Consider the following 144,179-nt stretch of genomic DNA (forward strand, 5'->3'; position numbering starts at 1 on the left):
TGATTAAAGAAGAAAAATAACTGTGTGTTAATAAGTTAATATACATGAGAGTAATAAAATTAACACTGTTTTTGTAAGTTACAATTTATGTTTAGTTTCCAGTCATGCATAGTTACTACACTCCTGGAAATTGAAATAAGAACACCGTGAATTCATTGTCCCAGGAAGGGGAAACTTTATTGACACATTCCTGGGGTCAGATACATCACATGATCACACTGACAGAACCACAGGCACATAGACACAGGCAACAGAGCATGCACAATGTCGGCGCTAGTACAGTGTATATCCACCTTTCGCAACAATGCAGGCTGCTATTCTTCCATGGAGACGATCGTAGAGATGCTGGATGTAGTCCTGTGGAACGGCTTGCCATGCCATTTCCACCTGGCGCCTCAGTTGGACCAGCGTTCGTGCTGGACGTGCAGACCGCGTGAGACGACGCTTCATCCAGTCCCAAACATGCTCAATGGGGGACAGATCCGGAGATCTTGCTGGCCAGGGTAGTTGACTTACACCTTCTAGAGCACGTTGGGTGGCACGGAATACATGCGGACGTGCATTGTCCTGTTGGAACAGCAAGTTCCCTTGCCGGTCTAGGAATGGTAGAACGATGGGTTCGATGACGGTTTGGATGTACCGTGCACTATTCAGTGTCCCCTCGACGATCACCAGTGGTGTACGGCCAGAGTAGGAGATCGCTCCCCACACCATGATGCCAGGTGTTGGCCCTGTGTGCCTCGGTCGTATGCAGTCCTGATTGTGGCGCTCACCTGCACGGCGCCAAACACGCATACGACCATCATTGGCACCAAGGCAGAAGCGACTCTCATCGCTGAAGACGACACGTCTCCATTCGTCCCTCCATTCACGCCTGTCGCGACACCACTGGAGGCGGGCTGCACGATGTTGGGGCGTGAGCGGAAGACGGCCTAACGGTGTGCGGGACCGTAGCCCAGCTTCATGGAGACGGTTGCGAATGGTCCTCGCCGATACCCCAGGAGCAACAGTGTCCCTAATTTGCTGGGAAGTGGCGGTGCGGTCCCCTACGGCACTGCGTAGGATCCTACGGTCTTGGCGTGCATCCGTGCGTCGCTGCGGTCCGGTCCCAGGTCGACGGGCACGTGCACCTTCCGCCGACCACTGGCGACAACATCGATGTACTGTGGAGACCTCACACCCCACGTGTTGAGCAATTCAGCGGTACGTCCACCCGGCCTCCCGCATGCCCACTATACGCCCTTGCTCAAAGTCCGTCAACTGCACATACGGTTGACGTCCACGCTGTCGCGGCATGCTACCAGTGTTAAAGACTGCGATGGAGCTCCGTATGCCACGGCAAACTGGCTGACACTGACGGCGGCGGTGCACAAATGCTGCGCAGCTAGCGCCATTCGACGGCCAACACCGCGGTTCCTGGTGTGTCCGCTGTGCCGTGCGTGTGATCATTGCTTGTACAGCCCTCTCGCAGTGTCCGGAGCAAGTATGGTGGGTCTGACACACCGGTGTCAATGTGTTCTTTTTTCCATTTCCAGGAGTGTATATTTCCAGGTATTACTTTTACATATGAGACATAACTGCCCATTATCATTACAATGTGAGATGAATTAAAGTGTTCTGATTTAAAGTAGGAGAATGACTGTATTCAGTATTAACAGTGGTGCTTGGTACAGTGATCAAACTAAGCTTTTAGACATGTGCTGCTTAACCTCTGAGTTAAACCAGTAGTGTCAATATGAGTTTTCCTCTACTTCTATAGAACAATTAGTTTACAACTGTATGGTACATATACACTGAACAGCCAAAGAAATTGGTAGACTTGATTAATATTGTGTAGAGCCCCCACGAATACGCAGAAGTGCCGCAATACAATGTGGCATGAACTCAACTAATATTTAAAGTAGAAGTAGTGCTGGAGGGAATTGACACCATGAATCATACTACATAAATCCTTAAGAGTACGAAGGGGTGGAGAGCTCTTCTGAACAGTACATTGCAATGCGTTCCAGATATGCTCAATAATGTTCATGTCTGGGGAGTTTTGTGGCCAGCAGAAGTGTTTAAACTCATTAAACTCAGAAGAGTGTTGCTGGAGCCACTCTGTAGCAATTCTGAATGTGTGAGATGCCACATTGTCTTGCTGGAATTGCTGAAGTCCATCAGAATGCACAATGGACATGAACGGATGCAGGTGATCAGACAGGATGCTTCCATACAATACATGTCAGAGTCATATATAAACGTATCAGGGGTCCCACATCACTCCAATAGCACATGCCCCACACCATTAGAGAGTCACCACCAGCTTGAACAGTCCCCTGCCAACATGTAGAGTCCATGGATTCATGAGGTTGTCTCCATACCCATACACGTGTACCTGCTCGATACAATTTGAAACGAGACTTTTCCAACCAAGCAACGTGTTTCCAGCCATCAACAGTCCAATGTCAGTGTTGATGGGAACAGGCTTTGTGTTGTGCAGTCATCAAGGGTACACAAGGGGCCTTCAGCTCTGAAAGCCCATATCAATGATGTTTCATTGAGTGGTTCACATGCTGACACTTGTTGATGGCCCAGCATAGAATTTGCAGAAGGGTAGCACATCTGTCACACTGAACAATTCTTTTCAGTCATTGTTGGTGCCATTCTTGCAGGATCTTTTTCCGGCCATAGCAACATCAGAGATTTGATATTTTACTGGATTCCTGATATTCATGGTACACTCATGAAATGGTCATGCAGAAAAATCCCTACGTGATCACTACCTCAGAGGTGCTATATGCTATCACTCATGCATCGACTGTAACACCATGTTCAGACTCTCTTAAATCTTGCTGAGCTGCCATTGTAGCAGCAGTTGTCAATCTAACAACTGCACCAAGACACTTGTTGTCTTATATAGGCACTGCCAGCCACAACTCTGTATTCTGCCTGTTTATATATCTCTGTATTTGAATATGGCTGCCTATACCAGTTTCTTTAGTGCTTCAGTGTATTTTTTATACATGCAATCTTTAACAAGGAATGGTTTAAGTCCATTCATGATGTTGAAGGGAAGGTGATACCAGGTGCCCCCACTAGTGTAATACTAAAAAAATGCAATGACCTCCATAAGTTGACAAGTGAAGATTTTGCAGTTATCTGGGCAGGGGCTAACGATGTAGCAAAGAATGAAACCAAGTTGGCAACTCGTTCACTACATAAAGCCTTGTCAGCATTACAAAATACAAATACAAAAGTGATTGTAGTTGGCGTACCACATAGACATGACCTGCCTGAATGGTCTTGTGTAAACCAAGAAATTCAATCTGCAAACAGAAAACTAAAAAAAACAGTGGAAGTCTTCCATAACACTTGTTTTATTGATACTCCTAGTAACAAGGAGCTTTATACAGCACATGGACAACACCTTAATGCAACTGGTAAAGAACTAATTGCCACAAGGATTTATGAATCAGTGGAAACAAACAGGAAAGTGTACAAAACAGCAATAGAACTTAAATGGAAGCATACTGAAGTCTCAGATAAAGAATCAGTGAGAATTGTTATTGACACAACTCCAGCACAAATAACAACAGAATCCTTAAAAGTGATCTGTGTTTGTGGGGAGAGGACAATTACTCAAGCAATAAACTTACCCAAGAGGACAGTGCAAATGTTTGAAGAAGCAGCAAATAAGGTGGCAGGAAAGAAGGTACCATATAAGAAGAGAGACCTACTTGCAAAAAGAAGAACAGCAAAACAAGCTCAAGGGATGAGAATACCAACACGTGGAGTATGGCAGTCAACCCGAAAAAAGAAACCACAACCGAGGGACCAGGATTTCTGGTGGGATCAGCAGTGGTTTCACAGACGAAAGCAGTTAACAAAGTGAGTCATCAAGTGGATGAACAGGTATGTGACTATCATAACACACATGATCACAGTGCATCAAGATTAAAGACATTAACGGAACCTACAACTTCAAATATAAAGTCAAATTGCTCTCAGAGGAATACAGACAGAGACAAACTACTTACTTTTCTACAAGTTAACATACGTTGTATTAGAAATAAAATTTTAGAATTAGAACATTTATGTAACACTGAGCATGTAGATGTTATATGTGTATCTGAGCACTGGTTAACACAAGAACAAGTAAATATGTTCATTCCCCAAGGGTATGTTGTGGAAGACATGATATGTAGAAAACAGAGAAAGAATGGTGGGGCGGGAATTTTTGTCAAAGAAGGAATAATGTTTTCCAGAATTGACGTATCTACATACTCCTCAGAACTAGATGGGGAGTTTAGTTGTGTAAAACTAATGAATGAAAATATAGTGGTAGTTAGTCTATATAGGTCGCCAGATGGTGATGTAAATTTGTTTATTGAAAAATGTGAATTAATAATTTAAAAAATATTGAAGAGAAGAGTAAAACAAGAATTGCTATATGTGGTGATTTCAACATAGAAATGGTAAACACACAGAGACCAGTTGCTAGGTCATTTTTGAATATGCTAAGATCATTAGACCTCTATTGTACAAATAATTGTGCCACACGTAAGAATGCCTGTATAGACAATATTATTGTGAATTTCCATAGGGAGGATTTTACAGTTAGACTTGCAGGAAGTGGACTTGCAGATCATGAGCCACTACTCCTTACCCTCTGTAAGAGGCAGCCAGTTAAAACTGAAGAATCTAAAGTAGTAGTGGTACGAAGACAGAAGGAAGAGTACATAAATATGTTTGTTGATAGATTAGGACGTGCAGATTGGGACTTTATACATAATTATCAATCTGGATAAAGGGAAGCTGAAATTAGCTTTGGTAACTTCTTTAAAAAGTACACCAATTTATGGTATTCTTGCTCACCAGTAAAAAAAATTAGATATCCAAATGAAATGAAAAAGAAAAGTCTGAACTGGTTCACACAAGAGCTAGTATAAATTAGAGGAAACTTGCATATGCTGTACCAGATGCGTAAACAAGCCTCTGACCAAGGGGCAGAACAGAGTGTGAACATTCATAGGTCATATCTGAAATGCAAAAAATACTATAAAGCTAAACTACTTCTGGCAAAAAAGCAAGCAGTGGAGAACTATATAGAAAGAGCTCCCAATAAATGCAAGGCAGCCTGGCAAATAATAAAACAAGAGAATACACCGAAATGCAAGGAAACAGCTCTGCTTGATCCTGAAGAATTAAACGAGTACTTTTTAAACTCAGTTAAAGAAATAAGTAACAGTATCAAAGCAACAAATTCATCTGCAATGAACCTTGTTGGAACACCACTGCCTGTTAACCTGGCATTTCAATGGAGGGCTGTCACACCTGCTGATGTTATAAAAGCTGTATCCAAATTTTCAGGTTCTAAAAGTATGGACTGTTATTGGTTATCAAATAACATAATTAAAAAGACAATACACTCAACCGCCAAACCATTAGCTTATATTTTTAATAAATGTGTAGAATTTGGAGTTTTTCCGGATGCACTCAAGGTATCAAAAGTTGTCCCAGTTTTTAAAAAAGGAGACAAACATCTCCCCCAAAGCTACAGACCAGTCTCCATTGTTCCAATATTCTCAAAGGTATTTGAGGTGCTGATACACACACAAATAAGCAACTTCTTTGAAAAACACAATATCCTATGTAACAATCAGTTTGGCTTTCGAAAGGGGAAGAACACAACAGGGGCCATCTTGGAAATCATTGACCAAACCTTAACAGCTTTTGAAAATAATAACATGGTATCACTGGTATTATGTGACCTAAGCAAAGCTTTCAATTGCATTCCTGTTGACATACTACTGGGGAAACTAGAGTTTTATGGGGTGAGAGGGAGCACTTTATCTGTGATAAATTCTTATTTAAGTAACCGAAAACAATTCGTTTCAGTCAGAAATTTAAATTCTTCCATCATGGAAATCAGCACAGGTGTACCACAAGGGTCTATCCTTGCACCCTTCTTCTTCATTGTCGCTATTAATGATTTACCTAAAAATATAGCTCACCCTGTTGTGTGTTATGCTGATGATACAACACTACTTACCACACATCAGAACATTTCAGATCTGAATAACCTAACAATAGAAAGACTAGATAAGGCCCTGGACTGGTTTGCAGCCAATAAGCTCCTATGCAACCCTGACAAAACACAACAACTTTTAATGGGAACATCAAATGAAGTAGGCAATAAGCCAGTAAAACTCTAAGGTATTCACATTGACTCAAAACTATATTGGGAGGAACATGTCAATCGTGTATGTGAAAAAATATCTCGGGTGGCATACCTTCTCTTGAAACTAAGGGAGGTAGTGAGCTTGGAGTACCTCAGGGTGACATACTTTAGGCTATTCCAGTCACATATTTCATATGGTCTTATTATATGGGGGCACTCCCCTCACACCAAAAACGTATTGAAATTACAAAAAAAGGTCATACGTATAATATGTAAAAGAGGTCATAGGGAGCACTGTCGTCCTCTTTTCTCCAGACTCAGAATACTTACAATTATAAATTTATACATCTATGTGTCTGTACTCTATATTAAAAATAATATTTCAGAATTTATTGCCAGAAAGGAAATACACGAACACAACACCAGGGCGAACGGTAATTTAGACATACCGCGCCACAGATTAGCGAGAACAGGAAATTCCCACAAAGTTAACACACTCAAAATGTTCAATAAACTGCCAATTCATGTTCAGTCTATGGATACAAATTCTTTTAAAATTAAGTGCTACAGCTGGCTGTCAGATCATCCATTCTATGACATTAAAGAATTCTTTGAGATGCCAGAGGAGAATATAAGCATTTAAAAGTTGTCTGTAGTTAAACATATTATTTTGTGCTGTGGTTAATCGTGTGTAATTACAAAGTTTATACTATAAACAATAAAATACCTTATTATATTAGATTATAAGATAGCTTGTTGCGTTAGCTTTTAAAAGCTATCCTTTGTAATTTTGTACACTGCCATGCTTCAAATGTATTTATAATGTATTGACAGAAGTTTCTTTTGTTATTCTGTATGTACTAGTACATATTGTATGACGAAGCCAAAATCATTGTAAAATGATCTATGGTGAATAAAATTCTTGAAATTCTTGAAATTCAACACATTGGTTCTTTTTATTAATGTCTGTAGAATAACCCTGTCTTTAGGACCCAGTCCTAATTTGTTAATATATATATTTGACAGTATTGTGGAGAACATTGTCCTGCGGTAAGAAAAAAATGTTCTCCTACTTTAATATACCACCTCTGTGTAATATTGATTGATTGATTTTTATTGCTCAAAAACAAAACATTTACAGGGGTGTAAAGCTTGTATAAGCAACGTCAATAAATGTACAAACAACGTTGACAATAAATACACAAATAATTAATCTATGTTAGAAATTGTGCTCACAGAAATCTTCCATTGTATAAAAACAATTTTGAATTAATAAAGTTCTTACAAATATCTTAAATTTTTTCAGCTCCAGGCTCTTAACAGACTCTGGTAGTTTATTAAATAGCTTTACAGATGTGTGTTTGAAGCTGTTTAGAGTTTTGGTATATGAGCAGTAGTCTTTTCTTACATCATTACAGTGTCGTGTGTTATAACTATGTACATCAGAATTCAGGTCAAAACTAGACAAGTTCTTTTTAATGTACAAGAGACATTGAAATATGTATATACATGGTTAGGTCATAATACTAAGTTTAATAAATAATTCTCTACAGTTAGTTCTAGGTGGTACTTTACATATCAGTCTGACAGCTTTTTTCTGGGCTGTAAATTAGCATTATGAGTAGCAAATTATTTCCCCACAAGATTGTCCCATACGTCAAATGAGAGTGAATATAACTGTAATAGACAGAAAGCAAAATTTTCTCATCTACTGTTGCTTGTAATTTTCTGAGCATAAATATTCCTTTATAAATTTTTGGTGTTCAGTAATTCTCATGTGCCTGCCAGCCTAAATTATTTTGCAAAACAATGCCAAGAAACTTTACAGGAATTGTCTCTAAGGTGATTCTATTGTTATAAGAAATGTTTAATTCCTGTGTTTTATTCATGTTCATAGACAGGCTACTGGCATGGCACCAGTCAGAAAGTATATCTACCTTGAGTGAGGTAGAGTTACCTATGTTATTGTTTGTAGGCACTGTAACACTTAAACTGATATCATCTGCTTACAAGTAAGAGTTTGTAGTATCATCCATTACATTGCTAGGTAGGTCATTCATACATAATGTGAACAAGAGAGAGCCCAAGATTGACCCTTGAGGAACACCATGGTTAATGGGTAAGAAACTAGAATATTGGTTATTGAAGTAAACAGTTTGAGATCTATTAGATAAGTATAACTGAATAATTTTAACAGCAGAGACTGAGAAACCTACAGTTTTTAATTTCAGCAGCAGAGTGTTGTGGGACACACTGTCAAACGTTTTTGATAAATCAAAAAACTTTGTACTTACAATAAATTTTTCTTCTTTTGCTTCAAGACAGTTACATATGTAGCTCATAACAGCATCACATGTTGATAGATTTTTCCTAAACCCAAACTGGCTATTTGAAAGTAATTGATGAGAATCTAGAAAATTGATTATTTGAATACTCATTAGTTTCTCAATGACCTTGGATAAAAGTGGTACAAGAGAAACTGGCCTATAATTGCTAGGCCAATTATTGTCCCCTTTTTTGTGGACTGGGATTACTTTAGCTACTTTTAATTTTTCAGGGAAACAACTTTCATCAAAGCAGTAGTTTATGATGTGACAGAGAACCTCTACTATATTATGACTACTAAGTTTCAATATTTTAGAGCTGATATTGTAAATATCCAGTGAATCACTTTTGCTAAGAGAAAGAATGACACAAATGTGTTCAAAATAAAACACATTTTCCGTAGCATTTTGGTTTTTATAGGCAACATCCAAATAGTAGCTAGGTTCATGTTTACTATCAGGTATCTTAGTAACTACACTATCTACACTGTTTACAAAATAATAATTAAAAATTTCAGCACTAATTTTGGATCTAGATACAAATTCTTTGCTACCCGATGCTAGATTCTCATTAATGATTTTCCATATTTCTTTTGGTTTATTAATAGCTTGTGCAACCAATTTGCAATTATATTCTCATTTAGCTAATACTTACATTGTCTTTGTTGGAGTTTGTATTAACAGTCCACACATTGTTTACATGCAATTAATTAGAACTATAGACACTCAGAACACAGTTTAGTGTCTTTTCTCATTATTGATTTTCTGGAAGGTTTACTTGCACATCAGTCAACTTCCATGTGTTCTATTGCCACCAGTAGGCAAACTGCCCAACACTGTTAAATACAGCATAGCAGCTGTTTTGTAAACTATTTTATAATTTACACCACATGCAAGTGTTTGGTGCAGATTACAGTATTGTGTAATTTTAAAATATACTGTAAACTAATATTTAGGTAGTCCTTCACAGTGTCAGACAGACACAATCCATTCAGTAGTTATAAATCATAGTAATACAATGTTCTTTAGAAAGTAAGATGTGAAAGTTTCTACTAGACACGTATCAGAGTGCTTTATATAAATAAAAAAAACTGATAAAATAGTTACTGATAACTTTGCTCACTCCTGTTCTTGTGATTGGACATATAAATTTGTTACATATCTTTATTCTACAATTAGAGCTAGCCAATGTTAAAACCCTTATCATTGTTTGCAATAACATCACCATTTCTCTGATAATCTTCTTCAAGAGCACAGAAGTCATGGTTTGATGTTAGGTAGTCACACATCTGTTTGGCAACACCTTGCTTTATATCCACATACATCAGCTAATAACTGTCTACACAAAGCTGCTGAAATATTCCAGTCACCTGGTCTATTAGGACATCAATTTTAATGTTGGCCAGATGCATTTTATTTCATATAGTCACATGATTTTTCTATTTCCTCAAAAGTGTTTCCAGTGCTTCCTTGCTAATTTTGTCCAACATGCCTCTTGCTGCCACACCATTGCTCCCATTTAAGAGAAATGGTCTTTACTCTATTAAAGCACAAATACACGGTGTCAGCCCCTCGTATATCTAGTGCTCCCAGCTTCTGCCATGAAGTTTGATTACATCATCTGTATACTGCTTTTTGTAAGTGGCCAGCAGTTACTAATATGTGTCAGTTGGATTCAAATGGTGAACTATTCTCTCATCACAAAATGCTTGTCAACAGATGATACTGAACTGCATAGTACAGACGTATATTCCTTAACAGTAGTACTCTGCAGGGGATGAAATGGTGATTTCTAACCCTATGGAAGACTGTCTACATCAATAAGCAAGTGGTATTGTACAGATTCTTGTGTGACAGTTACACATGTGGACAGTAAATTAATGGTTTTCAGTTTTGATTAGATTTTTTATTTTTTATTTTATTTTATTTACTTTTCATGGAAGTGATAAGATTGTGATGTAATCATAGTTGTCATATCAAGAGTTGACCTAAGTGTGGTTGATGTGGGAGAAAAAAGAATGATTATACTTTAATGACAGTGCTTATTTTCCACAGTGTATATCAACAATGTATACAAATATATGCAGTAAAATAACAATATTTCTTATAAAACTGTTTATTTCTCATAACTCCCATCATTTTTAAAAGTATAAATAGATTAAAAAATTTATAGAGATGTGCAGTCATTGTAGCTCAGGCAGTAAAGTAATTGCAGGGGCTTATACAAAACAAGACACTCACATTACTATCCTATATCCGACTGCCTAAAGAGTGATGACTGTGCATTTTTCTAAGGTTTTTAAGAAATAAAAATACATGCAATACATTGAAAAAATTATTTTATTTTTCCCCCTTTCACATTGCTTATGGGTCAGTTTAAAATAGTTAATTCACTGATCCTGGATTCATTACATCAAAAATGCTCTTACTGTAACTGAAATAGGTTTCCAATACACAGCACATGAGGAAAGCAGAAGTACACATTTAAAACAGGCAGCAGTATGTCTTGATGAAAGGAATAGTATTCCCACCTCTTCCTGTAAGTGAATTTTACAAAAATGAGATTTGTCGAAAACTGTCACAGACATGCTGTTGTGATGGAAATTTAATATCAGCTACATACTTTGCAGTAATTATTGCACCTTTGGTCTGAAAAATAATATCTACAAAATCTTGGTCCATCGCAAGAACCACAAACACCTGGAAAATCACACAGCGTGTTCAACCCATAGATTGTGCATTTCTTCCCAAACTGCCAGCCCCCCACCACAACAGAAACACACAGTTTGACCTCTGTTAGCAGTACAAAAGCATCCAGTTTCACTTAATTTGTTTGGACATTGCTTAGCAACTAAAGACCAGCCACTGAAGGATGCAAGCCTCACATCATATGTCCTGTCTTTGGGGTGAGCTAAACCAATGTCCCCCACATCATGTGTTGAAATGCAAAGCCACATTGATTCACAAGATGAATAAAGAGTATACCTTTAAGTGTGGATTTTGGCTGTTCTTTAAGGGGGCCTTCCATAAGAAGATAGCAGTGAAATGCAGAGGATCAACAACTGTTGCAGAGACTGGATATAAATGTATATAACATACTGCACATACACAGGAGAAGAAATCCTGTACTATATGATTACACTTTTGGTAGACACACAGTCATAAAATACCTATGACTAACTGCCCAGAGTTATCTATAGTGGGATGGCTACATAAAGCACAGGCATATGCTGAAGCATGCTGATTCATTTGGAGGAATCTTAGGACCTTAGGGAAATGTATAACAAGCAGTCAAATGAAAATAACACAGATGGAAAAAGTAAGTAAATTGCTTATTATTTCAAAACTAATCGTGATATCTGTTAATAAATTTATCCCACCATGAGATAAGATAGTCAATGTCTTCATCGAAAAATGTTTGTGGTTGCCTGTGGGACCATGATTGTACCCAGGCATGCACCTCTTTGTCCAAAGCAAATCGACAGTCATGAATGTCTTTCTTCAGGGCTCTAGGAATGTGGAAGCTGCATGGAAAGAGATCAGGACTGTATGAAGAAGCTTGTGCAGCACAGCTGAAACAAATATGCTAGGTCTAGGAATGCCATAATGTCCTTTTTATCTGAATGCAAGGGCCCACGGCTCATTGACTTTCTGGAACATGGTGCCACAATTAACACACCATGATACGTGGATGCTTTGCAAAAATTGAAATGCATCGTCAAGTCCAGATGCCCAGTCATGTTGACAGACAGCATCATTCTGCATCATTCTGTTGCGGGGTAATGCCAGCCCAATGTTTCCAAGGTTGTTTTGAGTTCCCTGCAAAGGTTTACTCGAAAGCCCTTACACATCCTCCATACAGTCTCAATTTTATTGAGATTTATTTTTGGAGCCCTGAAGAAAGACATTTGTAGCTGTCAGTTTGCTTCAGATGAAGAGGTGCATGCCTCAGTACAATCATGGCTCTGTAGGCAACTGCAAACATGATCACATAAAGCCACTGACAGTTTTGTCTTAGAGTGGGATAAATGTAATAACTGTTATGACAATTATTTTGGAAATAATAAACAGTTTACTCAGTTTTTTCCCCATCTCTCTCGTTTTCATTTAACTGCCCCTTATAATTCATGCACGAAAGAAGAAGTAGCTTACAAAATACTTGTTTGACAGATTCCTCAGTATTACTCATCAGTCTGTAACACATGTCAGGTTGGATTAATCTCTCCTGAATAATTTAATGTGTCATTTGTGGATTAATTCCAATTGGAAGCGTACTTTTTATCATTTCAAAATTAATAGTGCTAGTGTAAAAAATCCAGTCTTTCTGCATTGACTTGCTATCTCTCGAACTATTAATGCACAAGGCTGTGGTTTTCAGCTATTTATTCCTTGAATTCATGTTAAGGGGTTGGATTCACTGTGTAAACAGAAATGGCAGTCTTGCACATGCATATTCTGGATTTACTTTGTGGGTGAAGCATTTTATAGGTGTTGAACTGGAAACATAGTTGTTTGGTGTACTGTTACATGTTCTTATACCTCTTTTCAACATGAGGAAAAGAAACAATTCTTTTAAGAAACAACTTTTCCATGGAAATTAGCATACAACTGGATCCGAATCCAGTGCTGATCCTGAAACAGATGTTTCACAGAAACACGGAAAGGACACGCCTACCAGCACTTCAAAGAGGAAACTTGGAAACCATGAGGATTCATTTATTGACAAAGGAGATAATGTAAATAGTTTAGGTTATGCTGTATTATGGTGGTGGGCAAATTAGTATCTTTGAGGACACATCTGCAAGGACTGGACTAGCTAAGAAACTTGTTGTTCAGTGCAAAGTATGCAGGCTCTCTACGTCATTTTTGACCTCTCAAAAGTGCAAGAATGACTTGTTTGAGAACAATGTTAAATTCTTGTAAGGAATGAGGTGCATAGGTAAAGGACTGACTGCAGCTCAAGTATTATGTGGGACAGTGAACTTGTCAAACCCACCAACCAGATCAAGTAAGTACATAGAAGTAATTGGCAAATGTGTCAAATCTGTTGCTGTTGCTTCTATGAAAGCCACTGCTAAAGAAAAAGTAGAATTAAATAACACAACAAACATATCTGTGGCAATTGATGGTGCATGGCAGAAGAGAAGCCACACATCTAAAAATGCATTTGCAGCTGTCAGTAGTGTACACAGGTAAAATTTTATACATCAAAGTGCTAACTAAACACTGTCATCAGTGTAAATCAGTTGACAATGAAACAAGTGAAAGTCATAAAAAAATTGTGCCAAGAATTATGAGAGAACTATTGGGGGTATGGAGGCTGCTGCAGTTGTTTCTGTATTCAGACGGTCACAGCAGGAAAGAGGTGAGTGCTACACTGAGTACTTGGGGGCTGGTGATTTGAAGGCCTTCAAATCAGTCATGGAAAACCAACCTTATGGTGAAAAGCATATTTTGAAGATTGAATGAGTGGACAATGTTCAAAAATGGATGGGAAAACACCTTTGAAAACTGAAGCAAACAAGAGGAAAAGAGATGTTATCAGACGGAAAGACTCTAAATGGTAAAGAGAGACTGACCGACAAAAACATTGATGAGCTCCAGCAATATTATGAAATGGCAATAAGGAACAACACACATCACCTACAAGGAATGAAAAGAGCAGTGTGGGCTACATTCTTCCACAAATCATCCACTGATTATACAGCTATACATGGTCTTTGCCCACCTGGTGCTGATTCATGGTGCAAGTACCGCAAAGCTCAGGCAGTGGGTACAGAGGAACAATTTAGTCACAAAAACTGTATGCCACTGCAGTGATGGAAGTAATTAAGCCAATATATAGAGAGTTAGCTCATCATGATCTTCTTTCCAAATGTCTGCATGGTCGAACGCAAAACCCGAATGAGTCTTTCAATAATGTCATTTGGACCCGCATACCAAAAAATGTCTTTGCAGGCATGAACACATTATGCTTGGGTGTTTTTTTAATGCTGTGACAATGTTGAATGATGGCAATAAGGGAGGAATTGGGGCACTAGAGCAACTTGGTATCACTCCACGAGCCAACACACTGCAAGCCTTCCAGTGAATGGATCAACACAGGATCATGAAAGCACAGCATGCAGCAGAGGAAATCACTAAAGAAGCAAGAGGTAGGAAAAGAAGGAAGCTTTTAGGTTTGCAGGATGATGAAGTACTCAATCCAGATAATGCTGATTATGGGCCTGGCTGTTTCTAGGAGCTAGCATGGCTCCAAATGTGAGTTAATGTCAGATAAAATGTTTAAACTTGATTTCCCAGAAATTACATTTTTAAAAATATTTGACCAATTATCTCAGGAACTATTACAGATATATACATTTTATTTTACACTGTGTTACCTCTTAGTATACTGCACCTGCTGAACCACCAAAACATCTCTACATGTAACGATTTTTACTTAGAGAAGGAACAGGGGACGTTTTTAAAAAAAAAGTTGAATATAATTTTTGAAAAATCATAACTAACTAACTATTTGTCCGTATATTCTGATCTTGATTCAGTAATCAGAAAAGGAGTTAAACTATACTTCCTAAAAATTTCAGATCTCTATCTCTCAAAGGTTCTGAGATAATGGGTCATCAATATGGCAAATTTAACACTGTAGGTATAGGACGTACATACTCCCCTTAATAGAAGATCCAATGAAGACCAGATTGTGCATGAATGTGCAATCGGTGTGATTACTGTGGTAGATGCTACAAGATGATGATGATGATGATGATGATGATGATGCTTGGTTTCTGGGGCACTCAACTACGCAGTTATCAGTGCCCGTACAAATTCCCAACCTTTGCTCAGTCCAATCTCACCACTTGCATGAATGATGATGAAATGATGAGGACAACACAAACACCCAGTCATCTCAAGGCAGGTAAAAATCCCTGACCCTGCCGGGAATCGAACCCGGGACCCCGTGCTCGAGAAGCGAGAATGTGACCATAAGACCACAAGCTGTGGATAGGTGCTACAAGAGGAGTGTTGTGCAACATGGATACATTTTACAGTTGCAAACTCAGGAGAGTTTGTTCCAGAGAGTATGTCCCACATATGTCTTGTAAAATGATCACATCGAGGACTTGGAGCTAACACAGATGTTTACCTACAATCATTCTTGCTAGTGAACAGAGCAGGGACAATGGTTGAATATCGAATGCACCCAGCACTCTTATCATAAGGTATTACACATCTGATTTTTGGTATAGATGATAGAATCATCTCCAAAAGCTGTTGTCTTTCTTCCATGGAATCCCATTTAAGTTCCTACAAAACACATGTAGTCACTTGTTATAATAAACTATAGTGATTATAAATCTCCACTGACTATGGTAGTGTTATTACTTTGGAAATTAAACAAAGAAAAACCTACTGGAGGCCCCGCACTGGTATGGGAGCTACTTTCGATTGAGAATGACTTTTACAAAATATTTATTTAGTTATTTGTCCATATAAATCTCTTTTTCGGTACATATATCATACACAGGATATTTGACAGAAAACCTTTTTATCTATTGGTTTTACAAACATCAAATATACATCATTAAAATTTTTATAACTAATTGGATTTATACAGTTAATAATTACAAATTTTATTAAATACTGTATATTTATAATGCATTTCTACAATTAAAGATAAAAATTACATTTTTTTGCATAAGATACTGTGAGATTGAATAGTAGCAGTTTTTCAGAAGGTAGGCTGTCACAGACATTTTAAAACTCTATAGTTCAGGAAGAGATTTTATGTCTTGGTAATCTGTCGTATAGTTTTGTCCCTGCAACTTTTTGGAGTAATGTGGTGTTACAATGATTAACATGTATGTCACTGCCTGACCTGGTGCTGTAATCATGGACACTTTTGTTTTGAGGAAATGGTTTTCTTTTCTCAGTATACTTTTTTTGACATGAGAAAACCAGTGTTGTTTGGGGATTTATTTATAGCTGTGTTCAAGACTTTGTATGTGTAGAATTTCAGAAAGAGTTTCCAGGGAGAGAGTTAATTCCTGATGTTCTTGAGTAACAGCAAGTCTCTCAAAATCTTCATTGGATTCTTGAGACAATATTTGGAAACAAAACAAAATAGAAATTAATTAATAGGTATCCAATCACAAAGTAAACTTAATAAACTCATTTCCCTTAGCAAAAAATATAAGTACAACCTATCAAAGTCAGCAAGGCCATGTCATTAAGTTTTTAATACACAGTAAGATCAGTAAACCCTTACATCCTAGCCCGGTAAATTCAATGTCGGTTTTTGTTCATAAAGATAACATTGCAGCAGTTAATTCTGTCACTGAAATAAACTTCCAAAAATACTTCTATCACTGAGGTAAAAAAGAAAAACTAACAATTCTATCAATGGTTCTTTGGTGCACCATGAAACTAACACCATCATCTATTGGTTCTTTGGTGTACTATGCTCTGATGATTAAACATCTAAACTTCTAAACCGAACAGACAATTTTATATAAAACCTTAAAATATCTTTTTTCTGTGTTCCAATTTTAATGAAATGAAGCTTATGTGTTGCCACAGGCTCTGCTCAAGGTATCTGTGAAAACCCCAATAAAAATTCATCAAGTAGTTTTAGAGATCAGTGTGCTCAAACTGACACAATGGTTTTAGGCAACACTTTAAATTGAGATATCTTTTCTTCTGTGATCCCCTTTTGATGAAATAAAGCTTACATGTTGCCTCAAATCACGCTCAAGTTACCTGGGAAACCCCATGAAAATTTGTCTAGCAGTTTTGGAAATTAGCGTGTTGAAACAGACAGAAATGGCGGTTTTACAGTTTTATCATTGGTATACATATAGATACCATTCTTCACTCTCATGCAGAAGCCAAAGAAGCCCACCAATTTCATATTTGTAGAAGGAGTTTACAAATATAAAACAATAATGATGGATTAGTTCACTGTTGGATGATTGCCAATTTGTTATGTAGCAATTACAGATAGACAAGCGCTGGAGATGATAACAAACCTCCATTTCAAAATCAGAAAGAAGAAAGTTTCATATACTGTTTATCATGAAGGCTGCAGTTTTAATGGAACATTTGTTAATGGTCTGAATACATGTAAAAACAGTAACAAACAGCAGTACTCTAACTTGATTCTTGTCTGTCTTTGGAACAAAATACATAATTGATTTGCATATCAGAGCTCCAACAGTTTGTTATGTCTACGTACAGGTCATGTAATTCATGTAAATAATGGGCCACTGATCTGTGTACACAGTGATGGCATCCAATAGCAACCCAGATGGGTTCCATAGTGTTTACATTTGGCAAGTTTTGTCACCGAGACACCAATGTGAGTTCACTATAATGCTTCCTAGACCACTATAGCATGGTTCTGGTTCCAAGACATGGACAATTACACTGGTGAAAGATGACATCACCGTCGGGGAAGATAGCAAGCATGAAGGGATGCAGGTAGTTTGCAGCTGTCAGTATGTCTTCAATTACGATCACAGGTCCTATGCAAGTGCAGAAGAATGCCCCCATAGCATAATACTGCTCCACCAGCCTGAATCCATGGCACGCTGCATGTTTTGAGCTGCCCTTCACCCTTATGATGGCATTTGTGGAGATGGCGATTGACCTAGTGCAACAAAAACGTGATTCATTCAAAGAGCCAATACATTTCTGTTGGTGAATGGCAGAATCCTGATGGTCCTGTGCCCTCTGCAATCACAACTGATGATGTTGTTGGGTCAACATGTGAACGCTTAGGGATGGTCTGCTGCAGAGCTCCACAATCAACAATGTATGATGAACGGTGTGCTCCAAAACACTTGTGGGTGCTCCAGAACCGTGTTCTTTCAGCAGAGATGCCACAGATCACCATCTATCCTATTTTACAGAGCAGACAAGCCTCCAAACCGCACATTCTGTGAAGAGCTGTGGACATCCAACCATTTAGCAACTAGTGGTAGTTTCACTGCCCTTCTACCTCTTTCCGTAGATACACGTGAACTTTTGACCAGCTTCACTGTTTTCCATATACTCGTTCACAGGCTCTCCATAATAGTAATCTTCCCTTTGTCAAAGTCGCTTACCTCAATCAATTTCCCCTCTTGCAACCCATATCTTCACTAGGGTGACCCGCCATCTGTGTCTGCTCTGCTTACATACTTTTGTTACCGCATCACATGCCCACAAAGCCACTACGCCGCCTCTAATGTTGTGGTGGGCAGTGGTCATAATGTTTCAGCTTATCAGTGTGCAATCCACAAATGCCCAGAAGATTAACGTTTGATGGAGTGGATGATGCCTTTATTACACATTCAGTCTCATTTGGTACTTAGCTGAGATGGATGGATTAGTGGTATGGGATGTTCATTTCCAAGCCTGTGTGCTGCACTTTGCTTTGTGCAAGCACTGGCTGTTCTTGATTTTTTAATGCTACATTAATTTGGACATCAAACCCATTTACCCTAGTTCAACAACTGCACTTTAATCTTCGAACTGAATTTCAGATTGTGGCACATGGTTTTCCTCATTTAAATTCCATAATGCTAGCACTAATGCAGAAATCAGAGATAGATGCTACTCCTTCTAAGAGTCATTGGATGTCTCCTTTATTATATATAGATTAAAGCAATATCACACTAGGCTAATTTGGGACTACTTTATCATATCAGTTTGTAAAACCATTTTGTTCGTAACAGGATACAACACTGTCAACACTGGGAGTTACATGAAGGGCACGATGAGCATTATTTCTTTCAGACAGCTCTCGCTACAAATTGCAAATATCTACCAAAAGAACAGGGAAGAGTTTTAGGAGGGGTAGGTTGTATCTCTGATCACCAATGGAGCTAGAATTATGGACCTTAAATGAGGAAAGCCATGTGCCATAATCTGAGCTTAGTTCCTAGGGCCAAATACAGTTGTTTAACTAGGGTAAATAGGTTCAATGTCCAAGTTTATCACTGGACATACAACATCAGGGCATTAATACAATTTCTCCTAAATAAGAGGGCCAATATGACAGTGGAAGGAATATTGCGAAGCACTAGAAAGCATTTTAAGGAGATATAAAAATCCTATTACAGCCAAAAAAATCTGTATATTTCTGTGCATGAAAAAACAGGGCATGGCTTGGTATGGCCACGATCGGTCTGCCATCATGGAATGAAAAATTTTAGAATATAGTACAGCCAGTATAAAATTGGTTTCTACACAGGTCTTGCTATGGAAACATATTTTGGGGTGAAGGCATGAATCTAGGAACTGAAGTTCCTATGTGGCAGATGGCTTTCTGCATTTAAGTGATGAAATGTTAATGACACCTAATTTCTGGAAATATCTTGAACAACTCTTGGACAAGTTATAAAATTATATGAGTATGTTTAAGACCGATGACTGCTACCTACATATGGTGGTCAGGCAGTAGCTTCTGGTGGGGAATGCATGCTGGCTCAAAGGCAAGGACTTAACTGTTCCCAACATAATTTGTTATTACAGGCACGGCTGCTGCTGGTGAGGCATGTGAGCAACTGTTGTCTGATGTGGCATCTCCTTCCTAGAGGTGAATCAGCAGCCATCCCAAGAACAATGGACTACAATCTGATAGCAGCACATGTGGTAGTGGCTGTGGACCCTGTGGCTGCTATTGGGAGAGGCATGCACCAACCCACAGTGCCACTATCAAAGTGCCTAGGCAGCTATTATATAATTTTTTTCGGGTCATAAATTATTGTAATTCAACCCACCACACCATTTGTACATCATCCAATTGGCCTATAGAAGTGGGAAAAGTGGGAGGGGGCAGGTTATGAGATGGTGGCCATTTTGAGTCACAAATTATAACAGTAGGATCATAAATTAGACCTGCTGCTACTGGTGGTTTTCAGGCTGATCAGTAGCCTTATAATGCTGAAATGATGAGTCCATCTCATGATAATGGCTACCATACCAAGAAAAGTGGTGAGGGTAAGTCACAACTTTGGCTGATGGTGGTGGAAAAATCTTTTGTGTCATAGAATGAACAACACAATTAAAGAGTCACTTTCTCAAAACCCAGTAATTGTCTCCCATTGCCATGCAGAAGTTTGAAATTTGGCTCAGTGGTGCCCACGCTCTTTCTCTGTAACAGTGCAAAAGCATTGTGCCCTGAGACGTCACCCCTAGACTCAGTGACATTTCAAACAGCAGGCAAATAAAATACCACAGATCAGAAGTTCATGTGGGGTGTTAGATGAGTTAACATCTCACACTCGCCCCGGATTTCACCACAATTCTGCTCAAAACCACTGTGGATGTGTCACATGGTGGGAATGTTGCCACAACCGCTCTTTACTAAGGGGACAATGATGCTCAGTGCTGAAATCACACTGTTTTATCATGGGTGCCAAGGAAAATATTTCAGACATACCACCACTCAGAACTGACACAAAAAGGCCTCAGGGATGGCATAAAGTGCTTCAATCAAACCATCCCTACCCATGGGCCATTCATTCCCACACATTTCACATGAGTTATGGTTGCCTGTCACACAAGTGCCTAGGAATCAGTGAATGGCTCTGTCTGTACAGGGACATTTTTAGAGTGCTCAACAAAGTTGCATAGGTTACACCAAGAGTGTTGCCAAACTGAGGGGTCTTAAATGGACACTCTGACATTTTATTCATACCCCTTTGTGGTCAAGCCACAGAAGGGCATGAAACAGAAGGGTTGTACAAGCGTAAACATCCTCTGGTGCTTTGGACATGTTCAAATTTCATCGAATGGTTTTGAATGGTCCTTAGTGGTTCTACCTTGTACACAAGAGCAAAACTTGCAGTATGTTGCACTCCAAAGAGGAGTGAGCATATTCAGTGGAGCTGCAGGCCCATGATATGATGAATAGAATTGGTGACTTCTGCTGGCAGGTCTGTGTGGTGTCCTTGTCTGGCACAGACCCATCGATGTGATAGGGCTGCAAGACTAAGAATAATTTCATTACAAAAATGTCTAGTTCTTTTAATTTATCTGAGTTCCATCTCCTTTATTTCCAAACTTTCCATGATTTATTCAGGTTCACTTTGCTGTTCATAGTAGTTCACTCACATTCCAATTTTCTTATGCATTATTAAATCTGTCCTCCATTATTTCGATTTTATTTTGTGTTGATAAACTTGTGCTCCCCTAACCAAATGTCCTCTTCTTCCTGCTACCATATTTCACTATTTCCTGATATATCTAATTTCAGCCCATCCATTTCTCTTATTAAATTCCTTAAACTACCTACCCAATTAAGGCATCTAACGTTTCACACTCTGACTTGTAGAATGTCAGATTTGTTTTTTCTAAGGGCATCTCCCAAGCAGTCCCTACAGAGAGAACTGAAGTGGGTATTATTTGCCTTTGGAAAATTTTACCCAAGAGGAAGCCATCATCATTAAATCACACGGTACAGCTGCCAGTCATTGGGAAAAATAATGGATTTAGTTTCTTCTGACTTTCAGTTGCTGAAAAGACTACTGCCTTTTTTTCGACAACCATAACTTATGCTGACCTCTGCAAAGATACACATCTAAAATGGATGCGCCAGTTGTATGTCTACCTGTATTGTAAGCCAACTCAATGCAGCAAGGTCCATGGCTTGTGGAAAGTGGGGGCAGGGGTGTGAAAAAGTATGCCGATCTCTATTATTTACGTAAATAAATTTCTCACATTACAAAACTTTCTGACAAGGAAAGCTATTTATGAACATCGCCTCTAACAATGATTGATTATTTGCGGAGTGCTTGTCTCGTGCCCACCCCATGAACACAAGCAGTTTGAGGTTCAATAACTCATAGAGGTGAGTGCGGCTAATGTGATTGTGGTGCTCATCTGCTTGTTTAATTGTTCTGTTTTAGGTGCATCCAAGGTGCCAGAATGCAAATTGTTAAACAGTTTGGTAGTGACTGCATTCAGGGTAACAGAACTGTCATAAGTTGCAATGTTTGTAACATCTCAATTGTAATTGATGAAAAGAATGATGAAATTGTGATCAGCAGCATGTGGAAAGTGCAAAGCATGAATATGGAACTATAATACAGCAACAGTACCATGAGACAGAAATTTGTTGGTGAGGTATCAGCACCTCAGTTAAAAAAAAAGTTTTTTTTTTAATGGCACAGCAGTGATATATATATATATATATATATATATATATATATATATATGTTATATTCCTCTTTCCAAGCTGAACAACCCCTATATGAAATCGTATATTGATATATTTAATGTATAATGTCTGTTCCCAATGAGAGTACTTTAAGGAAGTTGTAACTTCAGCGCCAATCCAGTGTATTTTATGTTAGATGAAACTAGCAGCAGACAGGAAAGATATGTATAGAATAGAATTAATCTGCCAGGAAGTTTCATGTATAGAATACTTCTGAGGATCACTGAAAGGAGAATGAGTTAAATCTATGCTTTTGGGAACTCATTTTCTTGAGAAAACAGGCAATGCCACCATGATTAGAGTTCTTTAAGAAAGTTATAGCTTCTGCCTTCACATGAAGAAAAGTGTCACAAATCAAGTGACTAGTTGCTAATTATTTGTTAACTCACCTTTTTGAAAAAAAAAAGGAAAAGAAAGAAAGAAAGAAAGAAATATATGGTCAATGCCGCAGTGATGCAAAGTTCGAACAGTGTATGTTGTTTGCTGTGACCTATGGGCTAAGCTATGGTTGAGTACAGCTAGTAGTTGTGGATTAAGCTTCTTACTGTATATATTACATGTATTTTGCAATCTTGAGTCTATGTTCTGTAACTTAAAATGTGTGATTTACATTTTGCATACTGTTCATCTAGTTTATGAGGCATTAAAAAGAGAATACTGAAGTATTTGTATCTTGCATTCTGGGAATGTTGAGAAAAGCTCTTGCCAGAATACAGAAGGTACATATATATTACAGAACATCCTTTGTCACCCTCCCACCATCACAAGATGGATTACATGATGGAAATCGGCACTGTTTAACTGTAATAATTGTCAGACTGAATGCAAATTTTAGACAATTTGCAAGACCATTCTTCAGCTGTAAGAAAGACTAGAGAACTGTCAGATAAACAAGAACAGCAAGATGAACTTGATGTTGTAGATGGACACACTTCTTCCTTACAACAGGCATGAGAAAACTAGAGGAGGACTCTTTTGAGGTAAAAGCACAATGAACCATCTTGATAGATGTGAAAGATGGACTTGAAGGTATTCAGAAAACAAACACGGAGAAGCTTAGCCAAGAACACTGGTGTGAGGGATGTGGCAATGAACAAGAATATTAGGTACCATTTAAAAATAAAATACACACCTCTTGTGTCTGTTGATGTAGAATGTTCCTTTTCTGTTTGCAAATATTTGCTGGATTATCATAGATGTAGTCTCAGTTAAATGTTAGTTTCAGCAGTTTTCTGAATGAGCTAGTGAAGTAGATCAGTCTGAGCAGTTTTGTTTTTCTCTAGATTGAGTGAGTTCTTTTGGATGCTTGTGATTTAATTACTTATATCTGCACTTCACTATAATTTTTTGTGTTTGGGATTGACACTTTTTTCACCAAAAGTGTCACACCTTTGTTTGCACCTAATGTTCTAATGTGTGTGAGTTCTTAAGGGACCACCCGAGGTCATCGGTCCCTAGGCTTGCACACTACTTAAACTAACCTATACTAAGAACAACACACACACCCACACCCAAGGGAGGACTCGAACCTCTGGCGGGAGGAGGTGCGCAGTCAGTGTCATGTGTTTGGACCTCTCCTGTCACATTTTTCATCTTAAAATCCTAAGTCTAATTACTGCATATGCTCCGCATAATGACCAGATGAGCTGTTATTATTCTCAGAATAACCATTATGTATCATAAGCAACCATTAACAAGTGGTTTCTGAGCATGATTTCATGAAGGAAAGATTAGTATTGTTGATTTAGTTTCTGATCATCCAGAACAAGTGTAAAAAGTAATTAATAGTTCCGCATTTCAATTCTACTATAGAAAAAGAAGTAAAAATTGCTCTAAAATCATGTTCTCTTAGATATATTGTGTTATATATGTAGGATCTCTGTGAGAACATTTCATACACCTGCATACAATGCACCCATGCACGCAAAGTCAGTAACATTTTTCTCTTTACTCGTTCACAGTCTCAGCAACATTTCGTTTTTCTTAGGGTGTCTACATCTAGTGTAATAATTGATTTGGGAACAGTGATACTACCTATTTCTTTTTTAATTTTGCCATTCCTGAATAATTTATTGAGAATATAGATGCTGCACTTGAATATAAATTGCAGAGGAAACAAATAATGTTATTTCTTCAAAATTGATATTGTCAAAAATCTGATTTACAATAACAATGAAGGAGGGAAAAATATAGGAATTCAGCAAAATGAGAAAGAGGAAGATGATGATGGTGAACAAAAGCATGAGAAAATCAAATCAACCACTACTGCTACTGATCAAAAGATATAAACATGCTCTGTATATGTCGAAAATGACTATTAAACAAAGCGCAGATCAGTTTGTAGGAGACTGACTTATTCAAGCCTGACATTCTAAATGTTCATTGTTCTTTCCCTTATTTCTATAAGATATCGAGTGAACTGTCATAATCATTAAAATATAAATATTTTGTAGTTTATTTCAGCATTTAATGTGTGTTCTGTGATTTTAACATTCCAAAATGTTTTTTAATATTTTTATCTCAATAAATAGCAGTAACGAGGTGACATTCAACAGTCTTGTGTAGCTTGCAGAATGAAATAGTGGTTTGTATTATATTAGTAAAATAAAGTAATATTCATTTTTATCTGTATGTCACTTTGTCTTCTTAGCAACCTCATGGGTACAGGGTTATTCACATGTACCTCTGGGGTTCTAGAAGACAACTACAAGATATATAGACAAATAAAATATATTGAGGGAGCTCTCCAAGCCTTGATGTGTAATACACACTGTGGCGTAGTTGTAGAGTGCATTACAGGGGGACAGATATGTCAAACATGTAGACAAACTATCTGCTCCATATTGTCATATCAAATTCCAGCAGCCAATGAACCCAATAAACATGTTCTGCTGTTCTTGCACCTTTCCGATTTCATGAGCTGCACACAAATTCTTCTGCCCACATCGACATTAGCAGTGGAACTGTACCATTTCTACCTCACTGATTTATAACCCCCATGTAAACAAACAACACATGCCACTTTCAAGGTAACCCCTCCCTCCAAATCACTTCCCAGGAGCCCACTTGCACTCTTATCCTTATACAAACAAACCACACTCTCGACTGTAGTCCTTCTGTAAGCAAAATGGTCGGTAGATGCTTTTAGCCTTAAGTAAACAAACCATGCACTTGTGAATGTAAATCCAATTTATGACCAGATGCCTAATTTTAATGTTTATAATCTGAAACTAATTGTTATGGGACATCGTAGAACATTCCTGTTTTGGCCCCTATAGTTTCATGAAGTTCTGATAGGTGGTGGCGCTATATGTAGCCTTCAAAACTGCATCTGTAATGGAAGTGAGTTCCAAGCAGACAGCTATCATTGAGTTTCTTTTGCCAGAAAACCAGAGCATTATGGATATTCATAGGTGCTTGCAGAATGTCTACAAGGGCCTGGCAGTGAACAAGAGCATGGCAAGTCATTGGACGAGGAATCTGTCACCATCACAACAAGGTTCCACAAACCCTGTCCAATCTCCTGCGTGCATCTCTGCTGGTAGTGCACACACACTGGTCTACCAGTTACGGTACCCAAAGGTGTGCATCCACTGGCTTCCTCACCATCTAACAGAAGACAATAAAGAGCAACGAAGGACAATGCGTGTGGAATTGCATGTGCGTTACGAGGCTGATCATGACAATTTTTTGTTGAACGTCATCACAGATGGTGAAACGCGAGTTCATCACTTAAAGCCTGAAACAAAACGGCAATCCTTTAAGTGGCAACACACCACAACTCCTCTGAAAAAAAATGTTCAAAGCTGCAGCCTCAGCCAGTAAACTCATGGTGATAGTCTTCTGGGACTCTAAAGAGGTTATTCTGTTTGCTGTTCTCCCTTATGGTACAACGATCACCATAAAAATGTAAATGAACTTCTTTTCCATGCACACCCAAGAACTCCTCACAAAACTTCATTGGACTGTTTTTCCTCCTCCACCCTACAGCCCACCACATCACATGCCTTCCAACTTCCATCTGTCTGGTCCAATGAAGGACGCACTCTGCAGGAAGCAGTGCGTGAATGATGGGGAAGTTATTGATGCAGCAAGACATTGCCTCTCCGTTGACCACTAGAGTGGTACCATGTGGGCATACAGTCCCATCCAGGAAGGTGGCATAAGGCGGTTACAATGAACAGAGATTATGGTGAAAAATAGAGTTTTTTAGTTAAAAAGGTGAAGAGTAATATGATGTATTGGAGTCCTGAATGAAACCAACCTTCCCTAGAAAAAAGTGTTGCTTTACGTATTGAATGCCTCTCGTAATTTCATCAAAAAAGGAATGTTGATCAAAATCATCATTGTAATTATATAGTTCAAATTGTCAAGCACGTTTTAATGTGAATCTTGTAGTGAAATTACTTAGATTACAAAACTGTAATTATATTTTGCTTTCTAACAAAGAAGTAAATACAATTCAGACTGTCAAAAAGTTATGTATGTGACTGTGGCCATGACCTCATGATGCTCTCAGCCTTGACTTAGTTACAGTTCAATATTTGTTAGAGGGAAATAGTTATTACTCAACTGTCCAAGTTATGTCAGTTCTGAAATCAAGCTGCAAGTGAAATATGTGCAAATAAATGTAAATATTGTGAAATTTGACTGTGAGAAAATTATTTACTAAAATGAAAGAATACAAGTTTCCAATAGTCATCCCTATGTTTTCTGTTGCAAATACGAAAGTTTTACTAGCATAGTCGTTGTTATGTCAAGTATTAATACATTTATGAATCATTTCCCGGTCCAAAAAACTTTTTCTTACCACTTGCAACGCTCATTTATATTATTGAGGAGAATGCAATGACATAAACTGAAAAAATAACTAATTTCTGTGTTATATGAGAGCAGGAATGTTTCAGGGTATACAAGTTTATATCATGCTTACAATACTTTCCCCACAGCTGTCACAGGACAAACGAATTGCTGACAGGTACTTGTGAATGTCTATCTGACAGACCCCTGAATTGTGCCTCAAAGTCCCTTCAAGTCTGTTTAACAAAATAAAAGAATATTTTATACACAGTTTTTCTTCTGTTATTTCTTAAAGACTGCTCAAAACAGAGCTCCTTTCTGTTCTTCAGGTATTTACAGTATTTCAGCTCTTATCTTCATATATGCAGTATCTTATGAAGGTGTGACTCAGCAGCTAAGCCAGTAATGATTTTCTAATGTGAAAAATATTGTCACATTGTAATCATACTCAAGTCCACATCCAAAAGCAGCTACATCAATGAAGTGCAATACTTAGCACTGAAAGCATGTTTATTATAGACACCAATTTACAGACAGAATAGAGCTCCATCCAGGACAGTGTGTGCTGCTATTTACACAAACATAAAGTATTCCAGAATATGCAAACATTAGAAACACAAGAAATTTTGAGAACATTCTAGAGATGATAAATAATAAATAACAATTATTTTCTGGTGATGGAATTTGAAATGGCGACCCACAGTACACCAGCCAGTGACATTAACTGTTAGTACATATCGTGTGCAGCACAGCTCATGACAACATTTACCTCCACAGTGGTTCAGGGTCCACATGGAACTCTTAAGTCCCATGACAACAGGCTGGGTAAGTAAGTTCAAAGGACAAAGGAATGCAAGGGCATACCACCCCTAACACTACCATACTGTGTAGAACACCCTAACAATACCATACTGAGTAAAAGACTGTAATGTTAAAAAAAAATCCTTACTACCTCAGGATGGAACACATCCATCCCTTCTTTCAGCAGCTCTGCCATAATTCCATTTCCTCCAAGTATATTTTTGTTCAACATACTGACGGTCTTCTTCAACCCTTCTATGGTTGTTATTATATCGTGATCCTCTTCTCCTTTCACAATTTTGCAATATTATATTTTAATCTTTTTACTAACCCTTTGTTCTCTGAACTATCAAAAACACACAAATTTTCCAATTTTTTATGGACCACAGCACTAAAGAGGAACAAAATAAGTGACCTTTTTTCAGAAGTCTAAATTTATTTTTTCACCATTTTACAAAGACTTTAAAAAACCATCTGGTACTCCAGTAGCTTCCTGACCAACAGTTCTCAGTACAGCACTTCTCCTAAGTAATGAATCGTTTTAGAAAGCACTTTGGTTACAAAGCAGTAGACATTAGGAAGGTAATTACACAGTTACTCAATGGAATTCACCAATAATATTTTTATTTTTATTGCAGCAGAGAAATATTTGACAAAACAAACATGTTGAGTTTGTTCTACATTCAACCTTTCTTTAACTGCATTCCTCACATCTTCCTTGTATGCTGAAAAATTGACAAAATGAACACATTTATTTCCTTACCTCACACATTTGGAGCCAATTTCTTCCTTTTGTAGCAAATGCTGCTTTCTTACAGGACTTACCTTACAGCTCTTTGATTGAGATGTATTGCATTCGTCTGATCCATGAACACAGGAGCAACATGTCCCCTAAATTTAAGAAGTGGAATCTATTCTTGCAGCTCATAGTACAGTTCATTAAGTATTCGCAAAGGATCTTCTTCCCAGGCAATAAGAAGATGTATTTCCTTTGTCATCATTCACACCTCCCATATTACAGTTGTAGTCCTTTACTACAGAAGGGCACCCAATGTTGATTTTGGTGCCATCCTTCTGCTTTCTGGACAAAAAAATTACTTCTCTTCCATGGTAATTGGAAGCCAGATAAGCTATTTAGTTGTCTTTAAACAAAAATCCTCCACTTCTAGAGGATTACGTCCTATAATAAAAGTCACTTCTTCCCATTTCTGAAAAGGTGAGAGGCATGACAGGTAACTTTAATCTCATTATGCCGCAAACCATAGTTTCCTCTACTTTTAACCTTTCACGGAGGGCAACGTAAGTAGAAAAGTTACGAAAGTCCTGTTTTGCCCACAAACCTCTTTGATAAACCTAAAACTACCCTCTTCCTAATGTATAATTTTCAAAATTCCACCTCATTTCTCCCGTGATACGCATCAAAGGCAAGAATGTAGCCTTTCTAGTCTTCAGTACCCCACAGTTTGCACTAATTTATACAGTGTTCACTGTGTTGTGTTTCATTGACTTTCTCAATTCGAAGAAAATCATTGTCTCACCTCCGTTTCCTCCACCTACTGTCAATTTTGGTCTCGGGCACCTTTCTACTTATGCAGGGGTAGTCATGCATGCAGCCATTTATCTTTTGTCTTTCATCTTTCTCTACAATTTCGAGCTTCACTGGTGAACACTCTGTCAAAAAAACCTCTTTCAATAATTGTATGAAAACCCAAAGCTTTATGAAAAATAGTGTCAAAACCTACAGCTGCAGCATCATTAGGTTTTCATCATCCTCTACTTCTGTTACACCATTATGTTCTGCCAAATCTTTGAGATAAGTTGCAACAACTTTGTCACCTGTTAGCATTTTTGACACATTGTAAATAGTACTTCTCTGTGAAACAACATTTACAGAATTGAAAATCATACTAACACTAAAAGGGAGCCCAACCTTTATACAACTTGATCAACAAAGCTAGCAAAATACAATGGGAAACATCAGAGGACACAATAAACTATACTTGTGTAGCAGTAGAAGAAAAATGCATACACAGCCAGACAGTACTCTAAAGTTCCACAGGTTTTTGGTTTATTTCATAAATATAAACTACAGATTTAATATAAGATGTACATGAGAAGAAATTAGGACCTAATCCCCAACATATCTACGCTAGTAAGCACACAAAATAGCCAACAGTTGTACAACAGTAAACAAAACAAATATGGTCACCCAAAGCAAATTTTCAGCTGTCACCAAAGATCATACAAACATAATTTTTGAATAGCAAACGAGTTCGAGAAGGTGGTGAAGTGTTTCCTACTCAACACAAATATGTACTTAAATGTACCATCAGCTCAGGATATGGGAAATTTGTGTGTAACCACAATAAACAAGGATCAAAATAATTGGTACTAAGTGCCAACAGGCAAGAAATTGTTAACAGAATGTCAAAGTATTCTGCCCTCCTGCTAAATATTTTGTCTTTGCTTTCCAGTTCCCAACTAGAATAAAACTGAGTTTCATCTGAGAGCCACTTCTCAAGCTTATTCCTTGCTTCAATGCAATGGTTATAATTCACTGCAGTTACTAAAGAACTGAGTGATACTGTTCCGCTTTTACGTACACAATAACCTTTGTGTTTCCCTTTTGTCTGGTCTTTCTTCCTGTCATTTGTTGAATCAGTTCCTCTTCCTTCAACTGCCATTGCATCTCGACATACAGCAATGAACTAAATATTTCCTTTAAATTTCTTTCTCTCTCAATGGTTGTCTTCAACACTATCATTATCATACCTATTTCCTAATAACAGGCACTATCTCTTCTAAATTATCAAACTGGTTCCTTGTTCATGGTCCGTAATAGAACTTCTATCACTGTGCTTCTGTTTCTCGCTATTTATACCAGATGGTCTGTAGTTGCTCCTCGTGTACCAATTTTTCAATTTTATGGCCCTTTTGGCAAATAACCAGGATGTGGTCTGTACTGCAATCTATTCCAAAACAGACTCTCGCATCTTTCATACAGTTCTGAAATTTGTTGTTAATAAGCATAAGGTCTATTTAATGAACTGCATAACTGTACAGCCAAATTCTCATTCCAAGACGTATCCGTTTGTTTGGAAATATGGTTAACTTGACTCGCAAGCCTAAGAATGGTTGCTGAGACAATAAGTTACAGACCATTTGTACTGTTTTCATCATGCAAAGTGTTTTCCCATTTTGTCTGTTGTAATATCTCATCTTTCTCCAGTTTACCATCAGTCATCAACTACCACAAGACTCTTTTTCAACAAAGATGACATAAAACTTTACCACATTTCCTACAAGTCAGAAGTAATCTGTTCCATTCTCAACAAAGATGACCTGCATAATGTGGAGCCATTTGCATAGCAGAGACAAGTGTGCTATCCTCTTTGTATCTTAAATTCTGTCAGAAGCTATGCTACACACTTATTCTATAAAAAGTCTATTCTAAATTCTTGTTAGTATGTTCAGTCACTTTACACGACAACTGAGGTGTCTATTGTTCTTTCTCCTAACAAGTTTACACTCTGTGAAGATAAAATCTACAGGATACCTGTGCTACTGGCACTACTGTCAGAGGCAACATTCATTCCAGTTCCTGTCTTCACAAAATTCACCCATTCCAAGATCAAAATTGATGTTTCCTTGCCTTCTCATTATGATCTTTCCATCCATGACATGTACACTACTACAAGAGCTTTAAATTTATGTATGTTATCACCAATGCTAAGAGAGTAAAACTCATTCTGAGGCAGCCACAAAACCTGCACACGAACACAAACACATAGATACACGTAAAAAATTAGGACATTTCCTTAACTTCAGAGGAGCGAAATTGAGAACGACATCCATAGTTCAAAATGTTAGTCCTTTTCAAGTTACGTGTACACATGTTGAATAAAAATATGTCTACAGTATCACTCCATATGTTTTGATTTTTATCCTGTCAAAGAGTCATCACCGAATTACGACTGAAATTACTTATTATTCTAAAACCTAGATCTGTACAGTGTACTGGTCCCTACAATTAGGTGCCATGCACACATAGGTAACTTGCATGCTGAAACCACCACTACTATGTGCATGTATGTATCACAATATCTGCTAAGTGATTACGACAGTCAACAGTCAAGTGAGGTTTGTCAGAAACCACGCTTATGGCCAATTCATATTATGCTTGAAGTTCATGTGCACATTTAAGGCCAAAGGCTGACACATCACTTAAATGCAAAGACATACACATTCCTGTGCATACCAGGCAGAAGTGAACTTTACTGGAGGACAACACCATCCCTATAGAAGTGTTCCTATTTTCTAAGTACTTTTAGGAACTACTATGACCACCATTGACATACGAACAACAGCTAACTGATTAGTCACTCCATTTTAATTTGAAATTTACTGGCAGATTCCAAAACTTCTACATTTCACATCACAGTTTACTGCCATAACACCAATGTGGTCACAGTATTGTTACCAATACAATACCATAATCCACCTTCAATCGGGCCAAACATCTGTTTATGTGTCTGAAAAGTGTTGTTTGTCTGTAGAATGTCCTTTTACATGTAAGAAGTGCACTCACACACCCGCACACGCACGAATGCACACATACGTGCCCCCCCCCCCCCAAACACACACACACACACACACACACACACACACACACACACACACACACACACACACACAGCACCTGTATGACTATTGTGCCAGCTGACTACACTGTGCCAGGACTGAGCTGCAGTAGTGGCACAATACAGCCATACAGGTGCATCCGTTCAGTGAGAGGGCAGTGGTGGGGGGGGGGGGGGGGATAATGGGGATGGGGATCTCAGACAGATGTGCACTCCATAACTCAAAAAAAGATATAATTTAAAGCTATCAAAGTTCTTGGTCTTGTATATGTGCCTTAAGATGAATGAATGCCTCTACTATTTGGTGATTTGTTACTCTTACTCCATAAATTATTTATATGACTGATTATTTTCAGGCAGCCAAAGGATTAAAATCCTTGTCTTGTACATTCGGCCAGCATCCCAAATCATCTGTATGTTATATTCTGCTTTGAATTCCTCCATTATTTCTTGATACTCCTTTCAGGGTATAGCAATTTTTATAAATTGATAGTTGTAAAAGAATTCAAGACAGCAAAATTGAGACTAATGAAAAAATATAGCATGAGTAAAGAATAACACGAGGAAGGGGGCAGTGACAGAACTGCAAATTATGTACAATCTGAAAACACAGTAGAATGAATAGAAAAATTTTATTTCCAAATTTCCTCTCTTCTTCAACAGTTATTCTACACATACACTCGATCTACCAGAGTTTTCAAAACACCAAGGTGATAAAATCACACTCATTCTCAAAAAGACAAACATAGGATGTATTGCACTACTTCAAAACAACACATGAACAAAATCAACAAAAGTATAAAACCAAAAAGTAATGAAGTTTTCATTACATATTAAATCAGAAAATTAACAATGCAAAGAATTTATCACACTTTTTAAAAAAATGACAAAATGCAGAAAAGCCAAAAATTGGCAATATTAACAAATGAAAATAATTCTCTGAAAATTCCTCCATGATGTTAAAATTGATGAGCCCATGATTTACATTTAAAACAACCACAAAACACAAACCAGTATCAGTAATTTCTATGGCCAAATGGAATTGGTAACCAGGTGCAAACATTTTCAGTTACATTGTTAAACTAATTTCACAACCATAATATAAATGACAATTGTTACTAGTTTGGTCTGAATGAAATTGTCACTTATTGCTTGTCATGTTTCTTGAATTCCGCATAATCAATATAACCATCCCCATTCGTGTCAGCTTCTGCTAATACAGGATCCACAATGCTTGCTAGTTCTTCATCAGTCTGCACTGCGCCTCCTGGATGGTCTCCAGATTCTGGAACAGTGGAGAGAGAAAAGCAAATGAAGCAAAACATCATGCACAGATACTCTTGCAGGAAAAAATACAAATCATCTTATTACTTTCACTATTTCCTTAGTCAGCATTTTCATGTATAAATGTCATGAAGAATTGCTCAGTCACAGCTGCTCACAGTATGTCACCAGCAGATTGTACCAGCATTACTTTTAATAGCTCTTACTTATCCCATATAATTAATACCACAGAGAACACAGATTGTGACTCATTTCACATGATATCATCACAAACAATAGGAAGTAGTTTGTTTTATTCGAGACTGACGTGTAGTAGTAGCCAATGTTTGTAGTCAAATATTTTGTTTCCAGTAGCCCCGTTTGTGGCACTAGGCTGAAACCTGTAACTCAAGTGACAATATAAATTTTAGAAAAGTAAATTTTATGGCTGCGGTTTAACACCTGGCATACGTTTGACCACTTCGCCAAACTGCTACAGGGAGAGTTACAACTCAATCTTGACCAAGTACAGCAAAATATGTACAATTTTGTGGTTAATGTGAGTAGGACATAACAATCAGCCAATTTGAAAACATACTTCAGTCCCTTCCGGACAAACGAAAGAGCAATTCTTATATTACCTCAAAACTTCAGAATTTCTGCCATGATAAATTTCTGTTATGATAAAGGGGGTAGACCATTTATCATAATTACTGTCTTCCAATCAGAGTAGAAAATAATGGACTAAGGGAATGTGTGTTGAACGAAGACATGTTACAGGCATTTCATAGATCTTGGTGATCAAAAAGGAAGTACTGCATTGACAGACAGAGTGATCCACAAACTGCAATTTATTATGCTAGCCATTAATTGCAAATGTATAGCAATATCTACACTGAAGAATGGAAGACATGCCACCATGAACACCTTGACCAAATGATACCTATCTGATACTCCAGCATTTCCATATCTGTGGGATAATAATATGGGGCTTGTTTCTAGTACAGAAGGAAAGTCATTCCTACAGACAAAGAATTGTGGGAGTACATGATTGTTACTGGGTGTGTCTAACGTTACTGGAACTTTCGAGATGGTGATCACAATGCTGTGTGCCCAGATGATGTGTACATGCTCCGTATTACTATTTTTCGAACTTCGAGAACAATCAAACCGTTGACACGAGATGCATGGGTACATCATACCGACAGCTCACACAAGACATTTGGGTGTAGTACAATGACTGCCGAATGAGTGGTGGCAAGATGTACTCAGGACAACAGCATAGCAAGAAGATTAGGCACAGGTCCTTCCAGAATAGCATACCAACAAAAGATTGTAGGATTGTTTGACAGGCTCTGAGAAATATATGGGTGACAATAGCTGAAATATGGCCACAATTTACAGACAGAGTATCACTGCAAACCATCAGGAACCAATTACTGGCAGATGAGTTGAGATCTCGAGTTGCCCACTTGTTGTTTACTGCTGACACCAAAGCACAGACAACAGATGATAATTAATTGAAACCCTCAGCTGCCGACAGGTGTTGTTGATATACCTCAATGGAGACAGCTGAAAATGTGTGCCCTGACTAGGACTCAAACCCGGGATCTCCTGTCTCACGGGAAGCGTGCAAGGGATAAGTCCCTGCAGTCGCGCTGTTCATCTGTGTCCTCAGTGGCTCAGATGTATAGAGCGTCTGTCATGTAAGCAGGAGATCCCGGGTTCAAGTCCTGGTCAGGGCACACATTTTCAGCTGTCCCCATCAAGGTATATCAACAACACATGTTGGCAGCTGAGGGTTTCAGTTAATTATCATTTATTCTAGAGAATCTGTATGGTCATCAATGGTATCTGTTCTTTCGAGAACAGTTACTATCTTCATACATACACACAACAGAGACTTGTGTAGTGTAGAGTCAGCGTCCACTGTGACACTTAGTGGCATTCTGTGGTGGTCAACAATGAGTGTCACTTGTTCGTGGTCATATCAATGCTAACATGTCTGTACAAGACCAAGCGAAAGGTCATAGGAAGCACTGTGGATTTGCTGAGACGATGCATGCTATGTTTTATTTTTAGAAGTATGAAGTTTTATCTGAGCCTTACATTCTTGTTGGTGACAGTCTTATCTCTTATGTGCACGCATTGACTCCACAGTACTGTGTAGAGCAGTTTTAATTCTGACTCACTTCAAAGAATGTTATCACCTGAAAAAAAAAAAAAGTACCGCCTCTGATGCATGCTCTAAAGATCGTAGAATACTGAAAGAGGTCATAGGAAATATTACAGTGCTCCATGGAAAAATGGACTGTTCTGTATAGTTAGCAGAAGCCTTTGGCAACATTGACTTGATAAACTGCTGCCACGCAACAGATTTAAGTGTTCATTTGAGGGACAATACCTTGCTTAGAGCCCAGATCGTTAATCTTATAGCTACAGAAGTAGCTCTACAGTGTTCACTACCTACACATGTTATCGATCCACAGGCATCTGACTACACATTTTCAGAGAGTACCTGCAATTTTCTAACACAATCGGAACTTACTACACATACCTGCTAACAGCAGGTGCTTTTGTAGTTCTCAGTAATTACTTCTTCAGGCACAATATGTATCTCTAGGTAGAAGTTCTTTGTTTTTGGAAATTTCTTGTGGCTGTCCCCACATGTGGAGTACTTTATTATACATTAAAGTCAGTGTCCCTTACCCAGCACTCTGTGGGTGAGGCCTGACAGTTCACAAAATGTCAGAACCCATGCAACACTGGTGTCAGTGTCAGCGAGGATGGTGGGCACGTCTCCAGCCAAACGAAGTGCTGCCCTGATGTCAGCATCTAAGAAACATGTTGCCAAACTATACTGAACTGAAACTCCACAGAGTGGTGGATCCTCCTGCCAAAATAGGAAACTGTGTTAAAGGCTACATTCTATGCGCAGTCTGGTGACCGGCACTTCCATCAGTGAGTCTGGCATGAAGTCCGCCAAGTTCATGTGCTCAATTTGAGTGACTGCAGTTTGTTTTCTGCCACCTCCAATCATTTGGTTTCCCACTGACACACAACTTGTCTGTTAGACATCAAGACTGTGCCATGCTAGGGAACGGCACAATGATGTACAACACCATACTGACATGCTTCTTTGGCTAGTTTGTCATTTCCTTTTATCTCTATACATCCAAGTACCCAGCACAAAATCACCTCCTTGCCACAGTTTTGGTGCTGCTGTCAGGAGTAATGGGTGAGCTGAATGAACTGGTTTACCAGATACATTTGGCTGACTGCTTGTAGTGCATTTAGCAAGCCAGAACAGATGAGAAACCTAGTACTGTGATGCCTATGAATCCACTCGAGGCATCATAATGACACATAACTCTGCATCAAAATTTGTAAATTGTTCCCCGAGGTGCATTTTGAAAACACTATCATGGAAAACAGCTGAACAATCAAGGGCATGCTCTTGCTGGGATCTATCCATATAAACACCAATAAAAGTGTGGTATGCACTTAAAAGGTGAGAAAACAAGAGTTGTAAAACATAATCTGGAGTACAAGTTTACATGTGCTGAGTCAAATTTAAAATCATTTTAGGCCTCTGATGATGCCAAGGCGGCAATTTGTTCCATCCCTGCCTCTGCATTCAGAGATGTTACATGTTCAGAGCCTTGAGACAGTTAGTAGCATGTATCTCGAATGACTTTGTCGCATGGGGCCAATTCCTGAACAGCCGCTCAAAGTTGAGGTAAATCACCACACTAAATACCAATGACTGAGGCTGATATTTTCAGGGCTTATCGAGCCAGGAGGAGGTGGAGCTGAATCTTCAGTGGTGGTTCATCCAGCCTCTGTACACAGACCAAACTGGCCAGGTCCAAAAGGCTCCAGTTAATATCCAAATGCCCTCATGGTAGCCATCATCTAAGATCTTGAGGTAGGAAATATAGGCTGATCCATAAACCATGCTGCCATAATCCAACTGTCATCTGAAAAATGCCCTACAGAACTGCAAGAGACAGAACATGTCAGCTCCCTACACCTTTCCGCTGAGGCATTTCAAAATATTCAATGCTTTGAAGCCCTCTGTTCATAGGTCTTTCAAGTGTGGGAGTCAGCTTAATTTCAAGTCAAATAGTAGGCCCAAAATGTAAAATATTGTCCTCCACTGTGAACTATGGCTGGTTACAACTTTGACAAGCATGGTTAAAATTGACATACATAGTTGTCTCTAGTAAGAACCTAAAACCAGTTTTATTGGTCCAAGCTTCCAACCTCCTGACAGTCAGCTGTAATTACTCATTTCATTTGAAGATCAGAGGAAGAGCAGAAGATTGTAAAGTCATTCACAAACGAAGAGTGATTAACAGTGCTCCTGACTGTGGAGGACACACCATTGATAGCGATTGCAAACAGGGTGACACTGCCTTTGGGCACCCCGTTCTGATGAACACAGTACTCAGGTAATGCATCACCAATGTGGTAATGAAAGCACCAGTCCTTGAGGAAGGATTGGACAAGAAGTAGTAGATGTCCACGTAGGCCCCACTCATGAAATTGCAAATTATGTTGTTCCTCCAAGTGGTATCTTACACTATTCAAAGGTAAAAAAAATGCATAAAGCGAATGGTTCTGGCATAAGAAGGAATCCTGTACCACTGTCTCCAGTAGATTTATGTTCTCAAGGACCTGAAACCACACTGGAAGCAGCACAGGTGACCTCTGGAGTCGAGGAACCACATGAGGCAGCACTGACCATGTGCTCTGGAGTCTTATTAATAGAACTGGTAAACGCTACACTCCAGTAACTATCAGGGTTGGTACAATCCTTGCCTGGTTTCCATAACGGAATTAACATAGCCTCCTTCCAAGTCGTGGAGTACTGCCCATCAAACCAGATCTCACTGAAATAAGATAGGAGCTAGCCTTCGGCTCCAGGACACGGATGACAGAGCAGGGCACAATTAAAGACTATAGACTACCTCATTACAAAAGGTGAATAGCCTCCTCATCTCCACAGTCCCACGGAACACCTGAAATGCAACACTTTGTTTGCAAGATGCACGTGTTTAGCTTACACCTGAGCCATGTCTTTAGGTGTGTCCACCAAGTGGAAAAACTAATGGAACTCACAAATTCCTTCCAGGAGTCCCTCTTCCATTCTTTTATCACTCAGCTCGCTTATGCTCTCACAGACCTAAAAGCACAAGGTTTTCTGTAGTTGGATGGTGTTTGAATTTTCACACAGCTACGCGCATAGCTCTGGCTGCTGAGCGACATCTGTCATTTCAACAAGAGATAGGCAGTCATCTGAGGATTTTAGATGGCCGATAGACTGGAGAATGGAATCTGTGGCAGCCTGTTGGATCACACATGTGATATGGTCCACAACTCCTGGACACAATCCTGTTGTTCACAGATGACCTGCTGACCATATCACAACCAATTTATCTTTTGAACCATATTATCTTTGTGGTCTCCTGTTGACCACTGTCTGAGTCAGCAGAGTAATCCACACCAGGAATTGGCACTTGGAATGCAAACCTGTGCCCACTTTCCACTGAACTGAGTCTGCTACAGCTGGGAAGCAAGTACAAAGGTCAATAGCTGATGATGACCCTATAGCTGTATGAAAGTGTGTCATCTGACCAGAGTTCAAAAGGCAGATATTCTCTGAATGGATGAGGTGCTCGATAATTTGACCTCTTCAAGAAGTGATAGCCAAGCCTTAAAGCACATTGTGTCCACTGAGGTCACCCACCAGCAGGAATGGGTAGGGAAGTGCCCAGAAGGGATCTGTCAGTGCATCTTCACCCACTGGATCATGAGGAGGAAGATATAAAGAAAATATTGTGATCTTAACTGGAGTGAGAACTTCCACTGCAGCTGTTTCACACTTTTAAGAACCTCCAATGCCTTGTGAACATAGACAGGGGATACCTACTCAAAGGTTCCCTCTGCTCTCTTGATTACAGTGAAAGTATTATGGCAGATAGTGCGCTGTTACTGTAATTCTAAGACAACTTCTGCAGCAGACTGACCAATTGAGCTCCCTTTGTTGGGTGGGTGTAGGTACTACCTGACAGGACACTTGTCCCATCAGGAGTAGATGTGAATTGAAGTCACTCTCCAAGCTTCTAGGGAAATGAAAGTGGACCCAGAAAGAGCCTCTCATGTCTGAGCGAGCCTTACACAACTGGGGGGTTGCAGGTGCTCCAGAGGTTGCTCACTGAGAAACACACATTCTGCTGGCACACCTAACAATGGTGCTTGAAGTATACCTACAGTTTATGGCAGCACTGGACATACACAACTATCACTAGTGGAGCCCACTGGGAAAAAACACAGCCCTCCCTTTCCTACGTTGTGGGACACTCTTCGTCAGGCCCCTCTGCTGAGGCCTGTCTGGCTTGGGTTCCCTGCCAGTAACTATGCTACTGCCAGTATTGCCCTCAGAATCATTGAGGCACACAACCTACTCCACTCCCCCCTCCCCCTCACCCCACTGCCCCAGCACTAAAGGTGCCTATGAAAAGATGGTGTCCCCAAGAGCACAGACAAGAAGTTGAGTGAAAAACAAAATATGGAAATGTAAGGACCTCTTTTGTGGTAGAGATGGCAGCACAACTGCTTAGTTCACGGAGTGTGAAACATATTAACAATTAGTTCCATTGAGTGCTTCACACAGTATAATAATTTGGTAAAGTACCAATGTAAAAGCCAAGACAACAGCAGTAGCAACATCAGTACAAGTTAAGATTTAAAATTTCCTTTGTTGTGCCTGTACAAATTTCCTAGTGTCACCCAATACAAAAGAACATAGGATGTATGTCCAGAAAGTAATTTCTGTTTGCATTTCTTTCCGCAGCAGTGCTATAATCCCAGTTCGGTGCATGTGCAGTAGTCACTTCGAGTCAAGATGAAGAAAGATGACACCATTTTAAGTTCTGAGTGTGTTTTTTAAGCTGTATGTGCTTGTTTATAATGGTTCAGTTGTTGCAAATCGTGCAGCTTGTGAGATTACATCTAATTCATTTTCTGAATGTGAAGAACAATAAATTAGTCAATCTTTGTCAACAGATTCTCATGATTTATACATAAAATGCAATGAGAAATTCAGTGGTGAGGATATGGATCTGACAGTTCAATGAAGGATGTAACCAAGAGTGTGATGATGAATGATGTGGGCACCCATGTTTGTGACGAAGAATTGGTTCGTGGAGTTTAAGAACACAAGGAAAACTGTAAGTTTACAGAATCTGATTTTCCTCAGAACTTTCCACAAATTTCAAAAATCACTCCTTCACAAAATTGTTTTTGAAAAACTGAATTTTTCAAAATTGCATGCTCACTGGGCGCCAAAAACTCTCCAGAGCAACTTAAGGACATAGTGTCTGAGCAGGATTCTTGACTTTCACATGTTATAAAAAAAGCAAGATAGTGACTGAGGACGAGACTGGTGTCATTTATGAAACCCCTCACATGAAACGACAATCAGTCGAATGGAGGCACACTGCATCACCAGTAAAGACTAAAGCCAAGCAAATCTTGACACCTCGAAAAGTCATTTGGATAGTCTTTTGGGATAGACACAGTATTCTACCAGGGCATTTTTTCTGGTGAAACAATCATAGCATATGTTTACTGTGAGATGCTTCTGAAACTGTGTCCCACACTACAGAATACGTGCTACAGAAAGCTCACAAACAATGTTGTTTTGATTTATGACAAAATCCTACCTCAACAGCAAACGAGACATGAAAACTCTTACACGACTTTGGTTGGAACCAGTCTGACCAACCTCCATGCAGCCCTAACCTTGTAACTAATGACTTCAATCCCTTTTTGCCCCTGAAAGTGTTCGTTGATGGTCAGTAATTCACCAACGATGATAACCTCAAAGAACATGTCACTGGATGGTTGATAACACAGGTAATTATGTTTATGAGTAAAGCATACAAGAACTTGTGCCTACGAAATGGTGAAAGAGATGTAGAACGATTGTTTCAGATTTGTATTTTTTTTCAGTTTATAGTTTTTCTGTATCTGTATTCATTTTGTTTTTGTTACCAAACTGAACTCACTTTCTGGATTCACTTCACTTCATATTACCAGGGCTTCTGTAAAACCTGTGCACAACACTTGTCATTAGACACACGCAAGAAAAGAGAACAAACATTACGAGGGACATTTGAAAAGTCCATGCAAAAATAAAAACTACTTACGTGTTTGGGGTAAGCCTTTTTTATTTTTTCGACATAATATCCTTCTAGACTTACACACTTCATCTAATGCTGTTCTAATTTGTTGATCCCTTCTGAATAATAGGAATTGTCCAAGTCTGCAAATAGCTATTAGTTGCTGCAATCACCTCCTCGTTTGAATAAAATCTTTGTTCCGTCAGCCATTTCTTCAAATTGGGGAACAAATAGTAGTCTGAGGGAGCCAAGTCTGGAGAATAGGAGGGATGTGAAATGAGATGGAATCCTATTTCCATTAATTTTGCGACCACAACTGCTGAGGTGTGTGCTGGTGCATTGTCGTGATGGAAAAGGACTTTTTGTGGTCAAATTGCCGGCATTTTTCTTGCAGCTCGGTTTTCAAACGGTCCAATAACCATGAATAATATGCACCTGTAATAGTTTTACCCATTTCCAGATACTCGATGAGGATTATTCTTTGCGAATCCCAAAAGACAGTCGCCATAATGGTTCAAATGGCTCTGAGCACTATGGGACTTAACTGCTGTGGTCATCATTCCCCTAGAACTTAGAACTATTTAATCCTAACTAACCTAAGGACATCACACACATCCATACCCGAGGCAGGATTCGAACCTGCGACCGCAGCGGTCGCGCAGTTCCAGACTGTAATGCCTAGAACCGCTCGGCCACCCCGGCCGGCCACAGTCACCATAATATTTCTGGCCGTAGGAGTGGTATTCGCCTTTTTTGGTGCAGATTCTCCCTTGGTAACCCATTGTTAAGATTGTTGTTTGGTCTCAGGAGTATAGTAATATCCATGTTTCATCCACAGTTATGAAACGACACTTAAAGTCCTGTGGATTCTTCCTGAACAGCTGCAAACCATCCTTGCAACGCTTCACACGATTCCGTTATTGGTCAAGTGTGAGCAATCGTGAGATGCCCACAGCACTAGCAATCACACGTACCTTAACTTCTCTGTCATCCATCACCATATCATGGATTTTATCAATGATTTCTGGAGTCGTAACCTCCACAGGGTGCCCAGAAAGTTCAGCATCACTTGTGCCCATATGGCCACTCCAAAAATTTTGAAACCACTTATAAACTGTTCTAATCGAAGGTGCAGAGTCACCGTAATGTTCATCAAGCTTCTCTTTAGTCTCCTGAGGTGTTTTGCCTTCCATAAAGAAATGTTTAATCACCACACGAAATTCTTTTTTGTCCATTTTTTGACAGTCACTCAACTTCCTTGAGTCACAACACGAATCCCACACACAAAGAAATAGACCAATATGGCTTAAACTTGGTGTGCATTTGTTCCAAAGATGCTACCAACTAAACATGACCTCTATACATGTCGGTGGTGCCATCTCTCGGACTTCGCACGGACTTTTCAAACACCCCTCATATTATATGAATGCGTGGTGTTTGTTTCTTCAAAAGAGCAGACACCATGCAGATCCCGCAGCTTTTAAACACTACATGTAAACAGAAGTGAGATCACTGCTTTCAGCTGCAACGGGACATAACCATAATCATTGGCGACGAGTGAAAATGTGTACCAGACTGCAATTCAAAGCCAGGATCTCCTGCTAACTAGGCAGGTGAGGCAACCACTGCGCCATCCGGAACGCAGTGTATCGCAACTGCACAGACTATCTCGGTACGCCTCACGGCCAATCCACACATTTTTGCTTAATGTCCCGTTGCAGCTGAAAGCAATGATCCCCCTTTTGTTTATGTAAAAATTATTTAGATTGCAACACATATTGGTGGCTCTTCTGAACCTGTAAGTGAAAATGAATTAATACCCCATTGCACAACATTATTTAGGGCGCTATCATATGTGTTGCAATAGGCACTATCAGAAGATTAGCTTATATATACTGTCAGCATTACAGGAAAATGGTACTGCATTTGCATGTATCACTGGGTATGTTAAGCACATGTGCCATGACTTTATCACTCTCATTGCTCATTTGTTCACAAATGGAAGGTACAATGAAGGATTATTTTTTCCACAAACAGTTTATGTTCATGTAGATCTTTCACGTTGCTGGCAGAGCTGTATGGAAAATCTTGATTACAGCGTTGAGGCGTATGAGCAATATATAATTTTTTTCTTTGTTCATTTTGTGCAGAATAAAACCATTTTATGACTATAAATACTTTAATTGTCCCATTATGGTCAAGTCCAATTTACAGTTTCACAAGCACATTCAGCAGCTTTCAAATTCATGTGAAGATAATAAACAATTGGGAATACACCATTCTTCTTTGTTGCTGTGAAAAGCATTTTTAGTTAGATCATTATGTATGGAACATTTTCACTGTATTGACAATAGTATGTCAACAGTTGTTACAAATTATAATTTTAAGAATGGAAGATAAATAATAGACATTCCCCCCCCCCCCCCCCCCCCTCTCTCTCTCTCTCTCTCTCTCTCTCTCTCTCTCTCTCTCTCTCTCTCTCTCTCTCTCTCTCTCTCTCACACACACACACACACACACACACACACACACACACACAGATTTTTATATATATATATATATATATATATATATATATATATATATAACTTCAAATAATGGCTTGTAAAGACACTGTATATACATTAGATCACTATGAATAGTAAAATTAATATGATGAACAAAAATGCAACACCGCTCACCATTAAACTGAGGCACAACTCACTGCTACAAATTAAACTGCACCACACCTTTAAAAAGATTCATTCCAATACATAAGCTCATAAACATAGCAAATAACAGAAACACACTACCATATGCCTGGATTTTCAAACACTGTAAGCATACAAAAGCAGTTGCATGCAGTGCAAGATGCAGCAGATAACATACTATTAATGTAAAGGATGCCTGATGCTTTGCGTACTCCAGGCACACAACATGTTTCTTTAGAACATTCAAAGTGTATTAAATATTTGTTCTGTTTGGGTATCTTGGTAGGTCTCACGATTGGTTACTAGGACTACTCTAGCTCCAAATATTCTTATAATACCACTTAAAAACTGGTATATACCTCAGTTTACAAATGAACCTGCTTTTAATTGTGCTTTGCAGTTTTGAAGAGCACACTGTACGGTATGCTTAAAAAGACCTGCAGACACTACACTACACATAATGAAATTATTTGACACAGGAAAAGTGAAAGTGAGAAATCTAATCTAGCACTGATAAACAAGCATTTTATTCTCACTTAAATAATGTATGCTGTGCACCATCATATACCGACTTCAAATTCTCTAAGGCAATACAGGGATAGCTTCTTTTCTTTCTTTCACATTTTTGGTCATCTGTATATCTTTCAATAGCTTGTAACACTATTTACTCCTACAAAGTAGTCAAAAATAATAACTTTAACTAGATCCTTCTCTTCTTTCAAAAAATTATGACATTAATTACACACACCTCACATAATAACTGTACTTAAAGTTTTGTAGTGTGCAAATGTACAAAATATTACCTTTACTCTTTCACATCTGAGTACTTATGTTTTGCCCACAGCCCATGTGTAGTGAAATAATACAAACAGTTCTAAGAATGGAAACAAAAATCTTAACATTTATTACATTTGTGACAAATTGAGAAACTTTTAAAAGTAATAGCAATAATGTGAATTACTTTGTAGTGTTGCTCAAAACAAATTTGAAATGGAGACAGTCACCCCATACAGTATTGTGCTAGGACCAACTGAAAGAGCGAGAATTAAATGGAATTCTGTATGTAGAATGAAACTTAACTGTTCCATTTATTATTAATAAATTACATTCCAGAGAATGTAATCTAAAAAAGTGCAAATTGAGTATGTGTATCTACAATGCAAGAAGATCTCACCACACAATGTATTTGGAATAGGTTTATAATCATACCAGATGTGGACAATTCTGTGAACTGTGTATATAAATTTAGATATCAAAGAAAATTTTATATCAAAGTAGGACAACAAAGCAGCAATTTTTTTCTCATAAAGGAATAAAATTATAAATTAGTGAAATAAAAATGGACTTATTTGCTGTATTTCAGGTAACTGTCATTAACATCTATAGTATAAATGCTATCACTGGGCATGAGATTTCTGAACAATCCACAAAAATGACATTACCATAGACATTATTAATCTTTCACTTTCACTTTCATGAATGCTTGTATATCACGTACACACATCAAAAATGTTTTTCATCACCTCGGTTCCAGGAGTTTTAGAACCTGTACAGAAAATTGGAATAGAGATCAACATAAACGTCATTTCCGCTCTTTTCATTGCTCATGAAAACCACACATTGCATGTTGTACCACCATACAGCGAGACCTTCAGAGATGGTGGTCCAGATTGCTGTACACACCAGTACCTCTAATACCCAGTAGAACGTCCTCTTGCATTGATGCATGCCTGTATTTGTCGTGGCATATCCATTGTCCATAAACAGTCCTTTTCATCTATCCCAGGCATATTCAATACGGTTCATGTCTGGAGAACATGCTGGCCACTCTAGTCAAGCGATGTCATTATCCTGAAGGAAGTCATTCACAAGATGTGCACGAGGGGGGCGCGAATTGTCATCCATGAAGATGAATGCCTCACCATCACCAATATGCTGCCGATATGGTTGCACTAACGGTCGGAGGATGGCATTCACGTATCGTGATGCATTACGGTGCCTTCCACGATCACCAGCGGCGTACGTTGGCCCCACATAATGCCACCCCAAAACAGCAGGGAACCTCCACCTTGCTGCACTCGATGGACAGTGTCTCTAAGGCATTCAGCCTGACCGGGTTGCCTTCAAACACATTTCCGACGATTGTATGGTTGAAGGCATATGCGACACACATCGATGAAGAGAATGTGATGCCAATCCTGAGTGCTCCATTCGGCATGTTATTGGGCCCACCCTTACCACGGTGCATTGTGTCATGGTTGCAAAGATGGATCTCGCCATGGACATCGGGAGTGAAGTTGCACATCATGCAGCCTATTGCACACAGTTTGGGTTGTAACATGAAGTCCTGTGGTTGCACAAAAAGCATTATTCAACATGGTGGCTTTACTGTCAGGGTTCCTCCAAGCCATAATCTGCAGGTAGTGGTCATCCGCTGCAGTAGTAACCCTTGGGCGGCCTCTATCTCCTCCATGTCCAAACAAAATAGCTTTGGTTCACTCAGAGATGCACTTCCCTCGTTGAGAGTCCTTCCTGGCACAAGTAACAATGCGGACATGATTGAACTGCGGTATTGACTGTCTATGCATCGTTGTAATAGGCACTGCTGATGCATGGTTGTTTACATCTTTGGGCGAGTTTAGTGAAATTTCTGAACAGTCAAAGGGACTGTGTCTGTAATACAATATCCACAGTGAACATCTATCTTCAGGAGTTCTGGGAATGGGATGATGCAAAACTATTTTTGATGTGTGTATTATTGCAAACACACACTGGCCTCTAGGGAGAAACTACCAGTCAGGTTCCTGTGTTGCTTTAAGCTAGTTTATAAAAACAGTATGCACAGTGAAAAATCTATGGTTTTCGTAGAGTGAGACTACAGTGACTATGGAATTAGATAATCTTATAAAAGTAGCACACTAATGACATTAAATTCCACTAATGCAGTTTACAACTTTGGTGCGAGAGGGCAGAGTTTATTCTAGAAACTGCCTATAAACAAATTTAAGGTACAGTACCCCACAACAGCAATATAATTCGCATGTAATAATAACTGTTCCAGAGGTGGAACAGGAAGCTCATTCAAATATTGGAGTGACTGAATCAAAGTCTATATGTATCAAAGCAGATTAATTAAGAAATATGTGCGTAAATAGTTCTTTCAACCTTCATAAAACAAAATTAAAATCTTATATTTTTGCCAACAGTATATCACAATATATAACAATCAAACCAGTATCTGGTAACATGAAGTAACAAATGAAAGCAAGTAAAATACAAAAACAATTACTTACACAATTCATACTAATAATGTGAGGGGAAAAGAATCAGAAACAGTTCTTACAACCACTACCTGTGACCTAATGACGACCAGTTCCTGATGCGGACTTCTGCTGTGCCTGCACAAACTCTGGGTAGTCAATGAATCCATCATTGTTTAGGTCATCCATGCCGAGAATAGGATCTATGAGGTTGACAAGTTCTTCATCCTTGAACAGCTTCTCACCGGGATGGGGCGCAGAAGGGTTGTTGGGATCTCGGTGTCCTTGTTCTACATTAATCACAACGACATTTCATAACACAAAAGCATAAGCAACAAATGACATGCACTTCAGTCACACGTGATAAGTTTTGTTTAAACAAACAGTGCAAACACTATCTATATATGAAAGCAACTGAAAATTTCCACAGAACACACTGCCAAACAAAGGCAATCTCTCTCCACAGAGTTACAATTACATGAAATATGATTCAGTACACTGCGCTGTTAAGCAAATGGTTTTGTAAAGGTTGGCAGATAAGCTTTCCTCATCGAGTAGCTGCTTTTTTGCAACTCTGAAGTTTTATAATATAAAATGCAGTCAACTCACACCCCTCAGTACTAATATTTCTTTTTAAACACCAGACTAATTTTATAGTAATTGATGATGAGATTGACTAATTGAATATGAATTACTGTTCTATCATATAACTTTTATCAAAAGGAAAATACAACTGAGAAAGCTATAAAATAACGAGGAGACAAAACAGGTGGCCAGAACTTGCTTTCACTGGACGAAATTTCAAATACTGTCCAGAGACCCCTCATTGTGACAAAAGTGGGTTTCCTCCATTCTGTGGTCCCAGTGCACTGCTTCTCCTTGCCAGCCTTCCCTAACCAACCCCTCTTTCCTCCCTGAGGCATGGACAGAGAAGTTTCAAAAACCAGAAATAGTATTTTCTACTGTAAAGTGTTTCTATTGGAAGTATCTGAAATTTCATCTCCTCAAAGTCAGTACTGGCTCACCATTCTGTCTCCTTGTAATTTAATAGTGCTTTGTGATTTACACTTTCTCACTGTCAACTTGCATAGAAACATACTAAGTTACTTGTTCAGTGTAAAAGGACCACTCAAACCTCTCAAGAATAATTTTTGAAGAGTTGGAATTTTTCAGTTTCTTATCATCAGGTAACAATCAACAGGAAAGCATTACTAATAAACTGAATATCAAAAAGCATCTGACATTCCAAAACAACAGAAACAACAACAACAACAACAACAACAACAAATACAACAACAAACAACAACATCCAAAAATGTGCACTTACATTAATGGCACCATCTGCCTACAAAGAGAAAGCTGAGAGCAGATGAAAGACATTTTAAAAGAAACAGTCCTGCTGTTGAAGTAATGACAAGCATTACCATATCAGAGCTCACCTGCCTGTAGTCAGCAACGCAATTCCACTTGGGCCATCTGAGCATGCCAGACACTATGCTGCAAACTAGCACTAACTGTCCCCTTTCATTCCAAATTTCACAGGGGCTGTCTTAAATCTGCACAAGATACTACAACAAGACTGACTTTTACCATAGTCCGAAGGTTTATGATCAAAAAGTTTTACTTTGGTGAAGTACAGCACTAAACATTCATGACACATCACACTCAATTCACTGAAACTCTCACCCTAAGTTAAAAGATTTCAACATACTGTGATACTACTTCTGACAAAAAACATGCAGTCTCTTAAAAGAGGACGCATTAAGTACATCATTATCAGCCACATCCCCTAGCAAAACAGTAACAGTGCACAATAAGAACTACAGAAGATTAGAGTGTATGGAAGTGACAATTTTCCACCAACATTATTTTTTTTTAAGGCAATGTATTTTTTAAAAAAGCCTTTACTGATTCAGTAAGCAAACTTGTGACTGAAGTGTGTCTGGCAAACTGTTAACATTTGTTTTCATCTTCACGATTTAAACAGCTTTTCTTGTATTAATAAGGTAAGTGACTACATAACTGGTCTAATCGGGTAAGTGACTACATAATTGATCAGAGGTCTCTTTTCATTATGAACTGCATTTACGGGAAGCATATATGAAAAGAAATAATCTTTCTTTATACAATATTCAATAAATGTGAAAATGATGAAGGGGATCATTTTTACAAGGCAATCGAGAAAGGTGAAAGTGAAAATTTAAGAGGAGTTAGTGGAACAAGCTGATAACTTCAGGTACTTAGAATCCATAACAACCAGTAACACAACATGTAATCGAGAAATACACACAAGAATAACTATTGGAAACGTAATGTTATGGCACAGAGGGGAACATTTTCTATGGTCAATAAAATGAACAAATACAAAATATTAGCGAGATGTCTGCATGGAGTGTTGGTTGCCCAGAATGGCAGTATGGTGCCAAAACACGAACACTGCAATAGAGGAAGGTGAAATGGTTAGAAGTTTTTGAAATATATATTTGGAGAATAACGGAAGGTGTGAAATGGACAGATTATATTAGGAATTAGGAAATGTTCGAAAGGGAAATGCGAAAAGACAAATATTCGAAACAATAAAGAGGACGGAGAAAATTGGCTAGGACAGGGGGGCAACATCTAGATAAATGCATTGTACACAGCAGCAAAAAGGGCGACAGAAAACCGGAAGGAATGGAGGTTGTTTAACTTGCTGTGATGGACTTTTCTTAAGGCCAAAACAAACATACATCAACAAACTTGGGGAAAAATTTCAGATTAGAAGTGAGTTCAAGGCTAAATTCCTCTCATTATTTGGTTATAATTTTTAAACTGATGTAAATGTTTAAACCAATATTAGCACAGGTATAAAAAAGATGAATGAATAAAAAGTAGTAAAATAGTAAAAAATGAACCTATGTAAATGTGATTTCAAAACTATTCAGTGCCGAGAGGGTTTCTTATTTCTACATTAAAAATTAGGTTCTCTGTGGTTTCACATAGTACTGAAATAAGTTCTATGGAAAATCCAGAAAATTGTCTATAATGGATTGTGACTATAATGGTGAAAGTAATGTGTGTATGGGTTTATCATAACTGAAATGATTTAATGATTTCTCTATCTCTTGATTTCTTGATGCCAGTGTGTATGTGGTGGAGATATACATATATTAGTTGGGGGAGGGCAGGGGGGGAGTGGGAGGATGGGGGGGAGCTACTGATACAGTACACATGGCTAGTAACAATTTTGAGATCGTCAGATAGTTAGTTTATAACTATGAATTTACAAAGAACAGTACTGTGGCAACAAATAAATCCTTGTCAACCAGCCCTTGAGTAACTGTGCATCTGTACATATTCATAAGTTGCCTTGTAATTAGGTTCACTCTTTGTATAACGCTGACACTTAACACCATTGAAAATTACACATGGGTGAAAGACACCTTAATGAAGACAACTGCTCACTATATTTATATTCTTTGTATTCCATTCGGGATTTTCCAGCATAGTATTAACTAACTAATGTCATAACACATTTGCTTTCCATAAATAATCTTCATTATTTGGATGTAGTTTAAAGAACATAAATATACGGAGATTGTTCTTCATACTGTACAATGAATGACCTATGAGGACTGCGACAACTGTGGACAACAACTATGCCTGCCACTTTGACGCAGCTACCTAGCAGTGACATACTTTTACACCACAAACAGCCTACTGCAAAGCTGGGGGTCCTGGCATGATCTGGCTATGTCATTAAATGTCTTTTAGACTAGCCAATCAGACTATAACAAGTATAATACAAAGATATAACTTCGAAGATGCCCAATAATAAATAACAATATACCTATCCTGGAATATCACGTAATCAAGAACAGAGGAAACAAAAACCAAAATATTTATTATAATCTTATTCACCGAGTCAAACTGTGCGACTGTAATAAATGTGTACCATGAGAAATAAATTGCCAATGCTCGCTACATTACAGTTGGTAGCTTTATAAAATAATGACAGCTAACGTTTCATTACTTCACGATACAAAAAAAAGCATTTTAACGCTATGCCATCCAGCAACAACACAGTGGTGCCGTCCACAAAATAGTGGTCAATGGCCAGCAACACCATGGTGGTGTCGTGTGCATAGTATCACTCAGTGGCCACCAACACCACAGTGGTGTCGTGAGCATAGTCTCACACAGTGGCAGGCGATAGTACTTTAGTATCTTTTGCATTCTGTTGGCGTTTTGTTTAGGTAACAATAACTTACACACATCAACAAGTTTCTCATTTTTATAAGTACTTGTGCCCTTTCATCATGGCAGGTTAAAGAGACGATAAGATTATTTATGATGGACGCACAGATGTCTTGTCTGATATTCCGGACAACTTGGTCGACTGGGAAGAAGACATTGGATATCAAAAAATGAAAGTGAAGCAGAATCATTGGAAGATAGTGGAATATGTCCAAGAAGAATTCGGCGACGTCTACGGTTGGCAACTGATTTGGATGAGTCAGACGAGGAAGACAGTGCACAATGGTCAGACTTCGATTTACCGAGGACCAGTAATAAATTTGGAAGATCTCCGGGTCCAATCATATTTCCCAAAGATACACAGAGTGTCAAGGATATTGTAGACTTATATACTGGAACAATCTATTTGAATATATTAGCAATGAAACCAACAAGTACTACAGTCAAAATTGCAACAGAAGGAAACTGGATACATAAAATGCCCAATCTGTCAACTTTACAGGACCCAAACATAGAAAATTGTTTTGGCTTGCTATCCTTATGGGAATCGTAAAAAAAGCAAGGCTCGATGAATATTTGTCAATGAATCTGTTGATAGATACACCGATATTTCACAAAACGATGTCCCGCAACTGATTCAGACAAATATCATCATTTTTACATTTTTCCGACAACAACAATAAACTGGATAATGCCAAGCAGCTTTTCAAAGTGTAATTTGTAATTGATTATTTTTCCAAAAAGTTTATAGAAACATTTAATCCAAGTCAAAACATCTCAACTGATGAAGGAATGATACCGTGGCATGGACTGTTAAATTTTAAAGTTCACAATCCGTCAAAAATTACAAAATATGGCATACTCATTCAGATGCTGTGCGATTTGGGTATGGGATAGATTTCCTCATTGAAGATACATTCTGGTGCTGGACAGCCTTTAGCAAAAATGGAAATTGGCATCACCTCTTCATGGATAATTATTATAACAGTGTATAACTTGCAGAGAAGTTACTTGAAATGAAAATTTGAGTTCATGGAACAATACGGCAAAATAGAGGAATTCCGGAAAAATTAAAGTGCACAAAAGTCAATGTGTTTGAAGCTTGTCATCAACGGAAATGTGAAGTACTTGCACAGGTATGGGGAGCTTAGAAAACTAAAATGACAAAAATGATCTCTACAATACATAATGCCACTTTGACTGACACCCAAAGAAAATGTACAACACCAATTACACAATTAAAAAACCTGAAAGTGTATTAGGCTACAACAAATACATGAAAGGAGTGGATCAGGTAGACCAACATTTGAGTTATTATCCTATATACAGAAAAACAATAAAATGGTCAAAAAAGGTTTGCATGTACCTCTTTAATTGCGCATACATACATATCAATATTTCAATACAGAAAACAAGAGTCTCCGATTTCATGATTTTTTATTGAAAGGGTCTGGTTTGTGGATAGAAGACAATGTACCTGCTTCTCAGCAAAACTTGGAGGTTGCCTCTACATCACATACGTGTCATGATCCGGTTGACAGAATTTCCTGTCACATAAAGCAACACCAACTAATACTTATTTCCAAAACGAATAAACAAAAACGAAGAAACTGCCATGTATGTTCCAAAAACAAAAAAAGAAAAACAACAAACTTAATGTGTAAGTCTTGTGGAGTTGCGTTACATCTTGGAGACTGTTTTGCTGCATATCATATGAAAGAGAAAAACTAAGTACCAAAGACAATGCAAATAAACAAATACATGAAACACACAAATTTTTTATTTATTTACGCATGTGTATCTTCAAAATTTCATGAAAGTAGGGGAACAGGGTTGAGAACTAACGATGTGATTAGTAAAACAAAACAATTTATAATCTCCTGATAATGTCAAGAATGGCCAGCACCAAGCCAAGTAATCTGAATTAGTGCTGCCAGTGCCAAGCGAATAAATGTGTACAAGACATGCGGATGGCAAAGTGTTGAGTATTTGTCTTTATGCATGTAGTTCAAGCGACAGCCTATATTTTCCCTTAATTTCAGAAACATTTAGATGTTTACTTTTAATCTATCCATAAATATCAAAATCATAATGGAATTCAGAAAAACTATTTGAAAGAAGTGCCTGCTCTCAGTTTTCAAGCAATAAAATACGATATGCTACACATACACATCCAGTGAAAAAATTGGACACAAGAACACTTGCAGGCAACACACTAAATGTAAACATGGCACAAATCTTTTACATTGTACAACATTTACATATAAAAATAAATAATATCTCGCCTAGCACTTAGCTTTGCACGGCGGTCAGGATAGCTTACTAACTTAAGTAGGCCGAGTCCAGCGGGACTAGTGGTTGGGCAATCCCACAGTAGAAAGCCCCAGTCACACAGCTTACTTTTCCTGTGTCTGTGGAGAGAGTGAGCTGTGTTAAAGCGGTAAGCACTGAGTCAATAGTGTATATCTCTTCAGTGCTTTTGAGTTGGTGTGTGTAAAACATAGTAGACAAAAAATTAGTCACCTCCCTGGAGACACAATGCTAATACCATATAATAATGCCTGTGGCCTAAAGAATGGCCTCAATTTCGTAAGGAACAGAACCTACAAATAGAGTCTACAGGTATCTTCTGGTATGTCATATTCAGCTGAAACCACTCTGAGGATTACATCCCACAGAGCTACCAGATTATGGGGATCTTGTCTGTTATGTTTCAACTGCAGTTACAAATTGTTACTGGCACATTCTACGGAATTAACGTCTGGCGATTTGGCAGGCCAGTTGAAGTACAATAGTGTGCCCAAGTGTTCGTCAGGCCAGGAACGTGTGCATGTGGGGCCTGTGAATGTGGCTGATGTCTTCTTGGAAGACAAGAGTGTCTACAACATATTCATTTTTAAGATGTACAGGAAAAAGTGACACTTGGTCACCAAAATGTTGAAATAAACATCCTACTTGATTTTCATAGTAATCTGAATGAATACATCCAAGATACAATATGCAGAACATCCCGAATGACACAGAACCACCCCAGACTGATGTACACCCTCTACACTGTGCAGGTTAAATACCTCACTGGGTCATCTGTGCACTCGATGCCTTTCGAAAAGGTCCAAAATCACTACTCAGTGGAACATACTGCACACTTCCAGTCACCTACTGTCCAGTTTCTATGTTTCTTGGGCCAATGAAAGATATCCGGCTTGATGTACTACTGTGACCAATGATGTTTTGCAAGGTGCCAAAATTGCATGCGGTTCCCTTTGTAATTTTCACTCAAACTGGTCAAGATGGACCTGCATTCACCAACACCAGCAATTTGTTGGATTTGAAACTGTCACTGACAAAGTGTGATACTCATCTCCACTCCCTGTTGGTTGTTATATTTTCACAACCACTGTTCTTATGCCACTTTACATGGCTGCGAATGGCACACCACTCTATGTAGACATGTTAGAGAGTCCAGGTTGACACACCAACAAGGACAATTTCATTCATGGTGTAGTTATGGGTAGTCCAAACACGATTGCTCTTTTCTACCATTCTGTCATGTCTCCAAGTCAATTCATCATACTTTGCTGATTCTGTACAACTAACTGGCACGTACACACCACTTCACTGTCATGACTGACTTCAGCAATGGAGGGTCACGTGAACACCTAGTGCCAATCCTACAACACTCCAATGCACCCTGTCAGCTCGTTTATGGAGGTGACTAATATTTTGTCTGATGAGCTCATTTTACCAGTCATTCCACTTAAAAACGTGCTAGTGTACATAATAGCAGGAAGTTCAGTTCATAACTGATAACCGAAAACAAGTTAGAAACATCATTTTCAGAAATATGAACTTCTGATAATTGTTGCACTATACCTATGACTCCTGATGAGGCCGAGAGATGCTTCTCAACGTTGAAGAAGATGAACATTTTAAGAAGTAAGTAATTGACAGTGGCTTGAATATCTTAACAGTGCTTTCCATACAAAAGGAATGCAAATCTTATTTCAATGAAATGGTTACTGACTAGTTTTCTTCAAGGGCTACAGGAGAATGGAGTTTGTGTACAATAATTGCATAAAGGTATATTCCTCTGTCAGGTGAAAATGGCATGGATATTATTTTAGCTTAATTTATTTTACTTGTGATTATATTTTCTAGAAAAATTGTGTGTGTTTCATATGGATGCCATTTTCATATTTAGGTATTTTTAAATTTCGATGTAAACCCACAGCTGTAGTAGTCACAAGCCACCACTGTGTCACTGTATTTTCAGCTTAGCTCTGAGATAGAGCTGTAATAAAAATTTTAATGTAACTCTTTTTTGCTCCTACCATGTGTATGGGAAGAATCATTTATATCATCCACACTGTACATTTCAGCATTACTATTTCATCAAAATTTTATACACGGATCGGCTGCTTGTAAATTCATATACACCATATCTTCCTTGTCTCGTCACAATTCTCACAATCTGATAACGATTCATATTCCTCTTACACATGATATTTCTCAATGAAAAACAAAAATATTAAATGATGTGGTGTTTCCACTCCTACATATTGTTTCAACCAGATGGAAGGCAGGGTGCAAGTTAGTTTTCATCTCTTTGCCCATAAGAAGAAACTCAGTAACGTTGTTCTGAACAGAAATTAACAAACTTTCAAATTCAGACAGAAACAAAATTATCTAAGAACTGTGAGTATATAAACTGTCTTCAAAGAAGAAGAAGAAGAAGAAGAAGAAGGAACTACAATACTTTAAAATATCATTGTACCAGAAATGAGATATCTGTGATGTGAATGAAGAAAGAGGAAAAGAAAGAATTATTTGTTCGGTTTTCATTAAAGATGCTTGGGTTTGCTAACACAGAGTAGGTAACAATGTACCTACTTTCTTCCCTAAAGTAATGCACTATTTGTTTCATTTTTGAGCATAGCAGCTAATCAGCTATTTTAAGTCTAATTGGAGTACACATAAATCCTTTTCCCTCCTCTTTTCAACACATCCTATTTTCCTCAATCCCCTTCACCTGTCTGCCACATAAATGAAAGATCATTTATCATAAACTAATCTTTACTATTTCAGCACCTTTTGGAAAAGCTGTCATTGGTGCCACACCTGTGCGTCAAGCCGTTATGAAGCACTGCTAACATTAAGTATATCACAATACTGAAACAGATGTATAAAGCATACAGCAGTCATGTGAATGAATTAGCTGTCTGCTAAGTGTAAGCCATGATTTAATCTCTAACCTAACCAAAATATATCTGCTTTACTTGTAACACTCAATGGGCCTTTTATTATAAAATCTTATGTCTAACATAACAGTACTGATAATCTGATACTACTCTTAGGTTCCACTTGAACCTACAACTTGAAACCAGAATTTTCTTTTAATTCGCTCCACACCCCATAACCTCTGATTATCTGCAAAGATAAAGGACAAAGAAGAAGAAATAAGTTCCTAGGGCTGCATTTACCTTTCATTTCTGTCTTTCAAACATAAAGAGCTGGCCATGTTAATTGTTTTATGGTAAATACTGAATGTAAGAAACGAGTTTCATGTCTATTCCCACTTGTACCTTCTTACAACAGCTCATACATTCTTAACGGTGTCTGAAGTGCAAAGATTCCTCGCACCTTGAACCTCTGTGAGCAAACAAACTAGACAAATGTTTTTCATGGCCTTTTACCCCGCATTCCACCAGTTTATAAGGTGCAGCAATCTTACTGAGCACTGAAGAAAATGAAAGAAGGAATGTCGTTCCTCATACTTTTTTCCTTTAAAAAAGAATGAAGGTAATGTATGTTTCAGCTTACCATCAACTTTCTCACTATTTTGATGCTAACGGACAAATATATCATATAAATGTGCATCCCATACAACTAGTTAAAGGCTTTACAAATTTTATATTCTTCAATAAATCAATGATGAACATAAAATTTATTTCAATGTGGAGCATGAAACTGCTTTCAATGATTGTTACTTGCACATGACTGCCTCAAATATACGGAAAAAGAGTGTCCCAAATGATTGGAAAGCATCTCGTGCTATTCCTGTTTTCAAGAAGAGTTGCAGGACAGATGCATAGGTTACAGGCCTCAAACATTAATATTTCCTAACTTCTAGAAATCTGTTGCACCATTTCTGCATTTAGCCAAGTAAAGCAAGCAAGAGCTTATGAAATGTAAATAAGTACGCTACTGAAATTAAAGTAGCCTTTAGCATACCTCAAATAATATGAAAGTTCAATTTTATTATTGATGTACATAAAAATATAGTACATGAGATTGGTAGCTTTCTGAGTTTTTTGTGACATACAAAACAACATGCAGATAATGGTTTCTCGTTAAACGGCAATGTAACAATTTGTGCACACCAATAAGCGTGTCACTGCAATATAAGGCGAAGACATAAAAGACTGACTGCAGTAAGCAGTACGACAAGTTACAAAAATGAAACCTTGGACAAGCACACATGAAACTTCACTTCACAATGACGACAGCAGAAACACAAATAATGTAAATATTGACACATTCACTGCAGAATGACCTCAAAATTATTTATATACATCTGTGGGAATATGTCAGTTATGAACAAATGATATATGAATAATAATATCAGGTACGAAGAAGTCAGTACAACATCTCACACAATAAGTTATGACAGTAACAAGCATCTACAATAATTTTTCAGTCGGTAGATAATTAGTCTCCATAAAACAAAATAGTATGACTCACTACCATCGTAACTTGAAGGTATACTATTTCCCTGGACATCTGAGTGTTCTGAAAATATCACACACCAGTTTAACAAAGGTGGGTACAAACAAAGTGTTTTACTGCTGTGGAGAGAAAAATGGTGGGGGGGGGGGGGTTAGTGCTGTATTAGAATAACTGATTAGCACAGTTATTTTGGTGATGCAAAAGAAAAGCACAAAACATAAGTAGTTCACAAGAAGCTTCTCACTCACCTGGCCACAGCTAGCATATGCTGTTTCCTTCTCTTACATTTTTTCATACTGTTACACACTTTTAAGGCTTTAGGAGAATAGATAGAATAGTTTTTGAATGACAGCACTATTCAAAATATTACCAAAAGTGTGAAATACTAGAAGCACAAAGGCACAACTCACTTGCATTAACAGTCCACAACGCAAGTGTGATAAATAATTTATGCATAAGAAAGTATTATTTGAGAAGGAATGGCAGAATAACAGTATTATGGCAAATAAACAAATTGATATTGATTTCTTACAAAAGGTGTGCAATATAATACAAAAATTGTCCTTCCTGTTAGAGGTATTTCCTAGCTGTTAACACCTGATGATATGCGTTTCAGGAACTATCTAAATCAGCTACTTATTTTCCAAATCAGCCTAGTACTGACATCAGAAGTTTAAAGCTGTAAAGAAAAATACAAACTGCACAAGTCTTTTATTAATTAAAATTTGCCAACTAAAGTAAATTCAGTATTTCCTGCTTCATAAAACAATATGACAACTGAAAATAAGTCACTGGGCAGCAAACTAGTACTTTTCGAACAGGCCAATTTAAATGGAAGAACATCTTACCATGCCAATGAATAAGTGACTTTATGAGCTCACAACCATCTAGTTTGTCATTATTGTCTGCATCATGCATTTTGAAATAGTGAAACTGAAGTTCCTGTTCAGTCATTTTGCTTGTATCTATTGGAACTTCCATGTGTTCCTGTATGTGGCTGCAACAAGGAAATATTCCCATTAATTATTTGACAGGTACAGTAAAGTAAGACAGATATTGCTTAACTTTCTCGACAGGTTAAAATTTCACACTAGACTGGAACTAGTTTCAGTCTCTGAATTTCTAATTAACTAAGCTGTTTTACAGGCCACCAAAGAATGCAACACTGACTGATTAATACTTTAAAATCAGCCACAAACCTTGGTGTTATGGCTTTCACTTTCAAAGGAGGTCTTTTGTATAATTCTGCAGGCCTGACACACTTGGGACACAAAAAGACTGGCTCCATCACAGCCTAAAATTACTTTCAGGACAAAGTGCAATCAGTTAGTTAACTATAATAATGGAATATACTGTGTGAAATGAAGAAAAAATACACCAAGTGAAGGTAATGACTCACTCAGCATTGAACAGTTGAATGGCAAATAAACAAGATTGAAAATACAGCTAAGCTTACTTAGAGCTAACTAATAACACTGGAAACAATGCCAATTTTATAAATAACTGGACACAAGGATAAACAGTACAGAACTGACAACATGAGGGGATGTAACAGTATCACCAATGCAAGATAATTATACAATAGCAAATCTCCCATCCACATTTTTGAGGTGTGCTACACGTTGTCCTCCTATTGTTTCAAGTTTATACAATATACTGTCTCACTACTAACAACCTGATATTGGGACCACTCAAGATGGAAGTACTGTGTAGTGATGAAAACTAACCCTGTCACAAAGCAGGTGTACTATCTGATCAAACCTATCTGGACACCTTACGTAATGTGAAACTGACTGCTAGATGTCAAGAGAGGCACACCCACCAGTCTTGTGGAAATCCAATGGAAGGGTTTGTATTTGGCAAATGCCTGGAGAACAGTACCTATCATTACATGTAATGCAGTAGTGAAGTACAGAGAAAACAGTGTTACAACACAAGGATGTTTTTGATGGTTAGGGCATGGTCCCCTATTGTGCTTAAAGGAAGTGCTAAACGCAGAAGGATATGAACAAATTTTATAGCACAGTGTTCTGCATACACCAGAGGAACAATTCAGAGACTACGACTGTTTGTATCACAGCATGACAATGCAACCTGCCATAAGTCAACATCTGCGAGGCAATGATTTGTGAACAATAACGTTCCCGACATGCAATGGCTGGTCCAGAGACGTGACCTGAACCCAAAAGAACACCTTTGGGATGAGTCAGAATGTTGAATTTGCTCCAGATCCAAGCATCCAACATCACTAACTTCTTTGGTTTCAGGTCTTGAGGAGGAATGGGCTGCCATGCCTCCAGACACATTCAAATACCTCACTGAAAGTGTACAGAGTTCATGATGTCATAAAGGTGAAGTGTGGGCACACCCCATACTAATGTCAATTACTTGGTGTCTGGATACTCTCGATCAGATAGTGTACATTTACTATATTAAACAAAAAAAAGTAATTTTGTATAGAGGTGCATCTACCCATCTTCACTGAATCGAGTTCCAGTTATCTATTTTAGTTCAGCTGCCCCTGCCCATCTCATATACTCTGTTCATAATACATCATCCAGCAATGGAGACATAGAGAACTTACTCATGAAATTTACATCCTGTTCTTTAAAGCTTTGGATTTTGAGTGTCTCTTGTGTTCTTTAATGCTTTTAATTACACAACCAGTACTGAATGACGCAATTTTTAAATTCAATAAAGGAACCTAATGTAACACTCACATTTTCTTGCAGAGGTACTACACATGTTGGCATTAAAACACGGTGAGAATAAGGTAAGAGGTAGGAAATTTCTAAGTTTCAAATACAATTTGAGGAGTAAAATAACATTTAACTGAGAATGCCAATGTTCATCTATAATATAAGTTGTTGAGACAGTAAGTGCAAATGGAAAGTAACAAAACAAGACTCTTTGAGTTTATATCTGTAGTGAAATTAGAAAAATGATGTACCTTTCATGAATGTACACACATACTGTGGTAGCTAAAACATGCCATCCCAAATACACCCAAAATGAGAAAATATGTCAAAGGTTCTCACTAACTGATAACAGAAAAGTGGCCAATTTTCTTACTTAGGCAAATCATTTTAATAACTACCATTGCAAAATTATGACACTGACTTAAAAAACAGGAGTTATATACCGTCTTATGTTGCATCGGAAACAGACTTTGGAGAGGATGTCAATGAGATAACAAGTAGAACAAAATCAAATTGTAACATGTTAACAGTGACCCAAACCACTGTCCTGCTGTCAGAAGAACAAATATCTAAAATCTTTTCCACTCCATTGGCTGGCTGATACAGCAACTGTTACAAACTCACACAGGTTTTTGACGAATGCTTATTTTCAGATCACTACATAATCTGGTGATGCCCCAAAAAAGTGAAATGCATTATTAAATAATCATTATTTTGGAACCAAGACTGTTTTCTTTTTGAAAGAACAAATATCTGTCCTACTGAACCAAATGTATGAAAACACATAACTCAAGTATAGAATGTGAGTTGACATGCACAATTCAAGCCTATCAGTCTGCGTTTTTCTATGGTTGGTTGGTTGGCTGGTTGGTTCAGGGGAGGGGACCGAACAGTGATGTCATTGGTCCCATCAGATTAGGGATGAATGGAAAAGGAAGTCAGCTGTGCCCTTTCACAGGAACCATCATGGCATTTACCTGAAGCAATTTAGGGAAAACTTGGAAAACCTAAATCAGGATGGCTGGATGCAGGTTTCAGCTGTCATCCTCTTGAATGTGAGTCAAGTGTGCTAATCATTGCACCACCTTGGGCAGCTATTCTGACAGGAAAAATGAAATGGAATCATTATTTGTCTGTTTCAATTTGATTTCAGTGGTGAATTTTCTATCTTGCCTGCAGAACAATAGCATGAACTTGACTGATAACAGTTTTATAGGCAGTTTTTCAGGTTAAAACCATCTGTATCCAGTTTTTAATGGACTAACTGATCACGATACACAGTTAATGAAAATAAATAGTGTAACACCTTACAGCTCTGAGGCACGTTCATACAAAGCAGTGAAGTTTGTTAATGAGACGGAGATACAATGGTTTAGGAATAAGTTGAGGTGATATGGGATGAGGTATAAACAAAAAGAGCTGTGGAATTCAATACATTCAAATTGTGTGTCATTATTTAAAAGTAGCTTTTCTAAAAAGTTATCCAGAAATGTTATTAAAAAGGAAAAGGACACATAAGCCATTGATAACTACTGGGAAAATGAAAATTTATATGCGCACCAGAACAAGTGTCAAGATCCAATGTTACCTGCATTCTTAAAAAGTGTAATATTTTAAGGAAAAGCATTAAAATGTTTAGAAACATGCACCTCCTGACAGAAATTAATAATGCAGATAAGATTAAAATCATACGGGACATTGTGAAATGAGATATACGACAACTCATCCATGGCACAGCAAATCATCACAAAGAAAATGGGTGACAAATTTTCATCTAATTTCCTTACTGATATCCTTTTCCAAAATATTCAAAAAAATAATAACATACTCAAGAATAGTTTCACACATAAGAAGAAACGATTTACTTAGCATATCAAAGTTTGGATTCCACAAGGGTTGCTCAGCTGAGAATTCTACTAATATATTCACTCACATAATTTTAAAATCCTTAAATACAACAATATTGCCAGTTGGAATTTTTTGCTATCTTTGCTAGTCATTTGATTGCCTAGATCAAGTTAATCCCTTAGAAAAACTTAAGTTTTCTGGAACTGATGGCTTTATGAACAATTGATTTGAATCCTGCTTAACAAAACAAATGCAAAAAGTTGTGGTAAAATATACAAACAATGTTGAAAGGAGAGAACATTTTAGTGACTGGGGAAAAATAAAAAGAGGGAGGTCCCACAGGGTACCCTTTCACATGTGTATGTATATGGGACCTCCCTCTTTTTATTTTTCCCCAGTCACTAAAATGTTCTCTCCTTTCAACATTGTTTGTATATTTTACCACAACTTTAGAGGGAAACATTCCACATAGGAAAAATATATCTAAAAACAAAGATGATGTGACTTACCAAATGAAAGTGCTGGCAGGTCGACAGACACACAAACAAACAAACACAAACATACACACAAAATTCAAGCTTTCGCAACAAACTGTTGCCTCATCAGGAAAGAGGGAAGGAGAGGGAAAGACGAAAGGATGTGGGTTTTAAGGGAGAGGGTAAGGTAAGGAGTCATTCCAATCCCGGGAGCGGAAAGACTTACCTTAGGGGGAAAAAAGGACGGGTATACACTCGCGCGCGCACACACACACACACATATCCATCCACACATATACAGACACAAGCAGACATATTTAAAGACCATTGTGTCTGTGTGTGTGTGTGTGTGTGTGTGTGTGTGTGTGTGGGCGCGCGCGCGAGAGAGAGAGAGAGAGAGTGTGTATACCCATCCTTTTTTCTCCCTAAGGTAAGTCTTTTCGCTCCCGGGATTGGAATGACTCCTTACCCTCTCCCTTAAAACCCACATCCTTTCGTCTTTCCCTCTCCTTCCCTCTTTCCTGATGAGGCAACAGTTTGTTGCGAAAGCTTGAATTTCATGTGTATGTTTTTATATATATATATTCAGCGAATTTTGCTCTTCGTATAACTGTTAGTCTTTGAAGCCTACGAATGAGTGACATTATACTGAGTGCACTATCCGAAAACTACCTCGAGCAATTAAACAGATAACCAACTCGTGGAGATAACATCTTGGACCTAATGATAACAAACAGACCTGAACTTTTCGACTCTGTAAGCACAGAAGAAGGAATTAGTGATCATAAGGCTGTTGAAGCATCCCTGAATATGGAAGTAAATAGGAATATAAAAAAGAGAGGAAATTTATCTGTTTAGCAAGAGTAATAGGAGGCAGATTTCAGACTACCTAACAGAACAAAACGAAAATTTCTGTTCCGACACTGACACTGTTGCGTGTTTATGGAAAAAGTTCAAGGCAATCGTAAAATGCGTTATAGACAGGTAAGTGCCGAGTAAAACTGTGAGGGACGGGAAAAACCCACCATGGTTCAACAACAAAGTTAGGAAACTACTGCGAAAGCAAAGAGAGCTTCACTGCAAATTTAAACGCAGTCAAAACCTCCCAGACAAACAGAAGCTAAACAATGTCAAAGTTAGCGTAAGGAGGGCTATGCGTGAAGCGTTCAGCGAGTTCGAAAGTAAAACATTATGTACCAACTTGACAGAAAATCCTAGGAAGTTCTGGTCTTACGTTAAATCAGTAAGTGGATCGAAACGGCATATCCAGACACTCTGGGATGATAATGGCATTGAAACAGAGGATGACACACGTGAAGCTGAAATACTAAACACCTTTTTCCAAAGCTGTTTCACAGAGGAAGACCGCTCTGCAGTCCCTTCTCTAAATCCTCGCACGAACAAAAAAAATTGCTGACATCGAAGTAAGTGTCCCAGGAATAGAAAAGCAACTGAAATCACTCAACAGAGGAAAGTCCACTGGACCTGACGGGATACCAATTTGATTCTACACAGAGTACACGAAAGAACTTGCCCCCCCTTCTAACAGCCGTGTGCCACAAGTCTCCAGAGGAACAGAAGGTTCCAAATTATTGGGAAAGAGCACAGGTAGTTCCAGTTTTCAAGAAGGGCCGTCGAGCAGATGCACAAAACTATAGGCCTATACTTCTGACATCAATCTGTTGTAGAATTTTAGAACATGTTTTTTGCTCGCGTATCATGTCTGGAAACATCCCCCAGGCTGTGGCTAAAGTGCTAGTTCTGCAAGGTTCGCAGGAGAGCTCCTGTAAAGTTTGGAAGGTAGGAGATGAGGTACTGGTGGAAGTAAAGCTGTGAGTTATGCTTGGGTAGCTCAGTTGATAGAGCACTTGCCCGCGAAAGGCAAAGGTCCCGAGTTCGAGTCTCGGCCTGGCACACAGTTTTAATCTGCCAGGAAGTTTCAAATCATCCTATGTTTTAAGCAAGCTTCTGATTAATGCTGCAATGTCTTCCTGAGTAACCGAACCATCTTCTATTTCAGGAGGGCCTCCCATAGGGCCTGTAGGGGTTCTGAATGGTGCTGACAGGTCTTTCTTCCCAGTCAATCCCATTAATGCTCGAAAGGATTCAAAACAGAGCTTTGGACAGTTCAAGCCATAGCATGAATCTCTGCCTCATCCAATAACTCCTGCACAACTCTCACAACATGTGGGCACGCACTGCCAAACATTAGGATACAGTCATCACCAATAAATCAAGTGAAAGGCACGACGTCCTCCAAAAGGATATCCTCGACATACTGACATGCTGTAAGGCTTCCATGCTCCACAAAGAGCAAATCTGTTCTTCCAGGCATACTCACTGCTGCTCACCACCAGAGAACCATGCTGAAAAGGTGCCCTGGATGAGAATAAGCAAGAGGAATACCTTTCCAGGTTTTCTCCAGATTCTCTCTTTACCATCAGGCGACTGCAGGCCAAAACATGACTAATCCATGGACATTTGCTCCCATTGTTGTACTCTCCAGCAGTGATATTCCCTAATGGGATGTAGCTGAGCTGTGCAATCCTCTCCGACAAGTTCTGCACCTGTAGCAGGCCTTCTGGATTGAAGACTGACTTCTTCTAGCCTTCTTCAGTTGATTCCCTCACTGACATTGACTCCCTTCAGCTGTGTGGAGTCTGTTTTGTGCTTCAGTGGTGGTGGTGGTGGTGGTGGTGGTGGTGGTGGTGGTGGTGGTGGTGGTGTGACAACTGAGGAGAAATTTAAGTTGCTAGAAGTGATCATCTCTTACCAATGTTGCTCTTCTTGGGCTCAATTTTGGTTTCCTGGCATTATGTCCAGTTTCTCTGTATCTTCTTACAGTTCTGGTAATCATGGAAGATGTAGTTCTCAACATTTTGGCTATATAATGCACATTGCAACCACCTTCAACCAAAGCAACAGCTTTTGCAGCATCTTTAGATTTTACTGGCATGTTTACTCCAGCAAGCTCATTATAGGATCTTTATGTGATTATTGTAAACACATGTGACTGAAATGAAAACAGTACAAAGTACAACAATAAGTGCTACATGAGCAGGAAAACATTACTGCCTCATGTCCATTGATGTGTTTTTCAGGTTGCGCAGGAGAAAATGATTAAGACTGGTGCAAAAAATAATTGACAGTTCATTGTTCACTTGCAGAGCAACACATCAATAATGTACCAATACCGCATACCCCTTAAAATATATGATAAAATTACACTTCATTTATTATATGTTGAATTTTTCATGCCAGTTAGTTTTTGTGGTGTCCACTCATGATCATCTTGGAGGTACCTCTTTAAGGCGTTTGGCACTTCACCTGCACCACCACAATATGCACAGGGTGTTTTACAATTACAGGCTTCTATGTGTTGTAGAGGGAATAATTGTGTTATGTCCAGCAACGTACCATTTGGGTGTAAGATAAGTTTGAAAATTGGATCACTTCCAAATCTCCCCCTTCACGGTATGCACACAGCAGTGCAACAAGCTCTGACCTGTGTGCTCTACAGCAGTTGCTTCACACGGCAACACACCTGCTCATTGCACAAAGTCTATCTGTGATGCACGATTTCATACACACGGCCCAAAAACCCTCATGCACATCCACTGAGCACCATAGTCAACCCTCCTAGCTGTGAATGTACCATTTTCTCACATCATTTGTTGTAGTCAGGCGAAACTGGTACATGATGGACGGAGACAATTCAGAAAATGTTCTCGATACATGCACTGTGCAGCTCTACCATTACATACCATACTGTGAAACAGGAGATTTGAAACTGATCCAATCTTTAAATTTATTTTATATTCTAATGATACATTTCTGGACATGGCTTTCTTATCGAGACTTAATCTACAAAATCCCCGCTACAATCCCTTGAAGCCTGTGACAGGAATTGTGAAACACTCTGTATATTCACTAATTAAATTTATCATAAATGATCTTCCATGATTTCAGAATAGTAGTGTCCATAGCTACAACACTAGAGGAAAAAATGATCTCTATTACCCATTTTTAAACCTGCCCGTGGCTCTGAAAGGAAATATGCAGCAACAAAAACTTATCATTTGCCCAATAAAATAAATTGTCTAAGAGACAGTAAAGCACGTTCTAAATGTAGCCTAAAATCTTTTTTCTGGACAACTCCTCCAAGACTATGGATGAATTTTTACTTTAAAAGTGTCAGTGTGTAAGGAAAAAAACTAGTTTTTAAGTTTAGTTGCACGAGTACGACTGAAAAATAAAATGTTCATTACTTTTAAAACTAATCGTGTATACATATCCTGTAAACTGACTTGCTCTGCATAATTTTGATAAGAATTGCTCTATGGAACATGTAACTAACTAACTTTTAACTAACTAACACAAAATGGCCTGCATACTCGTCAGACTTAACATCTCTGGACTGTGGGGGAAATTAAAACAAAAAGTCTACATTTCAAATAAGTGAACTGACATGTCTCCTGTACAGCAGACATATGTTCTGAAATTCTGCACCTTAAACACATTTCACATTACAAAGAAAAACAAATGACTTGCAAAGACATGAACTGGTGAGAAACATGGGCATGTATTAGTGCTCAAGGTCAACAGTCTGAGCATTTGATATTAAAGTTATAATAATAAACATGTGAACCACGCCTGAGTTATGTATCTATTCACTTTTGGGACAGGAGGGGAGATATTTGTGGGACCACTTCTCCTGACAGTAGGACAGCAGTTTGTGGCACTATGATCTTGTTACTATTTGGTCAAGTTCCACACACGTTATGTCACCGACGAGAACTTCATACACTCCTTCCAATGCCACAGAAAAAGTATTTAGTTCATTTTTTAAAGTAGATATAAAATTTAAAAATTACTTGTGTACACCAGAAAATTTTCCCAAGTGCCCACAACAACTTAGCCCAAACTGCACACTGATATATTTGCTAATTGCAGATACATTTTGGATGGCTTGGCTATGATGGCTCACCCATTAGACCTTTCTTTGCTCAGCATGTCAACTAGTATTTGCAGACTCTGGTTCACCTCAGAAATGACAGTTATAACCAAATCATTTACTCAGAGCACATATGAAGTATTAATACGAGCAAACATTTATTTCATTCTCAAATTGTTTCCACATAATTTCTTACTCTTTCTCATGAGCAATGTTAGCAGCATTCAGAATCTGCTGATGCTGCACAGGCACTCCCTGTTGGACTGGTACCCCTTGCTGGACCGGTACCCCCTGTTGCACAGGCACACCCTGTTGGACTGGTACACCCTGCTGGACAGGCACACCCTGCTGGACAGGCACACCCTGCTGGACAGGCACACCCTGTTGCATGGGCACACCCTGTTGCATGGGCACACCCTGTTGCATGGGCACACCCTGCTGCATGGGAACACCTTGCTGGACAGGCACATGGACTTGGCCTGGCACCTGTGCATAAACTCTCATTTTATTATAAGTTTTAATAACTCATCTGACAAGAAACCGTATATTTATATTTAAGAATAGGGAGGTACAGTAGATTCAATTAAACAACACATTCAGTAACTTGGAAAATGAAGATTACACAGAAAGAGTCAGAAAGGGCACTTGTGTAACACAAGTTTTATGCAGAAGACGATGCAGTTGTAAAGAGAGTGAAATACAATATCTCACATGGGATGAAGCAACTATTATAGAAAAGGGGAGTGTTTCAAGGGTACAATAACAAGAATACTCAGAATTAAATAAAGCTATTTGGTAATGCCTTACAGAGCATGAAATATGCTAAAACAAAAATTTGGTTCAAGAAACAATTCAAAAGAATATAAGCATGGAGGAGAAATAACAGAAGGTAGTAAATGAAACAGTAGCTAACAAGAGAGATAAAATTGCACAATAATTAAAAGCCTCAAAAAATGTCCTCCATAGTGACATTCTCAGATAAATGTTTCACGGATTTTGTGTGTAATCTCAAATTTTCAACAGTTTCCTCTGTCATTATCACCAGAAGTTATCTATAGGGGACTGTTGATCTTAGATGTTAAGTCCCATAGTGCTCAGAGTCATAAGTTATCTATAAGCTGCTTGGTATTTAATCCAGTTGGCAGGAAAGTGTCACAGAGACCTCGCAGAGTCACAGAACTTCCATATGACGAAAGAGTTTATGTTGATGTCTATGACTGAGGAACATTAGTAATGATGCCTAGTTTGTTAGATGGTGAATGTGGCTATAAAGATTATTAGTCAGTTCTCACACAAAATTTTGTTATTGGCTAAACCAGCTTTGAATCACTCAGTATTTTCAATAGACCATAATGCTTCTTGGCTGATGGCTGCATCAGAACCATAGGTGTGAGCATCTCCTCAAGGGTCCTACAATGTTTTGAGGCAGCCATCAGCAACGAAGAATTATATGAGGGCAAATCAGAAAGTCTTTCCCCACCTTTTTTGCCGAATTACAGCTGTAAATGTGAAGTCAACATATCCATTTCCAGCAGTCGACCTTTGAGGGACTGTCCTGGCCTTATCTGCTGATGACTTAGCGGCATGGCACTGCTGTACATTGATGAAGATGGTGGTTGTGTTTCACACATCCACAGTGTATGAGCAATGAAGGGCAATTTGTTTTCTATGGAGCAAGGACGAAGACCCATCGACATTCACAGGGAAATGTAGCCTGCATATGGAGAAAAGTGTATTGCTTTGAGAAGTGTGAGGTGGTCGCGTTGTGAGTTCGCAAAAGTCTGTGACAACTTGCATGACAATGAGTGCTCAGGGATGACTGATGATATTTCCCACATGGATGCAATGGTGAAAGCGGATTAGTTTGTGTGCCTCAAAGACTTCATGAGTCACTGCAGAGAGGTTCAGTATTTAAACCAGGACACTGGCATAAAGTCTGGTGATCAGGAACTTCATGCACCACTTCTCCTCCCTTTCTAGCCAAATACTGGCAGTGAAAATTTTTTCCATCACCAGTATTCTAACCAGCTTATCCCAGGTCATGCAGCACCGCACAAGCATGCTTTAGTGACCTCGGCCATGGAGGCAGGATGCAGGTTTGCCTGTGTCAAAAAACTTCCATCCATGTCATCTGTCGAGAAAGTGATGTTAACTGTATTCTGAGGTTGCCATGGAATGCTGTTGCTGGATTACATGCCACTAGATGCAACCATCAATTCTGACAGTTATTGATCAACATTGTTGCATCTGCAGGCTGCCATCAGGAAGTAGTTCTGAGGGATTTTCGATGTGGGCAACGGGGTTATGGTTCACAGCAATGTGAGGCCATATGCAGCAATCAGAACAGCCAAAAAGCTTCAGTTATTTCACTGATAAAGTCTCGACCATCCACCAAGCAGTCCAAACCATGCCCCTAGTGATTTCCATATATCTGGTACGTTGAAAAAGTTATTGGCAGGACAGCAATTAACATGCAATGAAAAAGGCAAGACAACAATCCAATGGTGGTTCCACATTCAGCTGAAAGGGCTCTACTACAGGGGCAAATATCTGAACTGGTGTACAACTATGTGAAACCATAGTGTAATATATATATATATATATATATATATATATATATATATATATATATATATATATAAAATAATTTCCTGCATGTACCTTATTTTGGCTAACAAGAATAGGGGAAAGACTTTGTGATTTGCCCTCACAGTAGGACACTTTAAGACTTCTGGCACGGCCATCAACCAAGAAGCATTATAGGCTACTGAAAATACTAAATAAGTCAAAACCAGTATACCCAATAACAAAATTCGTGTAAGCATTGATGGATAACCTTTATAGTTACACTGATGCTATCTGCCAACAATGTGGTAAATACGAACAGATAGTGGATAATTCAGCTTATTTCTCTGTAGCCTTTCGGCAACAAGTGCCCATTCCCACACAACTCCTAAAAATATAGCCACTATCCTGATTAACATGAAAAAACATATGATCTTGTTTGACGAAACAGAAATCTTAGCCCATCCATCTACTTCTCAGGAGTCTGTCAAAGAAGCCACTGAGATCAGAATGTGCAACAACAGCTATCTGTCCAAATCAGTATCGCTACCAATGTTATCCCAACACAGGCATTGACAACCTCTGGTAGCAACAGGAGTTCTGTGACTTTCATGACATATTCTGGCCAAATACATAAAGTACTACTCAACCCAGGACAACTAATGACAATGACACAGGAGAACTCACACAAAGCTTTAAATCAGATATGGCAAAAAATATGTGAAGCATTTATCCAATTCCGAAACATTCTGAAATATTCTGTGTAGTTCAAAAGGTGAAACAGAAACACATGTAGTCAATAATGATAACAATGAGTATTCAAAAGTAATACCAGATGGAGTTTATACAGCTATACAGTGGTTGATGAAGAAGAAGAAGAAAAAGAAGAAGAAGAAGAAAAAACTCTGATCAACTGAATATAAAAAGAATAACATTTTAACTACATACTTAGGAATTATTATTATGAACAACTTAAATCAAAAAGAACACATAGAAAATGATGTGGGGAAGGTGAACCAAAGATTGCATTTTATTGGCAGAACACTTAGCAGATGCAACAGGTCTACTAAATAGACAGACTGCACAATGCTTGTCCGTCATCTTTAGAAGTACTGTAGTGCAGTGTGGGATCTTTATGAGGTAGGATTAATGGAGTACATCAAGAATATTAAAACAAGGGCAGCACATTCTCTATTATCATGAAATTGGGGAGAGAGTGTCATGGACATGATACAGGACTTTGGGTGGACATCATTAAAACAAAGCCGTTTTTCATTGCAGAGGGAGCTTCTCACAAAATTTCATTCACCAACATTGTCCTTCGAATGCAAAAATATTTTGTTGACACCAACCTACATAGGGAGAAATGATTTCATAATGAAATAAGGGAAATCTGAGCTTGCATGGAAAGGTAATGACATTGGTTTTTTCCCACATGCTGTTCGAGAGTGGAATAATAGAGAATTATCATTAAGGTGGTTTGATGAACCCTCTGCCAGGCACTTAAATGTGGTTGACAGAGTATCCATGTAGGTGTCGATGAATCAAGCAAAGGAACAAACTGGCTTTAGGCACGGATCCAGCTCAATTGATCACTTACAAGTCAAAAATGAAACTATAGAACAGGGCATTCAGTATGAATTAGACATTTGTTCAGGAGTTACAGATTTCAGTTTCAATAAAATCTGTAGTAGCAGCCACTGTTTAACAAAGAATTCAATCCGTCTAGTTTAGTACACTGAAAAATGTAAATGTCAATCCCACACCTTCAACTAGACTTAATCACAATAGTGAGAATTCAGAAATAAAACGGGTGTCCTCCATGGAGAGTACATAGCACCAAAACTATTCTCAGCTGTCCTAAAGGGAGTTTTCTGATCCTTAAGTTGAGGAAGTTAAAGAAAGAGTTAATGTTAGTTGCACATGTCTGACCCACACTTGCTTGTCTCTAGTGCAGATAAACATCAATAAAGTAATGTAATGATACAAAAAAGCAAATATGAAAGCAGGCTAGAAAATAAATTATAATTTCAACTGTAGCCAGTGCACTCACTTTGTTCACACAAGGATATAATAATAGTAGTAGTACTAATAATAATAATAATGATAATAATAATAATAATAATAATACTATCACATCCACAGTTTGATAGATGCTTCCCCCAGACTTTTACAAGGATAGCAGTTTTCAGCTACACACATATACATTGTTTCCTAATGTCATCTACCCATTACCCGTTACATCAGCACTCATCTCTTGGAATCCAGCAAAGAATTCCCTTGGTTCACCTATGAGCCAATTGCATGGCCATATGTCCTCCTTAACACCATTTCATTTCATATAAAATTATTCTTCGACACCACTTAGTTCCCTGATCAATTCATTTGTTTGCCTGTCTCTGTTAATAATTGTCAACATGTTCCTCTTCACTGTTCATGGAGTATCATTCAGTCATTGCCTTACTAGGGTACATCAGAAGAGCTAATACACACGAAAATTTATGTTTCAGATACAATAGAAGCCTACTTTTGAAATTCATATTTTACACTGCCAGTCACTAAAATTACAACACATGAAGACAGCATTCAACAAATGGCAAATTGGCATGAAATGTAGCACATGCTTGGGTATACAAATTATTAGCATTTCAGCTAAACTGCACAAAAGTGGCATGGGTAACACCAGATATATACTGTGTATAAAAAATGATCCAGTCACATTAATTTGACCACCACCTAAGTTCAATACCGATGCGCAGTAAGCACTCACAGATGGCAGCACTAGCAATGAAGGGTATATATAGTGTCAAGGGGGGACACAAAACAGTGCAGTCATCGCAATGCAGAAATGGAGAGAATTATCTGACATCTGTAAGGGTATGATCATTGACTTTTGGTGCATTGGTAGAAGCATTTCTGAAACAGCTAAGTTTGTACACTGTTTGCGTGCCACTGTGGTTTAAGAGTACAGTGCATGGCGAAATGGTGCTATCCCAAACTGGTGCCAAGGGAACTGTTGCAACACAGGCCATGAAAGACAGGGATGAACGATAGCTGTGGAGATGTATATGGGTGAACAGACATGCAACTGTTAAACAGCTGACCACCCAGATGAACTAAGGAGCTACCAACAGTGTCTCCTCAAAATATATTCAGCGAACATTGCTGCATGTGGACCTCCACAGCAGGCAAGTGGTTCATGTACACACGTTAACTACTGTTCATATGTGACAAGTCTGTAATTTGCACACCAGTACCATAACCGGATGTCCACTGACTCATGACAGGTTGGTTTCAGATGGATCATATTTTATGTGCTATCGAACATACAGCCACTGGCATGTACCACATAAAAGTCTGCAACCCTGTAACACTCATCAGAATGGTTCAGGCATTTTGTGGCTGTCCCTAGGCGATCACACCATTCTGCAAATATGCATCAATCCTTGAGGACCATGTCCACCCCTACATGCTGTTTGCTTTTCCTCAGCATGATGGCATCTACCAGCAAAATAATGCAATGTGTCACACAGCTCACAGTGTACATGTGTGGTTCAAAGGCACCACCTGGCCTCCAAACTCCCCATATTTACACCTAATCGAGAATCTGTGGGACCACATCAATAGGGCTGTTCGTGCCAAGGATCTTCAACTGGGAAACCTAGCACAGCAGGCCACGGCATTGAGTAGGCATGGCTCCAAATCCCTCACAGTAACTTAGAGAACCCTTAACAATACAAGTATCATTACAAGCCAAAAGATAGTCCCAGGCCATGCAAATAAATCTTTGTTGTAACTTTATTTATCACGAGTGTTCGCCAGGCATCAGATAATGCCCAAATATAGCAGGCAGTGAGATGACAGTAAGAGCCTAGCACAGTCATCTGCCATGTAGTGGCAGAAGTACAGAACTGAACAATGAATTGAAGTGGCTAAAAGGTGCTGCCACCTACAGAAAAAAGGGTGATCTAAATGCTGATGACTATTTAGAAATGATTATGTTTAAATAATCAGTTGTCTAACAATTTCTGTATTTTACTGAAAACTTTGAATGCACCAATAATTGTTTCCTAAAGTGTATAATTATGGCAGAACATTTTTCAGATAAATTTGTTGGTTGAATGCGAGTTATAGCACTGATTATATATGGCGAATACATGATACAAACAACGTACGATAAATGAATTATATTTACCAGCTAAAATCACCAGAACAGGTTCCATGAATAGGACACTGTATAGCAGATGAAGACAACAAAAGGTACTTTGAATATTTTTGTATTAAGGAAAGTAACTACTGTGGTGGATATTGAAGCTAGATACACAATTTTACAAGAGTTTTTGCATGTGACAACCTGTTCTCTCAAAGCTACAAGAGTGCAAGCTAAAGTGATTGTAGTTCTCGAAAGTTTAATTGTTTCAATACAGGTTATGTATTGCATGAAAGATCATGTCTGAGTAGTTAGCGAAAATTACAATTATGTCAAAGAGATGCTTAAGTTTAGATCAAACAGCCGTATACTTTTCAAAATTTACCACCATAGTGGTAGCAGTTTTTTATATTACAATAATATTTGCAGTGTATGTTTGCATAATTAATGTACTTTATCATCAAATACATGTTTTGGTGATTACGTCAGTACTGAAATCTTCACTAGGTAGTTTTATGTCTGTTGCTGATCCATATTAGTCAGCAAACTGGTAAATGTTGTCCTCTCAAAGTTGGTTACAAGTAGTTGTGCATATATCTTTATGGCATTGACTTTACAACAGTAATTATTCGGTTCCTTTTGCAACAATTATTTTCATGTGGTAAAGTACTTACTCTGGTTTTGGTAGAGCGACTAACATTGGTTGTAAGCTGAGTACTGTACTACACGTGATTGTCTGCCCACAGTTACGAAGGAATCCAATCGCCACTCACAGTCACTTTTAGGAGCAAAACAATTATCCACAGTAGGGTAAAACAGGCTGGGGAATCGCAAACCTCACCGACTTGTTTCCTGCATGTCTTGTAGTGATCCGCATTGCGAAAGGTGGTTGGTTATTCAGGCTCTTGACAGGTGGTAACATTAATGTTATTGGACAGTATGTATGAGGAAATATTACACATTGGGTTTCTCATTCAGAAAATGCATTTGAATGTTGGTTATTAGCAAGTCAATTTTGTTATACATCATATAAGAAGGAGAAACATATACCAGCATGTGACAGAATCATACAATAGCCGCATCACCATCGACTGAGACTGCAGTTTAACATTTTGTATACTGTTGCCTGCAATGGCTGAGATCCCACAACTGTCATGCCAAAGAAGAGTATAAGAGGCCAGGAGGACCAGACTGAAAGCCACGCAGGACCTCAGTGGCCCTGCACAATTAGCACCCGACAGAACACACACTGTTTGCTCCCTCATTCAGGATCGTACATCCACATCGCATATCCCGAGTCCAGATATAATCTGGTTTGCAGGGATATAACCTTGTTTGCAACAAGACAAGTACCCATTGAGACAGTGTGACATTACATTATCTCGAGCACCACAGACTACCAGTGCAGCAACCACTGTTGTGGCTTCTCCTCATGCACCAACGGAGAGTGGTATGCCAACAATTGTGCACTAAATGACAGCACTGGGCATGAGAGCAGCACAACGTCATTTTTGAGATGAACCCTGGTTCTGTGTAGAGCATCATGATGGACATATCACTATGAAGAGGTGAAGCAGAGAATAAGTGTTGCACAAATGCATTCACCATCCTCAGCACAGCACCTGGTGAGATGGCATGTGGTGCATTTGGGTATACACACAATCACCGCTGGTTCACGCAACCTTTAATTTGGACATAAACTGTTAAATTTCTCATGTTTTAATACTGGTAACTTTGCCCAACCTTTGTGGTCTCCAGGACATTAGCCCTGTACAAGATAAAAAGGATCGCAAGTTGCCTGTGCTGACCTGACCACCTCTGATACAGAGGATGTTTGACTGTCGCCTTGACCAGCACATTCTCCAGATCTCCCATCCACTCAAAACGTCCGGTCACGGGTTGCCGAGAGATGGACACACCACCACTCAGTGGCCACTATGATTGATAAATTCTGGCATAGTGTTTAAGCAGCATGGAATGACATACCCATCACCTGAGCCCAGTTCACCCCATGTCCAGCCAGATCAGAGCTGCTATTGCTGCCACGGTTGGCAGCAGCTCTGTGTACTAAATTTTGCACCTTGTATGCCTCCAAATCGCATACAAATTCTTGCTACTATACTGTATAATAGCCAGGAATTCCAAGTCAATTTGGGAGAAACTACAACATCAGCTGTTGCCTTGCTGCATGGTGACCTGAGAAGTACCAGTCTCTCACAACCCAAAAAATTGAATTGTTGTACAGGATATACTGTAAACTGTAACCAATTGTAAGTAAAGTCCTTTGCTTTGCCTTCTGCACTCTCTAGTTCACTGTCAGTTCACTCTCCTTCTGTCAACTGTACAGAAGCAATATGCCTATCAAAAGTTGTGACTAACTGCAGATCTAAAGAAACACTTTCAAGGAGAGAGGTACTTCCTGACTTTTGTTCCAGTATGTGTGAATATGGCAGTCTTTAGCAGCTTTCTAAAGGAAGATGTTGACAGAAAAAGATACAAAACACGTTGTAAATATCAAAGACTGAAAGGCCAGCACACACATTTGATCTCAGAACATTCTGTATGTGTGTATTAGTTGTCCTTTATAAGCAGTCACTACTGTGTGCTTTGAACCAGATGAATAATTATGGTAAGGCTCAGATTCCCCTAAGTCAGATGCCATTCACAGATATATCAAATTTTGATGCAAGCAGTTCAGTATCACTGTGGATGGGAAAGAAACCTTAATTGAATAAATCACAAACACTTTCTTGCCTACATTAATGTAAAGATATACCAGATGAAAGGATTGTGACACAATAGTCACAGTTTGTTAAAGTATATGCATTCTGTGAGTTATATAAGAAGAATTTAATATATGTATTCACTCTTTAATCATCAATGTCTTCAGGGTGAATGCAATATGAGTTACATATGGGCTGCATTGAAGAGACACTGGAAGTAGGAAAAAAGCCAAACAAGTCCAGAGCTCAGTGACACACATATTTCTCAACCGCTCACATTTAAGATGAATGTGAAGCCTACGGTATTGTTCATGATGTGCATATGCAAATATCCAGAAGTATATGAACTGTAACAACTCCATCAATAATATTCTTGCTGGGTCTGCAGCCACATCATTCAATCATTTTGACAAAATATTTCGGTCATCCGTGTGGCTGGCATCTCCATGTGGGAATGCAGTTTGATAAATCTTGATTATCTGAGGCGTACTGCCATGGGAATCTTGCTGGAACTGATTCTTACCCTAAATGATATGGGTACATTTACACACAGATAGTTGCTCCTGCAGCTTGCTATTGAGACCGCATCTTAAGGAATCAATTAAAATTAGACTGGCAGATAATATTATACATAGAAACAAAGGTGATCCTTTAAGTAAAATGTGGAATCCTATATGCCAGCTTTGACCACTGGAACACTGTATCTTCCATTTGCCTTATGGGTCAGCAGTGACGATTTCTCTGATAGGCACTGTCACCTCTACACGGCATGTGAAAGAGCCACAGTTCACAGTGGGACTCAGTTCTAGCAAAACTTAGCAAAAAGCATTCTCACCTGAAGATGGCAGGCACACAGACCACTGAAATACTGGAAGATGACTGTATGCTCAGAAAGCAGATACGACAAGATTATTATCAGACAGCAGGAGTTTCTAGCGCATTCTGAAGGCTGTCAAGAGTTGCATTTCAAAATTAAGATGGCAATCACACCACCACCACCACCACCACCACCGAACAATTCATACTCACTATTCCATTCTTTAATTTTGTTTATGACTTGCAAGTACTCCACTGTGTTGTATCAACTTCTAATCCACGTTTATTCCTTCACTTGTTTGAAATTCAGTGCTTTTTCTTTTTCTCTTTTACTGGTAAAGATTTTACTGAATATGTGGTAGATTAAGAGGAGCTTGATAGATCTCAAGTTTCCTGTATACTGTTTATGTCCTTCCTTGTAAAGTAGAAAGATTATAACATTGTTCCAGTTTTGAGGAAGTTTGTTCCTCAGCACGTTTTCTTTAAATGGTTTTGCAAATTCCTTTTGTATTAATTTGTTTCTAGATTTAAAGAATTCAACTGACAATTACCATCTGTGGACAGTTTTCTCTGTTCATAACTTGAGAGATTTTATACATCTGGTCCGGCACTATGTAACCTATTTATGTTTCTGAGCCATCTCTCAAACTATACTAATATCTGAAGAAAATATTCCCTTATGTAAAATGTCAAATCAAACCACCTTCAATCATTCAAATTTCCTGTTGTTATTTCCTTTTAGCAACCAGTTTCAGCACTATGTTAAGACACCTTTAGGCTCCCTGATCGATGTGTAGGAAGACTCCCATGTCTGGTCCAGTCAAAATAGAGGCCAGCATTCAGTGACTGGTATCCGTAGATTTCTTCTTAACACAGCAATCCCTTCGATCAGCAAGTAATGATTGAAGGTACTGCTGCCTTAAGAAGGCATCTATGCATACCAGTCATTGAATGCTGGCCCCTACCTAGACTGGCGCAGAGGTGAGATTCTTCCTAAATTGCAATCAGGGTGCCTGAAGACGGCATAATGTAGCACTGAAACTGGTTGCTAAAATAAAATAACAACTGGAAATTTAGATGGCTTAAGTTTTTTATTCGACATTTTATACTGAACAGCCAAGGTCCTGCAAACATCTGAATAAAAACGAGCTTACAGAGATTTCCTTACATTGTTAGTTACTGTGCTGCCTGTCATCTCAACTTATGAAATGTAGTGTCTACCCAACATTCAACACTCAGTTTTGTCTTATTTATACTCTCACTGTTTTCCACTGTTCCTGTTCCCAAATCCTCATTTTACCTTCCTACATCCTCCTCCCTAACAAGAATTTTGTTTCCTTCTGCATATTTTACATGCTCCTATTATTGTCTGCCTGAAACTCTGTCCTCCTCTTTAATAGCTGCCATGTTCCATTTGAAATTTTCTTTTCCTTTCCTCATACTAGAAATTTTTTTTGCTGTTGGTGTAGGTATGTCTGTAAAAAATTTCCCCCTTTTTTCTATGTCTGCGAAACTTTCATTTTCTAAGGTAGCAAACCTGCTGCTTAATTTAATGATGTATAACTCCTTATTCTGTAACAAATTCTTTCTGCTGTTTCTTCCCCTAGCATTAAATCTATTTTCAAACTGCATCTTATGTGTCTAGAACCACATGCAATTCAAAGGTGGTCTAGTACCACTTTTAACAGCCTGTACAAACTTAAACCATAACATCACAATTGGCTAATTCTGCAAAAGAAGCCATGCTTTAAGAAACAGTCTATGAAGATATGCTGATTAGAATAAAGTTTTAGCATGTAAGTATTGTAACATTAATAAACACAGTTATGATGTCTATTATTCATATCATGAACTGTAAACTCCTGGAGAAAGTGTCAATATGCTATAAAATATTGCTTATCACTTAAGTTTTACTACATGAAAAATTACTAAATCCAACTCAAAGCATTTTATAAAATTGCTGTCTACAATTCAGCAGTCAGGTGTTTAGAAACAGCAAGTGATTTTTCCTTACCGCCTGTTGCACAGGAACCTGCTGTTGCATTCCAGGTTGGTGTTGTGGAACTTGCTGGTGTTGCTGTGAACATTTGTATTGTTTCAGTACTGTGCATCTACTTGGAAGAGAAAACTTGCTACAAGTATTTTCTCTTTTTATTTGCGAGTCAAAAATATTTATTTCAAAATGAAAGACAAAAGAGGGATATTAACACTATTTGAAGCAGAAGGTGGACAACTTATAGGTTCCCAAAAGAACAACAGCTACACAAACGTTACTGTGTGTTTCAGTCCTGTTTCAGCAGCCATTGAAGAGGCACTCCTGTTGTAAACACTGCTAAAAGTATTATTGCATGGTCACTTATGTGTGTTGGAGGCTCTATGTTCTTTCCTTGGTCACAGAAAAATACAAGTAATTTTTGAAATGTCCAGAGAAGACATTTACCAGTGTATGCTGCCTGAATCTACAATAGGATTAAGAATTATACTTAAACAAATAATCATCAGTAGCAAAATTTGTGTACTAATCCAGAACTTTTGTACAAATTAAGAACGAAGAAAAATCATGTATCTGTCTATTTACACTACTGGCCATTAAAATTGCTAGACCACGAAGATGATAGCTACAGACGTGAAATTTAACCAACAGGAAGAAGATGCTGTGATATGCAAATAGGTTTTCAGAGTATTCGCACAAGGTTGGCACCGATGGCGACACCTACAACGTGCTGACATGAGGAAAGTTTCCAACCGATTTCTCATACACAAACAGCAGTTGACTTTTGTTGCCTGGTGAAACGTTGTTGTGATGCCTCATGTAAGGAGGAGAAATGCGTACCACCACGTTTCTGACCTTGATAAAGGTCGGATTGTAGCCTATCATGATTGCAGTTTATCGTATCGTGACATTGTTGCTTGCATTTGCCGAGATTCAATGACTGTTAGCAGAATATGGAATCGGTGAGTTCAGAGAGTAATACGGAATGCCGTGCTGGATCCCAATGGCCTCATACCACTAGCAGTCAAGATGACAGGCATCTTATATGCATGGCTGTAACGGATCGTGCAGCCACGTCTCGATCCCTGAGTCAACAGATGGGGACGTTTGCAAGGCAACAACCCTCTGCACGAACAGCTCAATGGCATTTGCAGCAGCGTGGACTATCAGCTTGGAGACCATCGCTGCGGTTACCCTTGACGCTGCATAACAGAGAAGAGCGCCTGCGATAGTGTACTCAAAGACAAACCTGGGTGCACGAATGGCAAGACGTCATTTTCTCGGATGAATCCAGGCTCTGTTTACAGCATCATGATGGTCACATCCGTGTTTGGTGACACCGCGGTGAACGCCCATTGGAAGTGTGTATTCGTCATCGCCATACTGGTGTATCACCCGGCGTGATGTTATGGAGTACCATTCGTTACAAGTCTTGGTTACCTCTTGTTCGCATTGATGGCACTTTGAACAATGGACGTTACATTTCAGATGTGTGACTACCCGTGGCTCTATCCTTCATTCGATCCCTGTGAAACCCTACATTTCAGCAGGATAACGCATGGCTGCATGTTGCAGGTCCTGTATGGGCCTTTGAGGATACAGAAAATATTCGACTGCTGCCATGGCCAGCACATTCTCCAGATCTCTCACCAATTGAAAGCGTATGGTCAATGGTGGCCCAGCAACTGGCTCGTCACAATACACCAGTCACTACTCTTGATGAACTGTAGTATCTTGTTGAAGCTGCATGGGCAGCTGTACCTGTACACACCATTCAAGCTCTGTTTGACTCAATGCCCAGGCGTATCAAGGCCGTTATTAGGACCAGAGGTGGTTGTTCTGAGTACTGATTTCTCAGGATCTATGCATCCAAATTGCGTGAAAATGTAATCACATGTCAGTTCTAGTATAATACATTTGTCCAATGAATACCTGTTTATCATCTGCATTTCTTCTTGGAGTAACAATTTTAATGGCCAGTAATGTATTTATTCATTTATTCATCCAAGGATCATCTCAAAATGATGTATGTTTTCCCAAGGTAATACAATGCCAATCAATGGGCCAAAATATAACACACAGCATACATGACATGTACAAAAGTTTAAATTAATGTGGACGAGCAGGAAAAATAAACCGATAATGTTTGGATACAGCATTAGTAGTGTCCTGCCTGACACAGTCAACTCATATAAATATATGGGTGTAAGGTTGTGAAGCGATATGAAATGGAACGAACAGGTAAGGATTGTTGTTGAGACGGTGAATGGTCAACTTTAGTTTATTGGGAGAATTTTAGGAAAGTGTGGTTCATCCGCAAAGGAGACAGCATCTAGGATGCTAGTGTGATCTATTCTTGAGTACTGCTCACAAGTGTATGGGATCCGTGCCAGCTCAGCATGCAGGTGTTATGGATATACTTCAGGAATTCAAGTGTGAATCCCTGGAGGGAAGAAAACACTCATTTCAAAGAACACTACTTAGAAAGTTTAGAGAACCAGTTTTTGAAGCTGACTGTACAACGATCCTACTGGTGTCCACATATATTTCGCATAGGGACCATGAAGATAAGATACGAGAAATTAGGTCTCATATTGAGCCATAGAGATAGCCATTTTTCCCTTGTTCTTGTTCTACCTGCAAGTAGAACAAGAAACGAAATGACTAGTAGTGGTACAGCATACCCTCCACCACGCACCATGCTGTGGCTTGCAGAATATGTATATAGATGCAGATATAGATCTCTAGTTTCTTCCCGTTTCTTCCACACTATCCACATAGGCTACCTTTCATATCCTCATAAAGCATATTATGTATGACGCGTGTTGTATATTTTGGTCAACTGACATGCAGTGTATTACCTTGACAAATCCTATATCATTGTGAGATGATACTTGGATGAATAACAACAAATAAAATAAATAAATAATTTTGTGACTGCAACAGATGAGCCACATGCAAGTGTAAGCTCAGATCACACAAGTATGTGGAAGGAAATCTGTTATTCCTTTTGAAAGGGAACTGTACTGGAATTCACTGTCAATGATTCAGGAAAATGTATATCTATATGGTTGGATGAATCTAGTGTCTTATTCACTGTTCCACCTTGATAAGCAAGCCTGTTCATAATGGTCTCTCTAACTTCACCACCTGGGCTTTGGATACTACACATGTAACAAAATGCAGAAGGTTTACATGAACATTTGAATGCAGTTATAAGATAGCCCTTCAGTGACAGTACAAACCCCTACTAGTGTTTGTTCCACATCCTAGTAATGCTCTTATGACTATCAAACGACACATGGCATTTTATTCTACCAGTATTCATGTACTAAATTCTCAACATTTTCAGGTACAAATACATAAAAAAATAATTGTACAGACAATCGGTGGACTGGATGTAACAGAAGCAGATATCTAAAAAGAAAAATACATAATACATATGTCATAAACTAGACTTGTGCTAAATAAAATGTGCAAAGCATCCAATAATCCTGAGAGCTGTTAATTTAGTACAAGGCTCTCTGATACTTTCAAGTAAGCACACCGGACAGAACTAATGTTACCTCTGCTCTAAAGGCTTGTGTCCACTAGGCAAGTAGCTTAGCAAGTACTTGCTGTGGTGTTTACACTAGCTCAAAAACTTGCACAAGTTTAGGTCTGCAATTTGCTTTGAAAATTAATTTCAGGAACTTGCTGTAAGTACTTGCAGATGAGCTTCCACTGAAGTCATGTCACGACATGGGCAAGTGGAAGTTTACCATGTCATGCTCAAAAGTCAGAGATGCTGTCACCATTGCTGTGTTGTTGTTACTATTATTATTATTTCTTTCCTTTCTCAGACGTTATGTCTGGTTAAAAATGGAAAGTGACACGGACCTTGATCAAGCGTGACTTCCTTTTAACTGTACGGTATATGTTACATTGCATTTAGGAACTTTCGGGTAATTGAACATGTATCAATAATTACAGATTTCTGTAGTTGTATATATACGTTTGGATGTAGCTTTATTGCCTTAACGTACTGGTGGATATTGTGTGGTATGACTCCTGTAGTTGATAGTGCTGCTGCTGTGGTCTTCAGTCCTGAGACTGGTTTGATGCAGCTCTCCATGCTACTCTATCCTGTGCAAGCTTTTTCATCTCCCAGTACCTACTGCAACCTACATCCTTCTGAATCTGCTTAGTGTATTCATCTCTTGGTCTCCCTCTACGATTTTTACCCTCCACACTGCCCTCCAATACTAAATTGGTGATCCCTTGATGCCTCAGAACATGTCCTACCAACCGATCCCTTCTTCTGGTCAAGTTGTGCCACAAACTTCTCTTCTCCCCAATCCTATTCAATACTTCCTCATTAGTTATGTGATCTACCCATCTAATCTTCAGCATTCTTCTGTAGCACCACATTTCGAAAGCTTCTATTCTCTTCTTGTCCAAACTATTTATCGTCCATGTTTCACTTCCATACATGGCTACACTCCATACGAATACTTTCAGAAATGACTTCCTGACACTTAAATCTATACTGGATGTTAACAAATTTCTCTTCTTCAGAAACGCTTTCCTTGCCATTGCCAGCCTACATTTTATATCCTCTCTACTTCGACCATCATCAGTTATTTTGCTCCCCAAATAGCAAAACTCCTTTACTACTTTAAGTGCCTCATTTCCTAATCTAATTCCCTCAGCATCACCTGACTTAATTAGACTACATTCCATTATCCTTGTTTTGCTTTTGTTGATGTTCATCTTATATCCTCCTTTCAAGACACTGTCCATTCCATTCAACTGCTCTTCCAAGTCCTTTGCTGTCTCTGACAGAATTACAATGTCATCGGCGAACCTCAAAGTTTTTATTTCTTCTCCATGAATTTTAATACCTACTCCGAATTTTTCTTTTGTTTCCTTTACTGCTTGCTCAATATACAGATTGAACAACATCGGGGAGAGGCTACAACCCTGTCTTACTCCCTTCCCAACCACTGCTTCCCTTTCATGTCCCTCGACTCTTATAACTGCCATCTGGTTTCTGTACAAATTGTAAATAGCCTTTCGCTCCCTGTATTTTACCCCTGCCACCTTTAGAATTTGAAAGAGAGTATTCCAGTCAGCATTGTCAAAAGCTTTCTCTAAGTCTACAAATGCTAGAAACGTAGGTTTGCCTTTCCTTAATCTTTCTTCTAAGATAAGTCGTAAGGTCAGTACTGCCTCACGTGTTCCAGTGTTTCTACGGAATCCAAACTGATCTTCCCCGAGGTTGGCTTCTACTAGTTTTTCCATTCGTCTGTAAAGAATTCGTGTTAGTATTTTGCAGCTGTGACTTATTAAGCTGATAGTTCGGTAATTTTCACATCTGTCAACACCTGCTTTCTTTGGGATTGGAATTATTATATTCTTCTTGAAGTCTGAGGGTATTTCGCCTGTTTCATACATCTTGCTCACCAGATGGTAGAGTTTTGTCAGGACTGGCTCTCCCACGGCCGTCAGTAGTTCCAATGGAATATTGTCTACTCCGGGGGCCTTGTTTCGACTCAGGTCTTTCAGTGCTCTGTCAAACTCTTCACGCAGTATCATATCTCCCATTTCATCTTCATCTACATCCCCTTCCATTTCCATAATATTGTCCTCAAGTACATCGCCCTTGTATAGACCCTCTATATACTCCTTCCACCTTTCTGCTTTCCCTTCTTTGCTTAGAACTGGATTTCCATCTGAGCTCTTGATATTCATACAAGTCGTTCTCTTATCTCCAAAGGTCTCTTTAATTTTCCTGTAGGCAGTATCTATCTTACCCCTAGTGAGATAGGCCTCTACATCCTTACATTTGTCCTCTAGCCATCCCTGCTTAGCCATTTTGCACTTCCTGTCGATCTCATTTTTGAGACGTTTGTATTCCTTTTTGCCTGTTTCACTTACTGCATTTTTATATTTTCTCCTTTCATCAATTAAATTCAATATTTCTTCTGTTACCCAAGGATTTCTACTAGCCCTCGTCTTTTTACCTACTTGATCCTCTGCTGCCTTCACTACTTCATCCCTCAAAGCTACCCATTCTTCTTCTACTGTATTTATTTCCCCCATTCCTGTCAATTGCTCCCTTATGCTCTCCCTGAATCTCTGTACAACCTCTGGTTCTTTTAGTTTATCCAGGTCCCATCTCCTTAAATTCCCACCTTTTTGCAGTTTCTTCAGTTTTAATCTACAGGTCATAACCAATAGATTGTGGTCAGAGTCCACATCTGCCCCTGGAAATGTCTTACAAGACCTGGTTCCTAAATCTCTGTCTTACCATTATATAATCTATCTGATACCTTTTAGTATCTCCAGGGTTCTTCCATGTATACAACCTTCTTTCATGATTCTTAAACCAAGTGTTAGTTATGATTATGTTGTGCTCTGTGCAAAATTCGACCAGGCGGCTTCCTCTTTCATTTCTGTCCCCCAATCCATATTCACCTACTATGTTTCCTTCTCTCCCTTTTCCTACACTCGAATTCCAGTCACCCACGACTATTAAATTTTCGTTTCCCTTCACAATCTGAATAATTTCTTTTATTTCATCATACATTTCTTCAATTTCTTCGTCATCTGCAGAGCTAGTTGGCATATAAACTTGTACTACTGTAGTAGGCGTGGGCTTCGTATCTATCTTGGCCACAATAATGCGTTCACTATGCTGTTTGTAGTAGCTTACCCGCATTCCTATTTTCCTATTCATTATTAAACCTACTCCTGCATTACCCCTATTTGATTTTGTGTTTATAACCCTGTAGTCACCTGACCAGAAGTCTTGTTCCTCCTGCCACCGAACTTCACTAATTCCCACTATATCTAACTTCAACCTATCCATTTCCCCTTTTAAATTTTCTAACCTACCTGCCCGATTAAGGGATCTGACATTCCACGCTCCGATCCGTAGAACGCCAGTTTTCTTTCTCCTGATAACGACATCCTCTTGAGTAGTCCCCGCCCGGAGATCCGAATGGGGGACTATTTTACCTCCGGAATATTTTACCCAAGAGGACGCCATCATCATGTAATCATACAGTAAAGCTGCATGCCCTCGGGAAAAATTACGGCTGTAGTTTCCCCTTGCTTTCAGCCGTTCGCAGTACCAGCACAGCAAGGCCGTTTTGGTTATTGTTACAAGGCCAGATCAGTCAATCATCCAGACTGTTGCCCTTGCAACTACTGAAAAGGCTGCTGCCCCTCTTCAGGAACCACACGTTTGTCTGGCCTCTCAACAGATACCCCTCCGTTGTGGTTGCACCTACGGTACGGCTATCTGTATCGCTGAGGCACGCAAGCCTCCCCACCAACGGCAAGGTCCATGGTTCATGGGGGGGGGGGGGGTAGTTGATAGTATAATTGGTATAATGTCAACTTTATCCTGATGCCACATGTCCTTGACTTCCTCAGAGAGTTGGATGTATTTTTCAATTTTCGCCTGTTTTCTTCTGTATATTTGTTGTATTGGGTATGGATATTTCGATTAGTTGTGTTAATTTCTTCTTTTTATTGGTGAGTCTGATGTCAGGTTTGTTATGTGATGGTGTTTTATCTGTTATAGTGGTTCTGTTCCAGTATAATTTGTATTCATCCTTCTCCAGTGCATTTTGTGGTGCATACTTGTATGTGGGAACGTGTTGTTTTATTAGTTTATGTTGTATGGCAAGTTGTTGATGTATTATTTTTGTTACATTGTCATGTCTTCTGGGGTACTCTGTATTTGCTAGTATTGTACATCCGCTTGTGATATAATCTACTGTTTCTGTTTGTTGTTTGCAAAGTCTCCATTTATCTGTTGTGGTATTGGGATCTTTAATAATATGCTTGCTGTAATATCTGGTGTTTATTGTTTGATCCCGTATTTCAATCACGAATCCTTCCATCTCACTGTATATATTGCCTTTTCTTAGCCACGTGTTGGATGCGTCTTGATCGATGTGTGGCTGTGTTAGATGATACGGGTGCTTGCCATGTAGTGTTTTCTTTTTCCAATTTACTTTCTTCGTATCTGTTGATGTTATGTGATCTAAAGGGTTGTAGAAGCGGTTATGAAATTGCAGTGGTGTAGCCGATGTATTTATATGAGTGATTGCTTTGTGTATTTTGCTAGTTTCTGCTCGTTCTATAAAGAATTTTCTTAAATTGTCTACCTGTCCATAATGTAGGTTTTTTATGTTGATGAATCCCCTTCCTCCTTCCTTTCTGCTTAATGTGAATCTTGCTGAATGTATGTGATGTATTCTATATTTGTGGCATTGTGAACGTGTAAGTGTATTTAGTGCTTCTAGGTCTGTGTTACTCCATTTCACTACTCCAAATGAGTAGGTCAATATTGGCATAGCATAAGTATTTATAGCTTTTGTCTTGTTTCTTGCTGTCAATTCTGTTTTCAGTATTTTTGTTAGTCTTTGTCTATATTTTTCTTTTAGTTCTTCTTTAATATTTTTATTATCTATTCCTATCTTTTGTCTGTATCCTAGGTATTTATAGGCATCTGTTTTTTCCATCGCTTCTATGGAGTCACTGTGGTTATTCAATATGTAATCTTCTTGTTTAGTGTGTTTTCCCTTGACTATGCTATTTTTCTTACATTTGTCTGTTCCAAAAGCCATATTTATATCATTGCTGAATACTTCTGTTATCTTTAGTAATTGGTTGAGTTGTTGATTGGTTGCTGCCAGTAGTTTTAGATCATCCATGTATAGCAAATGTGTGATTTTGTGTGGGTATGTTCCAGTAATATTATAGCCATAATTTGTATTATTTAGCATGTTGGATAGTGGGTTCAGAGCAAGACAGAACCAGAAAGGACTTAATGAGTCTCCTTGGTATATTCCACGCTTAATCTGTATTGGCTGTGATGTGATATTATCTGAATTTGTTTGGATATTAAGTGTGGTTTTCCAGCTTTTCATTATTATTATTATTATTATTGTTATTATTATTATCATCATCATCATCATTAAGGAACAGTGTGATGAAACACAAAAATTTAAGAAAAGAAGTGTTTGAGTGAAGAACTGGATACAGAGCCATACATGTTTAAGTTAATTTCTTGCCCATACCAAGTCTGCCCACCACCCTTTTTTTTTAATGCCTGTATTGCCTAAAAATCTCCCACAATATTTTCTTTTGCAACCTGCTTTATAACTCTGTTATTAAAATCCACATGTTTCATGTCCCACAACACAGCAGAGCATTACACTTTCTGAATTAATCCCTAAAATTTTTCTGTGTAAGTAGGTACAAAAATTTCAAAATTTTTATTGCTTAATTTTAAACTTTATTATTGTTATAGGTTATTTCAAACAGTAGTGTGACAAATTATTGACTTAATGGGGAATTAGAAAATGCTGAAAAAATGCTATATTAAAACCCCAAGTACATTCATTGCTTTTAAAAAATAACTCCACATAGAATAAAATGTGTTAGGACAGTATATTTTACACGAATCTCTTTCAAAACTGTTTGCAATGTTTTTGATAAACAACATAAATTACAATATACTTTCACACAACATTCATCTTCATACGATCATGACTATGTGTAAGGCTCTCAAGCAGGGTACAATACAAAGAGCTACATCACAATCTTCACACACATCATGATTCCCTCCTATTTTTCTCCCCATTCGCATCCCGTACTTTGCTGCACACATATTCTGGTAGGATTATCTTTCTTTGCAGTACATGGGATGAACAAGGGGAAATGATGGTCAGTAAGATGAACAGAATTGGTGTTTGTGGATAGACAACCAGCTAATTTCGAAAATAATTCCTTCCTGTGACATTTGGCTTTATCTTCTCAATCACTGCCATATGAAAATCAAGAGTATTCTTTGTTCCTCCAGATTTCTTGTACAAACTGAATGAATTTCAAAGAGCCAGTTCAACTATATAGTAACATTTTTCTAGTATTTTTTCCCTCTCTTCTGTGTTACTGACTTGTCTGACATGCTGGTCAACTTTATTCTCTACTCATATTGTGTTGTTATGATATAACTTCTGCTGGTTTTATTACTGTTTACACCTATTTATGTTTTGCATTTATGCATTTTGGATAGTGCTCGAAATACACACATCATGCTTGTCTTTCCATCCCATTGCAGTAACTTTATCTCTCTTTATGCAACAATATCCCCCTTCTTCAATTTTTTACTGTGAAAGCTTGGTGACATACCTTTCATAGAAGGTTGCACAGTGGCAGTTTTCCTAGCAATAAGGAGATCTGCTAGCTGCGGAGAGGTGTAAAAATTATCTACTTTAAGGCAGTAACCTTTGTTGAGAAGGGTTTCATCAGAGTCAATACTATTTGAGATGACATGGGCAGATCTTTACATTTTTCATCAAATATTGTGTATATACAGAAGAGTCACAAAAATGTAGACACTCTTTGATAGTCAATATTAATGGAACAAAATAACATACCATTAAAATTCTTGCATGGGGGGAGGGGGGAGGGGGAGGGGGAGGTTATGTGTCCAAAGTGACCACCGTTAGCAGCCAAACAACATCAATGCCGCTGAACTGTTGACCAAATTACGGTTGTCAGTGTTGCTTCCAGTACCACTTCAATACAGCCCTGTGTTGCTCAAACGACAATCTTACTTCATTCAGTGCCGCACTGTCATCTGCTGGACAATGCACACCAAGATCAGTTGAGAAAACAATGGACTACACTACCACACAAAATTGCAACGATATGTCATTTTGTTCCAAAGATATTAACTATCAAAGAATGTCTACATTTTTCTGGATGCCTCTGTATAATTACAGAGCATGCATAGCCAGACCTTGGGTCACACAACATATATGCCTTTTTTCCACATCTTGCTCTCTTGAGTGGTAGAGACTGAACCCAACCTGACCTCCCCTTATGTAACATGAGACTCATCTATCGTGGCATCCCTCTTAGGAGTATAAAAATTTTTGAATTTGAACTTCTCATTGAGATGTTCTAAAATGGGCCAGATTTTGTTTAGTTTTGGTTGTGGATGGCTAGCCAGGTCATATCTTCAGCTTTCTGAAAAATGAAGGCATTTCTTTAGTATCAAAAATCATTTGTAGCTAAGTAAATGGCAAACTATTGGAGCTGTAAGTAATGGATGTTTAGACCAGTACATCTGGTAGCTTGGTTTCTTTATAATACTTTGTAACAGTATTATACTAAAGAAGATTCCTATTTCATCACTGTCTGTGTCCTTCCAGCCAGCAATGTTCTTATCTCGAGCATATCTATTAGTCTCAGTGACTACATTATTCGCTATCTCGTGATCAATTATTTTACTTGCTAATTCCATCACATTTGAAGAGTCATTTTGTGTGAAATTCAAAGGCATTCCAGTAATTGGAAATCGTTGAGGTGAGGGAGGCAATTCTGCAGTCATGCCTATTTCATACCATCTTCTAATGCTGGAGAATCTAACATTGCTTGAATCACTTTCATGATCTGTAATCACTTTGCTAACACTGTCAGTCTCTGAAGTTTTACTTTCTGATCCACTAAATTCTATACCAAAGTCCCTCCCCCCTCTAACCTTGACTGCAGCTGACCAAAAGAGGGCTTCAAGAAGCTGTGAAACAAACATATGTAACACTTTTGTGCTCTGTTGTGGCCCACATTTGTAACTAACTAAATGCAACAATTTCCTCTGGGGATTTAAATATCTGAACACAATATTGACAAGATATACAAATATTGTCAGGCTTTTACGTTTGCTTAGAAATTAAAATCTCAAGTATTCTCGAGCTTTTCAGTTAATGGGTTAACAACTGCATTCTTTCAGCTGTCCACACATACTTCTCAAGCTTGACACTGACTTTTCATACTGGTACTAAACACACACAACTTCTGCAAGTTTGAGAAAACTTCAAAAAACTGGCAATTGTGGCAAGTATTGCAGCAAGAAACTGTTTTCAGTGACCTGCAGAAGCTACTTCTGAAAGCTGACAAAACTTATGGATGTCTAATTCCTGAGAAGGAAATGAGACCACAAGTTTTCTTCAGGAGCTCCCCATGCACCAGCAGCCACCCATCAATGATTAGATCATGTAGAGCTACAAAAGTGCTGAGATGTTTACTGCTCTATTTCAACCGGCGTTCTCAATAGTCCCAGACACTTGTTAGAGGATTAAAATCACGTAACTTTGCGAGCTAGTCGAGGCACCACAGGGTGCCTGGGTGTTCAGTGAACTAAGAATTTATGCCTGTAGGCATGTCAATAGGGCTGTTGTCTTCTTGGAAGACAGTAGTGTGCACAGCATACTCATCACGAAAATGAAAAAGAAAGGGTAACACTTGGTGATCCGTAATGCTGAAATAATAATCCTGATTAATTTTCATTGTAAACTGAATAAGTGGGCCCAGATCATGGTACGAAAAACATGCCCAAAACATCACAGGAGCATCTCCAATTCGAACTAAAACCTCCAAACATTGTGGGTTAAGCTCCTTATTGGCCCGTCGGTGCACTTAATTTGTCTCATATGAGAATGAAGTCTTTCGTGACAACACTGTTGTATAAAACATTCTCAGACTTCTTGCTGCATCAGTTGCAGGTAAAAACTGGAGCTTTCAATGATTACCTCCATTACCTTCATCAGGAGCAACTGACTGTCAAAACTGCTGCTGTGGGGGCCTTATACAGCCCAAAGATGGCGTCTGATTGGTCGGTAATTATGCATGCTATCACAGATGGTGTCAACGTTTATGCTGGTGGCACCCCACTGCACATTCATATAAGATGCAGAGATAGTAAAACAACCATCCTGACAGTCACTTGAAGGTGTTTGGTGAAACCACAGAAGCTAATTCGCTATGCCTGTATTGGGATTTGTGCTACAGTCCTCTCAAATAGAACTTCCTTACAGGGGAAACTCCCCCTCACACCCTCACACCTCTCAAATAGAACTTCCTTACAGGGGAAACTCCCCCTCACACCCCCATGAAATTTAGTGGTAAGGTGGCCCAGTGGGTAGACCATCAAAAACTAAACACAGATCAAGCACAAAAACATGAGTAATAAGGTGTACTTAATTGTGAAGAAAGACATAAACTCAAAACAGTGAACAATTCAAGCTCAAGATGTGCAACATTGAGTGAATTTGTATATAAATGGTGTTGTGATTATATGATCACTGGGTTGGGCTGTGAGGGGGGGGGGGGGGATCCATGTTCAAATCTCCTTTGTGCCCCATTCCTCCCCCCCCCCCCCTCCCCACACACACAAAAGAAAAATCATGAACTGACCATCAGGTCATTGACATATTCAAATTTTTGTCTGTTTTGTGGTGTAGCATCCGTTCGCAACAGTGCAGTGTAAGGAAAGGACCTCCAGATGTATGTTCCTTCTATTTGTTCTACACAAGTGCCTCATGTTATGATTCTTGCATTCCATTTTGGAAGTTTTGACTCACGAATTTCTTTGTTGTACCATAGATCACACCTGTTTATTTGTTGTTTTCATTTGTGTGAGAGGTCTATGCGGCATCTCATCTGCTCTCATCACTATTCATCACATTTACTTGTGATGATAATATATTCTTACCACATGACTCATTCTATAACCAATTTACGGTAGACAATTGCTAAGACTACAGAAGAAGAACAGACATGCAATAACTGGACAGAAAGTTCCAATTTTGTGAGAGGGAGGGGGCATGAGGGAGGTTTGGGCTGCTTCGCAGTCCACTCCGTGACCACTCAAACATGACAATGTAACTGTTGCAAGTCGCTCGATGTTGCACATCTTGACCTTGGACCATTCACTACCGCTATTTTGCTTCTTTTTTCACACTTTAGTACACCATCTTCCTGTTTTCATGTTTGATCTGAGTTCCGATTTTGGCGGGCTATCCACGCCATTTCACCACTAAATATGAGGGGTGTGCAATGGCGAGTTTCACTTGTTAGTAACAGTTTGCTTTATCACTCCACCTTGATCACAGTACTTCAATCTCAACAAAGTCTTATCACAACAAGTGAAAGATCAATCCCAGACCAACAGAAAAGTCAGCTCCACTATTCATACTATATACTGTGTTTCATGTGTTTGTGGTACTGAGGCAAAGCCTGTTTCACCATTCAATAGAATGATATGGAGATATTAAGGGGACAGTGGTTTATATTGATTTGCCATGCCCAATACTTCTCTGCATTGTAGTTTAAGCTTATTTTAATTAGGAAACAAGATTGGAGCACCAGATCTTACAGGCAAGGAATGTCATTCTGAAATATTTAGTGACCTGTACTATAACTGCGTGCAGAAACACAAAGAAAGATTGCCAAATCACTTGAGGTCAAATGAATAAGCAATTTCTACACACTATATTTAAATGATGAATCTGTAATTAAAAAGGTGTTGGTTAACTATTCACAGTTGTGGATGCCTTTATTGCCTCTCCTTTGTAATTTAGCATTTTATCCTTCTGTGGTTTCCCCACTGTTTTTTTTTTCTTCAATTATGACAGTGCACTACTACATACATACAGCAAATTTCTACAAGGTACTGGGTAATTTTGTTAAGTGACATGACTGCCAGTTTTATTTAAAGTTTGAGAAAGGTGAAAAAAAAAGTTTTAGACAGCAATATTATGTCATCAGTATCACATTTTGTTGAATGAGATGAAGTTTTGTCTTGTAGACCAATAAAATATTCTTATTTTCAAAGCAGACTTCACCATACATACAAGATTATTCCTAAGTACCACCAGGGTTCCAGAAAATGACTCCAAGAAAACTGCAAGACATATAGAAAATAGACAGACATTAGTGAATAGAATACCTCTCCCTGTGTTTTTAACTCACATTACAGACGCTCAACATAGGTATTCTTTGTGATCTGGTAAATGTCAGTACAGTAACCAAACTCTTGCCATATATGTTCCAACTCATTGTGGTCAATATCAGCAACCACCTTAATTATCCTGCCTAGCAACACTTCCAAATGAAATGGCAGTGGAGGCAATCTTTAACATAGCTACATAGGGGGGAGGGGGAGGGGGGGGTTTGGAAATCACATGGCATTAAGTGATCATGGTGAAGGGGGAGTCATGATGTTAAACATGCCCAATGTAACAGTGAAGCAGTTTGGCAGTGAGACAATCACAAATGTCTAAAAGTTTGTGGCATAAGCCATTGCTACATCACATCCAGGTACATAAAATCAATCACAGTTTTCTCTGCAAAGAAAAACTGCCCATAAACTTTAGGCGACTCACGAATGTGTTCCACATTGTTGTGTGTATGTTCTGTGCCCCAAAAGTACACACCGTGACAATTCACCTTTCCAAACACATGCAAAACATGGGTTGGTCACTGAAAACCAACTTCTGTGACACACTGTCTTCCTCCAGTAGTTGTTGCAAGTAACAGAAAAAGTCGGAATGAAGCTCATTGTTCTGAGTAGGTAGTAAATGTAGTAACTGTATCTGGTATGGTTTTACATGCAAACATTTGTGTTGAATGCACTATACAGTTGACTGCAGTACCTGCAGGTCTCCATTCACACTCATCATCAGTTTCTTCAGGCTTCTGAGGAATGATTCCTGCATGTGCTCTACATTCTCTGCTGATTGTCCCAGACAGCCTGTTTTCTTTACACCACATAAGCAACGAGTCTCGTGCAATATGTTGTACTATTGTCTGTTTGAGCTTTTCCACAATATTTGGTACAAATTAATTGCTGAACCATCACAACTGACTCTCATTTAGTGAATTTGAGGGCACAAAATGCACGCATCGCTCCATTCTATATGTTCTCCCACACCTGGTCCCTAGTGGTGCGCTCTGCAACTATGCCACAACATATATTACACACTGAAACTTGGAGAGGTGCTCTATCCTTTCTGTTTATCATGCAATTTTTGTGCAGTTATCTTCAGAAATTGTGGAAACACGAATAAACTCGTATTAACTAAGTCTGGGAAAGCTCACAGGAACTGTGCAGTCACACACAAGACTTTAGATTATCAGATAAAACAGTTTACATGACATCACAGTCTGTGCACATCTGGCATATTGGATGACTAGTTATCTTTTGAAGGAATGGTTATTAAAATATGTGGTACTTCAATACAAGACTGTTAGATTAACATTTGTGACAGATGCATCACATATGAACAGGCACATAATACGCTGATCAAGTTCTGCATATGAAGTAGCCAAGAATGGGCATGTACCAAGTTTATTCATTTCAGACAATATATTCACCAGTAACATTATGAACTTATATTACTTAGTTAAAAGTTCCATATATCATACTCACAATAAATATTGTTACATGCAATGTATCAATTTTATAAAAGATACATGCTGGTGATTTAAAGGTTTGTATTTAACTACTTATGTCCACTCAATAATTCCTCTGTGGTATATCAGGAGTTGGTAAGGATGAACTACTTTAATATTTATTTGGAAACATTTCTGATGTCTGTCATCATCTTTCCGAAATTTGTAGCTGTTTATTTCACTCCTTTCTGGCAAAGTTTGATTCACTAGAGATCTTTTGCCCAATAGCATAAAATTTCTGACAGGTAGCAAAGCATGTTTGAAACCTAACCTAAATTAATTTCTCCTGGACAATCCTTCTAACCAAAATACAATTTTCTATCTAACAACTCGTAGAATGTAAAAAAAGACCTAGTTTTAAGTGGAGTGGCATGAGTAAGACCAAAATATAATGTCTTCATTAATGTTAACACTAATCATTTATGATTTAAATGTGTAAACTGACTCATCCCACATCATTTCGATAAATGACTCTTTCAAATGATCTATGGAACATGTAATTAACTAATATAACTGTAAGTGCAAATAATTTTTCATCCTAGTACTTTATTTTTAAATATACCTACTACTCAAAACCACAACAAATGATTGATAACAAAATTCATCAGTACATAAATGTACTGTGAGGCTGATACAGTTGCTAAGACAGCTGCAAAATATACATGTGTGAACCGTACACTGATCATGTTAGATAAATCAATAAATAAATACTTGCAATCACTTTCTTTTATCCAAAAAATACTTTTTCCCTAAAGCCTAGTTTAACAGAGATACTCCCTCTTGAATCTACGTTTCGAAACTGTTGCCAGGCATTGCACATGTGCAGCACACAATGGCTAAAGTCTTTGAGTAAACTATTCAGTGCCAAGGTGCTCCAACTTCCATAACATGAAACTGTCATTTGCACGAGTTTGATATGGAGTGCGGAACTGGGAAAATTATTCTCTCTCTCTCTCTCTCTCTCTCTCTCTCTCTCTCTCTCTCTCTCTCTCTCTGTGTGTGTGTGTGTGTGTGTGTGTGTGTGTGTGTGTGTGTGTGTGTGTGACAGGTACTTGTGATCAATACAAGATGAAAGAGTGACAATGTGCTGCACTTGAAAAAAATTCTTTGTGATATGAACACTGAAGGCCTGATAATGTAGGTTTTAAAAAAATGCATTCTGTAAGAAATAATAAGACATCTCAGAGTAATGAAGATCACTTTCTGCATTTGAGAACTGCTGTAGATTCTCTTAGACCAATATGAAGCTACCCTTTTGATAAGGACATCACTAGAAGCACAGCTGAACAAAGAATACAAAGTGGTGTTCATGGTGAAAATAGATAATTTAATATGTACAAAGCGAAAGCTTGCTGTCTTAAAGCAGAGATAAGAAACTACCCAAACAGGTGGCAACACAAATACCTGGAACAAATTAGACAGCTGTGGAATATGGAATGCAATGTGAGTACTACAAAGTGGTGAGAAATAAAAATTTGTCTTCTTCCTTTACAGCATTTCGAACCCCAAGGTTCATGTATTGTTCTTAAATCATTCTGAGGTGGCAGAAATAATTTCTGTTGTGACCTACCAAAATTTCATTGTTGAGCACCCAAGCTGACAACTTCTGTTTATCCAGTCATAAATTCAAATATATTCATTCTTTTTATTTTGTACTGATTTTAAGCGTAAAAGTCTGAAATCCACCACTGCCAATGGAACTGCCACAACTTTCATCTCAGGGACAAAAATGGTGCTTTGGTACTCCTAAAATGACCAAACTGATGTTTACACTGATATCTGTGTGTAGCCATTTATGAAACTAACTTCACAACACTAGTTTCTCAAATGAGTTTCGCAATTCGTCAGTGTCTCTGTGTAAAGATGGCATACGAGAAAAATTACATAAGAATATTGCCTGGCAGGACATTAGTGAATGAAAATACATTGATCAGCCTGAACATTATGACCCCTAACATACTATCGATACAAACCCATCCAGGCAATAGCAGCACCACCCAGCAAGAAATGACTGCTAGTCAAAACACACACACACACACACACACACACACACACACACAGTGCATGTAGCATCAGTGAGTGTGCTGCCCATGTGTAGAATGAGGAATGCGCATGATCTATCCAAGTCTGACTGAGAGCAGATTGTGATGGCTTGGAGGCTCGGCAAAAGCATTTTGGAAAGTGCACAACATGTCAGGTGTTTGAGGGGTGCTGTGGTGAGTGTCTTTAACATTGGGCGAAACCAAGGTGAAACCACGTCCAGACATTGTGGGGTTGGGTGGCCACCCCTCATTACAGGTGTTGGACGTCCTGGGCTGGACAGAGTGGTAAAACAGGGCAAGAGACAAATTGTGGCAGAACTAACATCAGACTTGATTGCTGGGCAGAGTACAAGTGTGTGTGAACACATAGTGCACCAAACACTCCCAATGGATGGCCTCCACAATCAACGAGCCACACATGTGCCAATGTTAACACCACGAAAATCGGCAACTATGAATGAAATGGGCATGTGACCATTGGCAATGGACGTTGGTGTGATTGCAAATTGCTGCATGGTCTGATGAATCCTGATACCTTCTTCACCATGCCAATAGCAGGCCGCGAATCCATCATCTTCCATGGGAACAGCTTCTTGACACCTGTACGAAGGACGTAGACAAGCTGGCAGCAGCTACATTATGCCATGGGAAAGATATACGTGGGCATCCACAGCTCCAGTGGAGCTCGTGCAAGGCACCCTGATGGCCAAGGAGTATCATGCACTGGTTGCAGACCACATACACTTCGTCATGACGATCATGTTTCCTGACGGCATTGGCATTATTCAACTAGATAATGCATCATGTCACAAGCCAGCTGTGTGGTGGAGTGGTTCAAGGAACACAATGGTAAGTTCCAGTTGATGTGCTGGTCCCCTAACTCACTAAATCCGAAACCGAGCAAAGACGTCTGGGATGCGATTGAACATGACGTCAGAGCTCATTGCTCCATCTCCGGAATTTACTGGAATTAGGTGACTTGTGTGTGAAAGTGTGGTGCCAGCTCCCTCCACCGACCTACCATGGCTTCGCTGCTTCCATGTCATGATGTGTTGCTGTTGTCATACGCGACAAAGGATGGCACACCGGCTATTAGGAGGGTGGTCATATTGTTCAGGCTGATCACTGTATGTCAAATCTGTCCAGTTATCTATAAAATTTGCAAAGATGCTTGAGCAAAAAATAATACATCTGCTAATATTTTTTGCACTTTAAGTCTTCATCAGTAAAAATAAAACAAAATAAACTTGATGCATTTTATTTTTTCGAAGTTTAAAGCTAGCCAATTTTTGCGAAACTAGTTTATAACTTTAACATAAACATAATTTATGCTCTTCCTTGATACTTATTTGCTCAGCTTGATAATAATGCATACTTTTACCATCTACCTCCTGATTTAAATAAAACAGTAAATGAGAAGAAAATATGGAAACAGTTGAACCATTGATACTCATAAGGACTATTTGTATCACTGTGCAACATAATTTTGACTCACACTTACACTTTATAGACAAAGCTGCAGTCAGAAGTGTGTGCTGATGATGTACACCGAAAACTACAAAAACTGTTTTGAGGTTTGAAAAAGTTATAGCGATTGGATTCTGCCCCCTCACCTTGCAGATTAGAATACCACTAACACTAATCATTTACAAAAGGATGCAACTGCAATTAGCTCTGGCTGTACAACATTAAGGGGAAAATCTGGCTAGTGAGGTGACAAAGGAGTAATCAAAATCAGTATACAAACAATGCGTCACTTAACACATTCGTTACTGTGAAGTGCACACGTTTTATTTAAAACCAGCTGACACTCAGGCCTACTTGACTCAACATACTCAGCCACATATGAGTTTTTCTTTTTCATAAATTAAAAGATGCAGGTTTGAACAACGAATTTTTTTTCTGGTGTGTAGATTTACAGCAGACAGTTACTTAGTTTAATATAGCCTACGTTCAGTCACGTCGATCAACAGTCTGCTACTGGGGAAAGAAAAGCTTTTCATTGGATGAAAAGATTATCTGTGCTTTAAATATGTACTATACACAAGAATTAATTTCTCTTCTGATCATATGAAACAAACTGGAACTCTGCAGAACCAAATGCATTGAGCTCAGTTCAGACTGTACTGAGATAAGTTATGGTAAATTATTAAAAAAAAAAATTAAAAATGTTCTTTAATATGTCTTTTAAGATACATATCAAATCACTCTTGTAAGACTGTCACCATTTCATGATCTCATTTTTCATAATTTCATGAGAGTAAATGTGGCACTCTGGCTCGATATGAAAAAGGTAAACTCTTAAGTACATGGAGATTACATAATTTATTTGCAATGTACTGTATGAAGCCTGAAATAAATGTTAATGCCAACAGCAATGGACAGCAAAAAAGGAAATACGGAAGCGTCCGATCCCACCCGTCTGCTTTGACCCATGAAGTCACAAATATGGCGGAAACAAAAACAAACACACACACTTTCCACAAGAAGCCTAATGACACTAATGGGACAAGCGCGGGAAATGGGGTGTTTTGGTTGGGGGGCAAACTAAATATAAACAAATTAAGACGCCTTGCGTAGCTACAACATGTAAGTGAAGACAGCCATGCATGAATACCCATCCACCTCCCCAGATGACGTAACCCCTGCAACCCATAGAAGATAAAGATGCTTCAGTAGCTGATTAGTGTTTTTTGGCCTTTAAAAAAAAAAAAAAAAAAAAAATCTCACAGGATAGAATGAACAGATCAGAAAGATAAATATAATAAACTAAAACAGAAATTCGAGGAAACAGATAATTAAAATAATCAATAAGTGTTTTTAAATTTAAAAAAAAAAAAAATCTCACGAGATAGAACGAACAGATCAGAAAAGTAAATAAAATAAGATAAAACAGAACTGGAGACAGCCACACTCAAACCATACTCCGCGCCGTCATGACGTCACACACAACAACACCCTTACGTCACGGGTCAAAGCCGACGCATTGGATCGGACGCTTCTGTCGACCCGCAAAAAACACCAACAGAGTGTCATTATTCTAGACATCCAGTGAGGAAAGATTAGTACAGAAAATTACCTACAGTGAGTGAAAATTTGATATCACACAACAGCATCACTGTAATAAAAGTATAATGTGACTCGACTTCATGCGTAGAAAATATTGCAGACCTTCAGAAAAGAATCTTAAAATTATCCTGCACAATTTTAGTAAGAGACATTCTGTTGCAAATAACTGCCATAATCTACTGAAAGTTTTTATTTTTATTACTCTGCAACCAGTTTCAACCTTGCGGTCATCACCTGGCAGAACTTTAAAATTTTTCATGCTTAATATCAGACATCAACAATTTTAAAATTCAGTCCACATTTATTTCTGCGCATGCAGGTCACATCACTATCAAGTCTGATTTCCAAAAACACAAGAGTTAAATAAACTCCCCCAAGTTTCGATGGTTGTAAAGCAATATCTTTAAATGCTTCACATATCACCACAGGATTTAAATAAAAAATGTAGAGGGTGCCATTTGTAGTACCAGCAAGAGCCTGCTGCTTCAATATGCCACAAATTCATTGCATGTCTGGGACTTGCCTAAAGTTTATGTTTACAGATTGGGCAGCTCTTGCAGTATCATGGTACATTGACAACAAAGGTTAAAAGGTGATCTTCAAATAGTGAAAAACGTCAATGTAGTTTTCACCTATTTCAGTTTTACAATACCGGGATACTACTGAAAACTTAAAAATTTGTCAACTTCCAACAAACTGTGCGAATATGCGAGATTACTTGCCGAACATTTCTTTCAGGATGATTTATTATTAAAATATGTAAACCAACCAGATAAGTTATAGTTATGGCTTGCTAGGTTATTTATCAGGTTTAGTGAACAACGCGAGTCATCAATGTATTATTTTAAATGTGACATTGCATGTTCCGTAATTGGAGCCTGTAATGTTTTTGTTTGTGTGTTTTAGCTGCAGAGTCATTCCCATTGTTTAAAAACATTACATTTATTTATTTAGGGCTCTAGCTTAGATCAGGCAGGGCTAGAGACAAAACTGAACATTGCGGTACCACATGTTGGCTTTGACCCGTCATGCCATCTAGATGGCTTACATCCCGGTTTCAAACATGTACAATATGGTGACCATGATATCACCCATTACACATCCAAACAAATACAAATAACACCAAAATATTTTACTTTGTAATAGAATGAACCTAACGGGACAAACACAGGAAGTATGGGGTTTTGCACAGAGAGAAACAAAATATACAATAATAATCACGGGAAGTAGAGGATTTTGGGCTGGGACAAACAAAATATATGACAATAAGTGTAACAACACCACTCCATAATAAATATCAACCCAAAAATCTAGGACTCAAAAAATTGGATCTGCAATCATTAGAAACACATGGTAATAGTTCTAAACATAAGCACAAACCCATTAGCCATAATTTTCAACATTAAAGTAACTCACTAACAAGCTGGCACAAACTCTCCCAGTAACAACCTGATACTCACAACTCAATGTCAAATGACTCACTAACACACCTAAGAAACAGCGTCAAACACAAACATCAAACACAAGAGAGCACTACTGGATACTACAACATGCCATCTACAAACATGACCCAACTCAAATACGATGCGCCACCATGATGTCATCCAACACAACACTGTAACATCATGAGCCAAAGTAGAATGCAGTTAGTTGAGGTAATGAGTGTATTGAAGACCATGATACTGCTAGTTTGTTTTGCAATTTTTCTAAATGGCAGCAGCAGTAACAGAATGATTTGTAGCACAGTTTGAGGTCTAGGTTTGATGGAAGGTGATAATTTTGTTTAGAGTTGATGAAGCCAATGAATGTGTTACGATACAAAGCTATATTTAAAAAATAAAGACAGTGGTGACAGACTGAGATGTAGTGTAATCATGGCTCAGGTTCAGTTAGATAATGATAATTTTTCTTGTAGACATTGCGTATTCCATAGTTATACATTTGTCCGTAGTAAAAATCTCAATCTTCAATTGTGATCTGAAATATCAGGTCTGAATAACAATACCCCATTCCATTAGTCTGTTAGTTTTTGTTGTGTTAATGTTTCATGTCAGTGATGACATCATCTTTTAGTTGTTTCTTGAGACACGTGTGTCTACTATGTTAGCACAGTATTGCATTATTTACTAATCTGCATTTATCATTTCAGCTTCTCAGAACCTTTCTGAAGAGCTTTATGAAAATTTAAACTTACAAAACATACATTAAGATACAAATATAAATGTGTGTGTAGGCCTGACCATCTTTCAAGCAAGAAAATATTTAGTGTTAATGCAAAACACCTTCATCTATATCCTTTAAACATTACTGCAGCCTGCTCAAATTATGCATGATAGAGGGAAGATCAACAACTGGGATATTTTCTGATCTGTCAAAAGCTTTTGGTTTAGCAAATCATAAGATACTTATGGAAAAGTTAAAATTCTATGTGGTGAGGGGCACTCCACACAAACAGATAAACTCTTACTTTACTAAGGAAAGAGCTACAAAAAGTTGTCTTACAAGGAAATTTGTTGGGGGCCACTAACCTTCTTGTGTGCACTGTAATGAACTTCCTGAGGTCATCAACAAGAAATTCATCCTATTTCCAGACAATCAATATAAAATATCTCTAAGAAGCTGGAGATTTTTACATCAATTAGATAAATTATTTAGCAACAACAAATTGATACTATAGAAAAATCATGGTTTTTAAAAACAACTGAAGCAAAACTAATGTGTAGCTGCCTGACACCAATGACACAAAACTGTAGCAAACGTAAAATTTTTGAGCGAACCTCTGATGACAAATCAGCTTGAACAGGACACATTAATAGAATAAGTCAAATTAAATTCAGTGTGTCACACATTACACACAACAGTTCAAATTTTTAGGTCTAGCCCTAAAGTCCTGAAACTGCTTTACTACTAACACTTCCACTGGATAATGCTGTATGGAATAGGACAATCAGGAAGTGCTATAAATACAAATAAATTACTTAACATACAGAACAGTGAGAGAAGCCAAGTGAGTTACAGACCAAACTTCGAACTGCTAATCCTTTTAACAATAACACATCTATACACACGAATGACAAATTAATTGAATTCGCCATCGGTGCTTGGCAGAACATAATATTACAAAGAACATTTCTTAATGTTCTGTAATGTTATATTTACTTGGACACTAACCTGCTTTCGGGTTCTCAGACCATCTTAAGGCAACAACTGATGATGGCCTGAGAAGCCAAAAAGCTGGTTTGTAACCAAATAAATACAATTTTGCAGAACATTAGTTAGTGTTTTTCTTTTAATATTATTAAATAATAAATTAACAGAAGCTACAAGAATATTATTCATATTTAAAAAGAATTACGATGTACATCAGTACGAAATGATGAACTGTTAAAAACAAATAAATAAGCACAATTAAAAAAAATGATTTAACTAACTAGAAAATTTTGTAAACATATGGTATGCTTTAAAGTAAATAACCACTGTTTATTTAAAAAAAGGCTACAGAAGTCTCATTTTCACTATTCGACAATTCGTTACGTATACTCTAATTTGTTGTAAACTACCATAAATGTATAAAATTGTACAGCAGATCATTATCCACAAATAAATATGCAATATATTAAGGCCGTAATAGTTTTCTGTCTGAAACGAAAGCTCAGGTCTCATTCAAAAATTCAGGAATTTTTAGAATCGCACTTCGACAGAAGAAAAGTACTTGCTACACGCAATCCCCCTGCAATCAGATATACTGCATGTATCAAAAAGAAATGGGCGACAGAATGTTGCTGTTATTGTTACACACAATAATTTTTCAAATGAGCCTGCTTACCATATACTGCTGGGGAGGCACACCTGGAGCCACTCGTTGTCCTGCTGCTTGCAAGACTATTACGCACAGAATCGCACCTGTTAAGGGTATCATTTTTATGAAAATCCTTTGGCCACAACAATACAGGTGTTCTTAAACGATTATGTACAAGACTTCGTTGAGAAGTCTCCGCTTCTGAAATATTTATGTTAAGTACAGAGACAGTAATAGGCTGCAAAATTTGACGATTAAGTAATAAGGCTGTCCGAAATTGAACGTCTGATGCGCTAAACTGAGATACACAAAGTCTTCCACTAGCCCAAACACGACTACTGTTCACTTAACACCGGCTAACCGCACTGACACACTATAAATCAATTTCCTCCACGTGAGCAGCTGAGCGCTGACATACACGTATGCGCAAGTTTATTGACAACAAGAAACAAGTGTCGCGACACCTGCACCCAGCGTTGCCAACCTCTCAGCGTTGTTCGATCACATTATTGTATCAAAATGATTGTTTATTTCATTAAGGAAACGTACATATCTGCAATCTACAATATAAAATACGTTTTCGGGTGTCTGTCCTGGACTTCCTGTTGCAGGTGGCCTATCTAACGACTTTCAGGGGCAACAAAAAGTTCATTTCCAATGTTTCGCATAATTATTGGCCTAAGTTTAAACTATCTTATTCTTCTCATTACGAGTAAGTTACGTTTAGTACAATAAGTATCGCACTTAGAAACTAAGGTGTCGTCGTTGAGTGACTGTAGGAGGATACAAGATGAAATGGACAGGATTTATGATTGGTGTAAAGAATGGCAGCTAACTCTAAATATAGATAAATGTAAATTAATGCAGATGAATAGCAAAAAGAATCCTGTAATGTTTGAATACTCCATTAGTAGTGTCGTGCTTCACACAGTCACGTCGATTAAATATTTGGGCGTAACATTGCAGAGCGATATGAAGTGGGACAAGCATGTAATGGCAGTTGTGGGGAAGGCGGATAGTCGTCTTCGGTTCATTGGTAGAATTTTGGGAAGATGTGGTTCATCTGTAAAGGAGACCGCTTATAAAACACTAATATGACCTATTCTTGAGTATTGCTCGAGCGTTTGGGATCCCTATCAGGTCGGATTGAGGGAGGACATAGAAGCAATTCAGAGGCGGGCTAATAGATTTGTTACTGGTAGCTTTGATCATCACGCGAGTGTTACGGAAATGCTTCAGGAACTCGGGTGGGATTCTCTAGAGAAAAGGAGGCGTTCTTTTCGAGAATCGCTACTGAGGAAATTTAGAGAACCAGCAATTGAGGCTGACTGCAGTACAATTTTACTGCCGCCAACTTACATTTCGCTGAAAGACCACAAAGATAAGATAAGAGAGATTAGGGCTCGTATAGAGGCACATAGGCAGTCGTTTTTCCCTCGTTCTGTTTGAGAGTGGAACAGGGAGAGAAGATGCTAGTCGTGGTACGAAGTACCCTCCGCCACGCAACGTACGGTGGATTGCGGGGTATGTATGTAGATGTAGATGTCTTGAAGCCCATGGCGCTCAAATATTCCTATTTCGTTCATCCGTTACCGGAAAATGACAACATTTTGCGACTTCCAACAAACTTCACATGTAACTTCAAACTTTTACGAAACTTTTTCTCACCGACATCTCCACAAAATTATGAAAACAAAAACGTTTATCGCTTACAACATTTTCACTGTTCACATCGTCAAAATTCAAGGTCGGTCGTGAAATTTTAATTTTTTTCAGTTTTTTACTACTAATGGTGTTAGCAACACACACTGCAGACAATATCACGTATATCACTGAATGCACCAGAAAACTGATATCACTATGCGGCACATAGTTCAGGGGGGTATGATGTGATAGACACTTAGACGGGTCAAGAACATTGGCGTGCAGTAAAACTTTGACATAAGGTATGACGTTTTAATTTATCACTTCTTTAGTACTAGTGCCATTCGCAACATATTTTGTATATATTTTCTACATATATCACTGAACGCACCTGCAACATCATATCGCTCTATAGCAAATAGCTCAGGAGATATGGAGTCAGAAATAACGAGAGGCGTCAAAAACGCGCATGTGCTTAAAATGGAGTACAAATTATCTATCCTATAATCATCCAGTATTTCATAATGAAAGCACTTGGCGACTGCCAACAAACTTTAAGCATAGTTTGTATCCTTTTCTAAATTTTTCTCGCTTACATGTTTATCGTCAAGAATAACGCAATTAGAGCGCTATTCTGATTGTTGCAGTGCATTGGGAAGAAATAGTGGCCGGGCTAGGCCGGGGATTTATACTGGTACCACATAAAAATAAGGATGTCCATTTACTTCATGTTAACTTCTCTACATTTTAATGATATTGATTTTTAATTTTTTATTATGAAATAATTTATAAAAAGTAAATATGGTATATAATATTATATAAAAACTACTTCATTATTTGCTTGCCTTGGAAGGAGGCTTAAAATGGAATGTATCATCATCTTCTTCTTCTCCTTCTTCTTCCTCACTAGGGACAAGAACAGAAGAACTGGAAGTGGATGGGAGCGAATATAATTGCGTTTTCTTCATGCTACAGAGCATATTTTCAGTATGAACAAAATTCTTTGCACAAGCTGCTCCTCCTCACACATTGGCTGGCAAGCAAACATTCATTCACTGTGGAAGTAACGAGCCTGTTCCTATTTTTCACTTTTATAAGAACCATCTTACGACAAAATCTTTTGCAGTCAGCATTTGAATGTGGAAGGGATAAACATGAGAGTGCAAGCCCTGGTAGGGCTGTGAATCGTCTCTCGCCGAATAAAGTTTTTATGTTTAGTATGTTCCCCAAAATACTTCCACTTCTGGACAGTTCTTAATATTTTCGTCTATTTTTGCGATAGGAAGTTTCCTCTAGTCATCGTCGATTTGTTGTAGATGCTTATCACCATCTAGAGAGACTATTATTGGCAATTTTGACGTAAGAGGTATAAGAAAGAGAGTATTTTTTTCTATTTCGTTGTTTGAAAAAGCCCTTTTAGCCGTCAAAACTGCAAGCAATGGCAATAAATCATCATCAAAGTTATATTTTTTTCAGTTCTTAACATCCCATCTGCACGAAAAAAGTGATAAAAGTCTTTCAAGGCATCCCTTAGGTTAGTGTTTTTTAACGTCCCATCGACAACGGCGTCATTAGAGACGGAGCACAAGCTCGGGTTAGGGAAGGATGGGGAAGGAAATCGGCCGTGCCCTTTCAAAGGAACCATCCCGGCATTTGCCTGAAACGATTTAGGGAAATCATGGAAAACCTAAATCGGAATTGCTGGAGACGGGATTGAACTGTTGTCCTCCCGAATGCGAGTCCAGTGTGCTAACTATTGCGCCACCTCACTCGGTCTTCAAGGCATCCCGTTCATTACATATTTCTGGTTTCTGGATTGCCTTCAGAACTTCAACTCCTAAATGCATTTGGCTGTCAGGAGGAAACACTGACCTGTTGTTGGGCTTAATGTCAATCAATTTTTTGGTTACAACATCTGTCGCTCCATGTAGCAAAGGAACATTTCCTTCTACCTTCTATCATTTTGTCATGTAAGTCAGTAATAACAAATTTATCACTCTGGAAATACTTATTTAAATCCGTGAATTTTGGTAAAATGTAGGCCAAAAATAAATAAAATTATTTAAAAAATGTTATTCAGGGATCGGTGAATTTCTTCTACCAGCCCCTCCTCTAGGTATTTAGAATCAAAATAGAGACTCAAAGCATTCCACTGTTCTAAAATTCTCAGTACAATGGCCCACAAAGGTAGGCATATTCTCTGTGATGGATGCAACAATTTATGAATTTTGATAGCTAATGACTTTTGAAATTCATGCAGTTGTGCCTGTCTCTTAGCACCAGTTTTAAAATGGTTATAAATGTTTCTAGCTAGGTCTCGACGACGTCTGGGAAGAGATTTACAAGCTTCACTGACACATACCTAAAGTAAGAGACATATACAGGGGGCCCTGGAAAAATATAGGCACTCTTTGATAGCCAATATCAAGGGAAGAAAATGACATATCGTTACAATTCTTGCATAGGGGGAAGGTTATTTTATGTGTTCAAAGTGACCCCCATTAGCAGCCAAACAAAGTCGATGCCGCTGAAATGCTGACTGAATTACAGCTGTCAATGTTTCTGGAGTGATAGCTGCACTGGGGATCTCAATGGTTTCACGTCACTCGTTGAGTGTAGCTGTCTTCTGTTGATAAACTTCATTTTTTGAGGTCCCCCAAGCGACATCTGTGTTGTAGCTAGGTGGAGTGCCATTTTCTTGTAGGTAAAGTCTTTCATTTCCAAACACCTCTCAGATGGCAGGTAATATCAGTGTTTGCAGCATATGAAGATACACATCACCAGTTACGGTACCTTGGAAGAAGAGTGGGACAGTCAAGACGCATGATAACAGACCACACCACATACACTCCTGGAAATGGAAAAAAGAACACATTGACACCGGTGTGTCAGACCCACCATACTTGCTCCGGACACTGCGAGAGGGCTGTACAAGCAATGATCACACGCACGGCACAGCGGACACACCAGGAACCGCGGTGTTGGCCGTCGAATGGCGCTAGCTGCGCAGCATTAGTGCACCGCCGCCGTCAGTGTCAGCCAGTTTGCCGTGGCATACGGAGCTCCATCGCAGTCTTTAACACTGGTAGCATGCTGCGACAGCGTGGACGTGAACCGTATGTGCAGTTGACGGACTTTGAGCGAGGGCGTATAGTGGGCATGCGGGAGGCCGGGTGGACGTACCGCCGAATTGCTCAACACGTGGGGCGTGAGGTCTCCACAGTATATCGATGTTGTCGCCAGTGGTCGGCGGAAGGTGCACGTGCCCGTCGACCTGGGACCGGACCGCAGCGACGAACGGATGCACGCCAAGACCGTAGCATCCTACGCAGTGCCGTAGGGGACCGCACCGCCACTTCCCAGCAAATTAGGGACACTGTTGCTCCTGGGGTATCGGCGAGGACCATTCGCAACCGTCTCCATGAAGCTGGGCTACGGTCCCGCACACCGTTAGGCCGTCTTCCGCTCACGCCCCAACATCGTGCAGCCCGCCTCCAGTGGTGTCGCGACAGGCGTGAATGGAGGGACGAATGGAGACGTGTCGTCTTCAGCGATGAGAGTCGCTTCTGCCTTGGTGCCAATGATGGTCGTATGCGTGTTTGGCGCCGTGCAGGTGAGCGCCACAATCAGGACTGCATACGACCGAGGCACACACGGCCAACACCCGGCATCATGGTGTGGGGAGCGATCTCCTACACTGGCCGTACACCACTGGTGATCGTCGAGGGGACACTGAATAGTGCACGGTACATCCAAACCGTCATCGAACCCATCGTTCTACCATTCCTAGACCGGCAAGGGAACTTGCTGTTCCAACAGGACAATGCACGTCCGCATGTATCCCGTGCCACCCAACGTGCTCTAGAAGGTGTAAGTCAACTACCCTGGCCAGCAAGATCTCTGGATCTGTCCCCCATTGAGCATGTTTGGGACTGGATGAAGCGTCGTCTCACGCGGTCTGCACGTCCAGCACGAACGCTGGTCCAACTGAGGCGTCAGGTGGAAATGGCATGGCAAGCCGTTCCACAGGACTACATCCAGCATCTCTACGATCGTCTCCATGGGAGAATAGCAGCCTGCATTGCTGCGAAAGGTAGATATACACTGTACTAATGCCGACATTGTGCATGCTCTGTTGCCTGTGTCTATGTGCCTGTGGTTCTGTCAGTGTGATCATGTGATGTATCTGACCCCAGGAATGTGTCAATAAAGTTTCCCCTTCCTGGGACAATGAATTCACGGTGTTCTTATTTCAATTTCCAGGAGTGTATTAACACCTGGTAGATTAAGATGTTTGTCCATGAGAACATGAGGATTTTCAGGAGCCCAGTACATGCAGAGGTCAGCACTGCTCAGTCTGAACTGGGCCTCATCAGACTAGATAACCATACCGGCAAACCATTCATCCTCGTACAGCATGCCTTCAAACCACTTGTAGTACTAGACCCTTTGATCCACCTCGTCCTCGTTGACAGCGTGCAACGATCTTGGATCGTATACTTTCCACTTAGGAGCCTTCAGAACTTGTCACACGCTTGTTCGGCTTAGCCGTCTTGCACGTGCACCCTGCTTCACAGATTTTTTAGGTGACTTAGTAAAATATTGCAACACAGCAGCGCTGGAAGCTAGAGTTGTTGATGTTTTTGGCCGATCAGACATTTTCTTATGCACATCCTCAGCAGTGTTGTTGGCTTCAAGTGTATCCCAAATACGATCAATTGTTGTACATGTTTGTGGATAAGTTCTGTACACATTGTGCCATTGCTGTTTACCTCCATTATGTTTTCACACTTCCAGCACCACTTCAATTCGTCGTTGCATTGCTCAAACGACAATCGTACTTCATTCATTATGTATTGTCATCTGCTGGAAAACGCATGTCAGGATCTGTTGAGAAAACAATGAACTTTGCTACCGCACAAAATTGCAACGATATGTCATTTTGTTTCAAAGATATTAACTATCAAAGAGTGTCTACATTTTTCTGGACCCCTCTGTACATCTGTGAAAAATTAGGACATTTCTTAGTGAATTTCGTGGTGAATCCGCCAGGGGATTCATCTCGAGGGAATAACCTAAGTTGACTTATGCAGCTGCAGCATAATAAAACTGGAGAATTCCAAAGCTGGACAGACTGGCATGTAGGCTGCTCAAAACCGTATTTGTGAAATAAATTGTTAAAAATTATATAAACAACAGCTGGACAGACTGGCATGTAGGCTGCTCAAAACGGTATTTATGAAATAAACTGTTAAAAATTAAATAAACCACAAAAATTAAAATAGTAAAGAAGATGAAATCTTATCAATAGTAAGCGTTTCAAAATATCGTACAATAGACGTGCGATCTGAAGGATCGATCGTATGTTCGTGCACCATATTAAATTACCGTATATGTACAATCGAGATCGCAAGGTTGGCAACGCTGCTTGTGCCGCATTTGTAAAGCTCTCTGACAAGAAGCGACCTGTTCTTCCCTGACACGAAAGTACATCTGCATCCACATTTACATAGATACTCTGCAAATCACACTTGTATGCTTGGCAGAGGATTCATCAAACCACCTTCACAATAATTCTCTATAATTCCAGTTTCGAATAGCACACAGAAAAAATTGACACCTATATCCTTTCGTGCGAACTTTCCATTATTTTGTTATGCTAATCGTTTCTTCCTATGTAGGTCGGCGTCAGCAAAAGATTTTCTCATTCAGAGGAGGAAGCTGGTGACAGAAATTTAGTGAGAAGATTCCGCCACAACGAAAAACGCATTTGTTTTAATGATGTCCACCCCAAACCTTGTACCAAGTCAGTGGCACTCTCTTCTCTATTTCACGATAATAAAAACATGCTGCGCTTCTTTGAACTTTCTTGATGTACTCTGTTAATTTTATCTGGTACGGATCCCACACTGTGTAGCAGTACTGCAAAAGAGGACGGATAGGCGTAGTGTAGGCAGTCTCTTTAGTAGATCTGTTACATATTCTAAGTGTCTTGCCAATAAAGTGCAGTCTTTGGTTTGCCATTCCCACAACATATTTAATGTGTTCTTTCCAATTTAAGTTGTTCGTAATTGTAATCCCTTGGCATTTAATTGAATGTATGGCCTTTAGATTTGACTGATTTGTCTTGCAACCAAAGTTGAACGGATTTCTTCTAGCACTCTCGTAGATGGTCTCACACTTTTCGTTATTTAGGGTCAATTGACAATTTTTGCACCATACAGATATTTTTTCAAAATCGTTTTGCAATTTGTTTTGGTCTTATGATGAGTTAACTAGACGATAGACGACAGCATCATCTACAACCAACCAAAGACAGCTGCTCAGATTGTCTGCTATATCGTTTATAGATGAGGAACAGCAGAGGGCCAATAACACTACCTTGGGGAATGCCAAAAAACACTTCTGTTTTACTGGAAGACTTTCAGTCAGTTATTACAAACTGCGACTTCTCTGACAGTAAATCACGAATCCAGTCACATAACTGGGACAATATTCCATAATCACATAATTTCCCTGCAAGCCGACTGTGTGGTACAGTGTCAAAAGCCCTCTGGAAATCTAGAAATACGGAATCCATATGAAATCCCTTGTCAACAGCACTTAACACTTTGTGTGTGTAAAGAGCTAGTTGTGTTTCACAAGAACAATGTTGTCTAAATCTGTGCTGACTGTGTGTCAATAGACCGTTCTCTTTGAGGTGATTCAGAACATTCGAACACAATTTATGTTCCAAAATCCTGCTGCATATCGATGTTAATGATATGTGCCTGCGTTTTAGTGGATTACTCTTGCTACCTTTCTTGAATACCGGTACGACCTGTGGTGTCACCGCCAGACACCACACTTGCTAGGTGGTAGCTTAAATCGGCCGCGGTCCATTTAGTACATGTCGGACCCGCGTGTCGCCACTGTGTGATCGCAGACCTAGCGCCACCACAAGGCAGGTCTCGAGAGACGATATAGCACTCGCCCCAGTTGTACGAGGAGATTGCTAGCGACCATACGGACGAAGCCTTCCTCTCATTTGCTGAGAGCCAGTTAGAATAGCCTTCTGCTAAGTCCATGGCTACGACCTAGCAAGGCGCCATTAGCCTTACCTACTTTGAGAGTTATAGTATAAATGTCTCAAGAAGAATGCTGTAGTCATCAAATAATAAAGTTAAGTATAAAGCAGCTACGTACTTTTCTTGCTACCATTCAATAGTTATCCTGTTCCAGAATTGACGCCCGTCGGCGTGAGTGTGTACGCGTGCCTTTCTATCGGCTACCCGTCACTGTGGACTGGCTGCCTTGTCAGTCCACTTCATTGGCGACGAGGATGGGATCCAATGAAGTGGACTGACAAGGCAGCCAGTCCACAGTGACGGGTAGCCGATAGAAAGGCACGCGTACACACTCACGCCGACGGGCGTCAATTCTGGAACAGGATAACTATTGAATGGTAGCAAGAAAAGTACGTAGCTGCTTTATACTTAACTTTATTATTTGATGACTACAGCATTCTTCTTGAGACATTTATACTATAACTCTCAAAGTAGGTAAGGCTAATGGCGCCTTGCTAGGTCGTAGCCATGGACTTAGCAGAAGGCTATTCTAACTGGCTCTCGGCAAATGAGAGGAAGGCTTCGTCCGTATGGTCGCTAGCAATCTCCTCGTACAACTGGGGCGAGTGCTATATCGTCTCTCGAGACCTGCCTTGTGGTGGCGCTAGGTCTGCGATCACACAGTGGCGACACGCGGGTCCGACATGTACTAAATGGACCGCGGCCGATTTAAGCTACCACCTAGCAAGTGTGGTGTCTGGCGGTGACACCACACGACCTGTGCAACTTTCCAGTTTTGGGTTACAGAGCTACTGAATCAGCATACTATGAAAGGAACCTAACTGTTATAAAGTCTGGAGGAAAACATTAGCTTTTGTTAAGTGATGTAAGCTGTTTCACTACTCCGAGGATATCTACTTCTAAGTTACTCATGTCTGCAGCTGTTCTTGATTCGAATTCTGGAATATTTACTTCGTCTTTCTTGGTGAAGGAATTTCGGAAGGCTGTGTTTAGTAACTCTGCTTTGGCAGCACTGTCTTCTATAGTATCTCCATTGCTATTGCGTAGAGAAGGCACTGATTGTGTCTTGACGCTAGCATACTTCACACAAGACGATAATCTCTTTGGATTTTCTGCCTGGACCCGAGACAAAGTTTCTTTGTGGAAACTGTTATAAGCATCTTGCATAGAAGTCGCGTTAAATTTCAAGCTTCTGTAAAAGATCACTAATCTCGGAGATTTAGCGCTCGTTTCAGTTTGGAATGCTTTTTTCGTCGTTTTTGCAACAGTGTTCTGATCCGTTTTGAGTACCATGGAGGATCAGCTCTGTCGTTTGTTAATTTATTTGGTACAAATCTCCCAATTGCTGTCTATACTATTTCTTTGAATTCAAGCCACGTCTGGTCTACACTTACATTGTTAATTTGGAAGGAGTGGAGATTGTCTCTCAAAAAGCGGTCAAGTAAATTTCTATCTACTCTTTTCTGAATAGGTATATTTTTTGTTTATTTTTGGAAGATTTGGAGGTTACAATATTCACTCTCGCCACGACAACCCTGTGTTCACTAATCCCTGTATCCGCTTTGATGCTCTTTATTAGCTCAGGATTATTTGTTGCTAAGAGGTCAAGTGTACTTTCACAACTGTTTCCTATTTGCGTCGGCTCGTTAGCTAACTGCTCGTAATAATTTTCAGTGAATGCGTTCAGTACAATTTCGGATGATGTATTTTCGCCAACATATCGAGTGTAAACTAAAGTCACCACCAGCTACAACTGTACAAGTCGAGTACATGTTTGAAATTAAACTCTCGTTATCTTTGTACGCTTCAGCAAATGTATCATCTGAGTTGGAAGGTCGGTAAAAGGATCCGAATATTATTTTATTCCTGTTGCCAACAATGACCTCTGCCATACATACTCACAGGAACTCTCTACTTCAATTTCGCGTAATATAACAACTTCTAACAGCAACAATACACCACTGTCAATTGTGTTTAGCCTATCCTTTATGAACAGTTAGGTGCTTCTCAAAAATTTCACCTAAACTCATCTCCAGCTTAAGCCAGCGTTCAGTCCCTATAATGATTTGAGGATCAGTGCTTTCTATTAGCGTTTGGCGCTCTGGTACTTTCCCAACACAGCTATGACAATTTATAACTGCTATACCGATGTTCATGTACATACGTTGTTCCTGTGTTCGCCGTGCACACTTTGAGACTGAAGCCCATTTTGGGTTTCCCTAGACCCTCTAACCTTAAACATCGCCCAGTCCATACCACACAGTCCCTGCTGCCCTTGTAGTCGCGTCCTGCGTGTAGTGGACTCCTGACCTATTCAGCAGAACCCGATATGCAACCACCGTATGGCGCAAGTCTAGTAATCTGCATCCCGCACGGTCGCAGAACCGTCTGAGTATCTGATTCAGACCCTCCACTCGGCTCTGTAACACACAAGTATTGTTCATAGATTTCTGTTTACAGTAATTGATTCATCATAGCAAACGCAGCTCAATAGTCAACAGACAGATATAAATTTACTAAAAAGAGAATTATAAAGTACATGTCTATTAACTGATTAGTTGAAAGCGCTTTATACAGAATCATGGGTAGTTACAGGACTATCAAAATGATGAAAACTACTTATTCACACAGTAAGTTACGACCTACTCCAAAACAATTTTATTTTAGTTATCACAATTAAAAAAGAAAAAGACAAATATAGCAAGGTAACATTTAATTGCAGTCAGACACACTTTGTAGAGGAAACAGTCGTAATTGCGTCTTCGGAATATATTTGTGACAGTGTCTCAATGAGAGCACTAGATTCAATTGACAGCAAACCACTTGTGTGGATGGAAGCAGGTAATTCAGGTGTTGCAGTAAAATCGATGGCATCATTCACTTTAGATTTTTATACCTTCTTGAGCTATAAACTTGGCTATGGCAACATATCTCCTTTGGTTGTACCTCCAACAACTAGGATAGTACAGAGTGGTTAGCACTGACCAAGTCTCTAGAGCTCCTTTCAAAATTTGACGCTGCCTGTCTCATAACACTTTCACTGAAATAGAGTGTGATAGATTTCATTAATTGTGACGTATTCACATTGACAGCAGAGGTCAAGACATGTCGATTCTACGAGGGTTGCCTAGAAAGTAATGCACCACATTATTTTCTCAGCCAAAAATATGCTACGAATGCGAAACGTTACATATGTATTATTTGAAGTCTCCTGAATGAGTGCGCCAAGTTTTCGTCACTTCCGGCATATAGTGCAATTGCAGGACAGTTTCAAAATGGCGTCTGTAGGTGATGCACGTTACAAGCAACGTGCCGTCATTGAATTTCTCACCGCAGAGAAAGAAACTGTGGGGAATATTCACAAACGCTTGTGCAAAGTCGATAGAAGTACGGTTAGTCGCTGGGCATAGAGGTCGAGGTCATCAGAAGGCGGTTCGGCGGAGCTCCACAATTTGCAGTGGTCGGGGGGACCATCCACGACTGTCACATCTGACATGTTGCAGCGAGATGATGTCATTCGCCAGGACAGACATATTATGACTCGGCAGTTGGCGCTCCGTCTGTCAATCAGCAAAGAAAATGTGGATGTAATTATCGGAATTTTGGATATTCAAAGGTGTATGCAAGATGGGTCCTGCAGTGTCTAATGGTGGATCACAAATCGAACAGAAAAAACATTTGTCTTGATTTGTTACAACTTTTGAAGCTAAGGGGGAGGCCTTCGTGTCCAGGATTGTGACAGGTGATTAAACGAGGGTTCATCATTTTGAGCCCGTAACAGAACGACAGTCAATTGAATTGCGCCATTCCCACTCCCCACAGAAGAAAAACTTCAAAACAACTGCTTCCACCGGTAAGGTCATGATCACCGTGTTCTGGGATTGTGAAGGTGTGATTCTCAATGATGTGATGCCAAACGACAACACTCAGCTCCACACAAGTCTGAGGACTAATAAACACGTAGCAAAACAGGGTTGGACAGTGTTACCCCACCCATCCTACAGCCTTGTCCTAGCCCCCTCATACTTCCACTTGTTTCGGCTATTAAAGGATGCCATTCGTGGAAGACATTTTGACGACGATGAGGAGGTGATTCACACAGTGAAGCACCGGTTCTGCCACCAGGATAAGCATTAGTACGCATAAACGTTCTTGTTTTGTGGAGGAAAGCCATAGAAAGGGATGGAGATGGAAAAATAGGGTGTGTAGATAAAACACCACTTTTTTGTCTGTAATTCTCATTATGTTCAATGAAAAATTGTTGAAAAAAAAACATTACTTGCTGGGCAACCCTCGTATTTAAGTTGGCGGTGTAGGGAAGCAGCCTACTCACGCTGTAGTAAATTCACATCAGTTTCCATTGTGTGCCAGCCAGTCTGCTGTAACTAGCTCTGACGTCATAAATGTTGCGCAATACCTTAAAAATCAAGCAAATGACCTAAAACTTTTCTAGCATGTCAGGAATAATACTAAATTAATGTGTGTTAAATATCACTTCGATAACTTCAGCCATTTTCAAAATTTGGACGTTTTTCTAAAAAAATCATTGGCGCAACAGAAAAGAGCTAGAGACTTCAAAATTTATATTTAGATTCATCTTTCATAATGATTTAATAAAAACAGTACTTTGGATTTCACATATTAAGATTTTAGTGGAAATTCATGATTTTGTGGTTTTCGTCTTAAAACTGAAGGAAGCAAGATAGATTAAGTAAGTTAATAAATAAGGCTAGGATGTTTAGATTTAAATAAGTTGGAGGTCCGCTATGACTATGAAGATGTGTAAAGTTTCTTTTGAATACCTATAAAATTATAGCGATAGCGGATCTCAAAAGGGCCAGTTCAGAGCTCATCTACTGCGTACAGTGTAATTTAATTAATTCTCTCGCCCAGAATATTTAACTTAGCCACGTCAAAATTTTATTATCAATACTTACCTGCGTGCTGAATGCACGTTTAAATTAAGAGCTTCATCGGCCATCAGCAAAAGAAGCTATAAATTATTATGTAACTTGAAGTGGTGCGTTACTAGCCCAGCGGCTAGTCGAGAGAGCCGAAAAGATCAGGCGTTCCCTTCGCCGTCCGCACCGCGGCTTTATATATAAGGACGCTGCACGAGGAAGAAAGGCCCCAGTTCTCTCCAGACGCTGAATGACACGCCATCTGTGTCGGGAGCCGCGTCGCATCAGTGTCACTGCTACAAACAGCCTCGGGTGCCGTATTGAGTTACTAGAGATACGCGGAACCATGAAAACATTTCATGTGAAGTGTTAATTCTGGGATGATTTTCATTATCTAGCTTCAGTTTGCGTATTGTCGTATTTTCACGTGCCGTCGCGGGACAGACATTCTACCAAATATTTAGCGTGGCGTTTGATGAAATATTTTCATCAAATTATGGCGAGCATTCTTTTTAACATTTAATTCGGACATTTATAGTTGCATCAGCGCATTAGACTCTGAACTGTTCTGTTAGTTAGGTTGTAGGGATACTTGTGTTTTTTATCAGTGAATTTCAGAATATACTCAACTATTTTGGAAAACCGTTTTGATTAGAAATCCCGGACAATCTCCTAATTCCTCAGAGCTATAAGTTGCAGCTATAATTGTATCTCAAATGAAGTGGGCACTAGGATCTCTAATTACTGGTTCTATGTTTTATTAAATCACTTTCTGGGTGCCAAAAAGTAAATAGAGAGCCAGTGTTGGGAACGGCGAAAGACAGCATTAACAACATTCTAAAAGCCAGAAACTGATTCTACATGCAAGCGTTTATGCAGCAATATATTTTTACAAGAACTTATCCGCCGCCCCACATATGGTGCATCGGCCGGGAAATCAACTAAGTGAAAGTGATTTTTAACTGTTCGGATTCGCGAGTGAAATGCGACACGCAACTGAGTATAGAACAGTGAATGTGTTACGTGTGCATGTGGACGACGCAGTTGGATTAACAACACATCTGGATTGACGGAGCTGGCACTGAGTCTAGCGGTGCTGCCGGCATCGCGAGAAGCCAGTCTCGCCGCACCGCAGTTGTCCGCTGGAGCAGCCGGCGCAGAGCTTGCAATTGCGGGCCACGCAAACACACAACAGCCGTCGGAGAGCCGTCTGCAGTTCAACGTGCCACGTCGCATCAGGAATCCTGGTACGCCGAGCCGGCAACGCCATACGTCGTGCAGAAGGAACTAAATTAAGTGAAAAGCTGTTAAAACTTTTACTAACCTGCACTAAAAGACTGTCGGCGATGGAACCGCCAAAAGAAACTGAGTTTAAACTTAAATTAGAACCTATGTCTGTTGAGGGAACTGTAAATCCAGACAACGGTTCAAGTGTAAATATGCATGAAAGTAGTAATGTTAAAGTGAAATATGAAGTATTGTCTCCTGACAGTAGTGTGCGAAGGGGCAATGATTCAATAATAGAGACCCCTGTAGTAAAGCGGAAAGTAGAAATTGTAAATTTATTGGATGATAGTTTCTCTGATGAATTAAAAATGAAACAGTCATCAGAGATGGTAGAGTTTAAGAAGGAGAAGTTAGATATGACTAATCAGTCAGAAGTTTCATTTAGTTTTGATGATTCTGGTGTTGGAGCTAGTTTTTCGTCACCTGAGTGTGATAAAAAGCCAGCTAGTGAGCAAACCAAAGATGCTGGGGCTGTTGATCTAAATGTTATATTACAAGCAATAGCTGCCAGTCAAACAAATTTTAATATGCGGTTTGAGGCAATGGACAATAAATTAGAATCCAATAATGCTGAATTAAAGTCTGAAATAAGTGAACAGGTCAAAAGCAGTAATGCTGAATTAAAATCTGATATAATTGAGGTAAATAATAGGATTGTGGCCAGCCAAACAAATTTTAATAAGCGATTGGAGGTAATGGACGATACCTTCAAGGCTGGTTGCAATAAGTTGAAAGAGGATCTAGACAGTTTGAATTGTAAAATTGATTACAATCATGAGGATATTAAGAAAAAGGTTGCTCAACAATTTTCTGAAATGTATAAGACAATAAAATCCGAAGTCGCTGAGGTTCGCAAAGACTTCCAAATGGAAGATGCGAAGCTGGAGCACAAGTTAACAGAAAAGATCGAGGCGGAGTCTGAACTGTGCTCAGATAGATTTAAAGATGTTAATATAAAAGTAAACATATGTCAAGCAGAAGTAGAAGCAATCAAAACTGACACTACTCATATTGTACAAAGAGTAGATAATGTTGAAATGAAAGTAGAAAATATCAGTACTAACATTGCTAACATTGAGAGTAAAGTAGCTTCAGTAACTTCTGGTAATGGTAGTATACAACAAGTTGTAGCTGCAAATGCCGCTTTTATCGGGTGTCGGCAGTTCTTGCGGTTTGATCCAGATAAAAATATCCATCCGCTAGATTTCTGGAACGATTTTGAAGATGTGATTCCACCAACTTGGTCTGAGCGAGAGAAAATCTCATTTATTAGAAGCCATTTAGCAGGTGACGCCATGCGTTGGTCAGCTGATGTTATGTTAAAGTGTAAAACATTAGCGGAGTTTAAAATAGCTTTCATTAATGAGTATTGGTGTAGCAATAAGCAAAATGAAGTGTTGAGAGAATTTTGGAGTGGAAAACGCTTCAATGCAGGCAAGGAATCAATAAAAGAGTTTGCTAGGTCATGGATTTCACGTTTGTCACATTTGGCGGAAAAGCTAAAACCAGAAATGATTATACTAGGTCTTGAAGCCAAACTGCCATGGTATTGGCAAACTAGAATTATATCAGCCCCTAGAGACAATCTGGATCGTTTCATTGAGTATTTGGAACGTGTAGAACGTGTTGCTGCCAATGAGGAGCAAGCACGTAATAACAGAAATGCTAATAATAATTACAGTAACTTTAGGAACGAGCAAAATGGCAATGTAAACATCAGAACAGTAGGTGTTCGCCATCCTAAGAGAGGTAGGAATTGGGGAAATAATTATCAGAACCAACAATGGCGTCCAAGGGATAATAATTTTGTTCCAAACAGAAATATGCATGTAAACAACAGTACGGAAAGTAATGCTGTGCCAGTCAACTATAATGAAAATAAAGGAAACAGTAGTAGGCCGAGGCAGGAAAACTAGTTCCCGTCTATGAGGACACTGGCGTTCACCAGGCGGTTACTTTTCCTAAGCCAGTAGTTAAGGGAATTGGTAAGACAGATCAGAATACTCAAACTGAACATGTGGATGAAGAGTCGGTAGCACCTAAGAATACAGCAGAAATATTAGATCACTCACAGTATTTGATAGATACAGTGCTAGAGACGCTTTCTAAGTGGGAAGAGAAAGAGAAGGCGCAGCAGTGTAACGATAGGGACGAGCTACAAAATACTGAATTGACAGGTGAAGAAGCAGAAGAAATTCATGCTTATATCTACGATGAAGATGATGTGCTCTTATCTAAAGTGCCTGTACAGGATGTTGATAATGTACTAATAGATTTAGGACAGGAGATAAGTGGGAATGTAGAGGGTAGGCTGTTTGGGGTCGATGAACCCAGTAGCTGTGACCAGTTGTCACTTGAGAAGGAAACCGACGATAATGGTGAAAGTTGTTTAGCTGTAACTAGTGTTATGCCCGGTCTGGAGGCGCAGAATCGCCCAGACTACAGTAATTTGGGTCATGTTCAGCAAACTAAATGTAATGAAGTCGTGTGGTGTTTCGATTTGAAATTAATAGACCGACTGGAAAAGGCAGCTGAAAATATAATTAAGGAAACCCCTACACACTGTGACCTAAATGTAATGAAGACAGATGTTGATCACTTTAGTTGGAGACAAATCCAAAAGGAACTACTAGATGAATTTGAGGAACCACCTGTACAACCTAGAATAAGCCACCCTATAATAATAGTGAATATGTTGGGTATCAGTGTACGTTGTCTCTTAGACAGTGGAAGTGAGGTGAGTGCGATATCTCAGTCCTTCTTTGATGCATTACCTGGTAAAGACAAGCTTACTGTAATGATGGTATCAGGACTAAGAATAATTGGTGCTACTGGCAAGGTGTCAAAAACAGTAAAGCAAGAAGCTTTGCTGCCCTTTAACATAAGTGGTAATTTAATTGGTCATCCATGTTTAATAGTAAATAATCTCAGTATTGAGGTTTTAATTGGCATCGATTTCTTGTCAAAATATCAGAGTGTTGTTGACTTTGAAAGAAGCCAGTTAAAAATGGTCTTGCCAATAACCGGAGTAATTACAGTCCCTTTTAGTGGTAAACATGTAGTAACTGATGATGGAACTTGGGAGCTGCCTATACGAGTTCTGAAAAATAGGAGGTATTGGGACGAAGATGTTAATCTTAGTAACAGTAAGATGAACACAGAAGAAGAAGAAGAAGCAATTATTTTAGACAAGATAGAAGCTAAATTGCAGGAAATCGATAAAATTTCCGCCAATCAGAAGGAAGAACTGAGACAGGTTCTCTAAAGGCATCATAAGGTATTTTCAGATCGACCTGGCATAGTCAAAGGTTATAATGTCAATTAAAGGTGAAACCTGGCCAAGTGTTTTTCAGGAAGCCATACCAAATACATGTAGCTAGGAAGGAGGCAGTTCGAAAGGAAATACAGAGAATGCTAGAATGGTGTGTGATTGAAAAAGCGGTCAGTGAGTACAATAATCCTCTTGTTGTTGTACCAAAAAGAGACGGGAGTGTCAGATTGGTCTTGGACACTCGTTGGTTGAATGAAATAATGGTTAGGGAAAGCGATAGACCACAGAACATGGACGAGTTATTGCAAAAGTTCCGGGGAGTAAAATTCTTAACGTCTATGGACATCACGTGTGGATATTGGAATTTGCCACTGGCGGAAAGTTCAAGGAAGTACATAGCTTTCTTGTACGAAGGAGTTTGTTACCAATACCGTGTGGTACCTTTCGGACTTAATATCTCTGTTTGTGCCTTCGTACGTGTGATGTGCCATGTTTTAGGACCAGCTTTAAGTAATAAAATAACAGTCTACGTAGATGATCTGTTAATAGCAACCCCTACCTGGGAAGAATACATAGCTTTATTAGAGGAAGTGTTAGAGGCTATTGAGAGAGGTGGCATGAAGCTAAAGATTGAAAAGACAGAGTGCGTTAAAGAGGAAATAGGTTTCTTGGGATATAGGATAAGTGGAAAAGGTATTCTGCCTGACCCAGGCAAGCTAGCAGTCATTGAAAAATTTGAGGCTCCCAGAAACAAGAAGCAGTTGAGATCGATGTTCGGTCTTTTCGGCTTCTATAGGCGTTTTGTTAGTGATCAGGCTTTTAATGCTCCCTGTCTTCACCTCCTGCTGAAAAAGAATACCCCTTGGGTTTGGACAGCAGAATGTCAACAGGCGTTTGAGGTGCTTAAACAATCTCTAATTAATAGTCCAATTTTGCATCATCCTGACTTTGAAAAACCCTTCTGTATGTCTGTTGATGCTAGTGGCTATGGTATAGCTGTGGAGATATTCCAAGTAGAAATAGAGAACGAACAAGAAGTGCACAAGACTATAGCTTTCGCAAGTCGATCTTTACAGGCAGCAGAGAGAAATTATGGCATCTCAGAACTAGAAGCGTTGGCAATTGTATTTGGGGTACAGAAGTTTGAGCAGTATCTATTAGGTCACAAGATAATTGTTTACAGTGACCATAAGGCGTTGACCTTTTTAAAGACCTGTAAGTTGAGGAATTCTCGTTTGGTAAGATGGTCATTGTATCTCCAGCAGTTTGACCTTGAGATTAAATGTATTCAAGGGAAAGTCAATCTGGTAGCTGACGGGTTATCTAGAAGTGCCGAGCTCTGTGATGACGCGGGAATTACAGAAACAGACCTAAATGAAGTTCGAATGTTTGCATTGCACGAAGTAAAGGAAGAAAGTGCATTAAAGAGAGTGATTAAGAACTTGAGACGTGAACAGAATGCAGATGACCAACTGAAATTAGTGAAGAGCTATTTAGGAAATGCGAACTATCCTAAGGTTTCGCAATACTATTGTCTGCATAAAGGTATTCTGTTTAGGAGGAAAAAGGTAGGTGTTTCTGAGTGGAAGCTGTGCTTTCCCTCACAACATGTAGACTTACTAATCGACTATGTACACCTGAGGTATGGGCACTACGGTGCAAAGAAGTGCATTGCAAAATTACAAGAGAAGGTTGTATTTGACAACATGTACCGCCGTGTGGCCAAGCGTCTAGCATCGTGTGTAGTGTGCCAGAAAGTCCGTGCTGCCAACACCAGAATACAAGGGGATATGCATTCAGTAGAGCCAACTGAAACCCTAGAATTACTGGCTTGTGATTTGTTTGGCCCTCTTCCTGTTTCGAGAGGTGGTTGTACCCATGTTTTTGTTGTTGTGGATGGATTCAGTAAATATGTTAAGCTATACCCAATTAAAAGAGAAAATGCAAAAACGTTGGTTGAAAAGTTGGAAAAAGATTTCTTCGTGAACATTGGCGTTCCGAAGAATTTGCTGTCAGATAATGGGCCTCAATTTACTTCTGATAGATTTAAGGAATGTCTAGATAAGGCCGGCGTGAAACATCTGAAAATATCTGCGTATTTCCCCCAAGGAAATATGAGTGAACATATTATGAGGGAATTGAATAGGCTTTGCAGAACTTATTGTGCTCGGAAACACTCAAGTTGGGCAGAGCACATTAAGTATTTTGAGAATGTAATTAACAACTTAAGACATGATGCAACTGGTTTTGCACCTTGCGAATTGATGTTTGGCCAAGAACCGCACAATGTGATTGCAGATATGGTAGAATTCCCTATTCTAACGCAAATATCCACAGACGAGAAGAAACTAAAGGCTAGGGCTAATATGAGAAAAAGAGCGTTGGAAAGGAAGAAGCGTCATGACGCAAAAGTTGTACCTACTAGCTTTGAAATAGGTCAATTAGTCCTTGTCAAAACCAAAGAAAAATCAAAGAAAGTAAATGCAGAAACCAAGAAATTCATGTTCGTATACCAAGGACCTTTCAGGATCATAGGAAAACCACATGCCAATGCATATAGGCTAGAGTACCCTAAAAGTAAGAAGCTATTGGGTCTCAGGAACGTGATCGACCTAAAGAAATTCATAGGTAGTGAATGAATGCTACAGGAGGAGGTTGTTCTGTAACCTCTACACAGTGTGGCAGCTGTGCAGTCCCAGCTGTGTGAGATCTTCTTTCCCATTTCAGGTCTCACTCACTCTTCATCTTTTCTATCCACCTAAAATTTCTAACTCTTCTTTACAGCATTAAGCTAATGAATGCTGTAGGGAGGAGGTTGTTCTGTAACCTCTACACAGTGTGGCAGCTGTGCAGTCCCAGCTGTGTGAGATCTTCTTTCCATTTCAGGTCTCACTCATTCTTCATCTTTCCTATCCACAAAAAAAAAAAAAAATCGACCTCTTCTTTCCAGACATGAAAATTTTCTGTCATGGCTAACAAGCCATGAGTTAAGTAACCATTCTGTCTACCGATTAGTGAAGAAAAATACCTAATGTGACAGACCTAATAGTGACAAACAATAGAGAAGTATGACGTAATTAAGATACAAATGTATTTGAGTAACAATTATGTATAGAACCCTGGTAATATAGTAAGTACAAAGTGTTGTTTTATTGGAAATGGTCCACCAACAGTAATTTAAAAAGATATATGAATTCGTGTTCAAGCAGGATCTGAAGTGTCAATGAGACCTAGTGTATGCATTAGAGCTAACTAAGAAATAGTAAAAGAGATTGCTTAGTGTTATGAAAAATATGCAGATAAGTTGTAAGATTAAACTCACCTGGTGTAGCAAGGAAAGGCAGTGTAATAGAATTGAGCAGTGTTTGTGGTTGAGACGTGAAGGACACGTCCCTGAAGTATTTATAAGGTTGGAGCTGGCCATTATTTTAGTGTAGTGTGTGACAGGATACACCTACACGTATTGAGATTATGAGTTGGAGGCGTGAATGCGACCATAGGTACCCTTATGTTAGATGAGACAGAGCAGCTCATGGTGTCCTATAGGTTTAAGGAATTTAGCATTACGCTCGTCCATAATTACTTGATGCACTTTAGTGGTAGGTCGAGAGAGACTACCTGAGGTTTCAGCGTCCGATCGAGTGGAAATGGATTGCCACGTGAGCAAACTAATCAGCTGCAATACACTATGAATATGAAATAAATGTGCAATCCTATGCTTTAAATATTAATAGAGTGAGTGTTAAATAAGTACATACACTAGCAAAATAAATAAATAACATACTGACAGACGTGAAACATTATTTTAGCTCAGCATAAATACACTTCAAAGTAAGTAAGTACCTAATTGCAGATGTGGAACTGACAACAGCAGAGGACCAATAAGTGGATTTAGTACTCAACTAAACGTAGTGTATTTTGAACACTCACAACTGTACTATTACCAAAAGTTACTCACATGTACTAAGAAGCTGAGAAAACAACCACTAATCATACTCATACTATCTCTAAGAATAAGGTAATCAAAGATGAGTCAGTTAAGTAAATAAAATGCAGATTTGTCAGGAATGTACCGAGCATTGGTTCAGTGTTCCGGCCCAGAAATAATAAATTCAGATTAAATATGATTTATGATTGTATGCCTTGAGCATAAATTTTCTCCAGTGCGTGACTAACGGCGTTTTGAGCCATTTGTTTACCGATTTTATGACAATTAAGTAACCGTGAGAGTAAAATTAAAAAGGTTCTGTTAACTTTGTTCCAGCAAAATATTGGAAGATAAAATGTATATATCCCCATTTCATTGTGACCCACCCATAGATATTAAGTGAACAGAGTCTGAGGCACTCTTTTTGTTTGTTCTACAGGACAAACCAGATAATGGCAGCCTGGTAGCTGCGTGAAAGCGTGGAGTGACTTGGACACAACTCACAGTGACCCCTCCACTTTCCCCCATGTAATTTAGAGAGAACGTGAAGGACGCACACCATAGCAACTTCCCCTCCTCTACCCTTGTGAATGGAAGTGTAGGACGCCAGCCAAAGCGGCTACAACCACGTGTGTAAAAATTATTTGTGAACTTTTCTTTCAGGTTTAGAAAAGACTGCTAAGAGATATTCATCTGTTTATGTATCATGTCACTTTCTTTGAGTTTGTATATGTAAAAAAATGTATTTAATGGATCTAAGATTTTCATAATTTTTCAATTTGTATGTGTTTGTTTGTCTAAGGCAATATGTATGCCAAAATATTTCATTGACTTTGCTTAAAATTTTGAGTAATGACATTGTTTAAAAGGCAGTGAACATGCCTACAATTTAAATAATTAATGTAGGTAATCAATTTTCTTTAATGTTTCTACAGGTTTATATTTCAATTTTGGTTTTTCATAGGAAGTTAAGCTGTACTCTTGCTTCCCCTTTTGTAATTAAATTTTTTTTTCATTCATTAACATTCATAAACAAAAAATTTAAGTAGAGGGTGATGTAGGGAAGCAGCCTACTCACGCTGTAGTAAATTCACATCAGTTTCCATTGTGTGCCAGCCAGTCTGCTGTAACTAGCTCTGACGTCATAAATGTTGCGCAATACCTTAAAAATCAAGCAAATGACGTAAAACTTTTCTAGCATGTCAGGAATAACACTAAATTAATGTGTGTTAAATATCAGTTCGATAACTTCAGCCATTTTCAAAATTTGGACGTTTTTCTAAAAAAATCATTGGCGCAACAGAAAAGAGCTAGAGACTTCAAAATTTATATTTAGATTCATCTTTCATAATGATTTAATAAAAACAGTACTTTGGATTTCACATATTAAGATTTTAGTGGAAATTCATGATTTTGTGGTTTTCGTCTTAAAACTGAAGGAAGCAAGATAGATTAAGTAAGTTAATAAATAAGGCTAGGATGTTTAGATTTAAATAAGTTGGAGGTCCGCTATGACTATGAAGATGTGTAAAGTTTCTTTTGAATACCTATAAAATTATAGCGATAGCGGATCTCAAAAGGGCCAGTTCAGAGCTCATCTACTGCGTACAGTGTAATTTAATTAATTCTCTCGCCCAGAATATTTAACTTAGCCACGTCAAAATTTTATTATCAATACTTACCTGCGTGCTGAATGCACGTTTAAATTAAGAGCTTCATCGGCCATCAGCAAAAGAAGCTATAAATTATTATGTAACTTGAAGTGGTGCGTTACTAGCCCAGCGGCTAGTCGAGAGAGCCGAAAAGATCAGGCGTTCCCTTCGCCGTCCGCACCGCGGCTTTATATATAAGGACGCTGCACGAGGAAGAAAGGCCCCAGTTCTCTCCAGACGCTGAATGACACGCCATCTGTGTCGGGAGCCGCGTCGCATCAGTGTCACTGCTACAAACAGCCTCGGGTGCCGTATTGAGTTACTAGAGATACGCGGAACCATGAAAACATTTCATGTGAAGTGTTAATTCTGGGATGATTTTCATTATCTAGCTTCAGTTTGCGTATTGTCGTATTTTCACGTGCCGTCGCGGGACAGACATTCTACCAAATATTTAGCGTGGCGTTTGATGAAATATTTTCATCAAATTATGGCGAGCATTCTTTTTAACATTTAATCCGGACATTTATAGTTGCATCAGCGCATTAGACTCTGAACTGTTCTGTTAGTTAGGTTGTAGGGATACTTGTGTTTTTTATCAGTGAATTTCAGAATATACTCAACTATTTTGGAAAACCGTTTTGATTAGAAATCCCGGACAATCTCCTAATTCCTCAGAGCTATAAGTTGCAGCTATAATTGTATCTCAAATGAAGTGGGCACTAGGATCTCTAATTACTGGTTCTATGTTTTATTAAATCACTTTCTGGGTGCCAAAAAGTAAATAGAGAGCCAGTGTTGGGAACGGCGAAAGACAGCATTAACAACATTCTAAAAGCCAGAAACTGATTCTACATGCAAGCGTTTATCTAGCAATTAGATTAGATTATTTACCAAAAACTTATCCGCCGCCCCACAGCGGGGAAAGAGCCGTGATTCAGAGGCATTCGCACAATGGGTGATATTATTTTCCTTCCGTTTTTGGACTTTTCAAACCATTCCTGTTTTGGTTTGATTGGCTCTATACCTGTATAGCTTTTACCCTGTGTTTTTTGACTGTCAGTCCATTCTACTTGCCACGAAAGAATAATTGTCGTTTTCTTTGCGAATGGTAGTCTGTGTATGGAAGTTTTCTATGAGAATAGTGGTCAAAACTTGTACATGACATTTCAAGACGAAAAACTCAACTGCAACCACCGACAGAGTCTGTCGCCATCTTCCAGCCTTAACATGCAGCCTAGATCACCTAGCATTATGATTCCCCTAAACAGACTATGATATGTGATTCACACACTTTGACACATAGTGCAGGCAGTCGTCTGCCAGCCGCTGGTGTGAGTAGGCAGCATCACACCGTCCAATAATCTTTAAACGTACATTCAGTTAGCAAATTCAACAAACTATGGTGCAAAACTTCAAGAGGGTGAAATTAGTACCATGTACAACAAAAATGCAACATTGATTCTGCCTGAAACAAGCCATTTATAAGTTTCTGGAGGTCTATAACGTCAAAGTTTTGGAAATTCACGTCCAATTACAGTCCAGAAATTATGGTATGTTCACATCATTCCCATAAAATGATCATCAGCGACGGTAAATGTATGTGACGAAACAGCAACATCTGCCAACACTGATAGTTCGCTACCGTCATATCCAGAACATTTCAACACAAAAGCAGTTGCCAGCGTCACGCACAGTATCACAGTGCACTGGAAAGAAGTCAGGAACTTTATTTTCCAATACATACCAGTACTTGACAATATGACTGAAGACAAGATTAAGGTACGTCCACCATAGATTGAGTCTCTCTGTAGCCATCCATATTGCAGAGTACAAGTTGCACAGGTTCAGCACACTTGGACACTTAAATTTACGTGACAAAGGCACACATTGTTCCACCAGTGCTCCATGTGCAAGTGGAATAACAAAAGCACACGACTAGCAGCGCTATAAGATATTCACCACAATGTGTTGTCTGCAGGGTTGCAGAGAACATGTAGCCGTCTCTGTAGCGTTTGAGGCTTAGAAGAAGCAGCATCAAAGTCTTTATCACCACACACACCAGAAACTGTACATCATACCTCTCATATGCGGTTGATTTTAGGGGTACTCGTACAGGAAAATGTGCTACAAGAGTTTATACAGTAGTATGGGTCGCTTTGGTTCAGTTAATACACTATCACACTACCAGTTGTAGTAGTAGTAGTAGCAGATTCAGCAGATTCAAACACTATGCCACTGGCGAATTCCGATTGCAATAGGTTCCCAACCAACTGTAGGATTCTCAGCCTGCTGTACCATAGTGACTTACTCCTTTGACATGTGGCAGTATTAGTTTTTAAACTAACACCACTTTTCGCTGCAGATATGCCTTGGTAAGATGGAAATTTAATGTCCATGTAGACGGAATGTTAAACTCGGACCATCGAAGAGAATGTGATCCAAAGTCTTGGCTGCCACTGCATTTTTATGTGATTCCACATATAAATTAAAAGTGCTGTAGGTTGTACAAAGGACTTCTAACATTTCTAGCAGATTTCTGTCCACTAATCACCTGCAGCATCCAGGATTACTACCTGTCAAGAATATACTGGTCAACTTGACCACCCTGACACAAGACTCCATTGAACTGATGAAATTCCCAGACTGCCAACTAGCACTGTGAAGTATGAAACTCTCGTATGTTAGTGAGACAGCTGAGAATGTTGATGATGAAAGCTGTAGTTTGGGAAAAATTTTGCTATAGTTTGGGTGTGTTTTGTCTGGAGCCACTATGATACAATTTTTTTGCTGTAACATGTATGATGATGAAGTGTTATATAGCTCCACTGACCAAGTTTTTACATCATGTAAATTCCTGAAAATCAACTTCATCTGAAATATTTCAGATTTATCAGACAACGTCAGAAGAAGATTCTGCTGCGAAATTCTAGCATGTTATTCACATGCGACATTTCAATTCAGAAATCTACTGAGCATGCTAAGTAGATTCATTTGGTAGGTTCTAGCTCACTTTCTTTTCACAACAAAATGAAAACTTACCTGGAACCTACTAAATGGATTTACTATAATCCACTCTTCAGGAGTAACTCACTTAGAAAAGTGAATAATAATGAATACCTTTTTGTATCACATTCACCAATTTTCAAAAATAGTAACTTCTTTCATACAGCAGATGTGAATGTAGAAATTAAAATTTCATATTTTTTTGTAAAAGGTTAACATAAGAAAATAAAACTTAATTTTTTTTATAAAAGGGAAATCTAAGAAAATAAATAAAATGAACAAATGAATGTAAGAAATCTATTCCTTACTTAAAATTTTCCTAATACTTTTCGTCTTGAGTAGTCATAAGATTTTTATGAACTATCGATAGTAAATGTTTTTTGAGAAGTCTTATTTACAGTTCTACCACACTCCAAAGTAACTTAAGTTTTCTGACAACTTAACACACATTCTTTACAAATGCAACAAAATCCATCTTTTCGATATTTATCTTTATGAAATTGATTAATATTCTTTTTCTCTAGACAGTCACTACATTGCTTTAGCTGTTTGGTATTGTCCATTTAAATATAATAGGATAGATAAAATTCAAAATGCTAACATAATCTACATAAAAATAACAATCCAGGAAAAATATAATGAGTAAAACCAGAAATCATTTAATAAGTAAGACACTAAATTTTTCAGTTTTTATTTTCTCATTCTTTCTGAAAATACTTCAAAATGAAATGCAAACTAGCTGTTAAAATTTATTTAACATTTTCTAATTTTTTATTCATTTACAGTTAAAAATTTTCAGTAATAATTCTGTGCTCTGCATTGCAAGTTAAATTTTTCTTATCATACGTCGTCATTTACGCTGTAGTATCTGTAGGAAGTTTTTCATAAAAAGTTACACAAAGTTTCATAGTCATTTTCTGTGAAGATAAATATTCTTTCTACGAGACATGTCTGTTTCTTCAGTTTTCCAAGTTTTAATTCTGTAGATTAACATTGTCGAATAATGAAGAGTCAGGTATCTTATTATTTTTACGATTTATCTAAAATGTAATTAATGTTAAATAAGGCATATCAAATTCCACTGAATTATTGTAATTTGTGATATCTAGCTCGAAATTCTTTTTGTCACTCAATCTTGCAACTTCTACAGTTTGTTGTTCATAAAAAGATTCTGGAATTTTTGGGTTTTTCAGAATATTTTCTTGTTGTTCTAACTCGTAATTTGGATCATATTTCAGAATTGGTGCAGGAAGATACCCTTCCATAGGAAGGGTATTTTTAATTTCAATTCCAACATCATTAAAATCAGCCCATCTAAGAACTGCATCTTCACAACTAGAAGATCTAGAAGGAATTATTGTTAAATCCCCATCCCACATAATTTCTTTATGATTTTTAAAAATCCACCAACCATTGATAATGGGTAAAGTATTTCGTTTTTCTTACTCTTTATTTTCCCATTATTAAGAATGTGTCCTTCCAAGTTTATTTTATCAGTAGCAGATAAACTCAAATATAACATAGCTGTTGATGAAATAAAAGGTTTTTCGACTCTAGATAAAATATTATTTCCTTTGTTTATGGGCACAAAATCAAATAGTTTCTTCACATATTTATCGATTAATTTTTTATTGGATTTTCCATCATATGTTGCATGATGTGATCTGATCCATGTGAATTAGGTATAACAGTTCTTAAGTTCATTTATAATTGTGTATTAATTGGATGAAGCCATCCATCACCAATATTTATTTCAATTTCTGTATCCTTGTTGGGTGCATTTAAATTATATTTGTCTTCTCATTTACAGGTAATGAGTAAAACTGACAAATCTCGACGTTGTTCGTGATGTATTAAGGATAAAATTTATTAGCATAGGCAAATGCAGACTTAAGTCTGCGAATAAGACATTTTTAAAACAACTGTTACACAAGCACCATTAAAGTTTATCGGATTATCATTTTCATCAGTTATAGTAATTTCTAAATCTTGAAGAGGATCAAAAATAGGAATATCTACACAGAAATGTGATTCATAAATTATTGGTCTTCCAAATTCAGCATTTGGTTTAAATGAAGTGATAATATTAGTTTCTCTATGAAAATGATCAGTATGTTTAACAAATGTTACATCAACCAAATTAAAATTTTTATTAATTAAATCGAATGGAATAATTTTAGGAACATCTTTGGCAACACTTTTTACTAGCTTCAATAACTTGCTTATAAAGTCTCAAAACTTGCCTAATACAATCTTCTTTATCCATAAATAATTTTAATACCTTTCAATAACAATCCTATTTACAAGTTCCTCTGCTTTAATATGAGTATTTGGCTTTTTCAATCGAATTGCCTTTTCTAAATTTTTGAAACTATATTGACCTACAGGAATTTCTACTTTTTCTCCATCGACATAAAGTTTATTATTTTCTGTTGTAATATTTGGAGTAAAAAAAGTTGAATAAAAACCAACTAATAAAACACTTTTATAAGTCTCTCTTACTGGAGCAGTTAACTTTTTTTAAGAATATATGAGTTATCACTTAATTGCAATAATCTACAATATTCCATTTACTATTAAAAATGTATTACATAAATGACAGATTGGGAACCAAAAATAAAAATTCTAGAATGAAGTAAGCAAATAACCATGGTAAACTTTTACCAAATTCTATTCGATGTGCAGTTATAGGAACAAGTGGATGTGGAAAGACAATGTTAATGTTTGATAATTATATTTTAGTACTAGGATGCTTAAACTAGAAAAAATTAATGATGTGCATGTTTAGGCAGAAAGTTTAGATCAACCACTTTGTCAAGAATTTATAAAAAGATGTGAAAAAATTGAAGATAAGAGCAAGGAAAAAATATTGCTTTTATTGAAAATAATGAAGAAATTATTCTATTAGATCAATGTCTAAATAATTCTGTAATAGTAATTGGCAACTTTATTCTTGAAAATTAAGATATAGTTAGAGAATATTTTACTAAAACTTATTCAAAAGTAGCACACCAATTAGTTCGAGATATTCTTAATTTTTTAAATATTTTCAAAAAAATGGCACAAATGTAAATCATATTTATCAGCAGTTCGTTGGTGGCAATTTTTTGGTTTTATGATTTTAAATAAATGTCTCATAACTGTTGGAATGACCACTTCGGATTTTTTATGATAGGCATGACCCAAAAACAAAATGAAGGTAAGTTCAGAAATAAAATACAGTATTTCATAAGATCATAAACATTAAACGTAATCATAATCGTTAAACATAAACATAAACAAAAAAGTTAGATGTTAATAATCAATAATTAATGTTTTTTTATCTCTAATAAATGTTTGCAAAATACGATGCAGAAGATGATAAAAAAAGCTAAAAGAAATAGAAAGAAAGCTGAAGAATTGGAAGAAAAATTCAAGCTTTGGAAAAAATCACAACAAACAGAACATAAAAAATATAAAAACGAAAATAAACACGTTATTGATACTATTGAACAAGTAAAACAAGGAATCGAAGTATGAGGTGATAATGTGTTAAAAGCTATTCAAGAAAATAGAGAAGTTGAAAAACAAATGATTCAATATCGCCATCATTCAGAAGATTTGGGAATGTTATCACCATTTCTCAATTACACGACTGGCCTGACGATGACATTGGTAAATATGACTACACATAAAGTGAATCAGAAATACAAGCTGTGTTGAATAAATATGAAGAAGAGCAAAAAAGGTGCTGTTAAAAAAATGATAAATATAAATATAAGTGAAAGAATGTTAAAGTATATTAACTATAGTAAAGATGAAGTTTTTGGACAGAGACCTGTTGGTATTTTTTAAATATGTTGGTAAATTAGAAGTTGAATTCAACAGAGATAAATTAATTATTGTCAAAGAGACATACAATGGAACAGATGGAATAATGGATCTTTTAACTAAAAAACAGATTACTATAGATGATATTGGTGAAATATTTGATGGTTTTGATTTATCTAATTATGCAGATATATTATGAGAATCAAGAGCAATATATTCAGAGATTAACCCAAATGAAAAACGTCAAGAGAACCTAATAAATATAAATATTTCATCAAAAGAGCTGTTGATGAGTATTTCCCAAACTTAAGAAGATCAACTATTGATCCTTCAGATCATTGTTCCATAAGTTCATCTGAGAAAATGGGTAAAGGTTTAAAAAATATTCAGAAAAACCTGTTGTATATATTTAGATGAATGATGAAAGAGACTTAATTGACAGATTAAAAGTAATTTAGGGCAAAGAATTAGCTGGAAATAAAAATTACCATAATGAGAGAGTCGAATAATGAAAAGGTTAACAAACATATTTATTGATTTTATAATTAATAATCCCAAAGAAATTCCATATGTTACTAGATTTTTGAATAATTTACCACATACATTATGCACAAGTGAGAATCATGTTAAAGGATGAATAAACTGAGCTTTAAGTACTTTACCAGTGCCAGAGATGCAGCTACCTGGATACGCATACTGTGGACCTATTACTAAACTTGAAGAAAGATTATCACGAAAAAATAAATTACACGAAGTTTGTAAAAAACATGATATTGCTTATTGTGATCTACAGTTTTAGAATATAGACATCAAGCTGATAAAGAACTTCAATTAGCTGTAAGAGAAAGAATGCATGCAAGTGAAGCTTCATTAGGTGAAAAAAATGCTGCAAGTACAGTTAAAGAAATCATGTATGGTAAGCGAAAATTAGGAATGAGTTTAGAATTAGACGAAAATAATTGGAGATAGTAAAATTATTCCTCCTTATAAATTTTTATCTACCAAAAATGAATAACTTTTCACTGTGCTTCCAAGTGTCAAGACTAAACCAAAATCAATTAAAATTCAATTAAACAACGAGCAATTACATAGTACTGAACCATTTTTAACTGATGTTCAAAACAGAAAGAGATGGAGAAAAAACTGACGGAAATTTGTTTATTATAGTAGTTACTCCAGTTGTGAAAAAGATTATCGAATATCTAACAAAGAAGGAAGAAGGAAAAGGACCAACACAACATGAAGGTGGATTCCTTTCTTTATTATTAGCTGCATTACCTTGTTTAGCAACCATTGGTTTCTTTGCTGGTGGTTGTCCAGCAATCACCAATGCAGTAATAAACAAGAAAAAAGCTAATGCAGAATTGGAAGAAAAGAAAAACACGTATCGAAGCAATGGATAAGAAAGCTGGGGCTGCAGTACAAAAAATAAAAAGATATTAAACGAAATAATTGAAAAATTTAATATTTCCTTACCTAATTTTGACATACAAGAAATAGTTACACAGTTAAAAATTAAGTATTTTCCTGGTCTTTTTATGACTGATGAATTACCTATTCTCCTAAAAATTTAGAATGTGAAGTAGTTAATTTAGAGGCATCTGATCATCCCCATACTCACTGGATTTGTTATTATAAGAATAGAAATTAAAAAAATTGAAATTGATCCTTTGGTGGAAAGAACAGGTGAAATATCTCTGTTCAAGTGAGCTGTACTATAATGCACAACGAATTCAGAATTTTGATGAAGTAATATGTAGACATATGTGTCTATTTGTTTAATTCTATTATGCAGAAATTATAAAGATTTTTTACTTTAATGAATGGACGTTTTTGGAAGTAAGGTGCAGCCTAAATATCAAGGAATTAATAGAAAAATCATACAAGATGAATTAGAACCAAATAATATAAAGTTTAGTTAAACAATTCCATAAAGAGTTACATGCTACCTTTAAAGTGACTAATATATCTATTGATTTTAAAGTTAGCAAAATTGAAAATTTGAATGATCCAGTAAACGGTTAGCTGGCCGGTGTGGCCGAGCGGTTCTAGGCGCTTCAGTTTGGGACCGGGAGACCTCTATGGTCGCAGGTTCGAATCCCGCCTTGGGCATGGATGTGTGTGGTGTCCTTAGGTTGGTTAGGTTTAAGTAGTTCTAATTTCTAGGGGACTGATGACCTCAGCAGATTAGTCCCATAGTGCTCAGAGCCATTTGAACCATTTTTGAAGTAAACGGTTATGATTCTCTTACTGAACATATTTATTAAAAATATTTTCCAGAACCTGATTATACAAGTATTTTAACACAGTTGAATAATTATGCCAGTAAAACACATTTTAATTAAAAAGTTTCACAGATTTATCAAGATAAACTTAACACTTTGTCAAGTCTTCCTCTGTGAAACAGCTTTGGAAAAAGACATTTAGTATTTCGACCTTTAGTCTGTCATCCTCTGTTTCAGTACCTTTTGGTCACAGAGTGTCTGGACATTTTGTTTTGATCCACCTACCGCTTTGACATAAGACCAAAATTTCTTAGAATTTTCTGCCAAGTTAGTACACAGAACTTTACTTTCGAATTCATTAAACGCCTCTCGCATAGCCCTCCTCACACTACATTTCGCATCGCGTAATTTTTGTTTGTCTGCAAGGGTTTGGCTATGTTTATGTTTGCTATGAAGTTCCCTTTGCTTCCACAGCAGTTTTCTAACTCAGTTGTTGTACGACGGTGGCTGTTTTCCATCTCTTACGATCTTGCTTAGCACATACTCATCTAACGCATATTGTACGATGGTTTTGAACTTTGTCCACTGATCCTCAACACTATCTGTACTTGAGACAAAACTTTTGTGTTGAGCCGCCAGGTACTCTGTAATCTGCTTTTTGTCACTTTTGCTAAACAGGAAAATCTTCCTACCTTTTTTAATATTTCTATTTACGGCTGAAATCATCGATGGCATAACCGCTTTATGATCGCTGATTCCCAGTTCTGCATTAACTGTTTCAAGTAGTTCGGGTCTGTTTGTCACCAGAAGGTCTAATAAGTTATCGCCACGAGTCGGTTCTCTGTTTAACTGCTCAAGGTAGTTTTCAGATAAAGCACTTAAAAAAATGTCACTGGATTCTTTGTCCCTGCCATCCGTTATGAACGTTTGAGCCTCCCAGTCTATATCCGGAAAATTAAAATCTCCACCAAGAACTATAACATGGTGGGGAAATCTACTCGAAATATTTTCCAAATTTTCCTTCAGGTGCTCAGCCACAACAGCTGCTGAGCCAGGGGGCCTATAGAAACATCTAATTACCATGTTTGAGCCTGCTTTAACTGTGACCTTCACCCAAATTATTTCACATTTCGGATCTCCATCAATTTCCTTCGATACTATAGCACTTTTTATCGCTATAAACACGCCTCCACCTTCACTGTCCAGTCTGTCTTTGCGGTATATATTCCAATCTGAGTTTAGAATTTCATTACTGTTTACGTCTGGTTTCAACCAACTTTCTGTCCCTAGCACTATGTAGGCATTGTGACAGTTTATTAATGAGAGCCATTCTCGGACCTTTCTATAGACGCTCCTGCAGTTTACTATTACCACATTAATATTGTTATTCCCCGCTGCATTTAGCCTACTCCTACCTTGCCGTGTCTCAGGAAGCGTCTTGTCGGGCCTAGGGAGGGAATTCTCTAAACTAAAAAACCCCCATGAGCACTCCACACGTACTCCGCTACCCTTGTAGCCGCTTCCGGCGTGTAGTGAACGCTTGACCTATTCACAGGGAGCCTACACTTCTCCACCCTATAGCGGAGGTCGAGAAATTTGCATGCCAGATCTCCGCAGAATCGTCTCAGCCTCTGGTTTAAGTCTTCCACTCGGCTCCAAACCAGAGGACCACGATCGGTTCTGGGAACGATACTACAAATAGTTAGCTCTGATTCCATCCCACGAGCGAGGCTTTCCGCCTTCAATAATTCCGCCATCCACCTGTACGAACTGAGGATGACCTCTGAACCCAGACGGCAGGAGTCATTGGTGCCGACATGAGCAACAATTTGCAGACAGGTGCACCCAGTGCTCTCTATCGCCGCCGGCAGGGCCTCCTCCACATCTCGGATGAGACCCCCCGGCAAGCAGACAGAGTGAACTGTGGCCTTATTCCCCGACCTTTCCGCTATTTCCCTAAGGGGCTCCATCACCCGCCTAACATTGGGCCTCCCAATAACTAATAAACACCTCCCCCTGTGTGCCTGCTCGGACCTTGCTGAAGGAGCAGCCACATGTCCACTCACAGGCAGAGTGGGCGATGCCACACAGCCAGCCTCCACATTTACCCTCTGTCTCGTGTGCCGTGAACGCCGTTGAACCCACCACTCCCCTTGGGGAGAGGGTGGCCCAACCGCACCCGGTACCCGTGAAGATGTCTGGACAGCAGGGACATTGGGTGAAGGATGTAACACCTGGGGTGTACCATGCGATGCACCAGACTCCCCACTGCCGCAACACTCCGAGGCAGCAGCCTGAAGACAGCTGACTGTGGCCATCAACATGCTCAGCTTTTCGCAAACAGTGGCAAGCTCCTCCTGCATCTGTACACAGGTAAGGTTTATGTTTAATGGTTAGGATCTGATAATTCATATAGAATTTCGGTAAATCAAACAAAAGCAACTTCTTAAAATGTTAATAAAAATATCTTCTGTATAAAAGGTATTCGTGATTGAAAATTTAGATATCTTTGATATTGATTGTAAAATTCATTCTGCTAATTGTTTTATTGAAGAAGATAAGTGGCAGCTAAAACAGTCTTGTACTGCTCAAGCATGTTTTGATGTTCAAATGAAAGTTAACAAAAAGGATTTATTGTTAATAATATTTGAGGATTCTGTATTTAAGTTGATGGAATTTGATGCCAAATTTAGTGAGTTTAGTTTAGTAGATGTACATAAAAATTCGTATGAATGTAATTTAAAATTTAATTAGAAAAAACAATCACAAATTTACTTTCTTATTGGTTTGTCACATCTTTTTCTTTCATTTTGTTCTTTAAGGCATCTCCAAATTTTTGTATTGCCAATATGATAAATTTTCACTCCATCTATTAATTCCTTTCTAATAAAACGTAAATTACTTTCATTTATACATACAACAATACATCAGCATTTACTTCTATTTCGTTAGATGTAATTGAATTCATCATATGTATTTCTTTTAATCGATTTTTAGTTAAACTGTTAATATAATTAAAAGCCTCATATATATCTGTAATCATTAATTTAACAGTATCAAGTAATATTTTGTAATGTAAAAAAATGTCTTAATACTTGTTATATCTAAAATCCTCAAGTAATTCATGAATTAATTTTTCTACTTTATTTAAATCATATACTTTGTTATAGCAACATTTATAAAAATTATCTTATTTGTTGTTTGAAAAATTAAAATTGTAATTTCCAATACACATATTATTCGTTTTTCTTACTTTAAAATTATTGATTAAAGAACATTTTTTGAGGTAACAATATAAATACAACCATTTTTTGTTTTTTGATAAACTTCATCAATATATAATTAAATATTCATATTGAATGGTTCGAATTTATCATTTTTATTTTATAATTCACCTTTTTCTTTATCCCATATTTTTAATTGATTTTCAGATTCGATTACAAGTTGTTGAGGTTTATCTTATTCAAAAGATGCTGTGTGTTTTAGGATACCAACTAGAATTTTTTCTAAAGTAATGTAATATTTTACAATAGATTTACTATTCTGATTATTCATCACTATTATTCATTTAAACTTTTTGACTGCTAATTTTAACCAAGTTTTTTGTACTAAAGCATGTTTATTTTAAGTTCTTAATTCATCTTTAAGAACTGGATAATCATCCAAAATAGTAGTACAATATTTTACTACTTCAAATCCAATATCATTTTTCTGTAGAAATGTCTTATAAAGTCTTTTATGATGATAAAGATCTTCATTACTGTAAGAGGCCAAACTTCTGTGCCCTTGAAAGCCTTCAAAGATAAAATACAAAATATCATTTTTAATCAAAATATCTTTCTCTTCAAATAAAGGAAACCAAATATCTTTAAACTAAGAACCAAAATTTAATTGATAAATATTCTTTGGAATATTCATCATATGTGTTTCTGAAATAGTGAGAACTGCATTAGATTTACTTGGACATGGTAGTAAGAATGTATCAGGTACCGTTGGAGTAATTGCCATTTAACAACAATAATTTTTATCAGTTTTTAGTTTTTAAATTAAATTATGGTTGTACTAATTCTTATTTCAGTGGTTGTAATATTTAACTGTTGAGTATTTGATGTTATTTTCTGATATTGAAAATATATATTACTCCAGATCTGTAAATTTATACATACCTGAATATCTGTGTTAATTTTGCAGAGTGTGGGATGTTACTCTCTGAAATTCGATAATGAATGAAGTTTAAAATATCATTTGTAATTAAGAAATGTTTTTCTTCAAAGATTGGATTAATTTTTTGAATGTTAATTTCTTCAAAATCTAATAAAAATTATATCTATTAAATGGCGAGCCTAAAGAGTCCAAAAGTCAATGAACTGAAAGGTATAACTAAAGAATTAGGACTTAGAGGTTATTCTAAATTCTGAAACAGCAACTTACTGAGCTCATTAATAATCAAGACATGAGGAACAACAACATCAGTCAAGTTAAAAATGATACTCTAAGGAAATTGAAAATAAAACAAATGAACTAGGATTTAAAGAATATTCTGAAATGGATAAAGAAAAGCTAAATGCATTGATTAATTGTAATTTTGCAAATCTATATTTTAAGAAATTATATAAAATGTATTCAACAAAAACTGAAACATATAGTAATAAAATTGTTC

General features: G+C 38.3%; 1 protein-coding gene across 3 annotated transcripts; it reads right to left on the minus strand.

The window, feature by feature from the left end:
* Positions 1 to 33,544: 33,544 nt before the first annotated feature.
* LOC126470292 (uncharacterized) lies at positions 33,545 to 107,182 on the minus strand. 3 transcript variants are annotated; one of them, XM_050098044.1, is made up of 6 exons: positions 106,756 to 107,181; positions 81,541 to 81,603; positions 69,469 to 69,758; positions 60,144 to 60,292; positions 48,417 to 48,623; positions 34,079 to 34,216 (listed from the first exon to the last, which is right to left on the minus strand). In XM_050098044.1, the coding sequence occupies exons 1-5, from the start codon at positions 106,846 to 106,848 to the stop codon at positions 48,433 to 48,435; spliced, it is 786 nt and encodes a 261-aa protein (XP_049954001.1). In that variant the 5' UTR covers positions 106,849 to 107,181; the 3' UTR covers positions 34,079 to 34,216; positions 48,417 to 48,432. The 3 variants fall into 3 exon arrangements, with proteins under 3 accessions (XP_049954002.1, XP_049954001.1, XP_049954000.1); XM_050098043.1 differs by having other exon boundaries at positions 34,080 to 34,216; positions 48,426 to 48,623; XM_050098045.1 differs by lacking the exon at positions 48,417 to 48,623 and having other exon boundaries at positions 33,545 to 34,216; positions 106,756 to 107,182.
* Positions 107,183 to 144,179: the final 36,997 nt, after the last annotated feature.

The sequence above is a fragment of the Schistocerca serialis genome, chromosome 3 (assembly GCF_023864345.2).
Source record: "Schistocerca serialis cubense isolate TAMUIC-IGC-003099 chromosome 3, iqSchSeri2.2, whole genome shotgun sequence".
In the NCBI taxonomy this organism is placed as follows: Eukaryota; Metazoa; Arthropoda; class Insecta; order Orthoptera; family Acrididae; genus Schistocerca; species Schistocerca serialis.

Bases quoted from the DNA above. Each gene is read 5' to 3' on its own strand.
- LOC126470292 (XM_050098044.1), bottom strand. From the start codon at position 106,848: ATGATACCCTTAACAGGTGCGATTCTGTGCGTAATAGTCTTGCAAGCA. The intron at 69,759-81,540 runs GTAAGGAAAAAT...GTTTATGCACAG, and splicing joins AGGTTCCTGTGCAACAGGCG to GTGCCAGGCCAAGTCCATGT. The intron at 48,624-60,143 runs GTAAGATGTTCT...TGATTAATGTAG, and splicing joins GTCACTTATTCATTGGCATG to AACAAGGACACCGAGATCCC.